Source organism: Podarcis erhardii, assembly GCF_964252035.2.
Source record: "Podarcis erhardii genome assembly, chromosome: 5".
Classification (NCBI taxonomy): Eukaryota; Metazoa; Chordata; class Lepidosauria; order Squamata; family Lacertidae; genus Podarcis; species Podarcis erhardii.
In genome coordinates, this window is record NC_138509.1 from 72,760,768 (window position 1) to 72,904,946 (window position 144,179).

Genomic DNA, 144,179 nt, shown 5'->3' on the forward strand with positions numbered 1-144,179 from the left:
CCACTTAGGTGGGTCATTAGGTGTGGATTAGTTGTTAAAGTCTTTGTGTCTTGACCTCTTGAACTTTGTGAAGAGTTTTCCTGAGAAGATGGCTGTACTGTACTTAGTTGTGCTCTGGCTTGGCTTCGTGTATAGGGGCGAGCTGTGGTTTTGTGGCTTGTGTCAGCCAGATCTGTGTAGGGATTGCAGGGGGGTGCAGCATCCGGAGGTGCCACCATGGATTGGCTACTGGATGGTGTCTGTAATTCATCTGTGGAGAGGGTCTGGGTTTGGGTCTGGTGTGGTTGATTGGTGTTGGCGTTCTGTGTGCCTCTGGATCTGGTGTCAGTTTTTGTGGGGAGGGCTAATTTCCAGATGTCTGGCAAGCGGGATGTGTCGTCACGCTTGTTCATGTTGTGAGGGTGTTTCTCTATCTCGATGGCTTCCATGATTATTCTCTTGTGGTGATGTTCCGTGTTAAAGAGCAATTTGGAATCTGCAAAATTAATTTCGTGTCCTGTTTCTTTCATGTGTTGGAAAAGAGAGGAAGTTTTTTCTTCTTTTTTGACGGCATTCTTGTGTTCTGCGATACGTGCATTTATTCGTCTGTTTGTTTGTCCAATGTACGTGGCTGGGCAGACTTTGCAGGGTATTTCATAGATCCCTTGGTTTTCCAACTGGATTTTATCCTTGGGGTTTCTGAGGATATTGGCTATTTTTTGGTTGGTGCAAAAGGCTGTTTTGATATTGTGTTTATGGAGGATTTTGCTAATTTTATCTGTAGTGCCCTTGATATAAGGAAGGAGGGCCATGCCATTGTTTTCTTCTGTGTCTTGGTTTTTGGGGGGTGTTTCCTTTTGGATTAGCTTCGTAATCCTGTTTTGCTGGTATCCATTGGCAATTAACACGTTTGAGAGATTCTGTAACTCAGTTGTCAAGTGGTCTTTGTCAGCCAGGCGTTTGGTTCTGGAGATGAGAGTCTTGGCTACGGAGTTTATTTGTGCAGGGTGGTGGTGTGATTGTGCATGTAAGTAGCGGTTGGTGTGTGTTTTTTTCCGGTAGATAGTGTGTCCTAGGGAGCCATCAGGTTTTTTGTAGATTAGGACGTCAAGGAAGGGAAGTTGGTTGTTGGCTTCTATTTCCATAGTGAATTGTATTTTGGGGTGTAAGTTGTTGAGATGTGTGAGGAAGCTATCCAGTTTTTCTTTCCCGTGTGGCCAAATTACAAAGGTACAAACAGATAGAACAAAAGATACAAACAAATAGAACAAACAGATACAAACAGATAGAATAGAAAGATACAAACAGATAGAACAAAAGATACAAACAGACAAAGATACAAACAGATAGATGGACAAAGATACAAACAGATAGAAGGAGCACCTATGGGATCACCCCTCTCACCGGTCATCGCAAACCTGTACATGGAACACTTTGAAACCAATGCTTTAGACAAGTCAGAACACAAACCCAAACTTTGGCTCAGATATGTTGACGACACCTTTGTAATTTGGCCACACGGGAAAGAAAAACTGGATAGCTTCCTCACACATCTCAACAACTTACACCCCAAAATACAATTCACTATGGAAATAGAAGCCAACAACCAACTTCCCTTCCTTGACGTCCTAATCTACAAAAAACCTGATGGCTCCCTAGGACACACTATCTACCGGAAAAAAACACACACCAACCGCTACTTACATGCACAATCACACCACCACCCTGCACAAATAAACTCCGTAGCCAAGACTCTCATCTCCAGAACCAAACGCCTGGCTGACAAAGACCACTTGACAACTGAGTTACAGAATCTCTCAAACGTGTTAATTGCCAATGGATACCAGCAAAACAGGATTACGAAGCTAATCCAAAAGGAAACACCCCCCAAAAACCAAGACACAGAAGAAAACAATGGCATGGCCCTCCTTCCTTATATCAAGGGCACTACAGATAAAATTAGCAAAATCCTCCATAAACACAATATCAAAACAGCCTTTTGCACCAACCAAAAAATAGCCAATATCCTCAGAAACCCCAAGGATAAAATCCAGTTGGAAAACCAAGGGATCTATGAAATACCCTGCAAAGTCTGCCCAGCCACGTACATTGGACAAACAAACAGACGAATAAATGCACGTATCGCAGAACACAAGAATGCCGTCAAAAAAGAAGAAAAAACTTCCTCTCTTTTCCAACACATGAAAGAAACAGGACACGAAATTAATTTTGCAGATTCCAAATTGCTCTTTAACACGGAACATCACCACAAGAGAATAATCATGGAAGCCATCGAGATAGAGAAACACCCTCACAACATGAACAAGCGTGACGACACATCCCGCTTGCCAGACATCTGGAAATTAGCCCTCCCCACAAAAACTGACACCAGATCCAGAGGCACACAGAACGCCAACACCAATCAACCACACCAGACCCAAACCCAGACCCTCTCCACAGATGAATTACAGACACCATCCAGTAGCCAATCCATGGTGGCACCTCCGGATGCTGCACCCCCCTGCAATCCCTACACAGATCTGGCTGACACAAGCCACAAAACCACAGCTCGCCCCTATACACGAAGCCAAGCCAGAGCACAACTAAGTACAGTACAGCCATCTTCTCAGGAAAACTCTTCACAAAGTTCAAGAGGTCAAGACACAAAGACTTTAACAACTAATCCACACCTAATGACCCACCTAACTGGTACTCAGGATATCACTCAAGAAATCACTCAAGATATCTCTCAAGTAATTAAGGAACAAAAGAAGAAAAGGCACACTAGCCTGGGAACTTCCTCTCTGCCCAGAACATTGGAGGCTATACACCACACCCCCTCTACAGTATTTATAGGAACTCAAACACTGAGATCCTGCTCTGTTCCAGTAACAAGAAGCCGAAAGCACCAGCCTGAAGATGACGAGTGAGACCTCGTCGAAACGTCGCCTAGACACCCCAACTTTTACACGGGAAGACACCCGAGGACACCAATACCTGCATTCCTGTACCCGTGAAAATCTACGAAAGCAAATATATATATATATATATATATATAGTCCAGCCCCCCCCCCCAGGTCTGAGGGACAGTAGACTGGCCCCCTGCTGAAAAAGTTTGCTGACCCCTGTAAAATTTAAACTTATTTAAAAGTTAGTGGCCATCACTACATCTCGTAGAAATGTCACCTTGTGCCAGAAAAACTTGACCACATAATCCACCCAAATCTCATTACAGCAAAAGGAACTACACACAGAAATATTTAGCACAACGGTGCATTAGATCTTATTTTGAAGTGTGGACCATTAATTTTTCATCTTCCTGCAGGGAAGATATTCAGTATAAGATTTTATTTATTTATTTCAACAGTTTGCACTTCACTTAATCGCAGCCATCTCAATACAATAAGATTAAAAACAAAAACAAAAAACTGAGTTAAAGCTATAAAATTCAGAATTCAGTTAAAAAGCCTGCTGGAATAATAATAATTTTTGGGCCCACAAAACTGGGCCCAAAATACCGAAGGCTATTTGTTGTTAATCTGTCAAGGGAGATGTGTTTGCAGCTTCAAAGCAATGATAGGAATGGACAAAACTGAAAACCTTGTATGGGATGGATTAAAATAATGACAACTCATCTCAAGCATCTGGTGATATCGGCGATGAGTCACAAGTCAATGAGGTGCACTACCTTGGGTCAACACCAGAACTACCATCTCTGCAGATTTTAAAGTTCAGGTTATAAAGGTGGTCACTGAGTGTATAGTGAGGTATATGAGGAGTCCTTACAGTTATTTATTTACACCAGTGGCACCAAATACAGATTTAGATGATCCTTGGGAAACCTGAAAATGAGTAATGGGGTCATTCTGCCTGTGGTTGTTAAAGCAGAGGTATCAGTGTGTGAAAAGTGTTCAGAAACTTCAAAAAGCTTTTGGTTAAATCTATACAAGCATCTTTGCCATGCCTTTTAGCTAGTTTGGGTTCATATTTATCAGTCAATTAGTTTTTTTTTAATAGGTTCCTCTCTTTTCCTTTCTACTGGATAAGTTGCTTGTGCCAAACAACAACAACAACAACCCAAGTAATGTTTATAATTATGATATGCAGCATGTATGTAGGTTTTCGATCACTGTCCAAAGGCGCACAATGCCACTACCCCAGATGAAAGATCCCATGAGGATCCTGTGTCTGCCAACTTGAATTTCATATGTGGTATAAATTAAATAAATAAATGGTTGTGTTCAATTTTTGCCAGTTTAAAATAGAATACAGGATGCTGCAATTTGCCATACAAAGATGTCAAGGACCAAGTCACCAGTTGAAGAAGGGAAGGAGTATATTACACACACACACACACACACACACACACACACACACACGATCTCTCTCTTCACTCAACACCTTATCATATCAGGGAGAACCTAATACATTTTCAAGGGCAGTGCAAAGTCTTTAAGGAGCAGATGGCCCCAGAAAAAATTATCTTTCTAAACACGGAAGCAGGTTGAGAGAGAGAGAGAGAGAGTGGAATCACATCAGCCCAGAGATACAGTTGAGCATTTTGAAAGGTTGTTAAACAAATTATCACAAGCTGAGAACATAACCAAGAAACAGATGCAACCACTAATTGCTCATTTGAACTTTGCCTATAGGACTATTCCTGTAGGAACATAATTCCCCCCCCCCTGTAAATTAAATTGATGCTGAGCTCTCAACAAGTTACATGAGGACGTCAAAGGCAATTATGTATGATGCTACTGATGCTGTGCACTGGCAGAGCAAATGCACCACTCTGTTATATTATGGATCAATTTGAGTTTGAATGAGGTACAAATAAAATCGCTGATTTATGTTAAAATGGACACACAAGCAAAGCAAATTAACCCCACATGCTTTCTTTATTCTAATGGCATTGACTGGTTTGGTCTAAGGCCAGTCCCAGTAGAGGGGAGTGGTGTGAGGATGCCCATACATTTCTGGAACGTCAAATGCAAATCCTGCAAAACTTCCAAAAAGTTGGAAATTGGGAGTAGAATGTAACCAATCACTCACCACATCTACTGTATTCCCAATTCCATCAATTATAAAGGAACAACCTGCTGCAGTCAACTATATAAAATATCTTAAAAGGCTTTTTCCTGTTACCACTACCGAGCTGTCATCCACAGTTGTATTAATCTTAGAAAGATCTAAGAAATATACAATGATAAAGTATAAAGAAATACTTAAGAATACACAGACAGAGAAGGAACATGGCATCTAAATATACCATGCCTTGGACAGCATTATCACAAGTAGCAGTTAATAGTCCTGGAAAGGGGGGGGGGGTGACAATGTTTTAAATGTTTGATGTTTTGCCACTTTTTTATTATTATTAATAATATTCTGTTGGGAACCGCCCAGAGTGGCTGGGAAATGAGATATCTTTGCTCTCCCACTAATGTTACACCAACCATTAATGAGCTCCATCTATTAACAATAGGCATTTGAATACCTTAATCTTACCATGATTTTCTTAATGTTCTTGATGGAGTTAGCATTGGTCTGCTGGAACACTCTGTGACAGGAGTGAAATGCCACATAAGAGTTGTCATGTGCTGCTGTTGACAGATACAATGATCTCCAAGAAGATAATATTAACGATAAACACCACAAGGCAGGGTGAGTAATTGTACTTTATGCTATTTCTTTATTGCCTTCAACTGTCTGTAAATGTGAGTGTAGAGCCTGATAATGGCTGGCAAGCGTGACTCATAATGGTTCATAAATTCAAGTACCTCTGAGGATTCGTCAAGAGAAGAAATCATATTTAAGACTAAGAAGTAGAGCTAGGCAAACTCTGTCAGTTCTGGTATGAAAATAATCTGGACCTACCAGATTATGTTGCCAGATGTCAAGTGGATGTTCCAGAAGAATCTAGGAGTGTCTTGATTATTCTGATTGATCTTGGGAGATGTGAAAATCCCATCTTCACATATTACTCAGATGGGCAGTTCATACATTCAACTGAATTAAAACTTTTACTGGCCTGTGTGTCTTTCGGCCAAAGGTAGATAATCACAGGCAATGAATCAAACTGAACACTCTCAGTTTAGATATAGCAGGGGGAGAAGGGGGGGGGGAGTCACACTGAGGTAGCAGGAATCCTTATGATGTGTTCTGCTAGTGTAACAGAGTAGTTGAATATGGCCCTGCATATATGTGTTCTGCTAGTGTAACAGAGTAGTTGAATATGGCCCTGCATATTTTGTTCATTTCATTCTGCTGCCCTTCTGTTTTCTCCATCATTTCTTTATCCTTTATTTTTAATTTTAGTAATGCTTCCAAAATGGAGTCAGAGGTTTGACTGCTCACTTTAGATATGTCTCAGATCACCAGTTCATGCTACATGCCTTGTGATTCAAGGACCCGCCACCCGCTTGGGGATAAGAAAGACACATGGACACAGTATATTAGGTGAATGGGCTAAAAAAGCCCACAACTTTATTAATGTGAGAGGTATTGGCTTAGGCATGGGATAAAACAACAGAGTGTGACTCCAACCACTCAGGGAGGGGTGAGTCTACCAAGGGTTAACCACCAGTGAGAGGAGCCTGTTGATGCAAATGCAACTGAAAGCTCCCCCTGATGTCACTGGGGGTCGTGCCATGGCCCTAGCCACCAGCAAGGGCATCGGACAGGTTCCACGACCACCGGATTCTTTTACCGGAATACCCATAAAGTGGAGGGGTAGGTGATGGCCACACCCTGCCCTCCAATACACAAACATATTCCAATGCCTAACCACCAATACCTAAAAGTTGTGACGATTTGCTACCAGGTAGGCGAAAAACAGGGGAAACTGCCCAGTGGCATTTTGGTTGATAATTTCCCTCTCCCAGATTATAAGAAAACCCAGAATAGCCTTCACTTGCTTAAATCCTGAAGAGGGCAGAGAGCTGGTGGCAGCTGTCAGTGAGGGCAAGCACTGCAACAAAGCCTACCCTGGAGGGTTGGTGAACATTTTGTTTCCCCACGGAGATCTCTGACTGAAATCTTGAAGAACCACTTCCAGCATCCTGGACAAGATGGACCAAACACCTGACAGAACAAGGCAGGTCCATATGCTTATTCATTCAATTTAACCCTATATTGCCTCTAAGAAATACAAAATGGGCATATATGGCTCTCTTCTCTCCCATCTTTACCTCACAATAAACCTGTGAGGGAAACTGAGCCTAGCATATTCCATAGGATTAGTGTGAGGACAAAATGGTGCCTAGTCACAGGTTACCCGGTGACCTTCTCAGATTACCTACTGAGCTTCATTTGAATCTTCATCTCCCTTATCCTGGTCTGATACTTTAGATACCACACTGGTTGATATGCACATTTCTAAGCAGCAGCCCCCATCCCCAACATCAAGCAAAAAGGCACCCAATTTTTATTTGCATTTGCTTTTCACCATCTTTTAACTGAAGGACAATTTTTATGTAAAGATGAATTTAGAAGAAAGCATCATCAAACCCCACATTCCTGCTTTGAACAAATGCAGCTTCAAGCTCCAACAAGAGACCAAAACCAATTATGTGCTAAAGACAGCATAATTCTTTGATTTTTCTCAGCATTTTGTATATCCAGGTGGAAGGAAAATCAATAGTTTTTCCTTTGTAATTCCCACAGTCAGAAATCCACTGAGGTAATGCACTTCTAATTTAAATTTAACATTATGGGTTTGTGAAAAATCACTGGAAATAGATGTCTGCCTATGATAATTGCTGCTCTCCCTTCTGTCTGAAAGTAATGAAAATGCCTACGATGACAATCTCCACCAAGGTGAAATCCTTTTATTAGTTTTGATTGGCCTTGGTAGGCTCTGATTAGGGGATTCAGAAGATTGAAATAAGGGAACTATTGCTTGGATGGCAATCTGTGTTTGAATTCCAGGAGCTGGGAATGGTCTCAAATTTCATGTGACAAAACACTGCATTTTCCAATAGACGTTTATGGATCTGGTATGAGGGAAATGTCAAGGTGAGTCATTTATAAATCTTGGATGATTCTTTTTAAACTATAAATATAAAAACTATTTAAAACAACAACACATCTATAATCTGTTTTATCTGTTTTAAATTATTAATTCTAAATTGTTGCAACCCACCCTGGGAAGACAGCTTGCAAAAATGTACACATTAAACAATTTTGCATACACAATATGTATATTAGGAGAAGTGTGCACTAAAATGCTGATTAAGGCTTTTTTAAAAAAAACAAAAATTGATGTGGAAATCTGGAGAACTGACCTTAAGAGTGAAAAAATGAGAAACAGAGAGAAACTAGAATGGACAGATTTTCCCATCCCTGCCTGCCCAGCTTTTGTGACCAAGTCTGCATCCCAAAGAGGGCAATAATATTGAATAATTTTCCACCTACTTAACAGCTTTACATGGGGCTCAAAGAAGCCTTCTTTTGGAGGAACAAAGTGTTTCGAAATGTAATTTAGTTTCTTAAAAGGTTTCCAAAACTAACGGAGGTTGCACAGCAAGCCAATATCACAGTCTGTAATTTGTGAGGGTTTGAGTTGCCCCTTGGTTGCGTTAATGGATTTTGACCTGTGTGACAATTGACTGTTGTGGGAATTGAAGAACAACAGATAACCCGTTCATAAAAGTCCTAGCACACAAACTCAAATTTAAAAACTTAAAAGCCTGTCATCACAGGAGGCTTTAAGAATGAAACCTTCATTTCTGATTTTATTTTAAATTATAACAATTGGTCCAGGTGCAGCAATAAAAGTTGTGTTTCGAAAATATTTTTTAAAGGGCAGAAAGAGAAACATCCTAATACAACCAATCCAAGAGCAGTAATGCAAAGAGCATTAAAAAATAATAATCATAATTTCTACTTACCAGAACCTCTTAAAGGCCATAGACCAACATAACTTCCTTATTCCTTTATTAGTTACATGCATGGAAAAACACCCATCAGACTTTCATGCTCCAATGTGCAAAGGTCTGAGAGAAGCCCCCATATACCTGGGCATTGTGTGAATATTCACAGCCCCTCCAAGTGTCCCTATTTTTCCAGGACATCCCTGCTTTAGAGAAGTCATTCCAGTTTATGATTTGATCCCAGAATGCCCCATTTTTTGTTAAGGTGTCCCTATTTTCATCAGGGAAATGTTGGAGGGTATGGAGTTATCCAACCCCCAAGACATCTGAAGGCAATCCTGTATAGCAAAATATTTTTAATGTTTAATGTTTTATTATGTTTTATATATGTTGGAAGCTGTCCAGAGTGGCTGGGGGAACCCAGTAAAATGTGTGGGGTATAAACAGTACAATTATCATTATGGAATAGGACGTCCTGATTTTCTTCAGAGAAATGTTGGAGGGTTTATATTCAGGTGAGCATATGAAGATAGTTTAGGCAACAGCCTGAGAATGTTAACCCTACTCCAATCCTTCAGCATTTTGCTTTCCTCACCCTGGTCTTTGGAGCCTGAAGCTCAGCATCAGAAATCAATTAATAAAATTGCATCAATTAATAAAATTGCAAGTGATGTCAGCCTCCAATTGGCCATAATGGATATACTTTAAGAAGCCTGAGCTTCAAAAAGGCGTGCTTATCCCCATTTGTTTACCCCAAGCCTTCTAAACCGAGCAACATTGCCTGAGCCACCTGCCCCTAAAACTGTCCCTGGCTAGGTGGATACAACTTGCATTCAGCCAGAAATGTAAAATGCTGTGATACATTTTGAGAATTTGGGCACATGTTTTGCAAGGGCACGCGCCATGAGTAAACACTTCCCAGGAATCCTCTTGCATTATTGCTTTTTCACTGTCAATTTTTACGTTGAATGTTCTCCTGTCTTGCCACACCTTCTGGAAGTACTGATAGTTGACAACTGAAGGAATGACACATGACACGAATGTCACCAAAACTTACCTTAAGTGACTGAGAAGCAGTTTCGAATGAAAGACGAGAACAGATACAAAAACCAGCTGGTAACATCTTCACTACTGTTAAGGGAGGCTGAAGCTGCTGTTTTCAACAGAATAATTAAGAGTGTACATCCTGTGCTGGCTACATTAAACAGATGTTTTATTCAGAACGTAGCGGGATTCTGGTTCTTTGGATGTCTCTCAGTAGACTTGATTTGGAAGGAAGTTCAAAGCTTTTACAGGAACTCAAAGCACTGGAAGGAAAGATGGGAATTGCTATGAGTCTTATGGTTTATTGCCTCTCAGATCCAAATCAAGTTCTGCCTCTCATTATACTGTGCTGTTTAGAAATACAAAAGACAGTACCACAAGGACATTTCAATTAAATTATATTTGAGAATAGGTGGACTTTTGGTTTTGTTGATTGCTGCTCTTCTCTACTTTTTTATTGATATTATTATTTTAAAATTGAATTTGTAAGATGCCTTGAATGCTTTTAAAGTGAAAAACTAAATTAAAAAAAATATAGAGAGATGAATATCCAGAGTATCAAATTAATGTATAGGACATGTTGATTTCTAGGAAAATAGGGAGGTTGCTTTTTTCAATAAGACGCTGAAACTAAAGGAAAGGCCTGTGGCATGCATGCCGCAATGCTGAAAGTATTCTAGCCATTGGCAGAATAGCAGAAGTCTGGATGTCAAGGCTAATTACGGTGTTGAAATGAACCCATAGCCATTGGTTGAGCTGCTGTGATGTCATGGAATATTCACAACCATTTGAATTTTTCAAGAAGTAAACTAATGCCGGGGGGGGGGGGGACGACGGACTTAAGTAAACATCTATTCTCCACACCCTTCCTTTGCAATGTTGGATTGAGGTGAGTGGATAGTTCGTTCCCATCTTGTCTGAGACAGAGGAGGAGCCATTTACCCCCAATATCTTCTTCTGCACATAGCAAATAAGAAGAGCTGGGGCACAACACAAGAGCTATGAATGTACCACAGGCACCCACTTTCTATTCCAATGTAATGTTCCTATTCTATGGCCTATTCTGCAGTTCTCCATTAATCTTTCCAGCGTTATAGTAAATTGTCTGTTGGAGATTAAAATCATGCATCATAGGAATACAGCTTTTCAAATATGTTATTGCAGAACAATAGCAAGTGTAATTATGAAACTATTTGCTGAATGTTTAAGATGATTTTTAAAGCAATCACACTCCATATCTAGTCTATATTTTGCTGCAAAAGTGCTTACCTCAACAATGCTACTAGGAGTCAAAGGATACAAATGGAATGAGATTCTAGAAGAAGCTGTGGGTTTTTATTTATTTATGTATTGAAAATATTTTTCTGTCATTCGTGGGGGGGGGGGGAGAAGGTAAAAATTCTCTAAAGGTGGCTTACATACAACACCGTCCTCAATAAAAATACAATATTCCATTCCAGTAAAATGGGATCTAGCAACATGTTCTGTGTGTAACTAGTTTAAGAAATCTAAACAATCCCAAGGCAGCAGCAAAACAAACTATTAAAACTCAACTTAGCATATCAGTTAAAAACACTTTGTTATAAATGGTCAGTGCTTAAGTTTTGTTCCATCCCTCCTGGCTTTTAATCACACGGAGGGAAATTTCACAGATATGGGAGCACTACTGAAAAAGGATGGCTTTGAGATAGCCTCTTTTATCGTACAAGACTTGACATTAAAATGTGTTATGCAAGCTTTAAGGAACATGTTATTCTTTAAGCATAGGTATCCAGAACAAAAATATAATGAAAGTACCTGCTATCACAAGCTGTTCTTAAAGTGGTTGTCTTGGTGAGCTATATTTTAAAAACCCCAAAGTGGACAATAAACCTGCAGCAGACAGTGCTAATAAATTTACAAGTAGGCATATCCCAGAGCTTTATAAGTGAGGCTTCTGCCCCCTAACCAAGCATTCAGAAGAATGTATGAAAAGAGCTGTAAGCATATTCACCAATACATACATTTGATTAGGATTCCTGTGTGATCGTGGTCTCCGTTTACATCTTCCAACGAATATTCATAGGGGTGGGGCAGAATTCATTTCGTGAAAATATTTTGAAGATGTGAATGAGCTATGGGGTCACCCTACATGGCTATGCGGCTGGATAGGAATTTAAACCTGAATCTCCTAGATCCATGTCCAATATTCTAACCACTACAGGACACGGAACTGCTGTTTGATTTCGCCTAAGTCGAAATTCTGGTTACTGGGTGAAGCTATTTGTAGGGTTTGTCCAGGCTACGTCTTCCCACATGGATGGTTCTGCTGTAACATTAAAGAGCAGGAAATAGTATCACGAAAATACCACAGGGATTTTCTGGAAGAGTCAGTATTCTGTGCCACAGAGCCTCGGTGCCTTCTTGAATCTTGAAAACATCAGGATTCACATAGATGTTTCAAAGGGATACCTAAGACTACAGGATTACAGACTTACAGGGTTAAAGTGCAGTCCTACCCTCTCCCACATCTTTTCTGGTAGAGGGGCTTAACCTCCTTTAGCGGGGGGGGGGGGCATCATTGTAGAGGCTCTTGTTGTACCTATGCAGTTGGGAGACTACTGCCAACAGTTTGCCTGCTGGTGGTAACCTCTAGAAACATCCAAAAATGAGGGTTATGGAATTAGGTGCCCGGAGCTTTGGATCTGCTGGACCCAAAGCCCCTCTGTGTCCTCAGCTGCACAAGACTGGAGCTGGTACAGCTTTAGTTAAAATGCTTTAAAGCCTCTAAATTGCAGGAAATCATGTGCATTATAATGAAATTTTAAAAAATCACTCTTTAAATTATAGTGCTGGACCTTGAAAAGCACACTATTATGATTATTTATATTAAAAAATACATTAAAACAAGCATTTACATGTAGACTGGCTTGCTGGTGCAGAACCAGTGAATTGAAAACCAAGTTAATCACCTATTATAGTCATAAAAATTGCCGTTGGTAAGAGGTTTGATTAACAACAAAAAGGGTTCTCTGGTTAACCTTTACTGACAATTTATTGGCTTGAAAAGTGCTAAAGAAGTTAGTGAGTAACTCTCAGGGCTGTTTTGATGTGCAACACTCCTTTTGCCTTTCTCATCTTCTGATTAAAGGCATCCTTCTAGGTACACAGTGCTGGAGAGCGAAACAGTAATGACAGGAGGCAAAATGGAGCTGGCAACCTCCGTTACACATGCTAGATGCCAGAATCATAGGAAGCTGCTTTATACTGGATCAGTCATTCGGACCTCCAAGTTCAGCTTCTGTCATTCTCACTGGCTCAACAAGGAATCTTTGCAGTCCAGCCTGAAGATAGCAAGGATTGAACCTTGAGGCAATAGTGAAAAATGCCCGTTTTGTGGGGTCATCGCCCTACAATGTTCTGTAGGGTGTTGTACCATGAATAGAATTTCCTCAAATGATCTAAGTGATCTTACAGGTCTATATAGGGGCAAGTAGTCTTGCAAAAAATAGAGAAAACCACAACCATGAACTGATGCATGTCTCCATTTGTTCTAATTTAATCATCACACTTATTGGGGACTAACATTCTAATTAAAAATGCCAGTCCCCCCCCCCATGTTACACATATAAGTAAACCATATTTACAAATTAATTCTATGCCTCAGTTAAGAAAGCAGGATTCTGTTCTCCACCCCTGTTTCGCAAACCAGATTCAGACAAATTGCCCTCTTGTTTCCTAGCTGTTATCCAAGGCTGTTTGTCTTATATATGAACAGGTAGCATTATTTATAGTTGTGCTTTGCCCAGAATGTCAGTCTACATCACATTAAAGGGAATCCATGATCAACCTCAGGTTATTCTCAAGCACACAGCAGAGAGACTTGACAGTGCTGTGATAACGATAAATAAGGGTGAACCTGGGAGGAAACCCCCAGTGATGATAACATAGTTCTACTTGAAATCCCGGCATAAAAATGACAGAGGGAGATATTCCTCTATCAAAACAGGTTTCAGATATGCCAGTCAAACATGGCTCTACAACCAATGCAATTTTAAAGTCTCTCATAATATCTGAATCTGGTGTGGCTGTTCAGAAACTCGACCAGTGTCTGGTCACAGTGGTGGGCTGAGTGAAGGCCAACAAACTGAGGTTGAATCCTAGTAAGATGGAGGTGCTGTTGGTGAGTGGTTCCTGGGTGTAGGAAATTATTGTTGTTCTTGTGATTATTATTTATTAAATGTATATATTGCCCTTCATTCAAAGATCACAAGGTGGTTTACAGCATAAAAACACAAAATGCATAGCACAATCATCATCATCATCATCATCATCATCATCATCATAAAAGACAATATCCCGCTTACGCAAACATTTAGCAGGCCACAGATTGTTTAGCAGCCAAACAGGTCAATTGATTGCTTGGGATGGGGTTAGAGCAGGTATCCTGGATAAGGATAACTTAGCTACTGTGGTTGCAGCAGTAGCAACTTCTGACTGGATTGGTGCATTGTGAGGCTTTCCTAAAGGTTGGTCTGGGAGCTGCAACTTGTGTAGAATGCTGCAGTGAGGCTTGTGAAAGGGGTGCCCCACTAACAGCACATGGCACTTGGGCTGAAAGAACTGCGCTGGCTTCTTTCCTACCAGGTCAAGTTTAAGGTCTTAGCTTATGAAGCCCTGCACAACTTGAGAACAGATTATCTTTGAAATGCCTTATCTTGTAAACTCCTGCTGCTCCAGAGAAGCGGACATGGAGCAATGGATCCAAACTACAAGAAAGAAGATTCCACCTAAGCATTAGGAAGAACTTCCTGACAGTAAGAGCTGTTTGACAGTGGAATTTGCTGCCAAGGAGTGTGGTGGAGTCTCCTTCTTTGGAGGTCTTTAAGCAGAGGCTTGACAACCATATGTCAGGAGTGCTCTGATGGTGTTTCTTGCTTGGCAGGGGGTTGGACTCGATGGCCCTTGTGGTCTCTTCCAACTCTATGATTACTTCAGTCCTTGACAGATATACACTCTTGGTAAAAGGTAAAGGACCCCTGGACGGTTAAGTCCAGTCGAAGGCGACTATGGGGTTGCGGCACTCATCTCACTTTCAGGCCCAGGGAGCTGGTGTTTGTCCACAGACAGCTTTCCGAGTCATGTGGCCAGCATGACTAAATCGCTTCTGGTGCAACGGAAGCCAGAGTGCACGGAAACGCTGTTTACCTTCCCGCTGCAGCAGTACCTATTTATCTACTTGCACTGGCATGCTTTTGAACTTCTAGGTTGGCAGGAGCTGGGACAGAGCAATGGGAGCTCACCCTGTTGCGGGGATTCAAACCGCCGACCTTCTGATCAGCAAACCCAAGAGGCTAGGTGGTTTAGACCACAGCGCCACCCACATCCCCTTTACACTCCTAGTAGCGCTGTATGCTCATGAGGGTTGTCTAACATACACTAAAACCAGGGCCTTGAGTGTGGTGGCACCTGCTCTAGGGAGCAGGCTCCAAATGAACATAAGGAAGCACGTACAGAACTGGTGTTTAGATGTATTCTTAAAACTCCCGTTCACCCAGTTCTTCCCGGATGGGTGGTGCAGCTGTGTTGAATTATCAGTCTGATCTATCTGTGATGTATTTGTTTCATTGAATAAATTTTGTTGTCTATTTTATATTGTTCAGTGCCATGATGTCTTTCTTAATGTCGGAGACCTAGAAATGTTTGCAAATAAATAAAGGAAACCAGCGTTGGATTTCGTTGGCATGCCTGTCCTCTGCACCCCTCCAGCCTTGTGCTGCCTGCAACAGGTCTTTTTAATTAGAAGTGATGCTGTGAGGTTCATCAATGCCACACGCGTTCAAGGGATAAGTGAGAAAGCTACCCAATAATTTGCTTTGTGTCTTCTGCTAAATGAATGTAGGCACCCTTTTTCTGAGTCATTTGTTTTGTGTCTTCTGCTAAATAAATGTGGACATTCTTTTCTAATCAATCTTTGCTGATTGATTGCTGCGCGGCATATTTGTACACTTGTGAAAGAATCCTTTAAACAAACTGCCATTGGTTTTGTTGTGGCTCTCGTTTTGAAACAGTCAAAATAGCATTTAACCAGAGCACAATAAGGATTGCTGAGCGTATTTTTGTCACTTGCTTTAAGAAAAAGAGATCAGGCTAGTCAACAGCTTTGGTGTGCTTCAAAGGAGGATGGAGATAAGGGCAAAGTGCTCCTTGTGGCAATCCTGTCCATTCTTACCTGGGAATAAGTCCCCTTAATCACAGTGGGACCCTCGGAGATCAGGGTGCTAAATCATAGAGGGAGCCTCCACAAATATAGGAGATTCCCAGTTTAAAAAATTCACCATTCAAGTCATGGTGGGCAAAAGGGATGGGGATAGGCAAAACGGATTAAGATTGCTTCACAGTTTTCAGTCTTAAATTCAGTCACTAGATTTCTACATCAATATGCTATATATATATATATATATATATATATATATATATATATATATATTTGCTTTCGTAGATTTTCACGGGTACAGGAATGCTGGTTTTGGTGTCCTCGGGTGTCTTCCCGTGTAAAAGTTGGGGTGTCTAGGCGACGTTTCGACGAGGTCTCACTCGTCATCTTCAGGCTGGTGCTTTCGGCTTCTTGTTACTGGAACAGAGCAGGATCTCAGTGTTTGAGTTCCTATAAATACTGTAGAGGGTGTGTGGTGTATAGCCTCCAATGTTCTGGGCAGAGAGGAAGTTCCCAGGCTAGTGTGCCTTTTCTTCTTTTGTTCCTTAATTACTTGAGAGATATCTTGAGTGATTTCTTGAGTGATATCCTGAGTACCACTTAGGTGGGTCATTAGGTGTGGAACACAAGAATGCCGTCAAAAAAGAAGAAAAAACTTCCTCTCTTTTCCAACACATGAAAGAAACAGGACACGAAATTAATTTTGCAGATTCCAAATTGCTCTTTAACACGGAACATCACCACAAGAGAATAATCATGGAAGCCATCGAGATAGAGAAACACCCTCACAACATGAACAAGCGTGACGACACATCCCGCTTGCCAGACATCTGGAAATTAGCCCTCCCCACAAAAACTGACACCAGATCCAGAGGCACACAGAACGCCAACACCAATCAACCACACCAGACCCAAACCCAGACCCTCTCCACAGATGAATTACAGACACCATCCAGTAGCCAATCCATGGTGGCACCTCCGGATGCTGCACCCCCCTGCAATCCCTACACAGATCTGGCTGACACAAGCCACAAAACCACAGCTCGCCCCTATACACGAAGCCAAGCCAGAGCACAACTAAGTACAGTACAGCCATCTTCTCAGGAAAACTCTTCACAAAGTTCAAGAGGTCAAGACACAAAGACTTTAACAACTAATCCACACCTAATGACCCACCTAAGTGGTACTCAGGATATCACTCAAGAAATCACTCAAGATATCTCTCAAGTAATTAAGGAACAAAAGAAGAAAAGGCACACTAGCCTGGGAACTTCCTCTCTGCCCAGAACATTGGAGGCTATACACCACACCCCCTCTACAGTATTTATAGGAACTCAAACACTGAGATCCTGCTCTGTTCCAGTAACAAGAAGCCGAAAGCACCAGCCTGAAGATGACGAGTGAGACCTCGTCGAAACGTCGCCTAGACACCCCAACTTTTACACGGGAAGACACCCGAGGACACCAAAACCTGCATATATATATATATATATATATCCAGAGTCCTCATGAAAATTCATCAGCATGTAGTGCACATTTCTTCTAATGCACACATTTTGTATGCAGTGTTGTCTAATCTTGCAGGCAATTTACCCTAATGCAATGCATTTGTTTACAGCACCCACCCCCATATTTGCATTTTAATGCACGCTCCCTCCTTTTGTACATTTTTTAAGAAATAAATTTGAGAACTGCACTGCAAAATTCGGAGAAATGTGAATCCAAAATATATCTCTGTTTCAGTTTGCATATGATTTTGGAAAGTGGAAATCGGGTAGATGCAGATTGAAATCTGGGCTCCTTTTGAGGATGGTGTGGGATGTAAATTTAATAAATAAATAATAAAGGCAAAGGCAAGCTGTATTTCTCCACATCTCTAATGCACTTGCCCCTGCTCTCCCCACATGATGCTACTTTTGTAGAAGATTATAATGCCTGAAGTCGGGTCTGCAGTTCACCCCAGTTAGCCATCTGGGCATCACATTATGTAGTATCAGATGGAGTTTTCAAACACTCTTCAATGACAGCACTGCTTGCAATTTGTTACCATAGGAACACGCTTACTATATTGGACAGGTTAGCAATCTTTGCTAGCAGTTTTGAACATGTCGTTTGTAACCTAGCCGAGTTGGGTTGTACACAATAACCGGCTGGACATGTCCATTATCCACATTGACCGTGAATGGCAGTAAGTGAAATCAGTTAGAAAGCCACAAAAACAGTACCGTGGTACCTCAGTTTTCGAATGCCTCTGTAGTCGAACGTTTCAGAATTCAAACACCAAAAACCCAGAAGTAAATGCCTCAGTTTTCGAATGCACCTCGGAAGTCAAACAGGAAACACAGCTTCTGTTTTGAGTTTTTCATATTGAGGCTTCTGTTTTGAGGCTTCCGCTTTCAGTTTTCAGTATATGAACATTTCAGAACTCGAATAGACTTCCGGAATGGATTACATTCAAGAACCAAGGTACCACTGTATATGTAAAATGCATGGCTTGTTATTTTGTCAGTGTGTGTGTTGTTGTTGTTGTTGTTGTTTACATGAACTGTTTTGCTTAAATAATCTTTCAATTTTTGGGTGCGTAAGCCTGCAAAATGTGCTTGATTTATTTGTATGCAAAACACATCTACCTCAAATAGGTTTTAGGAATTTACTTAAGAGTAACAACAAACACTTTCTAGTTGAAAGAGAATTTTTGGGTTTGGGGGTAGAATTCAACAAATTTCTCAAGAAGATAAATCTCCAGCTGCTTATTTAAGGTGGAGCTGGCCATTAGCAGTGGGGCATAGCTCAGATTTTCCCCTCTGGTTTTATTTTATTTTTGCTACAGTTGCTGTTTCAAGCAGCAACTATGCTGGCAGCCTAGCTACCATTTTACACCCACCCCCAGAGATTGCATCTTCCTGGACCATTGTGGAGGGCAAATGGCTGTCACTACAAAACACGATGGAGAAAATTCTGCAAAGTGTCCTTTTTTGCTTGCGGATGTGGTGCGGGGGCTGGTGAAAAGAAAAACCCAAACAGTTTTCTTAGGAAAAAAATGTCTTCTCAGAAATTTTGGCTCGCCTCTACTTTTAAATACGTGGAGGACAAGCTGTATCGGGGTAGATTGCTGCAGCATCCAGCCAGGCGCTAAACAACATCCAACAACGTGTGCTAGTGGAGACAGTTTGGCTCACAAAGCAATCCTTGGGACAAAAATAGCAGTGTTAGGTACGTGTCCCTGTTTTGTTCTGTGAAATGTTGCAGCCCAGCTTGTGAAATCCCAGTTTTAAAGTGGGATACACGTCTGCTCAGAAGTAGGCTCCTTGGGGGAAGAAGGGTGGGATGTGAATTCAATAAATAAAAATTCCTCTTCTTCTTCTTCTTCTTCTTCTTCTTCTTCTTCTTCTTCTTCTTCCCATTGAGTTCAATAGTAAAGGTAAAGGTAAAGGGACCCCTGACCATTAGGTCCAGTCGTGGCTGACTCTGGTGTTGCGGCCCTCATCTCGCTTTATTGGCCGAAGGAGCCAGCATACAGCTTCCGGGTCATGTGACCAGCATGACTAAGCTGCTTCTGGCGAACCAGAGCAGTGCACGGAAATGCCGTTTACCTTCCCGCCGGAGCAGTACTTATTTATCTACTTGCACTTTGATTTGCTTTCGAACTGCTAGGTTGGCAGAAGCAGGGACCAATCAATGGGAGCTCACCCCGTCACGGGGATTCAAACTGCCGACCTTCTGATTGGCATAATCCTAGGCTCTGTGGTTTAACCCACAGCGCCACCCGTGTCCCATTGAGTTGAGTTCAATAGGGCCTATTTAATTCCAGATAAGTACAGTCTTACCTTGGTAGTCGAACAGCTTAGTTCCTGAATGTTTTGGCTCCTGAACGTTGCAAACCAGGAAGTGACTGTTCTGGTTTGCAAACTATTTTTGGAAGGCGAACATCCAATGGGGCTTCCATGGCTTCTGATTGGTTGCAGGAGCTTCCAAGGTACGACTGTAATATAGAACTGGAGCCAAGATGTTCTTTTCACCATACATCAACTCTGAAGTGATCGCCTTTGAGTTCAATGGGATTTACACCAAGGGAAGTGCATACAGGATGTGATGTGCAGTTTCAAACTGGCTTATGAATGGAGATGACATTTTAAAAGGATAACTCCTGTTTTCTTAGGTTCTTTCATCATAGTTTCTGCTGCGACAGGTGCAGATGTTCACAATGAGGAAAAAATGTCATTTAAAAGACTGCATTAGTCAGACCCAGAATATCTTGCATAATGTTACTGCTAAAACAATTTGCATTTTATTCCTTCAATAAAAAGGGGGATATCACTGTGTTATGGCAAGGCATTTACAACACACTTTGTCGTTTTCACATCTTATTGCCTGCTTGTCTCAACGGAGGCCTTTATACCACGTCAGGGCAGCAACAGAAAATGCTATATTGATGTCTAGAGGGCAGCCTCCTCTGACATGTTCTCCATCAGCCCCATATTTGTACCATCCTTAGGCCGACATCAATATTTATCTGCTACATTGGGTCAAAATTAAATAGATGTTGTCCCTGCACTAGCAAGATGAATTCAACAAACAGAACAGAATGTGACAGTTTGGGGTGGCACTTCAGTTTTATTTCTTGTATTCATAAGGACAGTAAAAGGCAGTACCTTGACCACTGTAATTTTCCACAGAGAACACCAAGCTATCAAGATGTTTTGCAGCCTAGTCAAGCAAAAAACATTATGCCAGCGCTGCCCAGTTTTATTTTTCTCTTCTCTCTTTAACTCCACCACCCCACCCCCTGTTATTTCCTTCCAGCCTATCCCACCATCTTAAAAATTATACAACAAAGAGAGTGGACTGGAAGCAGATGTTGTTAGAGCAGACCCGGTGAGACTCAAGTTAGTCATATCCAGGTTGACCTATTAATTTCAAGAGGACAGATTCAACTAACCTGGTGCACTAACTGAAGCCAGCGCAAGGAACTCCTGTCAGCTCAGTGGGGCTTCCCCCAATCTCCACCCCCTGTGCACCTCCTGATCTGCTCTGAGGGAAGGTCAGGAAACTCTACAAGCAGGGCATGCTGGGAGGGGGGAGATTGTTCTGTTTTGAAAGCAGAAATGCTTGTACAGTCATACATCGTGTTGCGTTCCGCTCTTGTTACGGACTTTCAGCTTATGAATGCAGCAAATCCGGAAGAGTTTACTTCCGGGTTCACTGCCCGCGCATGGGCAGAAGTGATCTGTGCGCTTCACGCACGCACAGAAACGATCTGCGCACTTCATGCATGCACAAAAGCGCTCGATCACACCGCACACATGCACAGAAGAGGTGCTCTAGTTACAGACTTTTTGGGGTGCAAACAGCACCCCGAAACGGATTAAGTCTGCAACTTAATTCTTTCCAGAGGTCCGTTCTTAACCTGAAACTGTTCTTAAGCTGAAGCACCACTTTAGCTAATGGGGCCTCCCACTGCTGCCACAATTTCTGTTCTCATCCTGAAGCAAAGTTCTTAACCTGAGGTACTATTTCTGGGTTAGCGGAGTCTGTAACCTGAAGTGTCTGTAACCCGAGGTACCACTGTATGGGGAAATCAGCAGAAATGGTAGACCTCATCTGAGCAAATGAAAGCACCTTCCACTCATACAAAAAGAGATAATCTCTCTGGATCCCAGCCTATACCCAAGATAATATATACCGTAATACATTTCTAGAAGGAGTAAATCCTTAGGGTACAATTATCTAGTGTTGCCTGAACCAAATTGCATTTGTTTAAATGGAAGCTCTCTGTCAATTAAAATGCAAGGAGGGAGATGCTTCACTGTGACACATGTATTTGTTCAGAGCAAGCACACAAAATGAGGTGTTATATACTGATAGTCTCCCAGTGGTCTTTCATCAATATCTGTGATGGCTCTAATCCCTTTGTTAAATGGACTCAATTACCATCAGCTGGGGGGGGGGGTTAGGGGTTGGGGGGGGGAACAAACCTTGACTATGAGGAAAGTTCTCATGCTGCATCTCACCCACCCCACTTCTTCCATTGTTTGCATTTTGGCAGGAACATCTTATACATAAGATCAATTTGCTAAGCTGGAGGAGCATTATTTGCTTGCAGAAGACTTTACATCTTCCTCTGGGAATGAAATTCAGATGAGTTAAATTGCTCAGGGGAGACATAATATAGCAGCAACGTCAGGTGTTTCTGCACGGCATGTATACTCCTAATGTGTGCATGTGAGTGTCAATTTTTTATATCGGTGACTTTAAAATAAGTCAAAGTATTGTTAAAATCTCCTAGCCAAAAAGAATAATTTGGGATAGATTTTATTAACAAAATAAAATAAAAGTGAAAGAACTAATCTCATCCACATTTGAGTCAGGCTTGGTAATGAATATGACAAACTGACAAAAAGGCACAGATGCAATTAAGGATAGGCAGATCTGTTTGTTTCTGGTCCATACACCAAAGAAAATCCCGTGTTGCAAAACAGAACACTCTGAACAACAACAAGCAACACGTCGGCTAATAATATGCTGACAATATTTTTATAACACTATACTGTTATAACTTACATACTGTGCCTGCATGACTTGATTCCTAATGTGGGATTAGCCTCTCACTTTCTACAAGGGACTAATCCTGCATGAGGAATCAAGTCATGGGGGCACTTCTAGTTGAGCACTTTGTAGAACACCATTATGCAGACACAGATCTACTCTACACAGTCATGGGTTAATCAGAAAAAAGTTGAGATGAGGAGAGATTATGTCAAATTACTGCACCAACAAGAAACCAGACTAATCTATCTGTTTAAATCTCTGCACCCCAGGGATCTAAATACTGAATTAGGTTTTAATTGTTTAAGTTTTCTGTCAAGATGGCTACTGTTTGTATGTTCTTTGCTATATTTTGGATACTGTACCTTTTAATTTCCCTGTAATTCTATGTGATTCATTGTACCTGTTGAGAGCCTTTATAATGCCACTAGGGTTTTGCCAACAGCATTAGCTTACTACACTTTTTAGTGATAGCTGATCCATGGCCATTTGATGTACCTTTGGGGACTATTAATTTGGTATGTATTTACTATTGGTTGGTTAACATGCAGGCCTGTCATTTCTTTCACTGGACTGTATTTGAATGTAATGGTTTTCATTTCATCTTATTGCTAGCTGATGAAGATTTATCATTGAAACAGTTCATTATCCTGGAAGAACTGTACTGTCTGCTGTGCTCGGAGCACAATATTGCGATGTTTGGAGCACCCATCATCTCATGCTTGTAGGATATTGTCTGTGGAAAGGCATTCTGCCTCCATTTCAGTGATCTTTGACAGTGTCTTACCACTCCTACCATTCCTGTTCATGGAACATTTATTTGATTCTTATTAGTTTGTGACTCCATGCACATATTATATGTCTTCTGTTTATGAATTTTGAAACAGTGTACAATGGTACCTCGGGATGCGAACGGGATCCGTCCCAGAGCCCCATTTGCATCCCGAATGGAACGCAAGACGCGGTGGCGGCGAAATGCAACCCGCGCATGCGTGTGACATCATTCTGAGCATCTGTGCATGCGCGAGCGGTGAGCAGCGAAACCCAGAAGTAACGTTCTCCGTTACTTCTGGGTTGCCACGGAGCACAACTCGAACGCGCTCAACCCAAAGTGCATTCAACTCGAGGTATGACTGTAGTGTTATAAAAATATTGTCAGTATATTATTAGCCGACGTGTTGCTTGTTATTTCTGGTCCGTGGCATTTTTCATGCCCATTCTGTGACATTTCCATAGTAATATGTGAATCTAAAAACCCCAAACAAGAATCCATATTAATATTTGTTATGCATTAGTAATACATTGATAATGTATTATTTAATAAAAATCATATGGATTTTTGTATTGATTTTGTATGAACTTTTGTACAGAGTTTGTAGGCTTCCACAGGCATCTGGTTGGCTGCTGTGAGAGCAGGATGCTGGATTAGATTTGCCATTGGTCTGATCCTGCAGGGTTCTCATATTTAAAATGTGTTTATCACAAAATAAATATTCAATAGTAAAAGGTAAAGGACCCCTGAATGGTTAAGTCCAGTCAAAGGCGACTATGGGGTTGCGGCGTTCATCTCACTTTCAGGCCGAGGAAGCCGGTGTTTGTCCACAGACAGCTTTCCAGGTCATGTGGCCAACATGACTAAACCGCTTCTGGTGCAACGGAACACCATGACGGAAACCAGAGCGCACGGAAACACTGTTTATCTTCCTGCCACAGCAGTACCTATTTATCTACTTGCACTGGCGTGCTTTCGAACTGCTAGGTTGGCAGGAGCTGGGACAGAGAAACAGGAGCTCACTCCATGGCGGGGATTCAACCGCCGACCTTCCAATTGTCAAGCCCAAGAGGCTTAGTGGTTTAGACCACAGCACCACCCGCGTCCCTATCCAAATAGTAGTTTACCTCAGTGTACGCATTTCTAAACATAGCTTATCCTTAAATGCACATTTAAAGAAGTGCAAAATCTGAAGGATAATAGCATTCTAATCTGCCTATTGGTCTGAAAAGCCAATTTGCTTTTAAAAAAGCATAACAAAAATACATACCAAATACCTCCATCCGTAGGTTTCATTTCACCATGTCCCCACTGAAGAAGGGGCTGGTGTGACAGGATCAAACTATGGAGCTGTCCTCCCAACATCTGTACTGCAGTTTACCTGGCTGGGGCAAGGCAGCATTAAGGTCAGATGCACCATTGAATGTATGGGTTGGTTCTACAGACCTGACCTCACTGCCCCTGCTCCAGCCAGGTTAGCTGCTCAACTCCATGTCTCCTCCTAGACTGCCACTCTCCATGCAATTACACATGTGCTGTGCGCTTTTGACCATCTAGCAAACTGATAAGACAATTCCAGGATCTGTTGGGGCTATGTAGTCTGTCCTGCTAGCATCTCACTTTCTACAAGGGACTGCCTCAGGGGTGAAGTACAAGCCTTTGGAAGAGACTGTTTTTGCACTCACAACAGCATCTGTCAGCACTGGACCAGGAGCACTGGAAGCTGTGCCCTTGGCCCTTGCAACTGATATCATCAGCTGAAACAAGTTGATCACACAAATCAGCTCACAGGAGTAATTATTTCCAGTGGTGATGTTGTCATAGTTCACAGTTATCAGCTTTGCAATACAACTTTGCCTAGCTCAAATTTATTAAACATCAAATAGAGAGGCACAAATACAAGATGGGTGACACCTGGCTTGAGAGCAGTACATGTGAAAAGGATCTAGGAGTCTTGGTTGACCACAAACTTGACATGAGCCAACAGTGTGACGCGGCAGCTAAAAAAGCCAATGCAATTCTGGGCTGCATCAATAGGAGTATAGCATCTAGATCAAGGGAAGTAATAGTGCCACTGTATTCTGCTCTGGTCAGACCTCACCTGGAGTACTGTGTCCAGTTCTGGGCACCGCAGTTCAAGAAGGACACTGACAAACTGGAACGTGTCCAGAGGAGGGCAACCAAAATGGTCAAAGGCCTGGAAACAATGCCTTATGAGGAACGGCTAAGGGAGCTGGGCATGTTTAGCCTAGAGAAGAGGAGGTTAAGGGGTGATATGATAGCCATGTTCAAATATATAAAAGGATGTCACATAGAGGAGGGAGAAAGGTTGTTTTCTGCTGCTCCAGAGAAGCGGACACGGAGCAATGGTTCCAAACTACATGAAAAAAGATTCCACCTAAACATTAGGAAGAACTTCCTGACAGTAAGAGCTGTTTGACAGTGGAATTTGCTGCCAAGGAGTGTGGTGGAGTCTCCTTCTTTGGAGGTCTTTAAGCAGAGGCTTGACAACCATATGTCAGGAGTGCTCTGATGGTGTTTCCTGCTAGGCAGGGGGTTGGACTCGATGGCCCTTGTGGTCTCTTCCAACTCTATGATTCTATGATTCTATAAATATCATTTACCTGAGAAATTCAACAGCACAAAATGTGAGATGGGATCCTTCACATGGGTCAAATGCACATTGCTTTAAATCTTTTTTAACATCCAATTTCATCCAAGTCCTTGATACTAATCACAGCTCAGTAGAGCTTGTGGAACCAGTTTCATGGTACTTTGGATCCTGGCCAATGTCTTTATTTTCCAGATTGCTGATTAAAATCTAAATAAGCTCATTCAGTTTTAAGGTAGCTAATGAGGTGCAAATTGTCACTGTTTTATTGAGCTCCAAAGAATGAATTTGACAGATCATTGCGTATCATTAGCTAAATATTCACAATGGTAATAAGAGTAACGTGAATTTTTCAAATGACATTTTAAAATATTTATGCAATACTGCAATCTAAATCATCCTCAGATGGCAGATTTAGTGCCTGACGGATTTACTGTCTACTTTCCATATTTGGAAGAGCTTTTCCCTTCTCTTCTTTATGATTCAAAATTGGCTTATTAATTGCACCATGTGGATTTTCCTTCCAGTTGCCTATATGAGTGATCTGTTTATATATTTTTTAATTAAGCAGCATTCTCAATGGGAATTGTATTTAATTTTGGGATAATAGTGTCCCACAGAAAGGTAGGCAATGAAATGTTAGCGAAGCCTTTTATTAAGATTAAATGCTGAGATAGCCCAAGCAATTAGAATGATCTCCAACACAATTATTTCTGAATAAATTATCTCATGTCAACAGGAAAGATATAGCAACTCTTGTGAAATGCGAGGGGAAATAAATTTGTCTGCCTATACATAATTCAGAAATTACTACTTCTCCACATTGATGGCTATTTTTGATTTTCAACAATGATCAAATAGGAAAGCATTGAATTAGCACTGAAATGCTTTAAGAGAGGGCTTTAAGATCAAACTTTGTTGCTAATCTATGGTAACTCGGTTCCTTTAGTGCCAAACTCCATGTCTGAGCATGTTTACTACTTGTGGGTGATAGAACGTTCTCATTTAGAAAAAACTTCTAAATATGCAAATTGTAGCCCTTGTCTCTTTCATCCTTCCTTAGCAGGGAGTTCCAGAGTCAAGGAACAGCCAACGTTCCAGCGATCAACCAGCTGGCAGGTACAGATTTCTTTTTCTGGAGAGCACAAAGTTGGGAAAGGCTGTCCTAGAACATTCTGAAACCCAAAAGATGCTAAATATCTCAAGTTCTTTCAGCCTTTTATCATATGACTTCCTAACTTATATTGAGTACTGCTCAATGCTCAAAGCCTGCCACAAATGATTACAGAGTTAACTTAATTTTGGCATTGAGCTGTCCAAACTGGATAATGTTAGTAGTAGTACACGGAGAGTGGCCTAAAAACATTATTTGCTATTCACAGCACTGTTACGGACTGAACACCTTCTAGTTTTCTGCTTTCTCAGATCATGTGTACCTTGTGCACATGCTCATAATTAATCACTATTATAAACTGAAGTGTAGTAGATGAAACCAACACCCCTTGGAACTTGACTTACTCCGACTAGGCAGAGAATAATAATTTCAGTTCTAAAAAGCACAGAAATTCACTAAACATAAAGGAACGATTGATTTTTACTGAGGTGAGAATGAAGATTTATTGAGCAGAATCTGTGAGACCAAATAGATGTCAGTGCCCTTGAGGAACAAAAAGGTATTAATTCAAAACAAGGAAGAGAGATGGGAAGTTTGAAAACAAAATTACTCCCCACTGACTAAATTGTATTAGCTTATTAGTGGCACAATTCAGTAAAACAAAATAGAAAATTAAAATTATTTCTTCATGAGCAGCTACATCTCTTCTCCACTGATGTGGATAGGACTCCATGAGGAAGCTAGGGACATGTCTTAGGCTTTGGGCTCCTCTAGGGTAAATATTAGAGTGACACTCTTTCTCAGAGTTCCCACATTTCCAAACCCTCATCTTAGGGGCAGTTTGTCTTCAAAACTTCCAGCTGGGCTTCTGTATAGAATCAGTGGTGTCCAAACTTTTTTCAAAGAGGGCCAGATTTGATGAGGTGAAGGAGCCGTGAGCTTTTTTTAGGATTGACGTTGTTGGGCTTTTTTTAGGATTTTACCCAGGAAATAAACTGCCACAGGGGCCAGATTAAACCAGCCAGCAGGCCGGATTAGGCCCCTGAAACGGACTTTGGACATGCCTGGTATAGATGATCACTTCTGCAGTTATGTCACACTGCCAGCTAGACTCCAAGAAGGGACTAAATTCAAAGTGGTGGACAGCACCTGCTGAGATATCACAGTTGCCTTCCCCTGTAGGTGGTGGTGGAGGACCTCATCCATTTCCCAGTAGGCTACTGCTACAAATCTCTCAGTCTAGGACAGGTGTGAGGAACCTTTGGTCATCTTCTAGATCATAGCTGTCAACTTTTTCCTTTTCTTGCGAAGAATCCTGTTCAGAATAAGGGAATTTCCCTTTTAAAAAGGGAAATGTTGACAACTATGATCTAGATATTGCTGAACTACAACTCCTATCAGCCCCAGCAAGCAGGGTCCAAGGCCAGGAGTGAAGGGAATGGTAATTTAGCAACATCTGGAGAGTCATAGTTTCCCCCTACCTGGTCTAGAGGATTCCTTGTCTACAAATAACTGATGCATATGAGACTTCTTGCTTACCCACGTACTGCCTGGACAACAGGAGCAGGTACCCGTTTACAAGGAAAGGGGGTATCTCACTTAAGTGCAAATTATTTGCATGCTCTTCCACATGTCACAAAGCACAGATGAAGCAGCTACCTAGAATTAGCAAGCAGCCATGTAATAAATGGCTTTTCTTTTTCATTGCTCTTTTCATTATGAATAGTCTGCTTACATGGATGGGTAACTCTGTACTCCCCTCCCCCAACCAATAAATGTTAATGCAGAAATGCAGAATCAGTACTGATTCCTCCTACTGTTTTATGTATGTCCTCTGCCTCATTTCAATACATTTGAGTTTTGTAAGACACCTGCTAAAAGAATTAAAATTTTAAGAGGTAGATTTAGTTTTGGTGCCCATGATGACCTGATTATATATTTAAACATATTTGTCATCTTAATTAAAAATGGCCAACTTTCAATTTAATGTGACTCTGATTTCATCTGTGGTCAAGCCTCTTGACACAGCCTCTTGAATTGCAGGCATTCCCCTTCAAATTAAATGATGAACTTTCTTTTCAATTATTTTGTGCATGGTACACATGCACAATGCAAGGTCAATGTTTTTTTCCTGAACTAACATCTTTTGCAGATGACAGTTTCTATATGGACAACTAATATGTGACATATGTATTATCTCAGGCTACTCTGAGGTCATTTACATTACATTTACATATTAACCCATGACACCAGAATGGAAACATTTTAAAAAGCTACTGGGAATCAAAATTAATTTTCTTTATTGACACATCAATGTACATATCAGTGAAAAATATTCAGAAAAGCAGGTAACTTACTTATACTGGCATATATATCTTGGGCTAAAGATCTATCTGGTACAGCATCATACAAGAGGCTTAATTTAATTTCTGTTGCCACAGAAACTGATTGTTGGGTATTCAGAAGAATGCAGCCGCTATGAAGGATCACATAATGAACCTTTGCAGTGCAGCTGGAGCACAGTCATAGAACTACATAGTTGAAGCTGCTTTTCACGGAGTCACCAACCGAATGCCCTTAAGAGATATATAGATATAGATATAGATATAGATATAGATATAGATATAGATATAGATATAGATGATATAGATATAGATGCACACTATATCACCCCTTACCATCTGCCAGCCTGTCTGTGATGACACTTCTAGCTACTAGGCCTTCAATGGCAGAGGGAATGTTTAGGGAAGCTTTTAATGTTTACTAGACTATTGTATTTTAATATTCTGTTGAAAGCCACCCAGAGTGGCTGGGGTTGTCCGACTCTTCGTGACCCCATGGACCAGAGCATGCCAGGCACTCCTGTCTTCCACTGCCTCCCGCAGTTTGGTCAAACTCATGTTCGTAGCTTCGAGAACACTGTCCACCCATCTCGTCCTCTGTCGTCCCCTTCTCCTTGTGCCCTCGATCTTTCCCAACATCAGGGTCTTTTCAGGGAGTCTTCTCTTCTCATGAGGTGGCCAAAGTATTGGAGCCTCAGCTTCATGATCTGTCCTTCCAGTGAGCACTCAGGGCTGATAATAAATTATTATTATTATTATTATTATTATTATTATTATTATTATTATTATTTTATAGCTAGATCCAGAAGAACTCCCAAACTGCATACCTGCTCCCTCAAGGGGAGTACAACCCTGTCCAAGGCAGGCCATTGGCCAATTTCTTGGACTTGGGAACTCCTCACACACAGTGCCTCTGTCTTGCCAAGATTCAAGCTCAGCTATTTTCTCTCATCAGTCCCACTACTGCATCCAGGCACCAGTCCAGGGCTCGCATGGCCTCTCTTGATTCAGATGTTATGGAGAAATAGAGCTGAGTATCGTATGCTGGCTGTTTGGCCATAATAATAAACATTCATTCATTCATTCATTCATTCATTGAGTTGAGTGTCATTCATGTACTGATGGCATCCCCCCATGACAGTTTCCACTGGCTTCATGTAGCCATTTCATTGGGAATAGAATAATACTCTGCAGCACCCCATAGCATAACTGTTCAGAGCTGGAAAGCTCTCCACCAGTGCTGTTTTGCGGACTCTTGTAGGCAGGACCAGAATAACTGTAACAAAGTGTACCCAATTCTCATTCCATGAGGATATCAGGGCCAATGGTATTGAAAATCATAAAAAGATTATAGGGCTTCCATATGTCTGGAATTTCCTGGACATAGCTGAGATTTGCCCGTTGAAAATGGCGTCCGGGTGGGATTCTTGGAAAGTGGCAAAAATGGCAGCCCATATCAGTGTTGGAGATTCCATTCTATCTTTTGGTTCAGACATGGAACTGTTGCGTGTCACATGTCTGTTTACATTCCAGCACAGTTTGCTGGAGTAAGCGGAACTTCCACTGTATTGCTTTTGCTTTTCTGTCTCTCTTGGATGAGACATGACAAGGAGAGACAACATGTTTTTTTGTCTTGATTTATGTTTAATAAATCCGTAGTATAAAGTATGTCTCCACATGCCTCAAGCCTCTTTCATTGCACAGTTTTGCTCTGCTAAAGTGTGCCCATGTCAGCAGACTTGGGTCACTGATTTATGTCGCACCAGAGGTCGGAGGATCTTCACAGCATAACAGCTGGAAGGAGATGATCCAGCTGGGGGCTAGCCAGCTGGCCGTTCAACCCCCGGATGCTGACAGTCAGAAGCATTGATTTGGGGCGATTTCCCTTAAAATTAAGTAAAGAACTTTTTTTTAAAAAAATGGGAGATTTTGCAAAAGAAGCTAAACAACTTTGGCCACACACACAAAAAAAGCTCCACAACTTTTGTGTCCGGATTTTCACTTTTTGAAATATGGCAACCCTAACTGAGAAGCAGGAGCAATGTCACATTCCCCTTGTTCCATTCTCTGTAAAGGTCATCCATCAGGTATGTTGGCATATTTAAGGCTACAAAGACCTTCAAGAAGAAAAGAAAATTATAACCACAAAAGATAAATCAGGCAGTATGTGGAGTCCATTGAGACAGTCTTAATATTGCAATTACAAAGTTATTCAAACCACAGCAGGATGAGTCTTCTGAAAGCTGGGTCAGAAAGCCTGTTTCCAGAAAAGTTGCAGATTCCAGGTACAATATTTAAGATGAGGGTGACACATAAGATCAAGGAGGTTCAGGGCTTTTCTTTGTTGTACATTCCATTCTTTATACTTGGCAACTGTCCTTGGCAACTATTTTGCTGTTTATATATTACCAAATCCAAACAGATGGGGCAACGAGTGGTTTCATTTCTGGATATCAATAAGAACCTGGTTTTAATTGAATTGGGGGTTTTTTTGCAGTTGTTTTGCTACAGTCAGTCACAAGCTTTAGTATGCTTCAGGCTTCAACATGGGGGTAAGCACTGGGTTTAATATGCAACACAAATTATTTAGCTAGAGGAACTTAAAGAAATTGAATGAGAGCAAGTCTTAACATTGGGATCCTGTTTTCTGCACCTACCAAGATGGCAGTGGATCAAATATTAGTGTTTTGTTATGCCCCATTTAACTGAGATTCATTGGCTTTTCAATCCACATTTTAATGCACGCACAGGAATTTGCAACATAGTTGCGTGGCAAGACCCTCAAGCCAACCCCCCCCCATTAGCATAAAGAAATTCACACAGAAACAGAATTTTTGTTTAAGGTTATTGGGCAATTTTTTTGGCCACAACTTTATTGATTACAGGAAATGAGAGTGGTAATGGCTTAGGCATTGGCAAAAGACTACATCTGACTAATGCCCCCTTTGCAGGAAGTCTGTAAGGGTAAACCACCCAAAGGGAAACTGCCTCGGGGGAATCCGCCTGCATCCCCCCTGGTGTTCCCAGAGGCCTGGCATGGCCCTAGCCCCTCAAGCAGACTTTGGACAAGATCCAGGTCCTGGATTCCTTTAACGGAATACCCTTGAACAATGGAGGGGCAGGCGATGGCCGACCTCCCCTCCCCCACTCAAGAATAAGCCAATGCCTAACCGCCAAACCTTACAAAGTTATGACGATTGCTAAGAGGTAGGCAAAACCAAGTGGCCCATGCCAATTCGCCAAATGGAAAAATTCCTATCCGGTCCCCAACCCAAGACGGGCAACCAACCAAAGTCCAAAGCAAGGCCAAAGGACACTTAAAGTAAAGGGAGGGTGGGTGGGTGTTCGGCCGCACAAAGCAAGTGCTTGGCCAACGTCGCGCTGCCGCTTTTATACATTCCCCCATGATCACCCATTCAAATTGATTGGGCAATAGCCCTGGGTGATCATGGTGCCACCCTGGTGTGAGGGTGATGGCTCCACCATGCCAGGGTGGGGGGGGACCGGGTTGAGGGCCTACCCGCAACCAGGACCATCTATTAAGATGATCCCATGAAGCTGCATTACACTGAGTCAGGCCATTGGCCCATCCAGGTTCAGTATTGCCTTCACTGACTGACAACAGCTCTCTGAGGTTTCAGATGGGACATTCTCAGTCCTACCTAGAGATGATACTGTAGTAGCCAACACCATGGCTCATGTTAGCAGATCCCATAAATGATTTATGCCTTGTGTGACCAAGTACTTTTGTCCGATCTCAATTTGCTTTAAATATGTGGCAGAAAGCTTGAGTGTTAAAGTGAGAGAGAAATTACTTGATTACGCTACGTACATAATTGTATGAACAGCTACCATGTGTTTTCCCACCGCCTCTGGTTTCCTTGTCTCTAAACTTAGAAGCTCTCTTGTGCCATGACTATCAAGTTTATTCAAGAGTCCTTCAGGAGTAGTCAGTACTGTGTTCTCACAGACTCCACCATTGCTGCAGGGGGTGTGGTGGAAGGAGCTGAGGTGGGTAGGGTTGGGCTCAGTGCCTGCAGTTTACTCTTGTTGCTAAACTACAATTCCCATCAGCCCAAGTAAGCATGGCCAATGGCCAGGGATAACAGGAATTGTAGTTCAGCAGCAGTTGGAGGGTCAAAGGTTCCCCACACCTCTTTTACAATTTGCATGTTAGGAAGTTCTGTAGATCTCCCATTTCATATATTTCTATGCTTATTTGAATACTTTCTTTTGCATAGTGTGTTCTCAAATACATAAAAGGAAAGGAAAATGTGAGTCAAAAAGAAAAGCAGGCTTTTTGTTTGCTGTGAATCGCAAAGCACTTGAAAATCAGTTTAACAATGACAATTTTCTTCAGATACACTGGATCAAGTTTATCCCTGGTGCAGTTCTTTTCTTTCTACCAATTTACCAAAGTGAGGAATTTATCCCCTTATTTTCTGTTATATTCCGTAGATTGCTATGTTTAGTAAAATTAGTGCAAATTTCTCTTACAGAGTAATTCAGGAGAAAATAAAAAAAATACTGTTTAAACCTCTTAGTCACAAACTCCATTGACTTATGAACCTAACACCTTTTGTCATAAATACAAATTTGCAAGGGAGTTAGAGCCTTCATTCTGATAACTGAATTTTGAAGGTGCACCAAATCCCACAAAGGCACACAGCTATCTGTCAAAAAAGAAAAGATGGAAAGAACAGTTAATTTCTTCTCGTATTTAAGAATACTTAATGACTTTTCACTCCCATGTTTAATAATTACAATAAACAACCTGAAGTTTCTTGTCAGGGTCTTTTCTTTGCCTTCCCTGGAGCAAGTACCAAGCTCCAACGCATTCAGCCAAATCCAGCTAGAACTTTCAAGGCCTATATGGAAAGAAATAGATTCTAGAGATGTAATTTCTATTCAGCCAGTGTGTAATACAGTTTTAAGATTCACTGAGGTTGATAGCATTTTTTTTACTTAGTTGTTCATGAATTATATAACAGAACTAATACCTGTAAATCTAGAGGTACAATTTTGACGTGAGCATAAAATCAATTATTTTTCCCCCATGTAGAATGTACCTAGGAGATGAGAAGAAATTACATAATATATAATTCAGGCATTATGACAGGAAACATATGCTTCAGCTGAGTACCTCTAAATCAAGGCTGTGTTATTTGAAATCTAGTAATTTTTTTTTTATTTCATTGTTTGGGACCATTTGCCATTTGAGGTATGTACAATAATTAGTAAGCTGCAGTAAATTATGACTCCAAGGGAGGGTAATAAATCATGAAAATGGAATGATAAATTGAGCCCTTCTTTTAAAAAAACCACCTGTTCAGTTTTAAAGTTTCAGTCTAACTTTTTTTCCCCAGCTGATGGAATAAGCTGCAAATTAAAGAAGGAACATTTTGACTCTCCCCACTAATCAGCCGCCCACTTTAAGTTATTGATGTTCTCAGTCCATTTCAACACACATTTCCAAGGTAATAAAGGAGACTAGTAATGCATTTATGTGACTGAATAGCAAATTATTTTTAAAGTTTCTTGATGTAGATAGGGAAGTACTACATGCTACACAGCTTCACTATGGCAGAATATATTTCTAATAACTAGATCCAGAATATTTGAACATAAACTATAATAGGGTCTCAGACTTGCAGATGAAGATGACAAACCCTTCAAGTGTCCCTGTTTTCCAGAGATGTCACAGATTTAGAGAAACCATCCTGGTTTCTGATTTGATCCTGGAATGTCCTGCTTTTCCTTAGGACATCCCTATTTTCATTGGAGAAATGTAGGAGTTATCCGACCCCCGAGGTATCTGAAGGCAATCCTGTATAGGGAAGGTTTTTTTAAATATTTTATTATGTTGTTAAGCTGCCCAGAGTGGCTTGGGCAACCCATTAAGATGTGTGGGGTATAAATAGTAAAATTATCATTATGGAATGGGATGTCCCTATTTTCATTGGAGAAATATTGGAGGGTATGAAATGGTCCGTATAGTTAAAGCTATGTTTTTTCCAGTAGTGATGTATGGAAGTGAGAGCTGGACCATAAAAAAGGCTGATCACAGAATTGATGCTTTTGAATTATGGTCCTGGAGGAGACTATTGAGAGTCCCATGGACTGCAAGAAGATCAAACCTATCCATCTGAAGGAAATCAGCCCTGAGTGCTCACTGAGAGCCAGTATGGTGTAGTGGTTAACAGCGGTAGTCTCGTAATCTGGGGAAACGGGTTCGTGTCTCTGCTCCTCCACATGCAGCTGCTGGGTGACCTTGGGCCAGTCACACTTCTTTGAAGTCTCTCAGCCCCACTCACCCCACAGAGTGTTTGTTGTGGGGGAGGAAGGGAAAGGAGAATGTTAGCCGCTTTGAGACTCCTTAAAGGGAGTGAAAGGCGGGATATCAAATCCAAACTCTTCTTCTTCTTCTTCTTCTTCTACTGGAAGGACAGATCCTGAAGCTTAGGCTCCAATACTTTGGCCATCTCATGAGAAGAGAAGACTCCCTGGAAAAGCCCCTGATGTTGGGAAAGATGGAGGGCACAAGGAGAAGGGGACAACAGAGGACGAGATGGTTGGACAGTGTTCTCGAAGCTACTCACATGAGTTTGACAAATCTGCAGGAGGCAGTGGTAGATAGGAGTGCCTGGCATGCTCTGGTCCATGGGGTCACGAAGAGTCGGACACGACTAAACAACTAAACAACCAGAACAACAACATGAAATGGAAAGAGGAAGGAGGGAAAGAGGGTGAGAAGGCACCCTTTTCCAGGACAGGGAAAAGGGTGAAGATGGGAATGGAAGGAAAATGTGTATGGAAACCCTGGCCCTTCCTCATATACTTACAGGAAGACAAAAAGCTGCCCTGTACTGATTAAGATTATAAATCTATCTAATTCAGTATTATCTCTATTGACTGGCAGTGGCTCTTTAGGGTATCAGACAGGGGTCTCCCTCAGCCTTACCTAAAGATGCTGTGGATTGAAGGTAGGCCCTTTTAGATACAAAGCAGTTGCTCTGCCACTGAGGCACGGCCCCTTTCCCTTTCCAGGGAGAAGGTAAACCCTTTTATGGAAGCTGGAAACCGACATACTAGGTGTCACGAACTGGGTGGACGCAGAGGAATGGTAGGAGGAACCAGCTGGGGAACCCCCAAGAGATAAAGGCTCAGAGCCTGGGAATTGGTGGTGGGATAACAATGAGTGGGCACAGCCAGAAGACTGTGAAGAGGTGTCGGAAACTGAAGGGGTGACGGGGCTTAGTGAGCTGGGAGAGTCTGTGGCAGAGAGAAGGGAAAAATCAGAAGCTGAAGCTGGTGAGTAGGAGGAGGGAGGTCAAGAGGCAGAGATGAGTCAGGCTGGTGAAGAGTCATGGGTGTCTCCCTCTCCTGCTGCAACTAGCTCCCTCCCCCCTGTCTCCCAGAACCAAAAGAGGCATGAAAAGGGTAGAGGAGAGATTGGTGGCACACAGGCATAGTCTCTGATTGCTTGGGGAAAGCCCTGGAGAAAAGGAGGCATAGACAGCTGTGGGAAGGTGAGGACCATCAGTCTTGGCAGCTGATTTCATCAAGTAAGAGCCACCGGGAATGAGCTGCTGTGCTCATTAGGCTTGACACTCAACCAAGTCTGCGGAGATTGTGTTTGTGCTAATAAAAAGTTAACTCCAACTTTGGACTGTATGATTACTGATCAGAACGCTATGCTTCCTTCATGGACTTTCCATTCATGGCTTCTCTTAAAGCTCCTGTTGGGGTCCTCAGACTGAAGAACTTTGTGGCCCTCAACCAAAACTTATCATTTGCCCTGGTTCAGATGTAGTTCACCCTCCCCTCCACACATAAAACTCAGACGTGAATGAGTATTCGACACAAATGTCCAATGACACCAATTTGCGTGTCTTGCAACCCAGTAATGTGTCATGCCTGAATTCTTTGGGAGCCATTACAGCTGAAAAGCAGTCTATAAATATAGAAAAGTAAATAGAATATAGACAATAAAAGAAGCTTATCTGAACAGCAAATATGTCAGGAGTGCGTGCAGGAGCCAGGCCCTATGACCAGTAGGGCTTCGCAGGACTGGGGCTTTCCTAAGTTTGTTCTGAAGAGACAAGGTGCGGCTGCACAGGTGAGGCCAATTGGTAACTCATAGCACCTGGTGACAAGAGCCGGGAAGGGATATAAGGTCAGTATTTCCCTTTGGCTCTTTGCCATAGCAACACACTTCCTGCCTTGCTGCGTTTGGCTTCTTGACTCCTTGCTTCCTGATCCTCAGCCCCTTGGCTCCTAGTTCCTGACCCTCGGACCCTTGTCTTCCGGACTCCTGGCTTCCGGACTCCCGTTGCTGCTCCCACCCACGTCCTCAGCAGGGACTTTGATCACCTGTACACTGGACCGTGACAAAATATTTGCTACATTGTGTGATTCTGGGTGTGTGTGTGCTTAAAATCATGTTTTAAAACAAACAGGGTTTCTGATGATGATTCCTGTGACCACATGGATTATGTAGCTTGCAGTGTGACAAGTCAACCACTCTTTCTTGTTAGTTTCACCACTGCCACCAAGTGGAAATTTTTATTTTTCTCTGATTTCATCTACTAAAAAGACTTTTAATCTTCTGGACTTTAACTGGCCCAAGCTTATAGAGTGGCAACTAATACAGAAATGTCTGTATTAGGCAGCATTGTATACAAAAAAGTGCATGTTAGAAAAAATTCACAACTTAATGAATTTTCACAAGGGTTTTATATCTGCACCACTTAGCCAATCTCAGTTCAAAAGTATTGCTATGTGATAGGAAATCCATGTGTTAATGAAGTTACTCATTCTTAACCCTGCCTGTGCAGACCCAGGAATCAACCTCCAGTTCAGACTCCATGAGTGTATATGTGGAATTAATATTTTTTTGACCCAGCCTCAGTGCTAGCAATATGTATGTAATTATTATTATTTAGGGAAGTTCGTATCTTGAGCAAAGTCTCACACCATCCCTAGATGCAACATGGTTCCTGCTTTCATTAGCACTACTTCCTGATTTGGAGAAGTTACTGTGTCCTAATTTTCACCAGCTACTGTGGATACAACATGAACACTTAATTATCAATGTCTGTAATGAAATTCAGTCACTTTGGTTGCTGAAAGATGAAAGCGATAAAGTAACTATTGAAAGGGATAGAGCACCATCTTATGGATCCAGTTGTGCTACAATTCTTTAAGAACTTGTTCCAGAAATGGAAACAAGAAAACGGGATATCATACTTTGCAGAAGAATAGGGCATAATTTTGCTATTTTGATGAAGAACATAGAAACTTGGCTTCGTTAGTGTTCTGCCACTTGAAACAAATTTGATTGCATGGAGCATGCAGGATAAAATTAGGATAATTTCCAAAGATTTCAGCCATCATAATAGCAGGGGAAATTTTGAAAACAAGTCCATAGACTCAAAACCCTAAAATATGTAATCAGTACAATAGATATCTTACCAAGGCACTCAGCAGGACCATTAAAGTATATTCTATTTGTAAGAACACAATAACAGCTATGCTGGATTCGGACAGGCCCACCTTTCTAGTGATCTCTAGTGATCAACCAGATGCCTATAGGAAGCCAGCAAGGAAAATATGAGTGGAACAACACTCTCCCCACCTGTGATTCCCAAAAACTGGTATTCAGAGACATACTGTGGAGGTAGGACATGACAGTTGTGGCTAGTGGCCACTGAAAGCCTTAATGTCCATTAATCTGTCTTATTCATTGTGTCCCACTTTTTATGAAATGCCACATTTTTTCAACATAAGGGACAAAACATGTCTGAAACAATGAAAAGTGGAGTGTGATGTAACCAGCAAAACATGTGGGACTCAAGCTACTTAAATCTCTAAAGTCTTTAGACCTGAGCCAGTAGTACATGAGAAAAGGATCTAGGGGTCTTAGTAGACCACAAACTTAACATGAGCCAACACTGCGATGCAGCTGCAAAAATGGCTAATGCTATTCTAGGCTGCATCAACAGAAGTATATCGTTTAGATCAAGGGGAGTAATAGTACTGTTCTATTTTTGCCTTGGTCAGACTTGACCTGGGGTACTGTGTCCAATTCTGGGCATGACAATTTAAGGAGGCTACTGAAAAGCTGGAACGTGTGCAGAGGAGGACGACCAAGGTGCTAAAGGGTCTGGAAACCAAGCCTTATGAGCAACAGTTGAGGGAATTGGATTAGCCTGGCAGAGAGAAGACTGAGATGTGATATGGTAGGCATCTTCAGAGATCTGAAGTACCGCAAGAGCAAGTAACTTCTCAAGTGAGCAGGGAACTTCTTGCTCACGCAGTACTTGTTGACGACCTAGTGGCTAGCTGCACTGCTTTTTGGCCTCTTGGTAGTGGGCCAGAGTACCTGGAGCTTGGTACACAAGAAGTTTCTGCTGCCCCGTGTCATCTGGGATGACGAGCAGAAGACCCACTTCTTCGAGGAGCACCCACTCCACAAGGGAATCCTGCAGGGTCATTATCCCATCCCCAGCAAAAAAAATGTGAACTGGCCCAGGCCACCAGATTCAACGCCATGCAAGTGGGCAACTGGTTCAAAATTCCATGGCAAAGGGACAGGACCACTGCCAAGAATAGGTTGGTAGCACAGATCAGAGGAGGAAGAAGATCTTGAAGGAGTGTAACTGGGGGGAGGTTTCTGCCAGTATAGATACACATTAGGAAAGTGCAGTGTTCCTCCTGTCCCTTTGTTTTATCTGATTGCAGCAATGGGTACTATGCCCCCCTTCTATTGCAAAAGTAAAATACAATACAGTGGTATCTTGGTTCTCGAATGGCTTAGTTGTCACACAAATCAGCTTCTGAACTCCGCAAACCTAGAAGTAAGTATTTTGGTTTGCAAATATTTTTCAGAAGCCGAACGTCCAACGCGGCTTATGCATGAGTGCAGGAAGTTCCTGCAGCCAATTGGAAGCTGTGCCTTGGTTTTCAAACGGTTTTGGAAGTCAAAAGGACTCCTGGAATGGATTAAGTTTGAGAACCAAGGTACCACTGTATTAAAGAAAGCCATTATTGCAGGTCCTGTTGTTCAGATATCTGAATCATACGTTTCTATAGCGAGATACGGGTACAAATTACTAATGTTTGGATAAGTGGAATTCTGTATAATAAGTGTTCAGATAGTGGGACCTGGGTGTATACCCATTTTTGTATGCAATGTTGCCTAATGTATTGCACAAATTCATGTCATCTTTACTAGCATATGCATTTTTATGCATACTTTAGCATATACATTATTTGTACAGATTACTTGGCTGGAGAACTGCATTGAAAAATTCAGAGAAGTGTGAATTTCAAAGCATAGCCATGTTTCAATTCATCTATTGTTTCAGAAAGTGGAATTAAGTAGGTTTGCCTTTAAATGTGAACTGGATCCCTAGACATGGAAGCATACTTTAACCAGAAAGTTATTTCCTATTTTACTCCGCCACTGTGTGGACTGAGTGAGAAATGCATAACTGAGTAAGAAATGTTCCCCCACCCAGATGTTCCATCCCAATTCTGCCTCTGATCTTAGATGGTAAGTATGGAGTGATCATCATCACCTGTTGTGATGGCTTCATGCTGCCCCCAGGTAGTATATGGTCACTTGAGACTATACTAGTCACTGTGGAACAACAGCAGAAGAGTGAAATGGTCATTATGGCCTGCTTGTGGATTTTTCCTTAGGCATCTGATTGGTCCCAGTGGGATACAGGATGCTGAACTAGATATGCCTTTGGTCTGATCCAACAACAGGGTCTTGTTTTTTTACCTAGCTGCACAGATATTGATGGACTGGGACTCTGAAAGAATCCATTAACAAATGGATAATTGGTGGAATCACTGCTTGTGAAAATGAATAATATACAATCATGGCAGCTTTTAGGACCTAATTAGGCATAGTGCTACATTTGTAGACATTAGCCATACCTATTTTACCATAAAAATGTTGAAGAAATAATAATAATAATAATAATAATAATAATAATAATAATAATAATAATAATACTATATAACATTGTTTTTTATGAAGTTACATGTAAGCCAATGTGATTTGTCCAATATTTTATGATGCTGAGATATTTCCCTCTCCTCTTTAATCAATAATGCAGACCTTTTATATCACTGGACTGTGTCCTGGTTTTGCTCTGTCTGCTGATTTGTCTGAGGTTGAGAAAAAACATGGATTTGTAATAAATCAACTGCAAGTAATGAAAGGCAGTAATATATGAGATTTTATAAATGGAAGTAAAAGCAACTCAGATAAGTAGAAGTACTTTATATTTAAATCAGACTAGAAGGCAAAATACAGCAACCCATTAAAGAAATAAAAATGAAAAATGAAATGCAGTTCTTCATTTGTGTGCAAGTATAGTTCAAGGCAGACTAGTCTGATACCCTTGTACCAGCTTTTCCAGACAAGGAAAGCAAGCAGAGTATTAATGCCGAGTATGAAATGCTTCCCCAGTTTGCTGACAAGTGGTGAACTGGGAGGCAGGAGCAGCCAATTGGACACTGCCAGTGGTGGCCAAAGAAAAAAAATAGGGGGAACACAGAAGAGCAAAGTATATTTCTAGGTGGCTGAGCTGTGCATCTCACATGTTAAGATCTCTGAAAGAAAAATGACAGTGTATGTTAAGGACAAGAGTGCAGGATGAGTGTGGGGTGTGTGTGTGTGCTTGTCTCTGGGGTAGTTCATGTGACCAGCTTTTTCCATGCTAATGAAATATGAACTTTGCAGCTTACTGTAAGCAGTAACTGGACAACTACCACGTTTTGAAACAGATGATTAAGGGCAGGCTCATCCAAAGGACTTCTCTGCTCCTGTTCAAGTTCAATTCAACCTTACCAAAGAATGGGTAACTATTAAAACAAGATACCACTATTTTGTATATGAATATCATGGTGCTACTTGACCATGTGGGGCTGTCCTTGAAAAGTAAGAGGAAATTTGAACTGGTGCCAAATGCCAGATTCCTGAGTGGACATGGACAAATTTAACATATTTCTGCAATCTTGGATGGTCTATCTTGGCTCAGTTCCAAGCTTGAATGATCTACCTGATTTCCAGGCTTAATTCACAATGCCGGCTCTTTAAAGTCCCAAATGTAATCTGATAGAACAGTCTGTTCCCATGTGTACCCACCTTCATACACACTGCTCAACATTTCATGCACCAGTCTGTGTACCCCCATTGGTTGAAACTTGGCAGGTTTCTACTGGTTGCAATAGTTTCTTATTTATGGTCCAAAGCTTATGGAATCCTCTACCAGCAAGGCTCCCGTCATCCTAGGCCAGGGTGATCCGCCATGTGGCCGAAGGACTGCATGTAGTCCTCAAGGCCATTTCTGGCAGCCCTCAGCAACATTTGATGCCCCCCACCCCGAGGCCTTGCATCACCTTCCCAAACCAGGTAATGAGAAGGAGGCATGAAGGCTCTGACAGGGTCCTCCTTCCTCCTTCCCAAAGCCTAGTTAGTGCTTTCCTAGCTTTTGGAAGGAGGTGGAAGGGCAGTAGGACCCCACCAGAACATCTCACCTCCTTCCCAAAGCCCAGCACCTTGCTTACCCGGCTTTGGGAAGACAGTGTGAAGGCTGGGGGGGGGGGGCAGTGTCAAATTTTGGCTTCTCTCCTGCCCCTCATTGCTACAAGGCAGTGTGTAGCCTGTGGGTTCTATGTTGAAATACACTGGCAGTCCACTTGGTATGAAAAGTTGGACTGCTCTGATCTAGGCTGTGAGGTGTGAGTTAAAGCCTGGGTTTTAAGGGAGGCTTTCTGGTTCTGTCAGAGTCCTTGATTTTGGTTTCCTGTATCTTTTTTTTTACATTTGGGCCAAGAAGATGTAAAGTAATAGGATTTATTGGTGAGTTGTTTATCCTTATTAAGGGAATGGTTGTGAATGATTTGTTTATTTGTGAGTGATTTATCTGCATGACATACTGATTGATTTGGTTAAATTATGAATGAGAAATATTTCAACCCATGCAGAATTAATACATTTGAGATTGAAAGGTAGATTTAATTCAATTAGAATATTAAGGAGAGAGAGAGAGAGAGAGCTTCCTGCTGTTAAGGATTTCTAGTAGTCAGTAGCATAATTCAGACTGTCTGCCAGTAATTAAACACATTCTTTTAGCAGTCAAAATGAACCTATCATTTTCCTATGTCATTTCCACTGCTATTTTTGCAAAGTGGTTTGCAAGCCCCTTGATAGTAGACGTTTGCATATAAAGAGCACTCAGGACTCCAAGATCTGAGTGCTCTATATATGCAAACCTCCTAACTCTTTCCACAAGGGCCGACATTGATGCCAAAATCCAGCATCGCCTGAGCTCTGCAAGTGCAGCTTTCTCCCGATTGAAGTGCAGAGTGTTTGAGGACTGGGACATTTGCAGGGAAACAAAAAGGCTTGTTTACAAAACTATTGTACTACCAACCTTACTGTATGCTTGTGAAACATGGACCACTTATCAATGCCATCTCCAACTCCTCGAAAGATTCCATCAGTGGTGTCTCCAGAAAATTTTACACATCACTTGGGAAGACAGGTGGACTAATACCAGTGTACTGGAAGAAGCAAAGATCACCAGTGTTGAAGCAATGATTCTTCAACATCAACTTCGTTGGACTGGTCATGTTGTGTGGATGCCTGATGATCGTCTTCCAAAGCAACTACTCTATTGCGAACTTAAAAATGGAAAGCGTAATGGTGGTGGTCAACAAAAGAGGTTTAAAGACTGTCTCAAGGCAAATCTTTAAAAATGTAGTATAAACACCAACAATTGGGAAACACTTGCCTGTGAGTGCTCCAATTGGAGAACTACCTTTACCAAAGGTGTCATGGGCTTTGAAGACACTTGAACTCAGGACGCAAGGGAGAAACGTGCTAAGAGGAAGGCCCATTTGGCAAATTCACACCGTGTTCAACTCCCGCCCGGAAACCAATGTCCCCACTGTGGAAGGACGTGCGGATCCAGAATTGGCCTTCACAGTCACTTACAGATTCATTGTTAAACCATGTTTATGGAAAACAATATTATTCAGCTACGAGTAATCACCAATGAAGAAGCAGCAGTGTATAAAGAGCATTCAGGCCTCCAAGATCTATGAATGGTAGGCCTTAATTTGTGTAAAACAAAACTAAAAGGAGGGACTTCGCTAAATGAGGCAAAGGTTCTGGGACACATACACACACCCAGCTATGCCACTGCATGAAGAGCCGCAAAAAATCCATGAATGGCAGCTGGAATAGCATCCATGAATGGTACTCCAGAATCTGTGTTCCTTAGAGTATTTGAAATACTGAAAGAAGGAACATGATTTATCTCTTATGATCAACTGTATAGGAAAAGGAATAAAAACTGCATTACTAGTATTTCAATTATGGTTTTATGTCTCCAAATAAACAGCAAAATTATTGGAACATTATCAAGATTTAGAAAGGAAGACAAGTTACAGAAAGCTTATATTGAATGGGTTGTACAGTATTTTAATAAGGATGGCAGAGGAAATTTTCAAAAATAAAACATACAAAATGAAGCAGGAAGAAGCCTTACAAACTGACACAAAAGAGGGATTTTCAAAAATAATATATATTAAAGGACCAAGAATATGCCTTTATGGTATCTAATAGCAAAGTAAAGTAAAGGACCCCTGGATGGCTAAGTCCAGTCAAAGGTGACTATGGGGTGCAGCACTCATCTGGCTTCAGGCCAAGAGAACCGGCGTTTGTCCACAGACAGCTTTCTGGGTTATATGGCCAGCATGACTGAACTGCTTCTGGTGCAACGGAACACTGTGACGGAAACCAGAGCGCACAGAAACACCATTTACCTTCCTGCCACAGCAGTACCTATTTATCTACTTGCACTGATGTGCTTTCAAACTGCTAGATTGGCAGAAGCTGGGACAGAGCAACAGGAGCTAATCCCATTGTGCAGATTCGAATTGCCGACCTTCCAATCAGCAAGCCCAAGAGGCTCAGTGGTTTAGACCACAGCACCACTCGCTCGTTACTGAATTAACTCTGAGTTCAATGAGACTTGCTCTCATGTATGTGGGTATAAGACTGCAGTCTAAGTCTGCTAAAAATTGTCATAGAACAGATGAAGGAATTACAGGTGGAAAATAGAAACCATCGGAGTTCATTCGTAAGAGTCTGTTGTCAATGTGAACTTTCACACAGAGAGGTAAAAGGTAAAGGGACCCCTGACCATTAGGTCCAGTCGTGGCCGACTCTGGGGTTGCAGTGCTCATCTCGCTTTATTGGCCAAGGGAGCCGGCGTACAGCTTCCGAGTAATGTGGCCAGCATGACTAAGCCGCTTCTGGCAAACCAGAGCAGCGCACAGAAACGCCGTTTACCTTCCCGCTGGAGCGGTACCTATTTATCTACTTGCACTTTGAGGTGCTTTCGAACTGCTAGGTTGGCAGGAGCTGGGACTGAGCAACGGGCGCTCACCCCGTTGCGGGGATTTGAACCGGCGACCTTCTGATCAGCAAGTCCTAGGCTCTGTGGTTTAACCCACAGCGCCACTCACATCCCTTCACACAGAGAGAGAGAGAGACCCAAAAAACATGTCTCTTTAAAAAGCATGCATATGGGTTGCAACTGATCTCCTACCATCTCACGTTTCACTGCAAGGCAACTTGAAAATGTGTAATTTTTTTTTAACAGAGGCTGTAAGCATTTTCTGCAGCATCCTAACTATTTCCACTGGAATATCTGGCCACGGCACAGCATGGTTTTTTCGTACTGCTGTCTCAGCTAGAACAGGATCCAAGGACTTGAGCCAAGAACAAGAAAAAAGGTCCTGCCGAGTATTCAGATGTGGGTCAGAGGAGAATTCTTGAAATTTTCTTAAGGGCCAGTTCACACTAGTGCAGTTTGAATCACAGAACATGAAAGTTACCTGCAAATTGGTGGGCTACCTCTATGTTTTGCAAATATCAATTTGAGTTGGGTGCAAGGCAGTGTTTTGATAATGAAAAATCATGGCATGGAGGAAAGTACTAATTTTCTTTCCCCCAGTGTCATAGCTCCAGCCAGAACTGGGGCAGAGGGGCAGGGGGCGCTCTACTACTGTATTTGCTCTGAAAAGAAGAAAGTCTGGTTTGGTCCTCACTCACAAAATACTCTAATGAACAGTCAAACTGGCAGAGACATTTTGATAGATGCTGACGCTATTTCCTTAGAAAGTGATCAATCATCAGGTTTGATTCAGGAATATATTCAGGATTTTCCTTCAAGGTCCTTCAGTCCCTGGGATTTTGGCTTTCCAAACAGCAGTAAAACTCTCAAGATAACACGTAGAACCTAGGCAGAAATTGCTCGCACAAATTCTTGCAGAGAGAGAGAGAGAGAGAAGCTGGATGTTTTCATTAGCCATCATGAGGTTTTAGGGAAAATAAACAACTTAAGAGGAGCTGCCTCCAGATCAAACTATTTCACTGCAGTATATTATTTTTTTTAATTCCAGAAAATCTTTGCACCTGTCCTAGCTTTTGAATCTGATGAAAGACACTAACGTATCTTGATTAAAACTTTCAAAGGTTAAATACTGAGCAATGATGGGCAGGTGTTGTTGTTTCTTAACACTTAGAAGAATTTCCTGGCCTCAGAACTATTTCATTCTGAGTCCCAGAAGGGAACCAAAGCCCCCACAAAAAAATCCATTTCTGCATATCCCAAACTCATCATTTCAGCAGTTTAATGGGGGGGGGGTTGCCATTGTACTGCTGCTATCATTAAACATTTGGGCCTCAGAAATCTGTACTTGCCACCACCCAGAGATATAATATGAGATCAAGATTTACTTTATTCCCCACCCCTCGCCGTGTGAAGTGCACAAATACATGCCGCTGCTTAAATTGTAGCAGAGATATTGGCTTTCTGCAAAGTTTGTAGCAACATAACACATTTTAAAGATAAACATTTCACTTTTCAATCCCACCCACTTCCCTCCCCAAGAACATGGGGTTTTTCTTTGGTGTGTGTTTCTTTGCTTCTATTAAACACCTTTTGCTGTGACAAAGAGCCACTAGGTGTCAGTCGACTGCAGCAGATCATGGCAACCCAGGCCTGGTGAGCTATATGTACATCTTCATTACTCCAATGAATACAATTAAAGTTCCCTTCTGGCAAGTAATGGAAATTTCTAATTGCTTTCAGAAATTCAGAATGGGTCACACCTCATTATTACCTGAATTATTTAATCAATAGGAGCTTCTAACGTCCTAACAGGCAGGAGGAAATTAGTATAAATGACTAATATAAAATTTTTGACAGGCTAAAGTAAGGAATTTTAGAACCTGGTGAACTTTAGAAGGGTCGGACGGCATGTAGGATGTTGGAACTACCTATGTGAATTAAATTGTGTCAAAACATGAAGAGTTCTCATAAGGACATGTCACTAAAGTATCAGTATATATTAGCCATTCAAAGGCAGGAGTCTAATTATTAACTGAAACATTTTTGGGGTGTGTGGGTGTGTTTTTATTTTAGCTTAAGGGCTCTGCATTACGGGTCTAATGGCTGGCGGTGAAATAGAAGATGAATGCTGCTGGATTTGGTTTGATCTGTTTTATAGACGGGTCTGGATATCATTACCAAGGAGGTGAGACAATTTATAAGAGGGCCCAATCCTAATCTATAATTCTAATGCTTTGTTGCCTGTGAAGCAAAATTTTTTTAAAAAAAAGAAATAAATCTGAGCATTTAAAATTTATTTGGACTATATTATGCTTTGTAGGTTCAGAGAACCCATTGTTCCGCTAAGGCATAAAACAGATTTCCCCCCTGCTCCCAAAAAGGGTTGTACCCAACTTAGTTTGTCTATGCGACGGTCACCTCCAGGCTTGATTATTGTAACTTGCTCTACGCGGGGCTGCCCTTGAAGCTGACCCATAAACTCCAGTGGGTGCAGAATGCCGCGGCGAGGCTCCTCACGGGGTCCTTGCCACGGGATCACATTCATCCAGTGCTTTACCAGCTGCACTGGCTTCTGGTGGAGTACAGGGTCAGGTTTAAGGTGCTGGTTTTGACCTTTAAAGCCCTATGCGGCCTAGGACCCTCATACCTACGGGACCGTCTCTCCTGGTATGCCATGCGGAGGACCTTAAGGTACACAAATAACAACACTTTGGAGGTCCCGAGCCACAAAGTGGGTAGATTGGTCTCAACTAGGGTCAGGGCCTTTTCAGTACTGGCCCCGACTTGGTGGAACGCTCTGTCACAAGAGACCAGGGCCCTGCGGGACTTGACATCTTTCCACAGGGCCTGCAAGACCAAGCTGTTCTGCCTGGCCTTTGGTTGGGACTCAGTCTGACCCTTATGTTTCCCTCCCCCTATGGTTTTGATTTATGGGCTACTTTTAAAATGAGGCTGCATTTTAAATTGTATTTCAATCTGTATTTTAACCCGTGTTTTAATTAACTGTCTTCCCCCCCCTTTCCTATTATGTTTTACTGTAATTTTATTGGTGTTAGCCGCCCTGAACCAGGTTCTGACTGGGGAGGGTGGAGTATAAATAAAAATTTATAATTATTATTATTTATTATTATTTATATAACATTTTTCCTCCAAGGAACTCAAGGTGGTGTACATACTTCTCCTTCTCTCCATTTTATCCTCACAACAACCCTGTGAGGTAGGTGTGGCTGAGGGGCAGGAACTTGCCAAAGCCCACCCAGTAAGCTTCATGCCTGAGTGGGGACCTGAACCCAGGTCTCGCAGGTTGTAGTCCAACATTCTAACCACTATGCCACAGTAGGTCTCTCAGGATAATTCCACATAAGAAGAATGATAACTGGCAATGTTGTGCAAGCTTTTTGCACTGGGCAATTGGTGGCAACTGGAAGTTGGGGGAATAAAAATAGGAATAAAAGTCAGTAAATAATACAGTAAAATTGCACAACACTTTCACCAATCCAAAGGCACCCATTAGATTTGGCTGGGAACAGGGTTCCCTCTCATGCTGTTGTGCCAATGGGCTTCCATAACTGAATCACACCCATTGAAACGAATGGACCTTAGCTAGTTATGCCCATTAATTCCAGTCTGTCTGCTCTGAGTGACTAGTGTTGGATACTGCCCATTTTCAAAACTTTCTTCTGCAGATGACAGTGGTAAATATTCCCTGCACACTCACATCTCTGGCAAATAATCTATATCCTGTATGAAGTGGAACATCAACTGACATCTCCACCCTCAAATCAAGTTGGGTAGTCACGGTCAGGAGCTCAGCCTACACTCAGGTAGGACCCTGGCAGAGACACATGCTTGACTGTCATGTTCCCTCCCTCCTGGTCGATCGTTCGGGAGCTTCAAACGCTTTCTTCTGCCCAAACATCACAGCGACCAATGCCAGCAGGCATTGGCACGCCTAGGGATCTGCAGAGTCTTCGCAGCTTTGCTGCAACTCAGGCAACTCAGCATTTTGGCTAATCTACTTTATTTACATATAAATACACATGGAGCACTGCAACATGGCCCCCTCTCTTTCTAGAATCAGACAGCAAAGAGAAAAGAACAAAGTCCCACTTCACAGAACACAGTAACACAAACATCCTGTGGAGTCAAAACATATACCATCATGTGATAGACAACAATCCCATGACTGCAATCGCAGAGCAGGAATTCTAACATCCTCCCCCAATTCACGATCTGTGTTGCTGTCTTTAGTGTAACTGCAACAACTGTTAGGAATTCTAACAGTAACCAAGGCTGGCCCGGTAATTTTGGCACCTGAGGCAGAAAATCCCACTAAAAGTAAATAGATGGGTGAGACAGATTGGTAGCCTATGCCAGCAGCAAGCAAGCTGGCATGTGACGTTGGCTCAGGGAGATGAGAAGGGCTGGAGAGACAGGTGCTGCTGCCCTCCAACATCCACCACTTAAGGCATCCACCTCACACTGCCAATTAGGGCTGGCCTTTAGGACGGCAGCTGATTAAGTGCAGGGAACTGATCAAAATACATCAACAAGAACCCTACACTCAGATCGTTGTCTCTTCCTCCCTCCTTCTGCTTCTTAAATTTTTTGTCCAAAAATTTAAAACAATCGCACCTATGCATTTATATGAATTCAGTATCAATTCTTACATATATCCTTTTAAAAGGAAATAATTACTTGAAAATTGCACCAAGATTAGAGGGGGAAAGGGGAGGCTACAGTGCTGGAATGGACAACGTTGTGCATTTAAGCCTTTAAAGATTAGCCCACATTGAGGATGACCAGACTGCAGGAAATTCCACCAATTGGAGGCTCATACTTTTATCTCCTCCTTTAGATCTGAAAAATGCCTCAGAGCCACAGCATTCCCAGCATTGCATCTCCTCATTGTTTACAGATGTACCCAACCCAAGACAGAGAGATGAAAATCCCAAGACTTGTGACATCAAGGCTGTCTGTGCTGACATGTTATGTATGCATTTGTGTTTGTGTGTGGGCGTATGGTAGATAGTAAACATCACATGCAGTCATTTTGGCGGTGGTTTGTGTGTAATACTTTTGGTTAAAATTCCAAGACAAAAATCCTCAATGGATTATGTCAGGGATGGGAAATCAGTGGCCACCCCAATGTTGTGAAACAGCATTCCTCTTGAGATGTGACAGACACCCGCTGTCTCTAGTTTCTGGACTCAATTGAAGGCATTTTTGTATTTACCAGCTGGATGAAAAGATCTCTGCCTTAGGTTTCATTTGTTTTAAAATCTATTTTCAGTTACCTTCTGTACTCTTTAAAAAAAACCACCATTTTAGATGTTTTTATTTGCAAATCACCTTTACACACATGTAAAATGCAATTCATAAAGAACAGCTACTCCCATCTGGCTCAGTTTATTGATTACAGATGTCAGAAGGTTATGGCGTAGGCATTGGGTATGTACCCTGAATCGACCAACCCAACTGCTGATTGATTTTGAGGGTTAAGGATCAATAAACTTGTGGCCTGTTTAAATCCCAGTTGGTTGCCTTGTGTTTATTTCAGCTATATCATGTCCTGGCCCCACTGCCTGTGGCTCCATTGTTCCTGGGCCCATAATGCCTTTCTGCTGCTTTGCTTGAGTCAAATTTGATTTCCCTCCCCTTTCTCTCTATGTATCCTTACTAGACACACTGTTTACAACAGAAAAAGTCTGTTTTTGATTACCTTGTTCACAGCTTTAAAAATATTTGGGAAGTTCTGATTAAAACTGGTTAGCTGAAGACAGCAGCAATCAGAGATGGAAATGGAAGCTGTAGACTTGAACTCGAAATATTGCAACCAAAAATAGAATTCCCCAGTGCAATACAGTACAGGTTTTCAAGAGGGGGGGCCAGACCAACAAACCCCAAATGCATTACAGCTCTCTTATGTAAGCTCTTCTGTTGCTTTTATGAATTAACCTGGAGTTGCGAAGGTTGCTATTGCCAAATTTTCAGAAACTTTCTCGCATCTGTTCAGTGCAAGCTGGTCTATTAGGGCAAATAAGACACTGCCCAACCAACTTCAGTCTGCCCCAGGACTTCCTACAACAACATAAAAAATATATTAAGCAATATTAGAATTGGATCTATAGCTGTACCCAACATACAAAAATGGAAGAAATGGAGTGGTCATTTCCCCAAGCTTCTCCTAGAGAAGACTGAAATTCTCCAATAGTTCAGGAGGCAATTGGGGGGGAAATCCCTGCCAAATATTTGACCCAGCCATTTTTCACGCAGGCTAACTCAGAAACAGAGGGGCTAATGACTTTCAAAATGTATTACTTTTGAACTGGTGAGGTCATATTTCATGAAGCATGTCTTGGGAATTACTGGATTTGCAAAATGAATATTACTTTAATCTCTTTTTTGTTTTAGAGAAAATTGAAGTTATTGGTGCGGGAAAGGTGGATTTAAAAAGCGGCCCCTAATGTGCAATGTGAATCACATGTTTTGTGATAGATCATGACACATATGTTCTGTTGGAAAGGACCTTACTGTTTAAGCAGGCACCCTGGTTTAAAATAAGTTCACACTGCTTGTTCAGCATTAGAATCCAGCTCTTTCTGTATACAGTGAGTGAGTGTGCACAAACACACAAAGAGATATACATACATGCACACTGACATATGTATATCTGTACTGCAGATCTGATCCTCCATTAGAATAAATGCATACTGCTGAGCATACCCGAATCACTGGATTGGAACAAAGAGTGAAAAGAAATAGGCAATTTAACCACTACAAGAGAAGAGTGTGATCCCATCGCCAACTCCAAAAATAGTTAGGGACAAATTAGAAACTAGAAAGGTATTTTTGTGGACTCTTCAGCACTAAATATTTTCTGAAGGAGTAAGCAGGTAAGATTCTGGCTGGGAGCTGAGGTTCTTGATTTCTGCACATACATGAAGGTGCACTGTTGGAATGTGTTATTGTTGGAATCTGTTTGAAAGCTAGCTTTGTTCCAGAGAGCCAGTGTGGTGTAGTGGTTAAGAGCGGTAGTCTTGCAATCTGGGGAACTGGCTTCGCATCTCCGCTCCTCCACATGCAGCTGCTGGGTGACCTTGGGCTAGTCACACTTCTCTGAAGTCTCTCAGCCCCACTCACCCCACAGAGTGTTTGTTGTGGGGGAGGAAGGGAAAGGAGAATGTTAGCCGCTTTGAGACTCCCTAGGGTAGTGATAAAGCGGGATATCAAATCCAAACTACTACTACTACTACTACTACTACTCTTCTTCTTCTCCTCCTTCTCCTTCTCCTTCTTCTTCTTCTTCTTCTTCTTCTTCTTCTTCTATATTAACATTCTACACCTCCACCATTGTGCCACTGAACTGGTGTTTCGTTTATCCCACTGATAATTGGGGGGGGGGGATGCTGACAATCCTCATGCATTCAATACCAAATACATGAGAGCATGCATATAACCTTTTAAAAAAATTTACTAAGTAAACATAAAGATGACATCATCAGATCAAATATGAAAGCACAGCCACAAATAGGGGGAAATGATAGACAAAGAAAGCTTTGCAATGATACAAGAGAATGGAGGACTGGGGTGAGGTGTCACCAATAGTGTCTACTCTATTTATTTATTTTTTGAAAAATTCCAATTCAGGTAAGGCAGTGATTGTGCCAAATCTATACACAGGTGCAGTAATGAATTGGATAAATGCCAATTAACTGAAGCTCAATGCAGACCTAAATGTTTTGTTATAGGGTGTGTTTTTTTGGGGGGTGGGGGTGTCAGTCTGAATGATAGCCATGAGTCTCTTCCAAACCTGCAATCCTATGTATGTGAGGTTAGACTCCATGAGAGGAAACCTGCTGTACCATTCAGACTACTCTGCTTGTAAGGTCATTGCCTTAGCTGTCCAGTTAAGTGCTCTCATAAGCATCTCAAAAGGTGAACTAGGATACTGTAGCAACAACAACACAATGATGCTGTTCTCCAGGTTGTGCTATGCATTTCCCCATCCCCCTTATCTGACTGGATGCTATGTCATCCTAGGATAGGGGGAGGGAGGCAAAGGGAGGCTGTGTGAGAGATGAAGAATTCTGGCAGACGCTGGAAGCTGGATACACAGAAATATGTCTGCTCTGTGCTGGGCCCAAACCCAGAAACCTAATGGGGAAGCAAGATCTTCTGGAGTGTTAAACCCTTCCACCCTGTTTTCAGGTTGTGTGTGTGTGTGTGTAGAAATAAATCCATATAAATGCACCACAGTCTTTTTTGACCTTCATTTGAAGGAAACCAAACCCTGGGAAAGCACAGGCAGCCCTGAGTTTCTCACCACTTGGAGACTGGGATGCACACAACAGTATATGAGAGCAACGACTGCTCTTATATACTTAATTAGTAATTGAAGAGGAAAATAAAAGAAATGATAGGAAAGCTGTATAGAAATATGGGGAAAGGAAAGGCCATTGGCTACAAAGACCCCCAAAGTGCAAGTTCACTAGGCCTCAGAGAAGATGAAATTAAAGGTGCCTGAAGAACGAACTAAGGGAACGGTTGATAATAAGCTTTACATCAAGCGAGGACAGCTTGAAGGAGAGCTCTGGTAGTAAGGTGCAATTACAGTCAGTCAAGAGAGTAGAGATACACAAGGATAGAGAAGGCAGACATGAGCCGGATACAGAAGAGGCTGTTCAGCGAGAAAGCAGCAGAGGGGTCTCCTGCTGTGTAAACAGTTAAGAGGACTTGTTGATCAGATAATATACTTAGGAACATAGGAACTGTTCTATAATTGTAATAAAGAAGAAGAAGAAGAAGAAGAAGAAGAAGAGGAGGAGGAGGAGGAGTTGTTGTTGTTGTTGTTGTTTGGATATGATATCCCACTTTATCACTACCCTAAGGAGTCTCAAAGTGGCTAACAATCTCCTTTCCCTTCCTCCGCCACAACAAACACGCTATGAGGTGAGTGGGGCTGAGAGACTTCAAAGAAGTGTGACCAGCCCAAGGTCACCCAGCAGCTGCATGTGGAGGAGCAGGGAAGCGAACTCGGTTCACCAGATTACGAGTCTACCACTCTTAACCACTACACCACACTGGCTCTGAACCACCCTGTGGTCTCTTGATGATAAATAAATAAATAATAGTAATAATACCAGGCCATATCATCTACCTCATTATTGTCTACACTGACTGGAAGCAGTTGTCCAGAATTTCAGACAGGGGTCTTTCCTCCGGGACCTTCTGCATGCAAAGCGAATGCGCTGCCACTAAGCTACGACCTTTGATTTTATGCAATAAGTGTTCTCCTTATTGTTCTCATTTCCACATCAAACCTTTTTTGCTTATACTGCCAAAATGGCCTGGTGGTAATTTCTACTTGTAAAGCAGAGAGCCAGTTAGCTTTCCCAAAATGTCCAGCAGACATAATAGTATGCTTTAATCAAGTGAGGTGTGACCCTCCAAGTGAGCTGTGACCCTCCAGATGCGGTCAGACTCCCATAAACCCTGGCAGCATGGCCAACTGTCAGAGATGATGGGAGTTGCAGTCCAACAGCATCTGAAGGTCCAAAGGATCTTCATCCCTGCTTCATTCCATGCCTTATTTCTTTTGGATTTTTGTGCATCACTGTTGTTGGGGATTGACCTGCATAGGGCTTGAGGTAGTCTGAGGCACAATTGGACGGGCCAGATGTTCTAACTCCACCAATCTGAAATAGTCCTGACAACCATTAGCTCTTATGCTGCAACCCACTTGTCACTCTTCAAGTTTCCACAAGACTCTGGTGTGTTTTGCTGCAACAGACTAACCAAGGTGTCTCTGGGAATGTTGCATCCATGTTATTTTCTGCTGATTCAGTTTTACATACCAAGATGCAGTTTCGAACCCAGATTTACAACGCCCATGCAGAGCTTCTACAAATGACATGTAGCATGCAGGAGCAGACATATGATTAGGATCTGTAAGCCAAGATGGAACAAGAAAAATGTCCCATTGACAACCTTTTCTGCTCTGCAAAAATAAGCCAATTTCTTTCTGAAGAAATAACATAGGAGACACAGTGTTCATTTCATTTCCCTACAGATTTCAACAGGATGTGTTTAACTGCCTTGGTGTATGAAATTATTCTGTAGAGGATTCATATGTTCTGGGACTGTCAAACAATATATTTCCAGAGGTCAATTTTCACTTTCTTCCTTGGGAGGAAAACAGAGCGAGATAAGGGAGGACTTTTGCAGGTGACTTGACAGGTTTGAGTTGTGCAGACAATGTGGTGTCAAAGTGGTGTCTTCAGCTAAAAGCAACTACATTTTCAATTCCCCCCTGTCCATATTCACTTCTGTAATAATGTTTTGATCAGAAAAGTGAGAAAAGACAAGCTAGAAACATGTTTCATGTTCTCAAAAGACACGAGCCAACCGGCAAAACTTTTCAAAGCCTTTGCTCGTTATTTCTTATTCATGCCACATCATAACAAAATAAAACATTGTCGAATGTCTAACCATTTTTGAAAACACCAGGTCAAAGAGGCATCTCTGCAATCTCCCAAGACTGCTCATTAGCGGCTCTCACTCATGCTTTTTTGCTTTCTTTCCTGTTAAGTATCAGCTTCTAAATTGTCATCCTTTTGTATGGCTAGAATAAATTTCTCCCTGCTGTCAGCCTGTACACATATTAGAGCTTGTGAGAGTGCAGCAACCACGGGCAAGATTTTCAGGGTATTTCTCTCCATGTGGCCATGTCATATTCTGACAAGTTTGGTGTCAGGAACATGTTGCCTCCCCCCGATGCTGTTGGACCATTCCTCCCACATCCCCAACCATTACCTATGAGGGCTGAATGTGATGGGATTGGAGTCCCACAATATCTGGAGGGTCAGTGGTTGGCCAACCCCACTACAGGCTAATGCACTAGGAGGGACGGGCAACCACAGCCACAGAATCCAGATCTGGCTTCCTGCCTAATGCCCAGCATTGTTTCTGATCCCAATGTTTCATTCACATAACAATATGGACCATATCTCAGCCACTTTCTCTCCCCAAGTTGATATAAGGGCTAAATACACTTTATCTCACTCGCCTTAAAACGCTCAGGACCACAATATCTCAAGTATTGTCTCTCTCCATATGAACCTACCAAGACTCTGAGATCATCCTCTGAAGCCCTTCTTCGTGTGCCTCTTCCACAGGAGGTCAGGAGGCGGCAACATGAGAACGGGCCTTTCCTGCAGAGGCTCCCCATTTGTGGAAAGCTCTCCCCAGGGATTTTTTTCTGGTGCCTTCATTATTCACCTTTAGGTACTGAGTGAAAATGTTCCTCTTCCACCAGGCCTTTGTAGGATTGACATCTGGTACTCTTAAATGTGTTTGTGGGAGTCGGTAGAGGAGGGAGTTTTTATTGGTTTGTATTTTGTTGCTGCTGCTGCTCTTTTTTTATCAGGTATTATGTGTTCTGATCTTAAAAAGCAGAGACATCACCTTGCCGACAAAGGTCCGTATAGTTAACGCTATGGTTTTCCCAGTAGTGATGTATAGAAGTGAGAGCTGGACCATAAAGAAGGCTGATCGCCGAAGAATTGATGCTTTTGAATTATGGTGCTGGAGGAGACTCTTGAGAGTCCCATGGACTGCAAGAAGATCAAACCTATCCATTCTGAAGGAAATCAGCCCTGAGTGCTCATTGGAAGGACAGATCCTGAAGCTGAGGTGCTTTTTCTGAAGGCACAAAAAGAGTCAAGTCCATCAAGTTAGCACCAGGGCCAATTAGCTAGCATGCTATAAAAGTCTGTGATTAAAGCTTTATTGTTTTGTTTTGTTTTGTTTTGTTTTGTTTTGTTTTGTTTTGTTTTGTTTTGTTTTGTTTTGTTTTGTTTTGTTTTGTTTTGTTTTGTTTTGTTTAATACAAATATTTTCTATACTTCTTTTCTGAGCAAAGCTTTGGCTGTTTTATTCCATCAATGAATAAATTAAGATTAAAGGATGGAGCCATAAAAAAATAGTGGAAAGGAATTGACTTGTGAAAAAGAATAGCCTGATGAAGGAGGCAGCGATTTGAAGGAAAGCACCAGTCACACCTCTGTGCAGATGTTCCCCAGTGTGTAGGTTATAGCACAGGAGTATTCCGAATTCTTGAGTAGTCAGCAGATCTGAGAAGAGAACCAGCAGGATGGTTCTTCTGAATGAAATATGCTGACTCTTTGGCAGCCAGTATTGCTCAAAACAGTGGAAATTAATTGAAAAATCATTCCTGCAGTCTGATTTCAAGAGAGGATTGTTTTAATTGTTGCTATTGGAAGAAGCGTATCAGCATACTCCATCTTAAATCATCTAGAAAGATGTGTTCCTTGGCTATTTTTCCACTGAGCAAAATGTTGTTTAAGGCAAAGAAACTAGTTCCATTTCCTTCCATGTTTTCAGTGTTTCCTCAGGGCATTGCTATTTATTTTGTAAGATCATCGTAACAGTCTGCCATTTGTTTCACTGGATTTCTGAAGCATGTCCCAGCAGCTATCAGATGAAGTGAATGATGCGTTTGTATTTTCTGTGGGCCGAATACCACTGATATTTCATTCTCTCTTCAATTACACAACTTTTAAAACATATTGTCCAGGCTTCTTATAGACCTGCATTTCAATCAAAAGGGGCGGAGGCTAATGATTTATTTAGCAATTTCAGTCATATTCAGAACAGCCCAAGAGCAGTCATTCTACAAGAATCTCTCTCTCTCTCTGTGTGTGTGTGTGTGTGTGTGTGTGTGTGTGTGTGTGTTAAATACACATCCTCATTTGCTTTGTATGCCAAGCAGTACAGAATAAATGGGGTTTTGCAACAGGAAATCTTGAAGCATGTAGCTAGCTGGGTGTGGTTTTGCAGTCATACATATTATTGGAGAATTACACATTTCTTTTGGCTACCCTACATCACTAACTGAGCTGGATTCCTAATAACACTTTATGCCTGCAAACATGTGTATAGATGCTTACGTCAACTGCCATGATTCAGTGCAAATGTGAATGTTCAGAATTAATATTTGTTGATTTTCATGAGTTCACTAAATCATCTGAATGTTGGCACATGTTTAGCACATATTTCATATTTAAACAAACAGAGAAATGGGGGGGGGGAATCAGTGAAAAAGAGACCTGATCTGCTTCTGAGATGAGAAACGAAAGAGTATGATTAAAATTCTCCAATATTTTCCTATTTCTTCTTTTAATGAAGTGTAGTTTTACTGGGGCAAGCATTGCCAGACTCAGAACAGTAGGGTGCTAAAAAAAAACCACTAAAACCCCAAACCATCCTTATTCTTTATTGTAAAACATGAGCCACAGTCTCCTGGGAATGTAATGGGGGATCTAAATCAGTGTATGAATACAGTAATGGACTGGATCAGGGCCAATAAACTGAAGCTCAGTCCAAACAATGCAGAGGTACTATTAGTAGGTGGTTCACCATCTCCCTGTGCTAGTGGTTTAAAAGTCTTCTGGTGTAGGTTGCACTTCCTCCAAGTACTAGGTTGGTAATTTTGAGATGTTCATTGATCCACCTTTGCCACTAAAAGCATGAGGCCTTTGTTGCTCCAAAAGCCCTTTATCAACTGATATATGCCAGCTATGATCCTACCTTGACGGAGACCATTTTGCTTCGGTTATCCATTCTCTGATAGCCTCCAATTTGGATCACTATAATGGGCTGTACATGGTGTTGCATTGGAAAACAGCCCCAAAACTTCAGCTAGTGTAGAATATAACTGCAAGATTATTGAACCTGGCAAAGATGAGCACATCCATCTCTTCGTCATCTTCATTGGTTCTCTGTCTATTTTCATGTTTCATTTAAAGTGCTGATTTCAAGGCTGTTCACAACTTAGGATCAGACTACCTAAAGGAACACCTCTCCTCACATGTAGCTACCCAAACCCATAAAATCTTTTGGGGCATTCTCAGTGGTGGTTCCCCATTTGTGGAATGTCCTCCCAGGTACATATGTCTCCCTTTCAGGAGAAAAAAATTAAGCATTCCTGTTTATCCAGGCATTTAATGCCTGATAGACATTGGCCATGGCAACTGTGAAATTGCTTTTGGATGTTTTTCGATGCTCTAAATGTTTCTCAATAGTTTTAAATTATTTTAAATATGTTTTGTTTTCTTTTAATTGTACTGATTTAACAGTTTGTTGTATGCTGCCCTAGGCTCCTTTGGGAGGAAGGGCAGGGTAGAAATTTAATAAATCACCATCATATTTTGCAGAGGCACTTCACCAGCTGTCCCCACCAAGCAAGGCGCAACCGGTGGCTACAAGAGATGCCATTTTCAGAACTGGCACCCAAATCGTGGAGCGGCCTCCCCAGAGAGGCTTGCCTAGTACACACTTCATTGTCCTTTCAATGCCAGGCCAGGTAGAACTCTTTTTTTCTTTTACCAAGTTTGTTAAAATACGTTTTACTGCACTTATCTTGACTATTCTTCTGTTTAGGTGCATCGCATTCAACTGTTACCATTATTACTGAATTTTAAAATTATTTTACTTTGTATTATAAGCTAGAGATGCGGGTGGCACTGTGGGTTAAACCACAGAACCTAGGACTTGCAGATCAGAAGGTCGGCAGTTCGAATCCCCGCGACGGGGTGAGCTCCCGTTGCTCAGTCCCAGCTCCTGGCAACCTAGCAGTTCGAAAGCACGTCAAAGTGCAAGTAGATAAATAGGTACCACTCTGGCGGGAAGGTAAACAGCGTTTCCATGCACTGCTCTGGTTCACCAGAAGCGGCTTAGTCATGCTGGCCACTTGACCTCCCTCGGCCAGTAAAGCGAGATGAGCACCGCAACCCCAAAGTCGGTCACGAATGGACCTAATGGTCAGGGGTCCCTTTACCTTTACTTATTATAAGCTGCTGTTAGGTTTTTGTTATCAGCTGGTCTAATAACAGCAACAGCAATGATAATGAGGAGGAGAAGGAAGGGCCATAACTCAGGATAGAGCATCTGCTCTCCATGGAGAAGGTCCCAGGTTCAGTCCCCAGCCTCTTCAGGTAGGGCTGGGAGAGACCTGGGTCTGAAACCCTGGAGAGCCAATGCCAATTGGAACTCTAGACAGTACTGAGCTAGATGGACCAATTGTTTGACTCCATATAAAGCAGCTTCCCACATTAGGGGAGGCATAATCTGACTTATTGAAGTGTTAACCGTTCGCTCTTCCTGTTCTGAGGCAAGGACTTTGTGTTTACATACTAGTTACATTAATAAGCGGTAAAATGGGACTTGAGTGGGTCAGAACACTGATCACCCTTTACTGTAGCTGAAAATGTTTCATATGAACACCCCAAATCAATCTCAGCTGACCTCCGGATGCTATCACAGCGTCCAGTGTTATTCCAGGATAACTCATCCATATATAGACCAGATGCTGTTTGAATTACACACAACTAAAAGATTCCCAAATAGCTGGAGCATGTGGAATTCAGTATTCAGTGGCAGAGCCAAGAACTGTAAATTCCATATCCTAGTACTAATATAAGAAAATACAGACAGGGGAAAAGGAGAGTGATAAACACAGAGCAAGGTCTGGGAGCCAGCTGGAGCAGGAAAGGGGCAAAACTATGTACAAATCTCTGTTTTAAAAGACAGCAGGGCATTAGAGTATTCAGTATGGAAATGCAGATTGAATACATGGTTCTAGGCTTCTATTTTCCAATCATGTATTCTTCTCAGATGCAGCAAAAGGAGTTTGGGGTATAAGTTCTCTGCACTTTATTGGCAGAAAGGATTTTTGATTTAACAAGGATGGCCCAAACTAAATAACTATTCTAAATTTAAGCAAGCTAGTTCCCTATTGTGCATTCTCCTGCTCTCTTGTAATATAAATGCAAAGCAGCTGAAAAGAAAGCTTTAGAAATGTGCTAAGATTTCATAATGGTGTTTATTATGCATTTAATTACATGTGTACTGTATGAATAAACCTCCATTTTCATGCCAGATCTTTAGGAAGTCAGATAAATAGATGGTTCTTCACAGAAAGATCATAGCAAATCATCATAGCTGATAAAACAACACATTTTTTTTATTTTAAAAATCAGTCATAAGACATAATAAGCATTATATCCCATTATATTCAAGGAGAATACCTGTGGGAATCTACCATGACAAAAGAGGTGGCTGTGGCTGTCACTACATTTCTACACATGTTTATTAAAAGAAAGATCCAGTTATTTCAGTTGGATTCCTTACCAAGTAAGCCTGCCTTGGATTACAACCCATATCATGTTAGAGGCAACATCCCACAATGTCCTCCAAGGCTAGCTCAAGAAACTTTGCTACCTGAAGCAAAATACAAAATGGCGCTCCTTCCCCATTCCATATGCAAATGCCAGTCTTACGTCACCACTGGTGATAGGATAATGTCTTTCATCACACCTTAGGCAGCAGGCCAGAAGGGGTGGAGAAGACTTGTGGCAACAGAGGGGAATAGTTGAGGGACTCAGGAGAAATAGCGGGGAACTATAGCTACCAACCAGAATCTATACAAGCTTAGGTGGTTGTCACTGTTTAATAGTAGGGCTGACCCTGAGTTCATCAATTTTTTGTTTGTCTGGATCACAGGGCGGTTTACAATATAAAAACACAAAAACAAACAAAAGCAATCATTATTTGCTTGGGCCTACAGAATGCAAGAGGAGAAGAGTTTATTAATCCTTTCATCTCTGGCTGTTTTTAAGCTTAACACTTCCTCAGCTGCCTTTTCTCACATAGGGAAACAGTCCCCCCCCCCACACACACAAGTGAAAAAACAGATGGGGATGATATTTTGAACTGAAAAATTGCTGGAGGGGCAAAGAGTCAACCATTCCTTTGGCCTTCTGCTCCTCTGCTCAACTGCATCTCCTCCCACCACTGCTTTTCATCTTTTAAAGAAAAGGAATACGGCAATGCAATGTCTCATTTGGCTGCAAAGCAGTTTTGATCTGGGACCACGTGTAGAAGCAGCATTTTGCAAGTAACACACGCTAACTACCAATCTGTGACTTCTCCCACATCTGTTTATTAGTTTTTACTGTTTTAGCTGTTTTTACAATTGTGTATTATACAATTGTACAATACACAACTGTTTTTACAATTGTGTATTATATTGTGGAAACCCACTCTGGGGCCTTATGGTGAAAGATGAGTAAGAAATCTTATAATAGAAACAAATAAACAAATAAACCTAAAAAGCATGAGCTAAACTAAGCAGGCTGTTATCTCCGCTCCATCCAAATACATTGGTGATGGCATTAGGGCTGCAAGACTTTATTATGCTTCTGAACAGCATTTGCTAGAAACTGCAGGAGGAGAAGGATCCTGTTGCATTCAGATCCTGCTTGCGAGCTTCCCACACGAGTCCAGTTGTCCACTTTGATGGTCGTCAGCCTGATCCAGCTAGCTCTTCTTATGTTGTTAAATGAAGGCAAAGAATGAATGAACAATATTTCACTTAATGGCTTGGAACCTATTTGCTTTAGGGATTGTCTTACTCCATATATTCTGTTTAGTCACTTCCATTTATGGAACTTGCAATTATACAAGTGACACATAAAATCATAGAGTCATAGAATTGTAGAGTTGGAAGGGATCCTGAGGATCATCTAGTCCAACCTCCTGCAATGCAGGAATATCTTTTATTGTGGTAGCACCTGGGCTTAGGAACTTCCTGCTTATTTGCACTAGGCAAACATCCTTGCTACATTGTTTTAGACACCTGCTGAAAACTTGTTTATAATTTATAATTATATAATTTAGTTGCCTGTGTTCGTTTTAAAAGTCGTACTGATTTTATCTGTGCTTTAATTATAATTATTTTTAATAGTTTTGCATATTTTAACTGTGTGTTAGCTATAATTTATTGTGTGCACAGCTCAGAAAACTATTTTAATAAGGAATTTATCATCCTTTCTAATTTTTCTTTATTAAATAAACATATTGCTTGGCCAACGATCAATGTGCAGTTAGCAAAAGGTTGCATAGGGCTGTGCTGTGACAACACGTTCAGCACTGGGCTGGCTTGCTGAGACGTGCAAATGTCCTAAGAACGTGCATGGCCTAACATCATTTGGTAAGCAGTCAAAATAAATTTGGGCCCTCCAGAATGAAATTACTTGAAAACCACAAATATTTAGCAATGCTAAGCCAGCAAGGACAGGAAATGCTGAAACCTCAGCCACATCTCAGCATCTTGTTGGTTCAGCTCCTATGGCATGTAAAGTTAGAGAACGAGATAATATTTTTAACATTCTCACAAATGGAATTGATATATTTGCTCTGAAAGATGAGGACATGTTTTTCATATTACTGCCAAGTGTGGCGCTGAAAATAAGAAACCTCTCCAGGAATTGTTGCTGTGGTTGCAGATTGTGTAATATCTTGGAAGCAGGTTTCTTTCCTTCTGTTTCTATAAATCTTGGTTTATACGTTTTGCTTTCCCCAATGCACTTTTATATCTTAAGCATGCCTCTTGAAGTATATACTCCTAGGTGCAGCATTCAGAGAGATAAGCATAAATGGATTCTGTACAAAACATCATGGTTCTAGGGGAAAAACACCTCTAATGGAAGTCACCAAGAAGTCAAGGAAAACCCAAGGTGGAATTGCTGGGTTGTGTTGTTCTTGTTTTCCATCTCTAAGTGCTGCAGATCGGAAATGAAAAGCATGGAAAAACAAGTTGTATGCCCAACTGGCAAGCAGAGGCCCCTACAGAACTGAGCTGGCACTGGGCTGAATTAGTTTTACATTTCAGATTCTTAAAATGAGGTGTGAGTAGCTCATCAACCATAGATACACAGAAACCATCTGAGACTTAATGAATTTTGGATTAACCATTGTTTGAAAATGTTTCATTTAGTAACATGGCACTATGGACTGCCTTGAGAACATACTGTTGTCAACGGAGTGTTCATATTAGTATTTTATAGGGTAATGCCATCATAAATCAAGGGCAGGGAACATTTTTCAGCCAAGAGTTGCTTTCCCTAAGGATAATCTTACAGGGGCCACATTTCAGTGGTGAGTTAGGCCCAAGTGGGTAGAACAATTGATGTGACTCTTACCCTTACTTTTGTACAGTAGGCTACATTTCAAACACACAAAGGCCAGAGGGTTCTGTGCATACTTCCATCTCCCATATTAGCAAGACAGAGGAATTTTCACAGTTCAAGGACACATTCCAGCCAGGCAAGAGCAGTCAAGAAGGCTGTGGGACATAGTTAGGAAGAGGTCTTTCCCATTGGTCTCTCCCATTGACTGGAGAGAGTGGTCATATCTGACCTCTAGCCAGCGCCCTGCTATAAAGTATATGCCATTTTTGTATGATGACACTTTCCCCCCAAATACAACTTTCGTTTCCTCTGGGCCTTCAAGATATGTAAATATCCCATGTGGGCATCTCAGGTGAATTGAAAAAAAAATGACTTACAACAGGGAAATACAGTGGTACCTCGGGTTAAGTACTTAATTCATTCCGGAGGTCCGTTCTTAACCTGAAACTGTTCTTAACCTGAAGCACCACTTCAGCTAATGGGGCCTCCTGCTGCCGCCACACCGCCGGAGCACGATTTCTGTTCTCATCCTGAAGCAAAGTTCTTAACATGAAGCACTATTTTTGGGTTATCGGAGTCTATAACCTGAAGCGTATGTAACCTGAAGCATATGTAACCCGAGGTACCACTGTAATGGGGATACGTTCAAATACTGGTGACTGAATTTATCAAAAACGAATGTTAGAAACTGGTCAAAGATATATAAAGTATTGGGTGCTCTTGAGACACTCGTGACTATGGGACAATGTTTCCTGCAAAGAAAGTATGACCTAAACTTCTGGCTATGTATTTTATTAAATGAGAATAGCTGCCATCTATGTGGTATCTAATAACACAACTTTGTAAAATTTGATTGCAATATATTTTGTTTCTACACTGCTGAAGACAGTTACTTTTCAATTTGCCAAATAGTCTAACACAAGTATGTACTGAAGGGGTCCCTAAGAGAACAGAATGTTTTGTTATTTACATACAGTAAACATATGTTCTATGCATGTAGCAGAGAATTGCGAAATAATTCTGAAACTTAATATCCTCATTCATTGCAGTTTTGAACACGCTGGCTAAACTGAAGTCCCAGAAGGAAGTCTTCCTTCTTGTTGACATGCAAGAATTCTCTTAGAAAAGAAATGCTTTTGACTGTTCACCCAGTTATTCAAACTGCTATGTTAAGGAAGTTCAGTAGACACACACACAATTATAATTCTCTTTGTAAACTACACAGATAATTATGATGAACTATTAATTACAAATATACATTAAACAAACCTGTGTCAAAGGTTCTCAGATTTTTCACAGTCACCCTCCCACATCAAAAAATAAGGAACCAGGGACCTAACCAAGGTTTAATAAAACTTGATCTGATAATTCAGCATTCTGCCACCAGAATATATAGAATCAGACTTTTAAGGGTATTTATTATTACAATAGTTCCTGTGATGCCAGATCAGAACTCTAGCAAAGCAGGTGCAAAACTGTCCCAAATCCATTGGAATTGCTATGCTAAACAGAGTTTTCTGCAGCACTGGAATGGGAGCCAAGATGGGGAAGGGTTCATGTGTCATTTCCAATAGGAAGTGAAAGGATAGGGATTTCCTTGGCGTGAGTCAGTTCTTCAGGGATAGGATTGCACTTCAGCAGTAATGAATACCACAGTATTTGGCCAGGTAGAAAGTTGTATAAGGTATGAGACAGGGACAGATGGGCTCATTGAAGGATTTAAGGTACCCATGAGAAGCACCTCGTGTGAAGCAAAACCAAAAGAAAATTGTACAAAATTGTGCAAAAACGTTAAGAACATGTTCTATTGATACTGGACCGCATCAGACTAGGGAATAAGCTCAGACTACTTAACAATGGTTTGCATAACTGGAAATCTTTTCAGCCAGAAATAACTGAGCTACCTTGACAGTGCAGTTTTGAAAGGTTTAAGTTAGTTCAAGATGACATCTAATTGTATAAAAAAAGAAAAAGAAAACCTGTTATTTGAGATCAGGAACCATCATACAAAATTTGGTAATGATATCTTAAAATGTGCCCCAATGCATCATTAATAAACAATTTCCTAACATATAGATTGTGATTTATGTTGTTGTTTTTTGTACACTACTTTGTGAGAGCAAAGATTATTTTGAATACTTTTAATTAATTAAAAATATTCATCTGCTACCCAACGGTCATTTTAAATGAAATCATATTCTGGGGTGGTAGTGAACATTTTTGTCGTTCTTTATTTTTTAAAAAATTGCATTCTGAAATTATTCCTCTTCAATCCAAACACACAAATTGAAATAAAAACTATAAAATGTATGACACAATCAAATATGGATTGCATCTCCTGTCTTTGTTACTACAGAATAGTGCTGGTTTTCTGCAAGAAAATAAATCCCCTCCCCCTGGCTTACCTTTCAAGAATGAATGAGATGGGGAATCCTATAAAATTAATATTGCTCCTCATTTATTTTTATTTCCAGCTATCCAGCTATTATGAGCTTCTCTCTTTTTGCTAAAGTAAATAAAGCATCCATTAAGTGACTGTGACTGTGAGGCCCACAGAAAACTAAGAGAAGTTTATCATAGAGTGAATTAGGCAAAATTCGCTTTAAAGAGTAACATTGGTGAGGATTGGTCTCTAAATCCACAAGGGAAAGGATACTGTACATTAGACAAACTGTGGTCTTATATTCTGCTACAAGTGACAAGATTTCATCACCATTACATTTTATAGCCAAATTTACAAAAAACTATTCAAAATGTAAAATAAAGCCCAAGGCATTGTTTGAATGCATCTGAAGCCACCATTTTGTTGAACTAAGTAGATCTGTGTCTGGACAGTGCTTTTATGGGATAATAATAATAATAATAATAATAATAATAATAATAATAATAATAATTTGTTACTTGTACTCTGCCCATCTGACTGGGTTTCCCCAGCCAATCTGGGCAGCTTCCCACAGAATATAAAACCACAATGAAACTTCAGGCATTAAAAGCTTCCTGGTGCAGGGCTGCCTTCAGATGTCTACAGAAGGTTGTATAATGGTTTATCTCTTTGACATCTGACAGGAAGGCATTTATGTATCTGCTAGCCCCAGACTATCTTAAAATAGCCTATCTCGAACCCATCATATGAGCCACTTCTGTCGGTTTATATGAACCACTATGCTGAAGTGCTACTGGACCAAAATATTTGTCCAGTTCTTGCTCAGCTGTGTAATATAGGGAGAAGGCATAGTCCTCTTCTACCCATTTGCCACAAACCTAAAGACTATTTTGATACACTGGAATATTGGGACATGTGTGTCCCCCCCCCCACATGCACACCTCAGCTAAAGGTAAAGGGACCCCTGACCATTAGGTCCAGTTGTGGACGACTCTGGGAGTGCAGCACTCATCTCACTTTATTGGCCGAGGGAGCCAGTGTACAGCTTCCAGGTCATGTGGCCAGCATGACTAAGCTGCTTCTGGCAAACCAAGAGCAGCGCACGGAAACACCGTTTACCTTCCTGCCGGAGCAGTATCTATTTATCTACTTGCACTTTGAGGTGCTTTCGAACTGCTAGGTTGGTAGGAGCAGGGACCCAGCAATGGAAGCTCACCCCTTCGCGGGGATTCGAACTGCCGACCTTCTGATCTGCAAGCCCTAGGCTCTGTGGTTTAACCCACAGCGCCACCCGCGTTAATAGGGTCCTAAGAAATGTTGCAGAACCAGGCCAGCTGAGGCACATAGCCAGCTTTGCCAAAAAAATAGGATTCCATATCAGCCACAGAAGCAGAAACTGAAGCAGATCCATAGCACACAGAGTTGCTGGCATGCTTTAAGATGCATTATTGAGCTAGAAAACAGCTGTAGCTTTAGCCTAGCTGACAGAAACTGAGGCTCAACGTGGAGAATACTAAGGAGATGTTTACACAATCACACACACACAGTTGCTCTAGTTCAAGATGCTTCTTTCTCTTTTTGTCCTTGTGTGGGTATTTATTTATTTTTTGTCAGCTGTAAGGCAATGCAATCTAGATTAAGAAACAGATAACAGGTTCATACAACAGGAATGCAAAGTGAAGCATTTGAGGTCCTAATCCTCACAAATCAAGAGTGAGCACTTATCACTATTGCAACCTTTCTGTTGAGGCTGGCTTTTAACAGGTAAGGTTAAGTGGCCCTGACATTTCAACTTAATTTGTTGTGTTCTTATTTATATGCCAGCTTTTGGGGAAGAGTTTTGCCCTTGAGGTTGGTCCACAAGCTGCAGTTAGTGCAAAATGCTGCTTTGAGGTGGCAGGCTGGAGTTAATCATTGTTGGCATATTGCACCTATGTTGAAATAGTTGCATTGGCTGCATATGTGCTCCTAGGCCCAGGCTCAAGGTATTGTTACTTGTTTACAATGCCCTAAATGACTTGGGACCAGATGTCAGGAGCTGGAGTCAGGTGCAGGTCAGCAACAAAACCATGAAGCACCTGGTGCCAGTGAAGTGACCTCTTTATTCAAAAAAGCAAAAAACAACTTTGTCCTAGTGGTCACAGCAACGCTTCCCAGTAGATCTTGCTCCAATGAAGCAGTTGTCTTCCCACATCTCTCTAAGGCTCATTGCCCATTTCCTTCCCCCGAAAGCCTAAGGCTTTGTTGCCTTGTCTGTTGTTGCTCTATACCCTCTTCATTTATCTTTGTGTCCTGGGAGATCGGGGAGAGGGGAGCTAGGAGGGCGGGACTCTCTGGATTCTTCAGCAGCCTCTTGACCCCCCACCCTCCTCTCCAGCCTTTGAGTCTGTACTGCCTTCTGCCACAACTTCTTCCTGCTCACTAAACCCTGTTGCCTTTTCAGCTTCTATCACCTCCTGCTCTCAGTCAGCTCCCTCCTCTCCCTTTGACCACTCCTCCCTTTGACCACATCCCACCACCAATCCCCTGGCTCTGAGCCTTCTGCCCCTGAGGGTTCCCTTGCGGGCTCCCCAGCTGGTGCCTCCATCATGATACCATACTACTTGAGAAATTGCCTCTCCCCTTTAAACCCCTGCAAAGCCAGGGCTGAGTTAAGAGATTTAGAGGCCCTAAGTACAAAAATTATTGTGGCATCCCCCATGTATAATTCAAAAACAATATCAAACCATAACATTTCTAATTTTTTTCAAAAAACCCACTGACTAAAACATAGATTAATTGCAACACAGGACAAAATCTGATTTCCTCAGTTTATTTTGGATCTATGTTAGCAGAACACCCACTTTTAGGGTGAAGCAACTCATTTGGGTGCTGCCCAAAATGAAAAGAGAACAGAAAAATGAGTAAAAGAAGTCTAATACAGTTCTGTTTCCCCCCATGATGACTACTTTGATGCTTTTTAAAAAAAAAACCAAAAGTCAAATTTGCTCAAAAAATACTCTCTCTCTCTCTCTCTCTCTCTCTCTCTCTCTCTCTTTCTCTCTCTCTCTCTCTCTCTCTCTCTCTCTCTCTGTGTGTGTGTGTGTGTGTGTCTCCCTATTTTGCTGGTGCTCTGTGTACATGTTTTGTCTGCCTATTGGTAAATCCAGCCATTGCATTACCGGTATATGGTGGGTGACTTCTTGGCGGTACTAATAACTCCTACTGTGACCACCAGCAGCAAGTATGGATGACCGTGGCAAGGCTCTTTCTGACCAGGAGGAGTTGTAGATAGGATATCAGCAGATAGTATATCATCCAACTGACAGAAGGTCCTTTATGCTTGTACTGAATAAACAAGATCAGAAAGATGCTATAGTATCTTTACAGTGTGGGCAAAAGTCCTTTCCTAAAGCTGAAGTAAATCAATTCTCTTCTGTCAACACTGAATGGTTCTCAGAAAGAGAACTGCACTGGATATTGCTAAGTCTCATTTACTCACCGGCTTACCTTTTTTTATTTTCAAGTGAAAGGTTCACATGATTTTATGATTACACTTTTCAAATCACAAAATGAACACCTGCTCTTAAAGCATGCACTTTATTTTTTGAACAGTGTTAGTTTAGCAACTGGAGATTATTTTTCAGTGCTAGACCTCTGCAGCTTTAGAATTATATCTCTTACTACAAAAAAAAAACAAAAACCAGGCACTAAACACTTTAAAATAGGGACTCACACCATGTGCCAACCCTACTCAGTAACGAATGGAGAAGTGTTTCTCTTTTTTTCTTTTTTTAATTTTTTTTTGGTAAAGGATTTGATTAAGTACAAAGGTAAACAACATCATGATTAATACAAACCAAGGCATTAAAATTGTGTTACAAAAAGGACAAAAACATAGGAATAATATTATGATTAAGTATCCCAAATAACCAAAGACACTGCTGGTAGTTGTTGCTGTACGTTTTTGTTATTAGCATGCAAAATAAAGTTCCACCAAATTTTATTCTATTTATTTGTTAAATTCATTAATTCCATAAAAGGTCTGCAGTTTTTCTTTTTCCCACTGAACTCTCTCACTGTCTTCTCAGAGATAGTGATGTTCCAGATAAGTTTACACGATAAGGAAAGAGTCAAGTGTTTTCCATCTCTGCAGAAAAGGAGATAGGTGTGCTTTTAAGGGGAAAAAATACAGAGACATGTCTTTGTTCAACATTTGGGTTTTGAATTTCTGCTTTTCATTTATTCTAGCAGCAGGAAATTGAACCTATATTGTCAGTTTTTATTTTAAGCACAGAACTGCAGGGATCATAGGGACAATGTTGGCAATCACTGCCCAAGAATTCAATGATTTTCATTTGGGTAGTGCCCTCTTATCTATTGCTCCTAACCCTAAATGGGAACCAAAGGCAAGCGGTAGCTCTAATCCTGGATTATTCATGCTCTCATAACCTCCGGGTTGAACTACTTACTACAATGTCTACATGGGGCTGCCTTTGAAGACTGCAGTGCGTTGAACTAAGTACAGTTTTTCTGAAGCTTATTGTTAAAGAACTTTGGGCTGTAGCTAGCACTTTACATGCAGAACTCTGCCTGTGCAATGAGACTTCCCTCTCTTCTCCTCCACCCTCATGCTCCCAAAGTCAGTTGTTTTAAAAAAATTGCTATTTTATTCCTTTCTCTCACATATAAGTGAATGACTTTACGGGTAATAAGCCAGGAACTATAGACAATAGGTCCAGTACTTCCAGCGATCCATGGTTCCAGGGATCGTGCCTAAAGCCAAAATCTCATCTAGTCAATAGCCACTGGGTTCAATGGCAGGAGGGATTGCTAATATCATTTTCTCCAGAACCCCACGTGTTATGTACTGAAGTTCTCACCCTGGGCCAGTAGGGGGATACTGTAGATAGTTCAGGTCCACATATGCAAATAAGGGATCGAAAGTGACGTTCAGTGATTGGATAGCTACAGAAAATGGTTACTGTTGCGTTCTAGTGAAGCTCTGTATAAGCAGGCTGGCTGAACCCTTCAGTTCAGTTCAGTTCTGGCCTGTGAATAAATAAGAGCTGTTTGAAGAATCACTGTGTCGTCTGATATGTTCACCCACAACTTAACACCACGAGCATTCTGCCCCTTTTTATTTATTTTTTTATTTTGCCATGCAAGTGAAGATGAATGGGCACAAATTAAATGCATGAAAGTTGTGGGCTTACTGTAAAACAAAGGTTTGTAAGCTCCAACCAAAAAACAACATAATTAATTATAAACATAATTAATTACAACAATAAGATAGTATATTGATTAATGGGCATCCTTTGTGTCTTTCTGAAGTCTTTGAAAGTGTGTGTGTGTTTTTAAAAAAATCTGAACTAAGGAGGGAAACTTTGTTCATTCCTTCAGACATTGCTACTAGTGCATGCATTCTAAAATGAGAATTAAAATGAGAGAGTCATGCCTGCTTAGAAGTCACCCCCAGAACTCTTGTCCCCTAATTCCAGTTATAATGAGGCAGCTGTGGTTACTTGGCGGTGAGGAGAAGACACTCCGTACATGCACAGAGGCATGTATGCGTATGTTGACTACATGTCATCCTGGCCTTCAAATAGATCCCAGAACTGAATGTGCAGAACATGCAGTTGATCTTAAGCTCCAGTTGGGATGGAAAGGAACAGCATGCTATATAACTTTACAGAATTTCCCCTAAACCTCACAGATAATGTAACCCAGAGCAGTTCTATATCTAATTTATGATGGGACTGGCGAAGGAGTCATAACTATGAATCTTTAAATCCATGCATGCGGTATTTTTCAAGTCTGCTTCATTTCATTTGGATCATGTCAATTTTGGGTTCGTTTGTGAGGCCTGTTAAGGACTTCCAGAGCCTTTGGGCACTGACTGCAAACAGCCCTGTTAAACAACCAGGATGGTGATTAAGCTCTGGAGCAAAGTAATATTACACACAGCTGTGCCAGAGTGGGGATTGTAATACCATTTATAAAACAATGCTGGCTTTCCTTTTATGGTTTCCATTTAAAAGATGTATATTTTGTTTACTATAATTACACCTGAGTCCCTGTGCATGAAGCCTGGTCGTTTTGCACACTGTGAGGGGATTTGTCTGCCGCTGCTGCCTGCAAGAAAGAATTACAAAATGGCATCCATATTACCTTCTTCATGGTACATGGGTTTTAACTAACCATTGCCCATCAATCAAACTTGCAGCCTTCACCATTTTTGCTGCCTGTCAAGTAAACAAATGCTTGGCTGCAGGGATGAAACAGGTGCATGCCTTCTTGGTTGCCATGGCAACAGTCATTATGGATATCATGCTGCACAGGCCAGTGGCCTGCATTCAAACAGAGGGACGTGGTAGCTTTGGATTTATGCCTGATCTCCTTTTAACCTGATGGTATGTGCCAGATTCTATATACACATGTGCTTGTATAGGGATTTTAGGAACATTTTAAACTGGGGAGTCGCAATCACTTTAAAATGAGAGCATTTTAACCAGGGGGCAGAGAATGGTGTTTAAAATAAATAAATAAATATAGACAGACAGACAGACAGACAGACAGACAGACAGACAGACAGACTTCTAGGGAAGCGAGGAAAAATATAACTTTGGGAAATAAGGATATTAGAAGAGATGGGGGATGTGGAAATGTAATAGATTTGCCTCAAAAACAACTAAAAGGCTGAAATGATCTCTGGAGAGTATCATTAATAGATGATGCCCTACCAACAGACTTAGATCAGATTAAGAAACCAAATGCTAACAATGGAGATAAGAATATGAGTGGGACAGATCAGAACCGGCTCTACTACTAGGCAAAGTGAGGCAGCGACTTCAGGCAGTGGATGCTGGGGGAATGGTTCCTTCAGGTGTTCAAGCCCTCCAGCCATTCCCCTCTGCTTGAAGACAGCATTGTGTGCCATGTGGCCTAATCCACTGGTGGAGGAAGGTGGGTGCAGTGGGTGCGGCCCGCCCTGGGCATCATCTCTGAGGGGGGTGACATCGCCGCGCCGCCCCCATGGGTGGCTAGCCTTGCGGGTGCAAAGGATGTGCGCCGCTCCAGGTGCCGGAGCAGCGACCTCCACCTCTGGCCTGATCTTCATCCCCTAACTAGCCTGCTGCTCTCAGGGAAGTGGAGAAATGAGAGTTAACTTCTGGCTCAGTCATCTCCTGGATGTGGTGCCATCTTACACTTCACCGGAAGTAGCAAAATGCATTGGACCAGTCCTGGAGCAGGGTGGGTTTAATAGGAGGAGAATCTTAACTAGATACAAATGAGTGCTTTCAATGCCCCTGGAAAGATTCTTCAGTTTGAAAAGAGAGACGTGGACATTCACGCAAGTCATTTTTTATTTGATGTCTTTGAGCATCCAGCTATATAGAAAGAGTGACTCTGAATCTTCAGTTACAGATAGGTAGCCGTGTTGGTCTGCCATGGTCAAAACAAAATAAAAAAATTCCTTCCAGTAGCACCTTAAAGACCAACTGAGTTAGTTCTAGGTATGAGCTTTCGTGTGCATGCACACTTAAGAAGTGTGCATGCACACGAAAGCTCATACCTAGAACTAACTCAGTTGGTCTTTAAGGTGCTACTGGAAGGAATTTTTTTATTCTGAATCTTCAGTTAGCTCACATGTCCAGTTCTGTGCATTTGTTCACACACCCAGAAATATCAGAGCTCCAACTCCCCCCTCCTTTGGGGGGGGGTTCTGCATGATGGATTTCAAAGGCCATAAATAATCACTGAATCCTTGCTAACTAATAAAGGCTTATTATACCTTCACAGTACTACTGGCATGCCACACCATGATCCATTGCTGAGCTTGAGAAAAACGAAGTGGCCTTTCATCTTCCTGTTTTTAAACATTAGCAGAGATATCTATTTTTTCTGCAGAAGAGTTTTATAACAAGCTCAGGTGGCATTTTCTTTTCACCGATAGCTTCAGGATCTCCCAATTACTGTTCAGGCAGTAAAATGTCATACACATGCACACAAAACACAGACACTTTAAGAAGCCTGCAGTGCTTTTCAAACTGGGAAGACATTTTCAAAGCAGACCTCTATGAAGCCCTTTCAAAGTGCATACTACTTAGATCTTGCTAAAAAATATTTCTCCCCTGATCCACAAACCAGCAAAGTGGTATTTAAGACAGTAGCTTGATTGGACAGATCTGCAGTGCTGACATGCTTGGTCAATGACTAAAAGTTATTCAATGAAATATTATGGATGTTACTCAGCTTGCCTGTATTTTCCTATCATCATTTTGATTTAATCAAACTAGAGATAGGACATTACTCAGCTAACTGGTACTCAGAGTAGAAGCATTGAATGAATGGACCAGTGTCATGTTCATCAATTTAAATGGGTCTACTATGAATAAAACATAGCTGAATGCCATCCCTATTCTCCAAGCTCAACTTGGAAAAGTAGCTTGCAGAGTCAACCTCAAAAATGGGAGGAAAGTCCCAAAATTATTGTTTGGATTAAAATCCAACACAAAGAAGAATTTATTATGGTTCCCTGTTCGCCAGCCTCTCAAATACATACTCTTCCATACCTGAGACATGTGACTAAATCAATTTCGAAGAAATTTTGATTTAATGCATTTTTCTTTAATTTATTTTATTGTATTTTTTATTTTTTACAAGTCGTCCTGGCAGCATGTTGTAGCATGAGGTACAAATCAAATAGACAAATAAATACAATCAGCCTCACAGTTCCATAGCAACATTCACCAAGCAGTACGTCATTTACTTAGATGGAAATGGCTGCAGCCCAGTTACTCAGTGACATTCAAAGATAAATATTGGGTAAAAAAAAGAAGACAAAAGAAATTAAGGTTCTCATTGTTTTCATAATACGCCAAAATCTGGATCTACTATAATGGACCACTAGCTCTTATTATTTACATATTTTTGTTATTCATTTTGGTTTCAATATATTTAAAGACCTCTTCCTTAATTCCTACTATGATTTCCAAAATCATCTGCAAAAGGTCTATAAAACCTTCCTTGGATCTATTACAAATGACCAGGTCAGGAAGTGGACTCTGTATATTGGCTCCTCTTACAGGTCACCAAACCCTTATCAAGTCATTCTCTGAATATGTTAAACAATCTTGTTTATTTTGGCATGCATTTGCTGACTGGGGAAAGCAAGGACAATTTTAACAGTGCATTTATATTTTCCATACACATTTTGACAGCTAGTAGTAGTAGTAGTAGTAGTAGTAGTAATAATAATAATTATTATTATTTATTTGTACCCCGCCCATCTGGCTGGGTCTCCCCAGCCACTCTGGGCGGCTTCCAACAAAGATTAAAAATACATTAAAAGTCGTTATTACCTTCCTGGAGCCACAGAGAAAAGACAGATTAAAACTGTTAAGTTGTGGGCGAACATATCAGACGACACAGCGATTCTTCAAACAGCTCCTGTTTATTCAAAAAGGCCAGAACAGAACTGAACTAAAGGCCTCAGTCAGCCTGCTTATATAGAGCTCCAGTACCTTGTTACTGTAACAATTTTCTAAAACTATCCAATCACTGAACGTCACTTTTGATCCTTCATTTGCATACAAACTATCCAATCACTGAACGTCACTTTCGATCCTTCATTTGCATAATTATCTACAGTATCCCCCTGCTGGCCCAGGGTGAGAACTTCAGTACATAACAAAAACTTTTAAGAGAAGTATGTTCAAAATACATTCATAACCCTCCCCTTTAAGAACTTGGTTTTTTTTCTACATCTGCGTCCTACCTAATATTTTCCTCTTCCAACTTCAGAAGTGAAAGAAGCTTCTTGCTGCAATAAGATAACACCCAGGTGCCATAATCAGACATAGGTGGAATCTATACACATATAAAAACCGTTCTTTCAATCTATATTTTGAGATACTTTCCCACAATGAACCTGGAATCCAAATTCAAAAGATTTCCTTTTAGTCATTTCTGATAAAGCTAACCTGGAGGAAGAAGTCTTATTTTTGCATGGCTTTTTATTTCTGTATCTGCTTTGGAAACCTGACCACCATTTTGAATTTTCCACAATGTTTCATACCTAGCACCATTCTGAGGCATTGTGTGGTTGCGGTGGAGGAGAGGGTAGAATGATACCCCCCCCGCCCCCAACTGGTGGAGAAGCTGGGAAATCTGCAACGTGACCTTTTTCTAGTGGGTGAGAATAAGAAAAGTATTTTTTTGAAATGCCTTCTGATAAATGTCAACTCAGCTCTAGTGAGATTAGTCCAGATATGCACTGCTTATGTGCAGCCTGCCTATTATCCACAGTGTTGTATATCATATTAACACAGCCTAATTTCATGCATCCATCTTAGTTATCCTCCTTCAGCTACCGAGAAAAACAAAAGAGGTTGACTACTTGCTAACTGAATCCTGTTTGTTGTGAAAATCAAGAGCATTGCGATCATTTGATTCTATCTTTTCCGTCTCCACTCTTCTTGATTCTATCCATCCTAATACCAGGTGTTCCTGAACATGGCCTCAAAGCTACCATTTATCACGTGCTTTAGTAATATGCATGATTTGCCACACACATCCATCTGGCACCCAGTTACCTCCAATAAAGTCTGCTACAGTCTGCTGCATACAGTTTCCAGCAGATGATTATGAAATGCAAGCAAATCAAGACTTATCCTGTGCCCTCATACAATGAGTCTATCTTTTTAATATCGTGGAGGAACAGCTGTCCCCATCACTCAAAATGCACCCACTTTTTCTTCACTAAATTCTTGAGGTGACACTTGGAATTGGGAGGAATATTTCTTTGGGGACAGCATGCTGCTTAGAGTTTTATAGCATAGAAAATTACAAAAGAGCCAATGGCCTTGTTTGGGTGCACATATCTCTGCTCATTAAGGCAATACAGTATATACACAAGCCTTGTGTCTGCGTGCTCCAACCTTGCACCACCCCTTCCTTTCTCCAACACACTGAGATTCAACAGTTTCTGGGGCAATTCATCGCCCACAGTTCCCCATTATGTCCAAAGCAGGATGCTATGGTTACTAAAATCAGAAAAAGCCAGGATCTTAAACCATAGTTTATACATGAAGTGGTTGTACATAATATCACAAACATGTAGTTTTTCTCAGTCCAGAATTATTTGTGCTTGTCCTCAACATGCTGCTTTCAATCTAGCTTGATTCTAGATCCTGCCGTCCACCAGGGAAGGTGGGCTTAGCTGATATGGATTTGAAAACCCTTCCCTTGATTAGGTTATACCTGTCTTTTCTTCTTGCATATGCCCCAGGTAAAAGAAGAAGTAAGTGGTGATGCTGATCATGGACCCACAATACCATTGGGCAGGTGTGGATACATCCTGGGAGTGCCTGCATTTGTTTTCAAATGGACAAACTGTGGGGAAATGCAGAATCAACTGGCAATGAGATCTTATTTTTGGAATGAATCCAGTTTCTTAAGAAGCATTTATTATTATTATTATTATTATTATTATTATTATTATTATTAGGGAGCAATAGATCTAGATTGTATGTGTACTGCTGTTAGGATTGGTTCAGCTGCAGGTCAACATGGTGTCTCAGAGAACAGCATCAAAGTCGATTCAAGGAAACAGAAGACATACAGAGAACCTATGAGCAAAACAATTGCCCAAGCTAACCATCTGGCACTCCCACTTCTCCCTGTGTCTCCTCCCCATTGGCTGTTTCCCCTGCAATCTTAAAACTCAGTCAGAAGGGGGAACTGCACTCTCTGTGTTCTTCGTTCTGCTCCATGTTCTGCCTGTCCTACAGCTGCAGTGCTTTCTGTCTCTTCTTCCTCTCTCTCACTCAAGCCTGATGCTTGTTCAGCATCCAACCATTCTGCCCCAGTTTCATCCTCTGACCTGTCTTCAGTGTCCCACCACACTCCCCTGGGTCTGAGCCTTCCTCTTCTGAGGCTTTCCTAGGGGGTCCTCCTCTCACCACTCCTCCTTTTCTAGCCAGTCCCTGAAAACTACACAGGGGGGAAGTACTAGGTCTCCATTGACTCTAGAATAAAATGTCATGTGTACGCAGCTTTAGATGCCCTTGCCCTTGGGCGCTGGAAGCATTTACATTGAAATAAATGCTTTTTACTCTGCTGCTCATGCACACATCACTTGGAAGAATCAGCCATGTTGAAGCAGCAACAGAACCTCATTTTGACCACTGTGCCCACTGTGCTCAGTGAGCTGAATCAAATACTATACAAGGCAAGTCTGCAGTAAGGGTGGGAAAGGGGGAGGTGGCAATAAGAAAAGTGAATTATCAGTTACTGACTGGAAGAGGAAGAGTGGTGGGAGGTGTCCAACCAAGAGCCCACCAGGAAAGTCACAGAGGAAGAGGACTTCATGCTTCACCAATGGTGGTGGGACATTGGCCACACCTCAGAGGAGGAGACAAGCTGGGAAGTGCTAGAAGCAAGGAACCTGAGGGATAGTGAAGATATGGAAGCATGCAGGTGCCCCAGCATAGGGCAGGGTGATGAGGTTTCCAGTTTGAATGCAGGCGCCAACAGCGAAGACAGAGGGGAGTTAGATCTCCCACAAATCCACTCTGACAGCTTCTCTGCTGACAGCTCGATGGCCCCCCTCACTTCCCAGAACGAGGTCTGGTTGCATGTTGCTGAGCAGTGAGCGAGGCAGACATATAGAGAAGTCCCTGGGGCTTCCTGTAGCAAAGTTACTATTACAAGTTAGCCTAGCATTTCTCTATCTTCCTGACCTGAGAATGACCTGCTCTGCCTGTCAGCTCCATGACACAACTCTTTCCTGCTCTAATATAAGAAGAGAGGAAGAAGAGTTTGGACTTGATATCCCGCCTTTCACTCCCTTTAAGGACTCTCAAAGCAGCTAACATTCTCCTTTCCCTTCCTCCCCCACAATGAACATTCTGTGAGGTGAGTGGGGCTGGGAGACTTCAGAGAAGTGTGACTGGCCCAAGGTCACCCAGCAGCTGCATGTGGAGGAGCGGAGACACGAACCCGGTTCACCAGATTACGAGTCCACTGCTCTTAACCACTACACCACACTGGCTCTCTTCTAAGAACATAGGAAGCTGCCTTTTACTGAGTCAGACCATTGGTCCATCTACCGGTAGCTTAGTATTGTCTGCACTGATAGGCAGAAGCTCTGCAGGGCTTCAGGCAGGGGACATTGCCAGACCTACTTGGAGATGCCAAGGACTGAATCTGGGACCCTCTGTATGCAAAGCAGATGTTCTACCCCTGCACTGCACCCATCCCTTTCTTTTTACACCATGAACCCCATGGCCAGGCGTCACCATGATTGAAGAAAATAGGCATTTCACAGGACTAAATATTACTGATCCCTGGTGAAATTGTTGTTGTTGTTTATTTGGCACCATAGATGAACAACCTTGGGTGAAGGGTATTCTGTCAATTCTGTTTAAAAGCTATGCATAGTGTAGCTGAATGTCAAGACTCTGTAATCCTATCTAATGCAAAGCACTTTCTCTGCTGTGAACATAATTAGGAGCCCCTTTGCATTCAGCATAGCCCTACTAATATTTCTAAAACATCTCCTGTTGCTCTGACTTTGCCCACCTTCTGGATGAACTTAGTTGATAAACAGATTGTTTCAAAGCAGAGCACTGCCTAAACCCTTCAGCCATTTTTCTTTCCTTTTCCTTAAGGGGAGTCACCATCCTGTATGAATTTGGCACTTCTCCCATTGTTAAACATGTTTTCATGTTTTAAACCTTTAATATGGTTTTAATTGTATGGTTTTATGTACTAGTCATTGTAAACCACTTTAATAGTTTTTTTATGCATTGTAGCATATACAGTGGATGCTCAGGCTGCGAACATGATCCGTGTGGGAGGCACGTTCGCAACCCGCAGCGTTCGCAACCCGCAGCGCTGCGTCTGCGCACGTGCAGGTTGTGATTCGGCGCTTCTGCGCATGCGCAAAGCGCAATTTAGTGCTTCTGTGCATGCGTGACTGCCGAAACCCGGAAGTAACCCCTTCCGGTACTTCCGGGTTTCAGCGGGTCCGTAACCCGAAAAACACAACCTAAAGCGTCTGTAACCCGAGGTATGACTGTAAATATTTTTATAAACAAAATAATAAATATATGTTATGCTACCAACACAAGACACACCACTTTCACACCCAAATTTATTGCAGGACTGGGGAACCTGAGGTCCAAGTTAAATGTAGCCCTCTAGGTCTCTCTATGTGTCCATCAGAACTCTCTGCAGGCCACACCTCCTCTTCCTCACTGGCCCCTCACTGGACCTGCATCATAATTGAATGCCTGGCTGGAATCTTTCCTTGTCTGCAGTAGGTCTCCATTTTGTCTCTGTTCTCTCTCCATTTTGCTTGATCCCCTGTAACACCTGAGAAAGCATTCAATGTGCTACAAAACTCAAATTATCAGCTGGCAATGAATTCCATAAAGAGGGAAATAGACTAGTAGGGTGGGAAGCATGAAGAATGAAAAATATGCTGGTGGAAATGACTGGCAGAATCCGAGACCAGGGAGAAGAGTCGGTGGAAGAAGATTGGAAGAAATTTAAAGACTATCTACAGAAACATTGTAAAATTAAGGAATGTTAGAAAGATGTTGGAATGAAGTTACATGGTTTTAGCAGAAATGCTATAAAGAATTAAGTACAATAAACTGTAAAGGGATTAAAGGGAAATCAAGGTTAGAACCTGTTAAAATAAATTATAGGACAAAGAATTGAGGAAGGTGGAAAGGATTTGCTGAAACAACTAATTGAAGTGGGATACAAAAATAGAGAGGTGCGAGGAAGTCGCTGAAACAAGTTAAGGAAAGATAATAATATTGAAAATATTGAATGTGTTTTTGTTTTTCTTTTTGATTTGTTATATTTATGTAGTGTTTTTGTTTTTGTGCTGTATTGTATTGTTGTCTTTGATTCTTTTCTTTTTTTGTTTTTGTAATTTCCAAACCCTTAATAAATATCATTTTTTTAAAAAAAGAACTAAAAATATGACCAACAGATAGCCAGCAGAACACAAAGACTTAAGATGCTAAACATACAGAAATCAGAGGTGGAAGATCGACAGGAGCTAAAGAATGGGCACGTGTGGGTGTAATCTGCTTGGATCTAATTTACAGTTTTATTGGATTTCTGTAATAATCCAAAGACAGCACACAGATTCTCCAATCTCTTACACTCTTTCCCATGGTCCACATATACCTAGGGCATTTGTAAAAGAACACCGTCTTAAAACTAAATGGAAAATGGAAAAGATAACCAGGGCAAAGAAGTCAAAATCTGGAAAGCATGATCACATTTGTTGGCTGGAAGAAATGAGAGAGAGAAATAAGATGAGCATCAGAATGCAAGATGAAAACAAAAGGCTTAAGATAAGAACATGGAAAATAAACTGTAACAGCATCATGATAATCCAAACGAAATAAAACCACATAATGAAATAAAACGTGGGAAGAATCAACAGAAAGGAAAGAACTTTGCCGTGTTTAGGAATTGAAAACTGGAAGAAGTGCACTCAGACTGAGAGACGGCAGTGGGAAGTGGAGGGAGGGAGATCAAGCAAAAGCCAAGCAAAGGACACAGAGTGAATGAGGATCAGAGAGCAGGGGCAGAGCTGAAGAGTGATAGAGTTGGTGCCCACATGTGTGGTGCACTCCTGGAATCTGCAGGGAAGCTTCAGTGATGAGCACATTTCCACATATTAACAGATGGGGGCACTCCTGAAACCCCTACCCTTCCATCCTGTCTCTTTCTGTCTGGACCTTCTGGGGAGGACATGCCAATAAACCTTTTCCCTATCTTGCTTGTTTCTCCGCCAAAGCTCTGGACCCTCAAAGGTCTGTTTTCATCAGCTGTAGAGTTTTAAGGATTGGATGGGGGGGTTAACCATGTAATTGTTGTTTTAATTGTATTCTGTTTCGGGTGTTTTTGTATTCTGCTTTATTTGTTGAACTCTTCTTTGTGATGCCTATGTAAGAGGTGGTATATCCCCCCCCCCCCGAATTTTTCAATAGATTGGGGTGTGCACAACATTACGCAATGCCCTTGCCCCAAGCTAGATTTCATGAAGGAGACTTCATGGCTTTTATTCGTCCAGTTGTTATTCAAAGCTAGGAAGCAATGTGTTATACAGGTAAATTGTAAGAACAAGAACAAAATCCTGAAGATGAGCATGATCAATTGCAAATGTATATTAAAGCAGTTTTTGAATCTGCATCTCCCACAATTATTGTGGGCCTTTGTATGTCTGATGCCATTTTAGCTCTGGGCAGTTACTGCAATTGGGAATATTGAGGTAAAAGTAATTACAAGGAGTGGCCTTTCCTTCTGACAATAAAGGTCCATAATTCCATCAGGCTACAGAAGATGGAGAGAAATGAGACTGTTGAGTCTTTTCATCTCTCTGCTGAAAGAGTAGCAATTTTTGGCTCCTCCTCTCCCTTGGAAACTTTGAATCCCATCTGGTCATTACAATAACCTTGTAACTAAAAGCGGTGCCTGGCTTTTATTTATTTATTCTCCTCTCTTTCAATCTCTTTTCCTTTTATGTTATATCTTCTAGATTGAAACCAGTGGCTGGCTTATACTGACATTTGTATGCCGCCTTGAGTGCCTTTTTTTGTGGATGAAGAGTGAGATAAAAATGCATCAAATAAATAATAATACAGTAGTAGGAAATCTACTTCCATGCAAAATAGTGTATTATTTTCCCACTATAGAGATCATTTCAAATTCACTGATCATTCAATTTTTTAAAAAAAACACACACACAACAACAACCAGATTCTTATGAATATTTGGAACATACAACTCTGAATCTTGTGTTTATTGAATGTCCATTTGTTGCCAAGGGGTCTGTGAAGGACACTTCATTGGGTTCAAAGCAGGGACATAAATATTCTCAGAAACTAGATAGACTTTGATTATTGTAGCAAACACCAGTTTCACAAACAGCTTACCTATTGTTTGCAAATAACATTTTCTAGTCTGATAAATGCATGGTTACATTAATTAACATACCTTGTAAAATCATTCATTACTTTCCCAGGCAACTGTTAGTGCCAGAGTTGAGTCCCAAAAAATGAATTGATATATATGCACACATCAGAGAATACCATTCCCCACATCAATTTCATTTGATCATATGGTTTAATCATGAACCATACATGCAGCAAAGAAAAAATAAGGCATTCAATGGCTCAGGAAAATATTCCCTAAGGCTGGGGGTGCATTTTTTCCAGCCAATCTTGATACTATGAGATGATTGGATTATTGAGCACAACTACAAATGGGGAATATAGATGATACTATCTATATTCTGTGTCTAGGTCTAGGATATACAGGTAAACTCATATCACTAAGGCAGACAACACAGAAGCAGAACAAATCTGTTTCTATTATTATGCATCAAATAAATAAAATTAACTGAATGCATTCATTGCACTAAAGTTGTATTTTAGTTGCCTAAGGGTTCAGTTCTATGCCTTGGACTTACTGAGTAGAATTTGGTTGATGCCCTTGCCTTTTGATTCAGCAAAGAACTTTTGATTCAGCAAATTCCTTTGCTAATGGAAACAGAGAGGTACCCTTGGCACCCCAGGAAGAAAACCTACTTCAGATATGTCAGGGGTTCAGGGAGAGAGACGCAGATGAGGGAGGAGACAGAAAGTGAGGGGGAAGGATTCCAGACTGACGAGGAAGAGGATGACAATGACCCAAGATTGTCCATGAGTCCGTCCAGTGAATCGGAGGACTCCCAAAAGGGAGCCCCTCTGGTCAAGCCAAGGGGAGCTAGAGGGGGAAGCAGTCAGGAGCAGGGAAACGAAGGGGGAACCCCCAGTGGGAGTTGGAGAGCGAGACCGGCTGCTCCGCTGGAACGGAGTGAGGGGGGAGGAGTGACCAGTGTGTCAGAAGGAGCAGAACAGGAAGCAGAGAGGGGAAGGAGATCAGGGCAAAACGTCCTGCCGGAAGGGGAGGAAAGTAGTATCGAGGGCAGTGTAACTGTCGAAGGGAAGGTCAGGAGCAACGTACGCGCGCCAAGTTCAAAATGGGAGGCGCGCGGAAATGAAGAGAGTCCTGGGGAGGAGCCTGGTCCCAAAGCCCGAAGGAGGGGGGAGGAGGCGGCAGAGGATTCAGCCTCTGGAGAGTCCCGAAGGGAGAGAACACAGGGGGGCAGAAAGACCCTGCGGAAAAGGAAAGAGAGAAAGAGGTGGACCAGTACAAGCCTCTTAAACTGGTGTAGAGGCGGTACTGACTCAGAGGGGACTTCAGCGGTCTAAGCGTAACAGACGTAGGGTCACGGACCTCGGATGTAAAGCTACTAATGTTCTTCAATAAAAGCTTTTGTACATAAGCTGGAGTGGACTTTGGTCTCTTGTGAGCTGGGACCACGGGTGACTCTGACAAGATTGATGTGCAATTTCTCCCATTCTGAATTACTTGCAGGGGATTGGGGAAATGCATTGGCTGAGTAGGTATCATCACCACCACCATCATCATCATCATTTATTGAATTTATATCCTGCCCTTCTTCCACCAAACACTGTTGGTCAGGAGGAGCACTACTGGTGGAGGGGATCTGCCAAAGTAGAGGCCCCATGCTATGACCAGATGGGTGGAAAGCTGCCTCCACCAGTTCTCCACCTGGCGATTCAACATGGAAAGCCCCTGAAATGGGGTATTTCTCATCAGGGCGGGGGCAGGGCACTAGGGGCTTGGATCTACTTGATCCAAAGGCCCAAGAATCCCCAGAAGGGCCTTAAACACCTTGGATTAGGCCCAGAAACAAACTGAAGGTAGTACATTTGTATCAAGTGCTAATAGGTGAGCAATGTTAGCAGCTTGGCTGTTACATTCTAGACCAATTGTCATTTCTGAACACATTTCAAGGCAGCCCCATATACAGCATATTACAGTAATCCAGAAGTGATCCTAAATTGGGGAAAGGCTTACCTAGCTATGGTAAATACCTTAGGGTTGGATCCACAAGAACCAGGCACAGTTCCTATTGAACAGTAGCAGTGGCTTGGATCCAAATATCATGTGAACAGCCCTAGTTTCCGGTCATTCAGAGCTAGTTTTCTGGGTCATAGGAGACCTCATAGTGGTGGCAGTCAGTAACCCCCTTTTGCATGAGTATGTGCCTTCTAATCACAGAGTGTAAACTTTGGATATTTTCGTCAATGACAACCGAACTGTGATTTCTAAAAGAACTATGGCGTCCTCATTCATCACTCCACACACACCATCATAAGAATGATATCAAAAGAGAAATTATATTTCACTATCTAACATGTATTATAGTTATATATTTCTGAGCTGTGTATTTTAGTAGAAGGTCTTTGTTTGCAGCTATATATCAATTATCGTCAACGAATGACGAAAGGAAGGTAAGAAAACGTAGATCTGAAATTCTTCTAATCTGCCCCTTAAAAAAAAAAGGCATAAATTGGAAAGATTTATTGTGTCCAGGTTCAGTTATTAAAATGTCTAACGGAACTGTGCAGTGAGGAATTGATTGCACTTCTAACACTCAATAGAGCCACTGCACAGTTTGATGAAAGTGGAATGGACTGGTTCTTTGTAGGAGCCAGCTGGCATCTTTGCATGGAAAAGATCAGATTATCTGAAAAATTAGTTTCTGCTCAATTGATGGCTGGGTTGGAGGCATTAATAATAAAGACAAATTTCTCCCATCATGATGGAGAGGCAATGCTGTATTCACAACATCTATTTTCCTGTTGTAATTAATGTTCATTGATTTTTGGCCTTAAATGCTAAGCAGGGCATAGCCTTAGTATTATTTGCACATTAATCTCCTTCTTTGTAAAAGAAATGTCACTTGGAGGAGGATTTTTAAAAATAATAATACTGGGCATTACTGATATAAAAAATATCACGATAGATGCAGTAAACATGCATATATGCTGGGGTTCAGAAATGAGAAGCAAGCGTCTATAAGAGACAGTAGTGGGAATACACCACAAAACAGAATAGAAATCCTTTCAGCAAGATTGCATTTATGATTTATTGGACACCTTTTAGAGCATTGGAATGAAGTCCAAATTTGTGATTAATTATGTTTCTATCCTTTTTTTATATTACACTGAATGCAGATGGTTTTGAATGGCACTTCTTTGCATAAATAAAAGTACTGAAATATAGACAGGAGAACATAAAGTTCTCCTGCCTGGTGTTAAAGTGAGCAATTCAAAAGTCATTGTACATGAAATGCAAACGGATATATAAACTGCTACGTACACTTTTCGCCACAGGGAAGTCTACGCTCAGGTCAAGGGCATTAAACTATAGGAATATAAAGCAAGACTTTATATAGCTCTTATATAAGATGAAGAAGAAAAATATTCAAGCCATATCACAACAAAGTAATTGAACCATTTTTGATCCAGTTCCCATCATTGTTAGGCAGTATTCTCAGCTGAGAATCTATCCAGTCATTACATGTGCACTTTACCAAAATACAAGTGATGAAATCTTACATTTCCCAGCTTCTTTTTTTAAAAAAAAAACCAAAACAAAACACCTTTTCGTCAAGTTTTTTTTCATACCAGAAACAGCATCAAATAGTAGCTCTTCCAGAAGTGGCTAATCCCTTTTCAGCAAAGAGCCACATTGACTTATGGTCAACACCTCAGGGAAGGTTGGAAATGCCAAAATGAGAGTGACCCAAGTTAAAAATCGCAGTCTTACAAAGTCAAAATGTCACCAGCCCCCACTGGAATCCCAGTGTGGTTACAGCTAGAAAGACATTTTGGCCACTATCAAGCCAGATATGTTCCGTGGGGATTTGGCATCAATTGTTTCTAATGTGAGTATAATTGGACTTGGCCAAGTGATCAAGCTCAGACAGCCTTACAAATTTATTCCAGTGTGGACATCACTTTACCTGGCTATTTAATATTAAACAATTTTCATAAGTATGATCATCATCAAATAAAACTGAAGTGACTTACCTAAGTCAAAGCGTTCTTAACTCATTGTAGGCTCATATTGCTTTTATATATTTGATGTATAAAATCTCACAGCCCATCCTGTTTGTGTCCGCTGTACTTAATTGCTACATTAACATTTCCAATATTTAATCTGTTATTTTATATTAATGGCAAGGGTGGAGGGGCAGAGCCCATTTTGTTCCACAATTGCTGTACACAGTGGTATTTTTCTAGAAAAAGAGGTGCTGGAACGCACCGTGAATGCCTCCCTTGTTTTCTTATAATGGTATTGGCGCCCACCTGAGAGGCTGAAAAAAAGCCCTGGCTATACACCATCCTAGGCAAAAAACTTACCCATGTTTCTCATGTACCATTTAAGGAAGCAAAATCATCCATTCAACAGACTTCCCCTTCCTTCGTTCCCCAGTTTGTAGTTGTAGGTTTAAAAAAAAAGTATAAAATTTCCTTTCTGTAAACACAGGAAATACTTTGGTAAAAGAAAAATGCCCTGAAGATCAAATACTCATTTGTTTCCGACGATTCCAAACACTTTGTTTACTACATGTAAAATACTTTTCATAGTTAAAAAAGCAGAAGGGAGATCTTTTAGCAAAAATAATTTTAAAAATCCAATACTGTATCTGATTTCAAGATGCTCTCTAGGACAAATGAAGTGCCTGGGAAGACCACTACTGTATAACCTGATTATGCTCTTTACACGAGAGAGCCAAATATTATCAGAGCACACACACACTTAAATATTTTCTACGCATTAGAACCAAAAAATAACTCAAATACTCCCAACTGCAGAGAGCACAACCAAACAAACTCAAGTTCTCTAAATTCAAGGGTTTATCGCCAAGTTGATAGCTCCAGATATGTCCATTTAATTGTTAGGAGCGTTCACTACTCAGTGCCGTAAGTGAATCCCACTAGAATGCGTGAACTGCGTCCCTGGATATGGCCAGTGCTAGCATTAGGAATGTATGGAAGTGAGAGCTGGACCATATAGCAGGCTGATCGCCAAAGAATTGATGCTGGAGGAGACTCTTGAGAGTCCCATGGACTGCAAGAAGATCAAACCTATCCATTCTGAAGGAAATCAGCCCTGAGTGCTCACTGGAAGGAAAGATCCTGAAGCTGAGGCTCCAATACTTTGGCCATCTCATGAGAAGAGAAGACTCCCTGGAAAAGACCCTGATGTTGGCAAAGATTGAGGGCACAAGAAGAAGGGGACAACAGAGGACAAGATGGTTGGACAGTGTTCTTGAAGCTACCAGCATGAGTTTGACCAAACTGTGGGAGGCAGTGGAAGACAGGAGTGCCTGGCATGCTCTGGTCCATGGGGTCACAAAGAGTCGGACATGACTAAACAACTAAACAACAACAACAAGCATTAGGAAGAGTGAGGTGGTTGCCTGAGGCATAAGGTGGCCATGTGCCCTACTTTATAGAAAAAAGTCCTCAGTTTGACTGTGTCCTCTGTTTGAAGTCTGCCCAGTCCAAGTCTGGCTTGAAGATATGGAACCACAGAAATGGAGAACAGAAACCTTGAAGTTGCCCACCAGCAACTGTTGCATCTGGCCTGCAGACTGAGTAGGCTCACAAGTCACCCAGCCTCTTCCCCATCGTGGTGAAATGCATTTAATTTCTATGGAAATTATAGCAATTATTTCTAATCTTCCATTTATACTTAATTATGTTTCCCTGCACTGCTCTGGTTTCGCCAGAAGCAGCTTAGTCATGCTGGCCACATGACCCAGAAAAACTGTCTGCGGAAAAATGTCAGCTCCCTTGGCCTGTAAAGTGAGATGAGCGCCGCAACCCCAGAATCGTTTGTGACTCGACTTAACTGTCAGGGGCCCTTCACCTTTACCTTTACCATATGCACATTTTATACAGACTGGTGTTCTCTTTCCTCCTCTTTCTTCTTGATGCAAATCCTCTTTGGAGGTAATGCACAAGTAGTCATCCTACTCAGGGTAGCAAATGCTGAGTAGCAGAGACAAGACAGAGCCCAGCCCCTCCTATGCTAGCTAGCTGCTCATAAGTGCAGTGGGAAGAGGAAAGCAAAGGATTATATGAAGCCCTGTGAGTCTTCTCCATATTAGGGTGCTGTACCTGTATTTGACTATAGCAGTATAGCAGCCTGATTTAATTATTCAATAATTGTATTTCATTTAATTTACATAGCCTATGCTTATTTTTTCCTGTTGTCATTAAGTTAAGGTTTATGTTATGTATGAATGGATAATGTCAAATACTTCAACACAATTAACTGTTCAAATTACCTGGAGCAATACCATTTAGGTGGTTTGTACAATACGTTCAAATTAGTGGATCGGTTTTCCATTCTGAAATGTAAAAGAATATAAAGCACTATCACTTCACTGTCTAGCTAATTAGCCGAACAGGTATGCTAAAACAGATTTATTACTGTAAAGAAATCTCAGAGGAGCCTGGTAGGGCAGAGAACTTCATTTCAGTGTTAATCGGGACAGCTACTTTTATTGCAATTCAGTCTGTAATGAGCCGGTGATTCTAGGTTATTTCCTGGAGAGAGATTTATATCCAAAGAACCAAACTGTAATTTGGCACCTCATCATAGGTTCCAAGAAGAATGGCACTTCCACTGTACAAAACAGTTCAGCAAAGCATATCCAATTTAAGGAAATTGGGAGTGTGTTGGAAACATCTAGAAACTGTCACACAGCTTTTCCAAGAAATCCTCCTTAAAAACCAACAAGAAGTTGCTGTTGTTATTTAAAATCATACAATAAAAACTTTTTTAAAAGGTTTAAAAACACTACAAAAAACTTTTAAGTTTAAAAATACATGCAGAACCCATAACTTTTAGGAGTCCAGCTTTTCAATTATAACCTGACAATTACTGAAGCTAACTGTGAGTTTTGAAGACTATTCAATGAGCTATTTCACACCCATGACAGCATAGATGCATCTCACAGGTTCCTGGGAACATTATTATTTTTCAATTACTGTTATATACCAAGAGCTGAATCCAACTAAATGGTATCATATGTGCAAATAGTTTTAGATGCACAGTGGAAAGTCCCACAGCAAAAAAAATATATATGAAAATGTCACCAATTTTTTCTCTAACCTTTGTCTCTGAAAATGCAAGAATCCAGAAACTATAATGTCTTCCCAAGCTGTCCTCTTAGCCCTCCTTCTGGTTGTCATTTATGCAGTGTCACAGGGAAACACAGCAGGTTGGTGGGGGGTCTGCTTATTTTTCGATGAGGTAATGGTCCTGTGGCTGCTGATACCCCAAGACCCCCTTGGGAGCCAAGATCATGTGACCAAGCTGAAAACATTTCGGACTGAGCTCAGGTTCTGTCCTACCTCCACCGCATCCCCAGAACACCCCATTTTCAAGACTTATGCCTGCTTAGGATCCACCAGGCTTAGCCTAACCAGTTGGGGGAGATACATCAGCATGTATATGACTGAACCAGTATGAAGGAGTTACGTCAGCATAGCCTGACTGAGCCAGGAACCTCTCAGTTTAGCCACAGAAGCACCTGATCCTAAGCCCACTCATCTGGGGATCTAGCTATAGGAATGCACCCTAAGATAGATAGACGGTGATAGATAGATGATAGATAGATAGATAGATAGATAGATAGATAGATAGATAGATAGATGATAGATAGATAGATGATAGATAGATAGATAGATAGATAGATAGATAGATAGATAGATGATAGATAGATAGATGATAGATAGATAGATAGATGATAGATAGATAGATAGATAGATAGATGGATAGATAGATGATAGATAGATAGATAGATAGATAGATAGATAGATAGATAAATTAGATAGATTAGATAGATAGATAGATAGATAGATAGATAGATAGATAGATAGATGATAGATAGATGATAGATAGAGATAGATGATAGATAGATAGATAGATAGATAGATAGATAGATAGATAGATAGATGATAGATAGATAGATGATTGATAGATAGATAGATGATAGATAGATAGATAGATAGATAGATAGATGATAGATAGATAGATAGATGATAGATAGATAGATAGATAGATAGATAGATAGATAGATAGATAGATAGATGATAGACAGATAGATAGATAGACAGGGTGTGGGTGGGTGGGTGAAATTTAGACTTTTTTGCAGTTCATCTTTATTGGTTTCTTTTAGCAAACATTCATAAAATCACATGGTAACATTTCAAATTTTCCTGTCATTAAACATGTGATTCTGAAATGTAATTAGGAAAACAAAAATATATTCTTAATCGTTTGATTCATTTATATTCCATTTACATCTGACTTCCCTCCCCTTCTTACTTGGATTCTCTATATTTCTTAACTGAGTGCTCCTCATAACATATATAGGTACTTAGTAACATACTTTTCTACTATATTCTAATATTTCTCCTCACAAGAGTTATTCTATACCAGTGAATATTTTTACTTCTCTGTAATGCTCTTTCAAATTCTGTTTAAATATATTCCAATCATTTTTAAATCTTTGTTTCGTCTGATCTCTTATCTGCCCTGTCAGTTTACCTATCTCAGCATATTCCATCAGTTTGATCAGCCAATCTTTCTTTGTAGGCAAGATCTCCATTTTCCAATTCCGTGCGATCAAAACGTTTGCCGCTGCGGCAGCAAATTTAGACGTAATTTAGACGTAATTTAATCGATTAAGTAAATAAACAAGCATAGAAAACATTCACATTTTGTACAACATATAAAAACACCTCTGAGTCTAAAAGATGACCAGCAAAGGCATCAGGTCGACCTTGCAGGGGAGAGCATTCCACAGAGGGAGAGGTTCATATCAGGAGAAGCATCCCGAAAGATACTGATGATACTGAACTGCAAAAAGCTGCAAAGGTGATGTAGTAAAATGGTTGCACAGGCAGTCCTGCACTTTCTGCTGGTGATTCACAATGGGATTGAATCGTGTATTCTACCATTTATGGTGTGCATTCTATACCAATCTGGCCTTTTCATATCAGAAGAATGAGGGGATTAAAAGCAAGAAAAAGCTATGTACTGGAACACGGGGAATGGAAATTTCCCAGAGCCATCATAGCCATATTACTAAACAAGCCAAAGTAAGTTTGTGCTGGCTGCATACCAACCACAAAGGGCATAGGTGTGAAAACAGCATACCAAAAGGATGAACATTACATTTCATCTTTACAACACTGTTTGACTTTTAGCTCCTGCTTACCATGTAATCTTTATCCTTAGTTTTCCCCTCCCCACTCCAAGTTTATTTCTGCGAGAAAACTTCTGGGGCCGGAAAAGCTGTGCGAGCAGACTCCATCCAATGCTCTGAGGAGTTTAGCTTATTTCAGTAGATTAAACATACTTCTGCCACAAAAACTATGGGCATTTCAAGTTTATAGCAAATGACATTCTGTGGTTTAGCTTCATAGGCTCTGTACTCTTTGCAAAGCTATGGAATAAACTTATTCTGTAGTACCATCAAGACATCAAGTAAACGAAAGATATTAGGAAGGGGGGCTCTGATATAGGAGAGCTGTTACTGATATGTTTTACTTATTTGTTGTTCATGTTTTTATCACAAGCCATGTTTTTTTTCAAGCTTGGTATCTTCAAAACTATTTGTCATGGTGACATCTGTCCAAACATTTGTATTTTAGATACTGTCTACTCTAAGGCAAATCAAAACTTGAGGAATTTTTTTAGAAACCCACAACTGTTAGGAATTTACCAGCAAACAACTAATCCCTCCCACAGACTATATTAATGAAAGTATATTTACAGTATGGCCTTTTCTTTACATTCCAAAGTTTAGTTCACCTTTCTAAATCCAAATTTAACATGTGAATACAACAAATGCATGGGCTCTGTAGCTCTTTCTGTAATGTTTGGTGTGGCTGAAAATAAATAATATAAAATATAATCAACCACTATTAAATTTGAATGATTTGGATGAGATTCAATTGTGGCAGCCCATGGGGAGGTCTGCTTATGCAATGGGACTTCTGGTTTCTCTTCTTCCCCTTCCAGTCCACCTCACCCTACAACATCTTCTCCAGAGGGTCCCCCAGCCCTATGGCGCAGAAATTTGCATCACACGGGATGGAGGGTGCTGTGGGGAGAAGGAAGAGAAGCCCCATTGCATGAGTGGGTACCGGTTCACATGTCATTGGAGCACATCCTTTTTCTTTTTATATGCATAAATATAGCTTCTAAATATCATTTCCCACACATTCATCCTTAACTAGCTCTTTGGCATAGTGAGCCATAGACATAAGGCCAGCTCTCCATTCAGTTTTAATCTTATCAGGCATAGCCCATCTTTGACACTGCTGAAAAACTTCTCGTGAGTGTAGCTGCATCATCACTCTGTTCTCACCCCTTCTTTGGCTGTGCCTTTGTGGCAACATATGTTAAAATACAGATTAAAGCAGCTGTATATCTTCCTCATGGGCCCAAGGTTGCCAGTGCTCTTTATCTTTGCTTAACTGCCAGCTGCATATTTGAGTAGTGAGAACTTAAGGTATTAATCCATCTACTTTGCAGAAGAGTGAATGAAGTCTTGCTCCAGACAAACATTTCAGCGGCCAGATGTTAACAGCCACATGGCTGTTCCTCCATTCCCTTCAGTTTCCAGGTTTAAGCTGTTGATCCTTGAAAATAACAGCCATCTTTTACAACAAGCTTTCCTGTAATATTATCCCAGTCAGTTCCACTGTGTTTTACAACAGAGGCTGCCTCTAATGTAAGCAACACAACAGGGTCTCAATTACCTCAGAATTGTACACACAACAAATCAGAACGTTTACAGGAATTTAAAACTCTGCTGATCTGTATTTCCTGGATATAGCTTAAGAAACAAGTTTACACAATGCAGCTGTGGGAATGGAATTTTTTACGATTATCATTTGCATTATAGTTATCAGATGTGACTCTTATTATGTGTTCTAAAAACACAGGAGGCCTCCTATCAGGAAAAGGCCTGGTTAAGACAAAACAATCTTGGTCCAATAAACCATTATCCAAGAATTAGTGGTGTGCCCATTGCTAGGAATATTCAGGTCATAGGTCCATAGGCACAAAGTTGCATAACATTCACACACACAAACATAATATATGCACAAATTTAGGATTTAAATTTCATAGAAGACAGGTTAGCTAAAGTCCCATCAAAATAACTATAGAGAAATTATTCATTCAGTTTTCAGCCCACTCCAAATTACCTGAGATCAGTTCCTCTTTACTTCATCTACCCATGCCCCAATTAATTTCCCAACAGATCCTGCTCCAAAACAATTGTGGATGCAATTATCCCCATTCTTTAACCCCAAATAATCTCTGTTTAAAGGAATCTCAAATTAATTTATTTCTCCAAATTAATATTCTGCCCAGTAACCCAGATCTTCTCCTCCAATTCAGTTTTCCTCAAATTCATTTCTCAAAACATTTGGGGCACTTGTAAGAAAATAGTTGCCCGTGTCACATACATCCATCTCTAGCAATGAATAGCTCTTTCCTCACTCTTCCCCTGCTCTTCTTGCCTTGTGCATCTGTTTTCAGCACTGATATCTTGGCTTCCTAAACCACAGCTTATGCTGATGTCCTAACCAGAAAAATGGTTTAGCAAACCAAGAAATCAGCACAAAAGATTGGCATCTGAAAGAAAGGGCACACCTCATTCTTGGTGCAATAAACTATGGTTTAAGAACTAGATTCTTTGCTCATTTAAAAAGCTGGCAAAGAAATGAATTGTCTATCATTGTTATACTCCTCTTGCTTACCTGTGTGATCTGTTATATAGGTTAATGTCACTTTATACATGATAATTTTTTTAGAACAGACGCTAAACATTCTGTTAACTGTCGCATGTTACAGGGCTGCCAGTGTTTCAACTTCTGGCATCTGAAGAAGCAGGATATGACAAATGGAGGCTTATGCTGCATTTAAAAATGGTTGGTCTCAAAGGCATTATTCAACTGCATCTTTATACAGTTTAGGCATTCCATACTTTTCCGGAAATTGGGGAAATAGACAATGCATTGCCCAAGTGGCAAAAGCATATCATTTGGTGATATGCCTTTGAGTTCAAAGCATGGAGGATTAGATCCTTTGTGTTAAAAGTAATGCTTTTTAAAAAATAAAACAAAAATAACAACATACCCATGGGCCTTTGTTGTCAAATACATTAACATTAAACCTACTTTTGATCTGATTGAATGTAATGTATTCTTTAAGGCATGAAACAAACAAACTTGATCTATTCTCTTTTGATCTTCCCTGGAACGACGCCATTGACTTACAATGAGTTACTCCCAGGTTACCAGCGATTTCAGCAAGACTTAATAATTAGTCACAAACCATAATATTACTGGGAGAAAGGGGTTCTTTAAAATTTCTTTGAAAAATCATTGCAACCAAAGAGGAAAAATCAAACTAAAGTGTTACCTTTTTTCTTCTTAGAACACAACATTTTCTGTGCTCTAGCTAGAACATTTTGGATTTTTGGGGGGGGAGGACTTAACATTCCTTTTCTTTTCACTTTTAACAGGAAAATCCAGATGCAGAATTAGGCTTGATTCCAGCGTCAAGCTGCCTGCTCTGTTTAATAAAGAGTTTAAGACAATTTAAATCACAGAAGCAAAGTGCTCTGAGGCATCAACATGAGAGATTTGGAATCTAATTAATATTCTCTTTTTCACAGTTGTCAAAAAGATTCTCTTCCTTCCACTTCTCCTAACAGGCCATAATGCCCTGTAAATTTAATATTTCCATAGACTGCTGAAAGCCCAACCACCCCTCCCTGCAAAAGTACCATTGTTTACAATTTTTGTAAAGAGAGGTTATCAGAATGTGATAATTATCTGACCATTTCCTATTATGACCATCTTTGTAATCAATAGTGACTTCCAAATGCACACCAAAGCAATTAACAGCTGTAGTGGGATTGCAACAATGAAAGCTGAATTCTTTTTCTGGCAGATGTGCAGTTAAGCAGCTATGGAGCAGCAATAATGCACAAAAGGAAATCAATCAGAAATACATCATGGATTTAAGGAACTGGATGTCATGGATTTCACTGGAGTGGGGCAAGAGAAGATGCTTTTGTGTCTTCTAGTGATATTGTGCCAAATAGCAATAAATATCAAGGAGGAACAATCTGAGTTGGGAGTAGTGAGAAACAGACAGCTAATTGCATGACTGGGGTGTTGGTGTGGGCAAAGTGAAATTACTTGGGAGCTATCGTGTCTGTTTACATGCGACAGCCGTTTAAGAACTGACCACACATTCACCTGGGCAGGGCATCACAGCAAAAGGAGTAGGTGGGTGGGGTAAAAATGGCAACCACAGTAGAAGAGATGCTGAAATTAAGATGAATCTAGGCTTGGCATTGGATTCTCATTTTTAGGGAAGCTTTTAATGTTTGATGTATTACAGTATTTTAATATTTTGTTGGAAGCCACCCAGAGTGGCTGGGGAAGCCCAGCCAGATGGGCGGGGTATAAATAATAAACTAAACTATTATAAAGCATCACTGAAAAGGAGACTAGGAGGTCTTAACCCGAGGTACTACTTCCGGGTTAGCAGAGTCTGTAACCTGAAATGTTTGTAACCCGAGATACCACTGTAGTAGCAAGATAGGATAATGGCACGAGCATATCGATATTCCAACAAGCAACATGTGGGTACAACCCTACAGAAACATGCCTGTTTCTTTTTTCCTCATAGTGTATTTGAATGTTCACAGATTGAGTCCTTGTTTCTCCGAAAACCACAGAAAGAACACCATACACATTGACATATATGTTATGTACAAAGGCAGTATGCAGCCACTATACTAGAATCTGTAGATTTTCCAGATTCGTGACTCTACATCAAGGCAGCATGGCCCAATTTGCTACTTGAGGTGAAAGAGAAGTTCTGCCCTGCCCTGCTACTGCTGCCACAACCTTCCCAACCGCCTCCACCACTGACATTGGTGCCAGTTTGGGGTGAGATCTCACACACTCCTCAAGATCTCACTCAAGGGGCTTCGGCTGCCTAAGGTGATGGCCTCACCCCCATTTAATGGCTGTACCAGCCCTGCTTTGCCTCTCGAATCAAATATGTAACCAAGACTCACAGTCCTGCAAAGGAGACGTTTTGTAGTTTTCTTTACAGTGATTTCAGTTGGTAGCGTAACTATTAAATGACATTTTAAAAAGATATTTTATTCCTAAGATATCATTTTAAGGCCCTGGCTTTGCATTTCTAACTGCAGTGGCTAGGAAAATGCCACAAATAGACATGAGGCATTGTGCGACTTTAATTTCCTCTAAGCTCAGTGCAGCAGAAGTAAATACCAGAAGACTTGGTAATGGTGTGACTAACATTTATGTCTCACTTATAGCATGTTGACAATTTACCAAGTTATTTTATTTCCTCCTTAAATCACCAACCAGCTGACATTTGCTGGACATCATATTACTTTGGGGACATAGGCTTCTGGACTGAAGGAAGAGAGAATAAACATTTTGATCATGCAAGAATACGAAGCTGTTTGAGCAAGATCTGCTGTTTGAGCAAGATTTGCTGTCTAAAAATGTTGCACAGAAAGATGGATACGGGTGGAATCCAGAGAATCATGAGCAGAATTCTCATTGGAAAACTGGACTTCACCTTCTCCTTATGCATCTTTGGCAGATGGCCATCTAACCTCTGCTTAAAACCCCCCAAGGAAGGAGAGTCCACAACCTCTGAAGGGAGACCGTTCCAATGTTGAACAGCTCTTAACTGCCAGAAAGTTCTTGCTGATGTTTAGTCAGAATCTCCTTTCTTGTAACTCGAAGACATTGGTTTGAGTCCTACTCTCCAGAGCAGAAGAAAACAAGCTTGCTCCCTCTTCCATGTGACAGCCCTTGAGATATTTGAAGACAGCTATCATATCTCCTCTCAGTTTTCTCTTTTCCAGGCTAAACATACCTAGCTCCTTCAACCTTTCCTCATAAGGCTTAGTTTCCAGATCCTTGATCATTTTGGTTGCCCTCCTCTGCACACGTTCCAGCTTGTCAACATCCTTCTTAAATTGTGGTGCCCAGAATTGGGTACAGAATTCCATCCATAATTAAAATGCTCAAGAAGACAATTCTATTGAAACATTCAAGAAATGCATTCTTAACATTTCCTATAAAATGAGTCCATTAAAAAGCAGAACACTTTGAACAGTCAAAAGAGGAATTAAAACAATTAGATCAGGAAGTTCAAGTTCAGGGGAATGTCTGCCCAAACAGCTGTGTCTTCACAGGAATGCCAATACTGATGGGGCCTCTAGTATTTCAGCAGGGAGGGCATTTAATTTTGTACATTTTTGGCCTATCGTGAGCAGGGACTGGAAAAGTTCCCAGCTTGAAAACCTGGAGAGGAGCTGATGGTCAGTCGTGATAGTATTGTACTAGCTAGATCAGTGGTCCGAGTCTGTATAAGACAGCTTCCTCTGCTTAACTCTTACAGTCTGACTCCTTGGAAACTATGCAAAAGTTTCCCTTTCATAGTACCTAGAAGAACACAGAAAGCTGCCATTGGTCCATCCAGCTCAGTGTTATTGACACTGCCTGGCAGTGGCTTTCCATGGTTTCAGATGAAAATATTTCTTAATTGGAGATAACGGGGATTGAACCTGGAACCTTTTGCACACAAAGCAAACACTCTAGCACTAATTACAGATAGGTAGCCGTGTTGGTCTGCCATGGTCAAAACAAAATAAAAAAATTCCTTCCAGTAGCACCTTAAAGACCAACTGAGTTAGTTCTAGGTATGAGCTTTCGTGTGCATGCACACTTCTTCAGATACACTGAAACAGAAGTCACCGGACCTTTCTATATAGTGAGAAGGTGGGGAGGGGTATTACTCAGAAGGGTGGTGGGAATGGGTGATTGGCAGATAGATTCTTATCTCATTATACATGACAAAGCCATTTTTCACCTTCTCACCCCTTGCTTTTTCCTGTTAGACCTATTGCAGTCGTTAAGAGTCGTCAACAGGCTCATCGCAGCTATCTGCCAATCACCCATTCCCACCACCCTTCTGAGTAATACCCCTCCCCACCTTCTCACTATATAGAAAGGTCCGGTGACTTCTGTTTCAGTGTATCTGAAGAAGTGTGCATGCACACGAAAGCTCATACCTAGAACTAACTCAGTTGGTCTTTAAGGTGCTACTGGAAGGAATTTTTTTATTTTGTTTTGACTCTAGCACTAAGCTACAGTTTCTCCCCCTTTTTAATTTGCTGCATATTCCATAATCTCTATGGCATTTTACCACTGGCACATCCAATATTTACTCTTCGGGTACTAGAGCCAAAACTCAAAAACCATCCAGCACATGTGGTTTCTTTGGAATAGAGTGGCTAAGTTATGACAGTATGTGGGTAATTTTCCATACCCAACTGTCAAAAGGCTTTGGCTTCTGATACTGATGCAAGAATAAACTGTATGAATAGTCATGTTCCCAACCACCACAAGAGTAAAGAATTTTCAGAAATGTTGTGTGTGATCCATGATGCCATTTAGAGGGATGTTTTTGTTTTAAAAAAATCCAGGGGCTTGGGAATTTTGATTTCACTGCTCTGATCTTTATGACCTTAAGAGATTGGCAGTTCTTGCCCTACATTTCTAGCCAGCTCATTGGTTCCATATGCTAATGACCAAGCCAGATGTAACACTAAACCATGGCTCAGCATTGCGAGAAAAAGTCACAGCCCAACTTCCTTTCCCCCTGTGGTTTATTGTAGTCCTAACTAATTCTAACAAGTTAATAAATCAGGATCTGAAAGCACAATTTGATGCAGAGGTCACCAATATGGTGCCCACAGGCAAACCCGTACCCACAGAGACTTTCTTTACAAAATATATATTTATATATTTATATTGCACTACAAATATTTATATCTCTATCAAATGTAATAAGAAACACTCTGTAAATACATTACAGTGATATGAAAAAGGGACAAAATATTGACTGAACTATTCAATATAATTCTCTGTTCCATTTAATACCAAATATATTGTTAAAATATTTATACTATACATAAATAATCACTTTGAAATATTTTGTAGAAAGTGATTAATAAATGGAGTAAAATAAATAAATGTTGACTGCACCCAGTAAAATGCAATCCAGCCTAATAGAAACAATCGTAGCAGTTTCATATGCGACCTAGGACCCACGTACCTATGGGACCGCCTCTCCTGGTATGCCCCACGGAGGACCTTAAGGTACACAAATGACAACATCTTGGCGGTCCCAGGTCACAAGGTGGTTAGATTGGTCTCAGCTAGGGCTGGGGCCTTTTCAGTACTGGCTCCGTCTTGGTGGAACGCTCTGTCACAAGAGACTACGGCCCTGTGGGACTTGACATCTTTCCACAGGGCCTGCAAGACAGAGCTGTTCTGCTTGACCTTTGGTTTGGACTCAGTCTGACCCTTATGTTTCCCTCCCCTTATGGTTTTGATCTATGGGCTACTTTTAAAACGAGGCTGCATTTTAAATTGCATTTTAACCTGTATTTCAAATTGGTGTTTTTTTCTTTCCTATTTTGTGTTTATTGAAATTGTTCTGGTGTTAGCTGCCCTGAGCCTGGTTCTGGATGGGGAGGATGGGGTATAAATAAAATTATTATTATTATTATTATTATTATTATTATTATTATTATTATTATTAAAAACCATTTCAAATCCAATATGTAGAGTGAATCGAATATCATACAACATGCATTGAGTGTCTGAAGTAGCTAATGTCTTCATACTGCTGTAGGGCATGAATGGGGATCTTGTGGTCTTCCAGATGTTGGACTCCAACTCCCATCAGCCCCATCCAACATGGCCGATGATCTAGAATGGTGGAAGTTGTAGTGAAGCAATACCCACTAGGGCAGAGTTTATTGATTTCCCATCTGCCCTGTAGAGAATGCACTGTTAATACAATGAATCCACATGAAGTCTTCTAATGTGGGTGAACTGGAAGCCTAAGCAAGAAACCACAGACATTTTAAGGCGGGGATGGGGAACCTGTAGGCCTCCTAATGTTGTTTGATTTCCAGCTCTGATCCATCCCAGGCAACATGACCAATGGTTAGGGATGATGGAAGATCATCAACATCAGGAGGGCCACAGCTTCCCTGCCTCTGTTTCAAAACACAATTTCAAATCTATTTTCATGTGCAGAACTGTAAAACAACTGAAAGAATTTAGCCACTGGGAATAAATTTTCCTAGTTATGGGTCAGCCAGAGGAGAAGGTAAAAGGTGACCACCCCCCAATTATCACACCTTTAAGGTATAGTAAGGGAAATGATTAAACACCCGCAAGACAATCACTGAATAATTTTAAACTTATTAATATTGCCAGCATTTCTTGGTCTTTTGACATGATGGATTGTGTTCATGGAACTACAGCACTCGTCAGACACTAAACATTAATTAATTTGCAGATTAATCATTCAAGGAAAGTCACACTGTTCTTGAATTCTAACTTTTCTCCCAATTACCAAAGCTTTCCGCCCGCCTAATGAAGATCAGGAAGGCTAAAGTAAGCTTGGTGGTTGCCCCTGGATGATCAGTTTTGTCTCCAGGCAAGATGTTCAATTTATTTTAAACTGCAATTCAATTTTAAACTTGATTGGAAGTTTCAAAAATAGTGTCTTGCCTTCCCTCTATCTCTCATACTTAAATCAGACTCTTAACCAATTTAGACCTTGCTTCTTGACTGACTTTCTCTAGGCATAACTCAAGACGCCAGACTTAGGACCCTAGTATATTTCATTGTTTACTTTCTCCACTACTTTCAGCTAATCTACATCACACATACTAAGAGTTAAAGCAGTCGACCACTGCCCCACCTGATAAAATCTGTTGCTCAGCAGATGATTTATGGTCTACTGGGTTCTGTGTGAAGCCTTTTGGGGAGCCCTGTTCATTCATGAATGTGACTATGTCCAAATATTTGATGGAGCTAAATGAATGAGTTCCTTAATAGTAGTAGTAGTAGTAGTAGTAGTGATGGTTATGGTATTATTTGTACAATGCCCATCTGACTAGGTTGCCCCAGCTTCCAACATATATAAAAACATAATAAAACATTCCACATTAAAAAGCTTCCCTATACAGGGCTGCATGGGTTATTAATAACATGGGTTGTATTATTAGTCATACTTTTTGTTTCTAATTAATGATATAAGTATATAGAAAGGTAAAAAAAAGTCTTCATCTGAAAATGAGCTTTATTTAAAGGAACAAAATGAATGACAATTCAGTTTTCTGTAAAATATTCATATAGATAGTAAAAAAAAATTGTATGTGATTTCTTCAACATTTCCTTCACGCAAAATTATCGATTATCTTTTCTGCTGCTCCTGGACTATATCATTTCAAATTGTAGATTGGAGTTTACATCTTTGCAGGTTGGGCTCACGTGAAGCATTTCCTATTCATAGGCAGTTAGCACATTGCTAAGAGAATAGCCAATTCCATGATGTGAATTTACTTACACATGGCCAAAAAAGAATAAAACACCACTTTTTAAAAAGAAGGAAAATACATATTCGCGCAAAATGTGTATGTGCCCATTTATATGTGTAGATGTGAAATTAGAAATAATTGTCATTTACACAGAAATACAATGCATCTCACCGTAGTGGGGAGAAACTGTTGCCAGGTGACCTGTGTACCTGCTAAATCTGCTATCCAGCTGCTAACTGTTGCTGGGCAACTTCAAGGCCCCTCCTCTTTTTTCTTGTGGATCTTTAGCTTTGAACTGGATTTGGACTGGACAGCCCTTCAAACAGAGGACTGTTCTTTTTTTCAAATAAGATGCATGGCCACCTTATGTGTAGCGTATGTTATGGGGGGAATATTCATATCCTTGGACTTCATCCTGCTGTCTGAAATGGTCCAGACTAGCAACAGACATATCACATGGGGCTTCTGCGAGCCTATTTTAGCTCTAATTCAGAACAAAAATAACCTGTGGGTCCTCAACAAAGCAACAGCACACAGAGCAGTGTGGAATGAATCGAAGCTGGCCTCTTTCAGCTGCAGATCTGGCTGGCTGCTTCCAGCTGAATCCATCAACTTCTCAGTTGACTGGAGTCCAAAGACAGGGAGGGTGGAAAGAACCCAACTCCTGATCTTTATGCTAGTGCACAGTGGCTAAACATTGGTGCTGTGCTGTTTCCTCTGGCATACATACCTTTCTTAAGGGCTTCCCTTTCCAAAGCTGCACAGAAGAGGTCTCAAATGGAGGGCAGTTTCCAAAACAGCTCCATGGTTATATGCACCCTAAAGTTCACATGCAGTTGAGTGGATTAGAGCCTTTAGAAACCTTCTGATGAATAACCCAAGATTGTTCTCTGCCATGAAGAATAAACAAACTGAAAATATTGTTACATGCTTCTCAATTTCACCCAAGTGGTGAGGCAGCCTTTCCTCAACTTTGGTTGAAGGGATCACCAGAGATTTACAGGGTTGCAATTTTGTAATTTATGATGATGATGTTGTTGTTGTTGTTGTTGTTTGTTGTTGTTGTTACTTGTATTTTCTTACGCACCCTTCACCAGTGTAATGCATCAATACATTGTAACAGTATAATCTTAAAATCTGTTAAAACAATTAACAATCAGAATAATAGGGTGGACCCTAAATTTTCTCTCTCTCTCTCTCTCACACACACTCACACACACACACACACACACACACACACATATATATATATATATATATATATATATATATATATATGTTGTTGTTGTTGTTTAGTTGTTTAGTCGTGTCCGACTCTTCGTGACCCCATGGACCAGAGCACGCCAGGCACTCCTGTCTTTCACTGCCTCCCGCAGTTTGGTGTATGTATGTGTGTGTGTGTGTGTGTGTGTGTGTGTGGTGTCAAAGACCAGAGTAAAGAGGTATGTCTGCAGCATATAATGAAAACCCATGTAGGAAGGAAATCCAACAGCTTAGGGGCTGCCACAGCGAATACCCTCTCCCAGGCTGCTGTGGGAATGTTGAGGATATTAGGAAAGGATATATTGAATAAGTATTATCCTTCCTTCACTCACTCTAGTGAGTGATGCAGCAAAGCATATTCCCCTCAATACAGCAGGAAGCTGGTTTGCAGATTCGTTTGAATCTCTTTAGTTAAGTAATCCAATCTGGCTTGCCCAGATGGATTATTTCTGGTGTCCCCTTTTATTCCTTGTAAAAGAATAAAGACACAAGAGTCTTTCCTTAAAAGTAACAAGAAGTTTACTCACATTTCAGTTCACAATTTGATCCCTGAAAGGCAGATTTTACTTAGCAGTTACATAACTGTGAGTTCATCTCACATGGAGATTGAGCTCAGGTGCTGCTGGCTGAGAGCCAGCAGATAGCAAAATTACATCAGAGAACAAAATGGCTGCAGGAGAGCAGCATGGCAGCAAGAGAGCAGCAAGCAAGAGATCAAGCAAGAGAGGGAAAACGGCTGCATGACTCAGGTCTTTTATGGAGTCAGCCAGGGCCACACCCATCTCCCAGATCACATGCAGGGGGAGGATGCTCCAGACCAGTGGAACAGGAAGTTACACTGACTGGAGTAACATCCCCCTGCCTGTGCCCACTCTAGGGAAATAAGGAATATTGCACTTGACTGTTCCAATGGATTATATCCCACAGCTGCTACCACCCCAAGGGCAACAGAACAACCAAGAGGGTCTTGAAGGAAGGAGGTGGTTTATTTACAAATGTACACTTTGTGTGTTTGTGGAGGCAAACAACACCGCACTCCTACAAGTAGCAAATCCACTGACCCACATCAGAGTCCTCAGAAAGTCCTATATACTTTTAACACATAGTTCAGCTCTCATTTTATGTCTCTCCCCACATAATGAAAAGTTTCCTTTTTGCTCCTTTTCACACACATACACGCACCCTAGCTTGCCCTTTGCACAAAATTGTCACCTGCATAAAATGTCTTCCAGAGTTGTCTCCACCTACTGAGCTCCTTACCTGAAAATTTCCCTATGAAAAGTGACCAACACACTTGGCCACTGTGCACTGAGGAACTTTAAGCAGTCCTAGGGGCCCTTTAACCCTTTCTTGTCCCGATTCCACATTCATTCACAGCAATCAGATAGTAACCCTATGACAATACTGTTGCATTCTGTTAAGTATGAGTTTGACTTTTTGAGAACGTTTGTCCTTAGCAGCACCAAGTAGTTGAAAAACAAGGAGAGAGTAAGAATTGACTGAGAATGTGGCTGGAGGTTATCAATAAAGCTTTCACTGCGAATTAATAGAATTTGTTATGAATGAAGTGGTAGATTCAAAAAAATATCTTTATAATACCAGTGCTGTCTGGCTTGCTGCCATAACCTTGATTTTCTTTTAACATCTATTCTCTGTTTCATTATTATTCCATCCCCTACTTCTCAACTTTCAATAGTAAAGAACAATGTAGTGCTAAAAAAGTTGCCTAGGCACGTTGTGGAGTCTCTTTGCTGTGAAAGTTATTAAGCATAATCTGAGCATGCATCAAAAGTGGTTTGGATGGAGAGTTCCTGCCAGAGCAGAGGTCTGGACTAGTTGACTTCAGAGGACCATTCCAACTTCTTGTTAACAAGGTTACTGTTAAACATTGGGCTGAACTCTAGAACAACGAACTATCAATCACACATGAAAGGGAACCACCCACTGCATGAGCCAAAACTGACTATGGAAACTAAATATTTCCTCCATGTTCTGTATCATCATCTTGTGCATTTGTAACTTATATTTCCCCAAAATCTACCCCTATGCTGTACTTTTTTCACCAGTCATCTCCCCCCTCTCTCTGCGTACGCACACAGCACACCACAGCACTTCCAACAGTAGTTCCTCAGTACAAACTAAAGACTCTAAGAGACCAGCCAAGATGTCAGCCGCAAACACAGATGCCATTCCTGGAAAAATACCTCAAAGCCTGGCAGCTGTACAGCAGACTAGAGTTCCCTCTGTGTGGCCACAGTTGTTGTTGGCTACTCTTTGCCAGGGAGGAGGTAGAAAAGAATGGACAGAAAAGAGCGCAGCGTCCAGGGGATTGGCAAGCACCATCAGCAGCACATATATAGGGCTGCTCTGGATTCTTTTTCAAAGCCGTTTCAACCTCACATGACCTTTCTTTTGAAATGCAAGACCCGAGTGGTGAACCTGAATTCTCTGAATGGATGATTTAGGATTACAGATCGAGACTTCTAAAGGTTTTATAGCACTCACGCACACACAAAAGGTTAATGACCGAACTTTACTGCACTGATTTTGCTAAATCATCTCATTCTGCTCACTTTAGCACGATACATGCCTTGCTTTTGAGGACTGCTATATAACAAGATTAGCCCCATCACTGAAGGCAGCTTCACAGAGAACATGGAAATGGCAGAAGGGTAAGATCAAGTGAGTTGCGCATTCTTTGTATATGGATGGGGGAAGTTCCTTACTTATTTTATTAGCAAACCCCAATATCCACTGCAATGATTTTCCTAAACCTGTACCATGGCCAAGATTTAATAACACTTATACCCTTTGCATCCTTAACTTACCAATAACACTGCTAATTGTGAGGTGTAGGCAAGGTACAAAGCCAGATATAGTTACTTTTAAAACCAATATATCAACGTTTATTTATTACAAGAGTATGTAGTGCACAGGATTATGTGGATACTTGAATGTAGTACTGTCTCTTGAAATGGGAATACACTTTGTTAGCTTGTTACCATAGCTTTAAATACCAACAGCTTATTTTACACTACTATTACCAAGTCAAAACAACTTTGAGGAGACAGTTACCCTATTCTGCCAGATTGCCCTTGTATATACTCCATCCCAGTTAAGTGTCATTAACACTATAAATGAGGACTTTCGTTGACGCCTTTGTTTCAACTCCTACTGACCTACTGAAGCACAGGTCTGTTTTTGCTCTAATGTCTCTGGCCTCTTCCTCTGGCAACTCTATCAGACACCAGAGCCTAGCATTCCAAACTGCCTCTCCCATGGCCCTGTGAGACAGGTTCTCTCCTTGACTCTTCAAGCCAAGTGATTAAGATACTCCACAAGACTTCAGCCACCAAACTGCTCTGCCTTCCTTTGGGGTCTTTTGTCTTCAGTCCTCTTCCTCTGCTGTCGTCTTCTTCTTCTGTCTATCCACAAGCACCAACCAGCATGGACTTCTCAGCCAACTAATCACAACTAACAACTGCTGACCAGCATTCTGCCTTATATACCCTTCTTATGCCCCACCCCGTACAGCCTCAGCCAATCACAAGGTCAAACTAGGAATTCTAAACACCAATCAGAATAAGCATACAGTATATTCTGTCCTTTTGCATACTAAGAGTTCCACTTCCATCCCCTTCTCAGCCATCAGTTAAGGTACCTCAGTGACACTTAAAATGACTTTTACTTGACGAAACAGAAGACTTCTCCTACCAAACACATTACAATGTACATTGCAGTACAAATGACAAAAAACACCAGATGCTGCAGGACTCCAGCTCCCATCAACCATGACCATTGGCCATGCTGACCAGGGCTGATGGGAATTGAAGTCCAACATCATGTGGAAGGCAATGGGTTCCACATCCCTGTACTAGACTATCACATCCATAAAAATCACTGAAGCTGAAGCTGACACCAGATTCATGCTCATACCAAAAAAGGGGATGCAATTACAGATCTGCTTCTTCCATTGAAACAAACCAGGAAGTTCTTACAGGAAGCAACCTCCTTGTTGCTGTTGGTATTTATTTCGTAAAGTACTATTTTAAAAATGGCAATCATTATCATCACATCATTAAGCATAAACTACAGTTACCACTCACTTGACACTTCTTTATTTTGGAAAAGGGGGAAAAAAGAACAAATACAATTTATGTTTGAACGTAGCATTTCTGCATGTTAATGAAATTTCCTCTGTAAGAGATTTAATGTGACGGTTTCAAAGACAACCCTATGAAAAATAGCCAAGGATGCCAGTGTGAATGTTTTTGTAAAATGTATGTTCCAGTTGAACGAGCTAATTAACTTTGTTAAAAGGAGAGCCAGCCAAAGGATTTAAAGAGGAAGCCACTGAAGCTTAATGATTCAAAAAGGCCTTTGCATTTACCAGCTAATGGGCTGTAAATTATTCATGGCCATCTTACAAATAAATGGAATATGATATTCTCAATGCCACATGGTTGCTTTAAAATATTATTTGAAAAATGATTCCTGGATGGGGGGTATATATATATGCATTCATTCATTCATTCATTCATTTATCACTTTTTAATCTCCAAGTGGTATACAATATAAAAAGCAAACAATATTCTTAAAACAAAAATGCAACCTAAACCGAATAAAGCACCAGTATAAAAACATGTATAAACATGTAAAAGCAAGTAACAAAAATCAATAAATCATGGAATTCAAGCACATAAAACAGGGCTCAATCTTATGGGTCTTATGGGTGAAAATATGCCTTTACAATATATTTCTAGATCAATAACACTCAGTCACATGCTTAGATACACAGTTGACTCCTACTATACCCATTTCTAAGCCACATATCGGAGCCAAACTGCACATGATGTTAAATGTGACTTTGTGTCTAAGATGTAGGGGTTTTGTTTTTGTTTTTTAAAAAATCAAATACAACCTTTATACAACCAGAGCCTATGATGGAGGGACTCACAGCAATAACACCCCAAGAAGGTCTTGCTTCTCCCAGCTTTGGATTCCAGCAGAAATCAGGCATGGTTCTGCCTCTCAGTTGTCCAGCCTGCTTGTAGCTCCCACACACAAAACTCTATTCTTTGTCCTCCACACTCACAGCCAGGTAAGGGAGGGGCCCCCACCCATTTGCTTTCTGGCACACAGCCACTTCCTTTGTCACCTTAATGACCCATACTTAGAGGGCAATTACCAACTGAATCCTTGCTGTATCCAGGAATTAGAAAGTACTCAGGCATACAACCTACCCCCCCCCCAAAAAAAAAAACCACAACAGTATCATCTGATCCAACCGTTTGTCGTTGGTATGAGGGGCAATGTTTAGAAGCATCCATTGAGCCCAGTTTCATAAATAGCATTTATTTTCTTTATGTCATCATCCTTCCTGCAGTTCTTCTCTAGATGTCTTCCATGGTTTATCTCCTTCGAAGAGTTTTATTATCTCATTCATTCACAAGGCACAGAATCTTTCCTTCCCTGCCTTTGCTGTCAGAACTGGCGATGATTATCATGTTGCCACTTTGATATGGTAATCAGTTTCTAAATAATATTGGTAACAAACCGTAGAGCCAGCCTGAGCTCCGGGGGCTATAATTTGGTGAAGGATTTGCAGTGCCATTTATCAGCAGCTTCCACATCAATCTCACTGTGCGGGAGACAAGCACGGCCTCTTTGCTGACTTATGCCTTCACATGCAGCCGGAAGCTGCGCCTATTTCATTAGTGCTAATTCTAAGCCAGGGGTATAAACCATGTTTGCAGCCTAGACAGAAACAGAGTGCATCACACGACTTCGTTATGGCCCTAAATGCCAGCTGAATCTGGGATTTATCAAGTAATTATATGGCACAGAAAAGGTAGTTAGAGCCTATGTTTTATATCTTGTTGCCAAAAGTTAATTATAACTCTTCTTAAAACTGCTGCCCTCAACTTTCTTTAATTGATAGCATATATCTTGGGGCTGGGAAGAAAGACCACTTTTCAATGGAAGTGGCGTGTTGTTTGTTTGTTTGTTTGTTTGTTTGTTTGTTTGTTTGTTTGTTGTTGTTGTTTTTAAAAATCAATCAATCAATCAATAAAACAGAAGCCTAAAGATTGGAAGGGCTGCCCCTGCCTCTCCTAAATATTTGTCTTCACAGAACTATGAGGGAAGAAAGGAAGAATGCAGGGTTTTCTGTGTACTAATATCTTGAGCTGGATAGTGTTTTCGAAGCTACCAGCATGAGTTTGACCAGACTGCGGGAGGCAGTGGAAGACAGGAGTGCCTGGCGTGCTCTGGTCCATGGGGTCACGAAGAGTCGGACACGTCTAAACGACTAAACAACAACAACAATATCTTGAGCATATGGACTATGGGTGGCCCTCATTGCTTAAAGCATCCTCATTGCTTAAAGCATCCTTACACAGGAGAAATGTAACACAGAGCCTGGTCTCTCTGCCAGCCTGCCTTCCTCTCTATCATGGGCCCTGATCCCTGAATCAGTCAACTTGCTTCAATGTAGCACTACGGTGCTGGTTCCATCAGCCTAAGGATTTTTCCTTGCTGAATGAAACATTCTTCCCCAGATCTGTTCTGGGGTTTTCCCCAATCTTCAAGAATGGATTTGGGGGTGGTGTGGGGTGTGTGCAGGGGGAAGAGAGGAGGGCAGTCCTGTTGAGCTCGGGCACTGCTAGGGTGGTTGCATGTGTGCCTTGATATGTGCCGAACTCCCACCACCATTTCCAAAATGTTTGATCACTGCTGCCATAGGTGTGCATAGTTATAGAGAAGCACACAAAAGGAATGACTTAATTGTGTCTTGTGTGAAGAATGAAATCTGTTCTAAGAGTTTCCTCCTAAACTTCATCTAGGGACAGTGTGGAAACCGTGGGCTATATCATGCCAAATGCTAAAAATACCTTTATGATGCTGCACAGCCAAGTATTCTGTGCCATAAAAAGAAAACCTTGCATGATGCGCTTCTGCCACATCTGGTGATGACAGCTGCTTCCAATGTAGTAATGACAAAAACAAACCCCTGTGTTGCTACACTGGTTAGTGAGCTCTGATCCACAAGTATTATATTTACCTGTATGGATATTCTAAAAATCATTGCTGATGAAGATTCATCTTCGAAACAGTTGATCCAATCCAGATATACTGTTCTGCTTGTTTGCTGATTGCTATTGAATTTGTTACGTTGGAGCACCCACTGCAATACTTCTTGGACATTGAAAGGCATCCTGCCTGCATCATGGTGTTCCTCGCCAGTAACTCATTACGTTGACTACTCTTTGGTTATGGACTGACATATATATTATTTGGACATTATTTGGAAATTGGAAATTTTGGGTGACCTTCTGCTACCAATAGTAATACATTTATTACAGTCATTAGCCATGTGTTGCCACTGTATTTGAGCAGATATCCAATGTAGTAATAGCACTGCCCCAGCACAATGAATTGATAAGCTCATGGCAGCAAGCTACAACATTCCACGGACATCAATGTCATTGTTTTCCCAACTTGGCATATGCTTGGTTCCAGGCTTGGTATATATGCTAACAAAAGGACTCATTCCATTCACAAATGGGACTGAGATCCAGCAGAGGATCCCTCCTGCAGAAATGGGTGGAAATTTCCCCTTCCCCCTCCAGTTCCCCATGCTGCTCTGGATCGGGGGCTGCAAGGTGCTGCAAGAGAGAAGGGGAAATTGGTGAAAGTGCTGCTCCTCTTTCTACTTGTGGAAGTGAAATTGCGAGTGAAACTCCATTCAGGAGATGCCTAGTTAGGATCCAAGGCACTGCATCTTCCAAAAGACATTGAAGAACAAATTACTAAGGGTGTCTCTGTGCCATTAGGCTGAATTGTGTGTGTATCTGCTGTGGAAAACAACAGCTACAACTCCAGTTCCCCCAACCACACCCTTCATAATGTCTGCTGCTACTTGTCCACTGACATCAGCCCATTGTGAGTTTCACTACTATCTGCTAGCTACAAGCAATAAATATGGAGCAATGCCTGAGAAAACCTAGACAGCATCTTAAAAAGCAGAGACATCACCTTGCCAACAAAGGTCCGTATAGTTAAAGCTATGGTTGTCCCAGTAGTGATGTATGGAAATGAGAGCTGGACCACAAAGAAGGCTGATCACCGAAGAATTGATGCTTTTGAATTATGGTGCTGGAGGAGACTCTTGAGAGTCCTGTGGACTGCAAGAAGATCAAACCTATCCATTCTGAAGGAAATCAGCCCTGAGTGCTCACTGGAAGGACAGATCCTGAAGCTGAGACTCCAATACTTTGGCCACCTCATGAAAAGAGAAGACTCCCTGGAAAAGACCCTGATGTTGGGAAATATGGAGAGCACAAGGAGAAGGGGATGACAGAGGACGAGATGGTTGGACAGTGTTCTTGAAGCTACCATCATGAGTTTCACCAAACTGCGGGAGGCAGTGGAAGACAGGAGTGCCTGGCGTGCTCTGGTCCATGGGGTCACAAAGAGTCGGACATGACTAAACAACTAAACAACAACAACAACAAATGCCTGAGAATACATGGTATGTCCTGAGATGAGAACAGAGGCAGGTTGTAACACGTGGTTGCCATTTTCAATGGCAGCCACAATGCATATCATAACAACCAGCCACTGTTGTTCTGGTTTTCTCAAGCGCTCAGCGCTTCATGAAAATAGGATGCTCGTAAAAGCAACATCCTTCAATATTTAATATTTCCAGCATCTGCACTTTAGACACTCTCCAGTTTCAGGATTCGTTTACAAAAGGTTATTCTTGGTTGCATAGCTTCATTCCTTTATTCTTTTCTTTTGTAGTGTTGAACAGAAGAACTGAACTTTTTTTTTGTAGATGAGGAAGGAGCACATTCAGATTGCACTGTTACCCAGTCCAAGTTTCTTCTTCTTTTTTCACAAAGAGAGATATTCATGCCTCTGAAACTGCAGATCTAAAATATGCCATTTTATTCTCTCAACTCAGTATGGTGCTTCCTGTCACCAGGGATCTCCTGCTTTGAAAATAAAGATGAAACAGACACCTGCAAACTCCTCTGCAAATGCTTAGCTCTCACTGGCAGGACTTTTAAACACACCCATGGAAAAACTGAGACAGACAAAAGAATATTATTCAGCAGCAAGAATGAGCAGAGACAAATTCCAGACCATGAGATTTTGTTCCAAATGTAAGAAGGAACGAGAGACAGAGAACGTATCACAGCTTTTCATTTTGAAATGGCTTGTTTTTCTTCCTTCAGTTTCCTTAGCTTGTTTGTCCTTATTAAATATTTTCTTGGTGATGGTCAGGGTGTTGTGTAATGCAGTTTGGCTTGAGAAGGTGATTGTGGCTAGACTGTAAAACTCCCATCTCAGACTGAATAATGGCCATGGTCTCCAATGAATCAGGTCATGGCGTTCCAAGCCACACAGTGGCACATTCACTCTAGTAGAGAATTAAATATTATCCCGACTGCTATAAATCTGTAAAGATTGCAAGTGAACGATCCCAAACATTAACATGTGTGTGAGTAAAGTCAGTTTGTGAATCATTCAAAAATGTTTTTAAGGACTTGTTTGTTCCGCTTTCTTGCCAACTCAATCCTAAAGTTTTAGGGCAAGTAGAAACGAAAAGTAGAAAAGTAGAAATCTTATAAACTACCCAATTAATCCCATTAAAACATCTGATCCACAATAGACAAGATATTCCAACAAATTTCTGCTAACAGCTACCAGGAGCTACATTCTTCCATCTATGAATACCCATGCCACAGTTCATCAGAAATGCTCACAATATTTGACAGAATGTCTCTCCTGGCTTGAACCTGCTCAGGCCTTAAGATCAACATCTGGAGCCCTCCTCCAATTGCCACATATGAGAGAGGTTCAGAAAGTGGCAACAAAGGAGAGGGCCTTTTCAGTTGTGGCCCCTCCATATTGGAATGCTCTTCCCAGTGCCTGGGGTTGACATTAGTATTTTTTTGGTATAGGTTACCATTTTCCTCTGCTCCCAGACATTTTCTGGTAAGCAATGTACTGCTAATTATTCAGTATCACTTTTGGGTGACCTTTGATTATTGAATTTGTATTGTACTAGCTTTTTATTATTTCCTTTTTTATGGGTCAGGGTGTATGTTTTATATTAGATTGATAAATTGGTGCTGTTTTAGGTGGGGGTGTTAAAAAAATGTGTGTGTTTCTCTTGACTTTTTAAAAAACAGATAGGCCTCTGAAAAATCATCACCATAAAAAGATGGAGAGAAAAATGAAATTTTACAGCTATGTGTCTTTACTGTCTTGACTTGGAATACAAAAGCACTGCCTATTTTCATACTTAGCCTTTCCTTGGCTTTTATGTTAATAGGAATACATCCTCCCTAAAAAACAAAAAAGATAACAAATGAGGACACAGATTTGGAATTGGAGGTGCTATTTTAGAAATGGTTACTGTGATTTTAATAAAAATACAATGCGTCTCACAGTAGTAGGCAAGACTGTGATCAGGTGACCTGTGTGCCTGCTCAGTCTGCTGTCCTGGTCTCCCCTCATATGACTGTATCATTAAACTGGACTCTTATGACTGTATCATTAAACTGGACTCCAACCAGGCTTCCCTTTAAGTAGATAAAAAGGGGCCCTCCAATGAAAAAGGGTCTGAGCTTATTGTAGACCTGCTTATGACAGTCATTGTGCCCACCACATTGGAGACCTCCAGGCAAGTGCAGAGAGATCTGGACACAATCTGCTCCAGAATTTTGGTGGAAAGGGGAAACAGAAAGCATGTTAGTGGTTCCACTCATTCCTAATTAAGTCAAGACGTTGCCACAAGAGGCTATTGGATTGCCAAGTGGAACTCCCTAGCAATTAGAATATTTCAGAACAATCCTTCCCACAGTTTTCTTGTAAAAAAAAGTCACATGTGGATAGTTGTTTGTTTACCGGCCTATGAAAGCAATTCAGCAAATTGAACATGCCGTGCACCAGCCTGGGTCATGCAAATTGATGCATCTTGGGGTAGGAGAGAGGCTAAAATTCCACTGATGTCAGCCGCATTAAAGCACAAAATTCCCTGAAATTTTCTTATACGGATCACTGTTTATTCAGAGTACATAAAAATAAAGTATATGAACAATATAATTAGGAGCATGGTGCCGGGGCGAGGGGGAGAGAGAGAGAGAATGTGATGATACTAACAGCTGTGCTAACATATGGTATCATTTAGAAAATGGAATCCCCAAACAAAAATGTTACAAATCTTCCAATATGTTTCCATTTGTATTTGACCAAACCATGGATAAATGTTATTACTCTAGCTGGTTAGTCTGTTATGGACATGATAAAGTAACCAATGAAAGCAATAAAGAGGTAATTTACTGAGTGAGGACTGATTCCGTTTAGAATGGGGGTGGAGGATGCGTTGCAATTATTTTCAATCAAGTGTGATCTGATGTGCATATTTTATATTTAAATTACATGAGGGGGAAGAGTGTGGGTGCTCGGATGGTAACAACTGTTAGACAGTGCAGCAGACTACTTTGGAAGGGGGTTGACGCTCCTTCGCTGGACGTTTTTAAACAGAGATTGGATGGCCATATTTTGGGACCCCTCAAATGTTGTTGAGGATCTTGCCTAAGATCCAGAACAAAGCACTGCCTTGTACTGGAAATCCAGGCCCAGACAGAGGGGGCGCCATATGGGCCACTTGGCCTGGGCCTCCGATTCCAAAGGGGGCCTCGGTCAGCATATTCACAATTGAAGGGGGTGCACTGGGGCGAACGTGGAGGCGCAAAGGCGGTGGTGGTGGTGGGCGGATTCCCTGGGGCCATGGCTGACGGCTCTACAGTGGCCTCCAATGAGAGAAGTTTCAATATATTAAAACGAATTAATTCTTTCTTTCGATCAACAATGGCTCAAGAATGCCTAAATGGTTTAGCAATGATAAACATAAACCACGATAAGGAGAAGTTGCTTGATTTTTCCTGCGTAATTCAAGAATTCGCTAGGAAAGCATTTTTAAATGTAAATACTTAAAATAATCCTTTTCCCTATGTATTTTTAAAAAGCACTATTGTATATCTATATTTTCCATTTTGTCTTTATATGCAGATACGGTTCAAGCCTTGAAATAAAATTATTTGTCAGCATAACTTTTGTGAAAATTATTTATATACTTATTTATAAGACTTCAGTTATATCTAGGGTAAAAAAGGGGGGGCACATTATCTACCTGGCCTGGGCCTCTGCCTGGCTCTGCAAGGCCCTGTGGAAATCCCCCCGGGACATCAGTTCCGCCTTCAAAATCCTGGTAATATCTGGGAAAATATAAACATATGGCAACCCTGTTCGTTAGCTGTGATTTCTGCATTGCAAGGGGTTGGACAAGATAACCCTTGGGGTTCTTTCCAACTCTACAGTCATATGATTCTATTATTCTTGCCCCTCCACCATCCATCCATCACTGCTCCCACAGCCTTCCACATGTAAGAATGTAAGAAGACTCTGCCTGGATCAGACAATCACAGTGGCCAGTCAGGGGCTCAAGGGAGCCTACTAGCAGAATCTAAGCACAACAGCACTCTCTCCATTTGTGATTCAACATTGCCTCCAGTGGTGGAAGTCTTCTTCTTCTTTGGCCATCACTTGTAGCCAAGTAAGACTGTCTTCTATAAACACGGTTTTAACAAAGAGTCCATAAGTGACCGTGGAGGCCAATTCTGGATCCACACATCCTTCCACAGTGCAGACATTGATTTCTGGGCGAGAGTTTATCACGATATGGATTTACCAAGCGTGCCTTCCTCTTAGCATGTTTCTCCCTTTCGTCTTGAGTTTGAGTGTCTTCAAAGCCCGTATCACGTTTGGTAAAGGCTGTTCTCCAAATGGAGCACTTGCAGGCAAGTGGAAGTAGAACTTCTTCAGCAGGGAGCCTCATCTCCTTGTGTAGACTATTCCGTGCAATTTAGAACCTAGGTGACACACACATGTGCACAGATTCTTTAAAATGAACTTGATGTGGACATCCCTTCAAGCAAAGACTTTCTGCCATATCTGGCTATAGATACAAAAAAGGCTGCAGGAAAGACAAATAGGAACTAAATGAAGAACTAAATGAAGGTAAATGACATTATTATAATTCTTTCTTAAATTTGTATACCGCCCTCCATCTGAAGATCACAGGGTGGTTCACAGCATAAAAGTGCAAGAAAAGTTCTCCAGTTCTTCAAAGCAGGCAAGGGTTTCTGGCTCCAGTCTTGCTCAGGCAACACACTGACAGATTAAATAGCGTTTAAAAAAGCAAGACGTATGTGGTTTCAATATAGAGACTATCCCTTTTCTGGCATTCAATCCTCTATTAGAATCACGTGCAGGAAAGAGTGGCTCATAGTACACTGTAAATACATTCACCCTCCAAGCTTCCCTCCTCCAATTCATGGACACATGAACAAATTTTTAGATTTAACAGTTTCTCATTTTCCTAATCTTTCAATCAGTTCAAAGCACTTCCCCAGCCTAGTGTCCTCTGTATTTTTGGGACAGAACTTCCATCATTCCTGACTGTGACCCATGCTGATCGGGGATGATGGGAATTGTAGTCCAGAATATTAGTGTCTCTCTCTGTCTCTGTCTGTTTCTCTCTCACACATTTACACACATCTTAGCTTCAGCCTAATTAACAATTTCCAGTTAAAAAAACAAACAACATATAGTGCAAAGCATTTTAATGTGTTTCCACTTAACCTAGCTAGAATGTCAAGTGTTCAAACCTTTCAGAAACTCAGGTCCCACATGGTAAGGCGATGTCACCCACAACCAAACTCCAACTGAGTTTTAAAGCTTCCATTTAACTGAAGTCAAAAAATATCACTGCAAATAGTAGACCACATAACTGAATTCTCAACGATGTTTAGCCATATGATCTTCATCTTGGTACCCCACAATGGGAATTTAAACATCTTTGGTAAATCTGCCCTTCCTTTCTTCTTTAGATATGATTTAAATGAGTCTATAAATGAACATTGAAACAATTATTTTCATATTAGAGTCATGATTCATACTGGACAGAACCCAAAAGAAAGAATGAGGGAAGGCGTTCAACCACCAACGTTTTCATCGAAAACGTGAATAAACCAACATTTGTGCTCAAAATGGGTTATCATGTCCCCCCAAAAAGTTCTTGTGTTTACTCAGCTGCAGTAATTACTGGAAGCCAGCCATGATGCTAAGAAAAATGTGGTGGATATCTATTCCCCCCACCCCATTTTAATCAGAACCTCTGCTTTACATCTCCTATAAGAGACAGGACCCCCACGAATATAAGACTTTAATGTATATTACAGCCTATTACCACCAGGATGGTTCAATGCAAGGAACAAATTCATTTCTGTCTTATTCACATGCGTAGGGCTCTAACGATGTGGGAAGTGTCACTTCCTGCAGCTGTTAGTTTGTCCCCAGAGTTCTTCAGTCTGTGTGGCTGAATGTTCTTTAACAAATGAGACATGACCCAAGATGAAGGCTAGTCTGCCAGTGATGAAGTGAATATATTGATTGTCCTTATGCTTATTTTTCTGATTCAGGCCTCTCTCTTATTCTACTTTATACTCTTTGCATCTTCAACACCTGTGTAGGGAAGTGGTCTAAACCATCTTTATCTGGCTGCAGTTCTATACAAACAGGGGCTGCCTATCCCATTCCACGAAGCTTTGTTGCTGGTCTCTCTCCTTCCCTGGGTGTTGGGGAGACCAGCAGCAACACCGTGCACCAGAATGTCTCCCTCTTACTGAGATTCTTCAAGCCTTTGCTGCTGGTCTCTGGAGGGGTGCTCCAGCAGTGGCAGAAGTTCTGGGGTGGCAGGTCGCCCATGGGAATGTTGCCTCTTGCATTCCACCACCTGAGGCGGCTGCTTCACCTCACCTCATGAGTGGGCCGGCTCTCTATACAAACTTACCTGGGATAAAGTCTCATTGGACTCAATGCAACTTGCTTCTGAGCAGAAATACTTTCCAAGAGGAATGGGGAAGCTGTGGTCCTCCAGCTGTCAGACTGCAACTCCCATCAGCCTAGCTAGCATGGCAAGTGGTCAAGGATGATAGGCGTTGTAGTCCAGCAGCATCTGGAGGGTGGATTGATTACTATAAGTACTCTGAACATTTCACATTTAGCTGATGTATTTCCTGCTTAGATATTCAGTATAAAGGAGTTTTTAAAAAGTGAAGGAACCTGCTACAGAAGTAGACTGTGGTGCTGAATCATAAGAAGAAAATTATTATTCAATAAAATATTCATAGCGTAAGTTGAATAGAAAATCCCAGCCACCTGTTCCAAGCCTCCTCTGTGGAAAGTGGGAGATCCAGCAAAGTCTCTCCTTTTGTATCTTCTGTACAGTGTTTCTGAACGATTGCACTAGGGCTTCAATTCAGAATGGCTACTAAAGAGTTAAGGTGCAGTCTAAGGTAGCAGCCATATTTTTAAGGCTGAAATAGGCAGAATTTTTGCTGCTTTTTTGCTGTTTTGTTTTGTTTTTGTTAGAGTTAAAGGTGATAGGACCTCTGCTGCTCATGCCAGTACAAGCATTCAGGGGTGTTTTTCTCTTTCTGTCTTACCTTCATCTTTGGACTAAGAGTTTGAAGTTCTTCTAGTGCTTCAGAAACCTGCAAAATCCATTTGACCCGAATTTGAATGAAAGAAATGATTGTGTACCTCATGGGCAATGAGAGTACCACATTAAACTGTCTTAATATCTACTGTCTCTAGCCAGAGACTAAGAAATTAGAACGTGACGATCTCTAAACACAGTCTGCTTTTTGACACCCTAGAATGAAAAACGTAACTTGCCACAACAAAGTCTTTTCTGTAGACCTCTTTGGACCATTCCACTACTCATTGACAGTTGTGTTATGGTCATGATCCTTTATGGGATCATAGAATCATAGAACTGGAAGGGACTCAGAGGATCAAATGGTCCAACCCCTTGCAATGCAGGAGCATGCAGCTGTCCCATACAGGGATCAAACCTGCAACCTTGGTGTTACCAGTTCCATACTCTAACCAACTGAGCTGTCCAGGCTAACAGTGATGGCCACAATATTCCAGGTTCAATCCACGGCTAGGGGAGCTGTCTGCCTGAAAACCCTGGAGATCCACTGCAAGCCATGGTAGACTATACTGAGAAGGACCAAGGATCTGACATGGTATGAGACACTTTCCTATGTTCATATGTTCCTGCCCTTTGGTGAGAGAACTTAATTTGGGATCGTTTGATCATCTCTATGAGCTCTAGTGGGCCAGATAATAAGAAGAACTCCACTGGATCAGGTCAAAGATCCATGTAGTCCAATGTCCTTTTTCCCATAGTGGCTGACCAGATGCCTAAAGAAAGCCTACAGGTATTATAAGGCATACCACCTCTGACCATAGTCTCTCTGATGTCCTCTTGAACATTACGCCCACAGAGTTGGGCATGGTACACCATGTCACTTAAGTGATGTCACAGGTGAGTGAAGTTGCCAGGTGAATGGGAAGGGGAAGTTTGCTCATGATGCTCACCTCGTGGGCAAGCAATTGGAGACAATCTTGCCTGATAGGCAGTTTGGAAGAAAGCATTCCTGGAAACATTCAAGGTCTTCTTTGCTACTCTACAGTGACTTTTCTTAAAACGTTTACATTTCCCCCTTCTAAAGTTCATTCCTAATTTCCCTAGAGTGGCTGGAGGCTTTATAACATAACTGAAAGCTAGTCTGAAGCCTATGTTGGGTCCAGAAAATTATTTCTATGTTACATGTATATACATAGCAGTGATTTAGAGTCCCTTATTGGGAAGAATCTTAAATCTTTTGGATTTATGAAGGAATGCTTTATAGGATACTTAAAATGACTTGTGGTTTACATTTACTATGCATAAAAATTAATAGACTTCTTTAACAGCTTCTTTGCGTGCTTATTCTAACCACAATTCTTATTCTTTTGTGGGAAAATTGGAAATATTTATCTGGAGCTATCTTAATTTAAGGGGAAAAACCTGTTTGCACTAATTGAGGAACTGGTGGCAATAGAATCATGATTCCATTAAGATTCCTATTGAGTTTGTCATATTTGTGGTAGTGTCTCATGCTGGCTTGGATTATTTCACTTCCTCTCATCAAATACCATACTTTCTCTTTTTCTTGTTTGGAGACTGAATGCTGTTCAATTCAAAGTCAATCCATCTCTTTCCAACATTCATGCATAAGTGCTATGCCTTGTGTAGCCAAAACAGCACCACTCCTGCACAAGCGGCAGGTATTAGCAGGCTTGGAGTACCCCAAGGTTTTAGGAGTTCAAAAAAATATTTAGGAAAGCGCCCTAAGACAGGGGGATCCCCACAATAAAATCAAAAATAGCCTAGTGAGGACTAAGTATGCTCAGAGGCTCTAGAACAGATATGGCCCAACTTGGCCCTCCAGCTGTTTGGGGATTACAACGCCCATCATCCCTAGCTAACAGGACCAGTGGTCAGGGATGATGGGAATTGTAGTCCCCAAACAGCTGGGGGGCCAAGTTTGGCCATGCCTGCTCTAGAGTGATGACATAAACCTGCAGAGAATGGAAGATCATTGAGAAATGAATGGAAAGATCATGTCCACAGAATGGAAGATGGCAGGATCCTCAAGGACATGCTCTATGGGGAGCTGGCAAGATGTGCACAAACATGACACAAAGGCTGGCAATATTAACCCCGCTGTGTGGAAATCCCTTGCAGACGACCACAGTGCCTGCAGACAGTCAGGTTATGTATCCACAGGAGTGACTAGAGGAGAAATGACTGCTGGGAGGAGTGGAGAGAGAAGAAACGCCATGGTACACCTATGTCAGCACAAGCAGACACCTTCATCTGCCCCAGCGGTAACACGTCTCTCCCATATCAGACTTTGCAGTAAAGGCAGGTGCTATAACTCTCAGACAGTTTGACTTCACCCCTGAAGGCGCACTCCTCCACCGTCTCCTGAGGCAGACATGCCAAACAATGAACGGAATGGAGTATTCTGGAACAGGGGCAGACTGGCTGGCTAGAGCAAGGAACAGAAGCAATCCACATTTTTTTATGTTTTATTTGGGGCAGCTGTGAATTGTAGTTTACAGAGGATTGTCCTCTTTTTAAGTCTGCTCCATTTTAAGTAGGGGTTTATTTGTCAGTGGCATTGAAGGAGAAGGAGGGAGGTCAGAACAGAGAATGTCCCTTGTGTGCTATTTTTCCTTTTTTAAGATTGCAAGCCTGTAAGCAGGGACTTTCTTGTTTCAATTGACTGTATAGAAGGACTATAAGCAGAATATCCTGCCCAAATACAGGTAAATTGATCTAGGGCTTTTTTCTCCTTTTTTTGCTGGGCATCTTTAATTATTATTTTTTTGAAAATGCCCAGTTTAGGACATGCCATAATTGAATTATATTTTTATTGATTTACAAATACAAAAAAAGAAAACAGAATTGTACATTCAAATTTCTTAATTACCTCTTAATTCCATTTTTGACTTCCCTCAATTTGTCTGAACTTCCTTCATTTTATAACTTTTAACACAGTCCTACTTATTGTTATTTATACTGGTAACTTCAATTTCAATGTTTATACTCATTATTGGATTTTCACATCACAGAGCTTCCTTAAAACTTACAAACATAATCTAGTTATCACTTAGTTTTTTCAAATATTGAGTAAACTTCTCCCAATCTTCTGTAAATCTTTGATCTCATCGATTCCGAATCCTTCCTGTCATTCTGTCCAATTCCGCATAGTCCATCATTTTGGCTCTCCAATCTTCTATCGTAGGCAGCTCCTCTTGTTTCCATTTCTGGGCCATCAATATTCTTGCTGCAGTCACTGCGTATAAAAATACCTTCTTCTCTTTCTTGTTTATCTCATTCCCTGTAATACCTAGTAAAAACACTTCTGGTTTCTTAGTAAATGTATATTTCAACATTTTCTTTAATTCATTATAAATCATTTCCCAGAAGCATTTTACCTTCTTACACTCCCACCACATGTGAAAGAAAGTGCCTTCCTTTCCTTTACATTTCTAACATTTGTTACTTATACATTTTTGCTAACTTTACGGGGGTTATATACCATCGATACATCATCTTCATAACATTTTCTTTTATAGCAGTACATGCAATGAATATTATACCATCTTTCCAAAGTCTTTCCCATTCCTCCATTTGTATATTATGTCCTATATCTTTGGCCCAATCAATCATCACAGATTTTACCTCCTCATCCTTCGTGTACCATTCCAGCAGTATCTTATACATTTTTGCTAAGATCTTACAGTCATTATTTAATATGTCAGTCTGAAATTTGGATTCTTTATCAGCAAAGCCCCTTTCATTTAAGTCTTTTCTGAACATCTCATTAATTTGAAAAAAATGCAGCCAGTCATTCACATGATTCTTAACATCCTCAAATGGTCTCATTTTCCATTTTCCTTCACTTTTACATATTAATTTCTCATATGTTACCCAACCCCCTGTCATATTGACTTTCTTCACGCTCATCACTTCCAGTGGTGATAACCAATAAGGCAATAAGGTGTTTTTTGTTCCAACAAATTTTTGTATCTTTCCCATACTTCAATCAAGGACCTTCTTATAATATGATTTTCAAAACCTTTGTGGACCCGTTTCTTATCGTACCACAAGTACGCGTGCCACACAAATCTATTATCAAAACCTTATAAGTCTAACACATCCGTGTCTTGTAATTTTATCCATTCCTTTAACCAACAGAGGCAAGATGCTTCATAATATTTCAGGTCTGGCAGGGCGAAGCCTCCTCTTTCTTTTGTATCTGTTAAAATCTTAAATTTTATCCTCGGCTTCTTACCTTGCCAGATATACCTTGAAATTTCTCTTTGCCAGTTTTAAAAAATTGCTGCCCCCTTGATTACTGGAACTGTTTGGAATAGAAATAACATCTTCGGTAGCACATTCATTTTTATCGTTGTAATTCTTCCCCAAAAGGAAAGTTTCATTCTTCCCCATACCTCAAGGCCCCTTTTAATCTTATTCCATGTTGGAACATAATTGTTCTGAAACAAGTCAATACTCCTGGGGGTTAACCAAACCCCTAAATATTTTACTTTCTTAACCACTTCTATCTCAGTTTGCTGCTGTAGTCTATTAACTAACTCCTGATCAATATTTTTGGTAATAGCTTTAGTTTTTTTCTTATTCAACATAAATCCTGCCAATTGTCCAAACTTTTCAATTTCTTTCAATACTTCCGATACTGTATTCATAGGATCTTCCAAAGTTAATACCAAATCATCTGCAAAAGCTTTAACTTTATATTCTTTTCTACCCACCTTTACCCCTTTAATTTGCTCATTACTCCTGATTGCCCTTAAAAACACTTCTAAGACTGCGATGAACAACAATGGTGATAAAGGACATCCCTGTCTTGTACCCTTGGTTATCTTTATATTTTCTGTCATCACATTATTAACTATCAATTTAGCTCTTTGTATATAGCCTTGATACCATTTAGAAACATTTGCCCTGTTCCCATCATTTCAAATTTTTTTAACATAAATTCCCAAGAAATATTATCAAAAGCCTTCTCAGCGTCAACAAATATTAACATAGCCTGTTTGTCATTTTTGACATTCAGATATTCCATCACATTAATTATATTTCTAATGTTATCCTTCATTTGTCTGCCCGGCAGGAAACCCGCCTGATCTTTATGTATTAACTCCTTCAAAACTTTCTTCAATCTGTTTGCTAATATGTTTGCAAATAACTTATAATCATTGTTCAAAAGCGAGATTGGTCTGAAATTTTTAACTTGACTTAAATCAGAGTCCTGCTTGGGAATTAAAGTAATATACGCTTCTTTCCATGTCTCTGGTATTTCTCTATTTGCTAAAATTTTATTCATAACTTCTTTCAAAGGTACAAGTAGGATGTCCCCTAATTCTTTATAATATCTTACACTCAGTCCATCTGGTCCCGGCGTCTTTCCACTTTTCATATCTTTTATTGCATTTCTGATCTCCTCAAGTTCAATCTTCTCATTTAAATTATCTCTTTCATTTGTCGGAATTTTCTGCACCCCTTTCTCTTTTAAATATTCCTCTATTTTTTTATATTGACCTTTTCTTTTCTCTTATATAATTGTCGATAAAAGTCCACAAATCCTTTTCTTATACCTTTTGGATCATCAATCTCTTTATTTTCCACTATTATTCTTTGATTAGTATTTTGCTCTTTCCTTTTTTTATCTGTCAAGCAAGCAATTTACCCGATTTGTTTGCAAATTCAAAATTCCTTTGTCTCATTCTTTTAATATTACATTCCACTTCTTTATTGATTATCATTGCAAATTGAGCTTGTAACGCTTTGATGTTGAGTTTAATTTTTTTGTCACCTGGTCTAGTGACCAATTTCTTCTCATTCTCCATTATCTGCTTTAAAATTTCTTTTTTCCCTTTTTCTCTTAGTTTGTTCTTAATTGAATTCTGTTGAATAAAGAATCCTTTCATTACTGCTTTGCTAGCATCCCAAACTGTAGTTATTTTTGTTCCCTGATTCATATTATTTAAAAAATATTCCTTCAAGCAGTTTTGTGCTTCTTCTGCGACTTTTTGATCATCAAAAAGATTTTCATTTAGTCTCCACCAGAAGGATTTTTCTTCATATCCTTTCAATACACATTTTATTGGGTTATGATCCGATAAAACCATTGGTTGAATTTCGATCTTTAAAATTCTTGATGTAAGCTCATTCGTTATCCAAATCTGATCGATTCTTGACATTGATTGGTTTGCCTCTAACTGATAAGTAAATTGTTTTTCTAAAGGGTGTTTCAATCTCCAAATGTCAATTAAGTTGCAGTTCTCTACCATTGAAAAAAAGGACTTTGGTAATTTCCCTTCTTTAGGTTTACCTGCAAATCTTAATCTGTCCATTTCCATCGACACAACTGCATTCATATCACCCATTATGATAATCTTTTGGTCCATATATTCAAATAATTTTTCTTCTAAATCTTTAAAAAAGTCCAACCTATTTTCATTTGGTGCATATACTCCGACAATTATTAATTTTTCTCCTTGCCATTTAGCTTCCACAGCCACAATTCTACCCTCCTCGTCTTTAAAGATTTGTTGGGCTTCTAATTTGTTTTTAATGTATAATACAACTCCTCTCTTTTTAGTTTTGTCTGATGAAATAAATTCATTTCCTAGTTTTTTATTTATTAAATTTTTTTGATGTTTTCTCATTACATGTGTTTCTTGTAAACAAATAATGTCCAAGTTTTGTTTTTTTTTAATAGTGTGTAATTTTATTCCTCTTCATTTTCTCATTCAAACCTTTAACATTCCAAGACCATAATTTCAACGCCATATTGATTTCTTATTAATTTTGAAATAAGTCTTTAAATTTTATTTCTCCTCCCTTTCTTCTCCCTCCTCTCCCTCTTCCTCTGATTCTTGTGAAGCTCCTCCTCCAGCTCCTGCTTCTGCCAGTGCAGCTCCTTCTTATTCTCTTCCCAGCTCTTTATATCTTCTTAAAAATTTGTCCATTTCGTCCAATCTTGTTATCCTGTGTTTCTTTCCTTTATATGCAAATGAGACTCCTTCTGGGAACTCCCATCTGAACTCAATTTTGTATTTCCTCAGAGCTTGCACCAGCTGTTGGTATTGATTCCGTTTTTTTAACAGCCGAAGTGGGACGTCTTTAAAAATAATTATGTTGGATCCATCGATGTTCAATCTTTTCTCCCTATTCTTCTGTAAAATTAAATTTCTCATTTCTCAATCTTTAAATATAACCAAACAGTCTCCTGGAAATTTCTTGGCCTTCATTGTTCTCACTTTAATTCTGAAAGCATTTTTTATTGTCATTGCAACATCCTCTTCCTGCATCTCCAACCATATAGCAATTTCTTTTATCAATTTCTCCTTTATCTCTTCTCCTTGGGCTTCTGGCACCAGTCTAAGTCTCAAATTATTCACCTTCTGTCTCAGTTCATTCATCGCAATAGCATCCCAAAGTTCTTCTTGTGTCTTATTGACTTCAGCTACTTCTGCTTTGATTTTCTCTTCTTGTTTTTTAATCTCCTTGACTTCCGTTTTAACTTTTTTGGCCCCTTCTTCCAAATTCTGCGTCCGTTTTATCATATCTTTCATCTGCCCCTTTATTTCCTTAACTGTTTCATCAATTTTTTCCACTGTAACATCTATCTTTTTGTCCACCAGCTCCAATTTGGTTTCTATATTTTTTTTCACTTTTTTGTATCTCTGATTTAAGTTCTGTCTTAAGATCTGCAAACATCTTCATCAGATCTCCTTTAATATCAGGTTCTTGTCTAGAACTCCTCCTTTCTGCTGGTGTCCCTCCATCAGTCTTCTTCTGGGTATAAGCCATTTTATAACTTTAATTAAGTTAATTTTATGATTTTTAATTCAACACCAGAGTTAACCACCAGGGAGCAGCGTCTTCTTTAAACCTAATGTCAATACTGTTAGAGCTGTCTTTTTATATCTATCCAATAGGAGGCGTTTCAAGCTTGTCCAGCAAACATTGGTCTAGAGAAAATCAAATTAAAACCAGACCCCAATAAAGTCTCAAAATCTTCCTGCCACTTGTTTGGCCAAATCCAAGGTAATAATTATAGTAAAAAATAAAAGAGCACACAGGAAACCCAAGATGTAGTCTTAAAATTCATTCAGATCCTTCCAATCCTTGAAATCACGATAGCAAAGAAAAACCAGGGGAAAATACATCCACAAATCCAAACATCCAAGAAAAAAAACCCAGAAAAAAATCAATCCAAAAAAAAAGGACCCCTTCCCAAAAGTAGGGGAGAAAAATGATCCAATCCAAATCTGCGAGGAAGCGAGAAACAGCTACAAGTTCCTTCCAGTGTCCCAAAAGTAAAATAAATTAAAAATGGCGTTGTTTTCTTCTGAGAGAGAGTTGAGTTACCGGGGGGGTGAACATAAATTCTTTACGAAAACTTTCTCAATCGTCCAAATTATATCCAGTTCCAGACTCCAATCAAAAATTAAAGGTTAATAATATTTCTTCTCCTTATTTTAAACAGTACTACCCAGGTAAGGGTGTAAAAATAGCTTTATAAAGCCGCGTTTTAGCTCATTGCGCAGTTCATTTAAAATCGAAAGTAAAATGAGCAAACTCCGGATCCTTTCTTGGCATCTTAAACAATCACCAGTTCAAATAGAAAGGGAATTAATCCCCTATCCCCTCTCTCTTCTTTACCCCTCAAAAATTGTTTTTATGTAAGTCCCTTAAAAATATAACGCAAAAAGAAAAATAATGCAACAGGATAGTTCCAATCGCCAACAGTCTCCACTTGTTTTTTACTCACGGTTACAATTCGCCCTGATAATAGTCCTTGTGTGCACTTCGGAATTCAGACAAAGTCGACCTCCTTTTTACCCTTTGTCTGCTTCGAATTGGGTCCAAATACTCAAAATTTATTCTTTTCGCAGTCCCCAAACGATTTCTTTTGTTTTGGAAAGCCGATCGCTTCAGTGGGCAGGCTCGAAGCTGCGCTCCTAGAGACTGGCAATGGCGTCCTGCTGCAAGCCCTTCTACCCCGTCGCTCTCGTCTCTTCTTGTAAGAAGATACCTGGCGGCCGAGGGAACCGCTATCACTCAGCGTCAGGATCCTTACCCCCTGAATATCCTTTCAGGAGGGTTTGGGGGGGGCTAAGGCACCCTTTTAGCACCCCCTTTTGTCCTCAAGGAGCTGGCCTCCCTCTCCTGAGGAAAAGCCCGCTTGCTGCCACCTCCCGATCCGACCGGAAGTCCCTAGGACATGCCATAATTGAATGAAATTTGCAAGCAGAATTGCCCCCTTTTAGAGCATGAATCCTGCCAAATTTTAGAAGGAAGACTGTTGTGGTTTTCCTACAAATGTAGCCATTATAGTTTTGGGGTGCATAAAAAAGGAATCACTTAACTTCTCCTAATGTTTTGTGGTTAATTGGTGTAAAAATTGCTGACATGTGAGAGATGCCCTGGATAAGAACCTTGCCAAACTGCAAACAGGTTTCGGAGCTTTTGTGCTAGGCATCCTTAACATTGATTTTGGGATGCTAAAATCCTTTCCTCTGATTACAATAGAGCCCTGTTGCAAATTGGTGGCCCTATTATAGGGTGTACATGGTGTGTAGCACACTAGGACCCACAGTCTTTCGGGGGCCACCAAATCCAGACATCTTAAATTATCATATGATTGCTGGTGGAGTTTATTCCCCTTCTGGCTGCATATTTGTGAATAAAGCAAATATTACAAAGACAGCATCTATATCTCGTCCAAAGGAAACTTTCCTTCACCATTCTGCCACAAGATCTGTCCCTGGAAGTTCTCACTGTTCAAGGAAGTGGAGAGTGAGTAACAATATTTATTTGGTTTTCATTTCTTAATCTTTGCCAGAGAGTTTCACCCAGAACTATAATGATATATTTGAATACGTAAAAGTAAATGTGCATGCTCATATACAAAACAAAAACAAATATGTAGACTTTACTGATCAGTTAGCCAGACAGTTTTAAGACAAAAAGCCGAGAAGTCACAGTCTCTGCATCTCGAGACTGATTGTCTACTGCCTAGATAACATTCTTATCAGGAAAAAAACACTCCTATCTATCTGTGCCGGCTGCCTTATTTATTACTTTCCTAGCAAACAATTTTCTGTTCTTAAAGAAAATATAGAACGAGCAGAAGGATGCTTTTACTGAACCAATTAGTCATTTCAAATGCAGCCGACATTCAAGCTCACACTCTGATCCAGCTGCATGTGGGCGCATGCACTTGAAAAGGTAAAGGACCCCTGGACGGTTAAGTCCAGTCAAAGGTGATTATGGAGTTGCGGTGCTCATCCCCCTTTTCAGGCTGAGGGTGCCAGCGTTTGTCCACAGACAGCTTTCTGGGTCATGTGGCCAGCAGGACTAAACCACTTCTGGCACAAAAAAACACCGTGACGGAAGCCAGAGTGCACGGAAACGCTATTTAACTTCTTGCCACAGCAGTACCTATTGATCTACTTGCACTGGTGTGCTTTCAAACTGCTAGGTTGGCAGAAGCTGGGACAGAGCAGTGGGAGCTCACCCTGTCGCAGGGATTTGAACTGCCAACCTTCCAATTGGCAAGCCCAAGAGGCTCAGTGGTTTAGACCACAGCGCCACCCATGTCCTCATGCACTTGTGCACATACACATCAAGCAGGTGGCCAAGTGGAAGTGGCCATCCTTTTATCAAGTTTCCTTATACAATACAGAGACGATAAGAGTATCACGAGTGAATCCAGGTTCAACCGCTAGTCCACTCCAGTCCAGTTTCAAATGCAATTTCTCATATAGCATGAGGTCAGCTTTCTGAAAAGTAATGAGAATTTTTCCTGGGATGGCATCAGCCTTTTGTATGAATCAACGTCATGCCTTCAGAGCCAGTGTTTGGTTTCAGCTTCTCTAAGTATCAGTACTTAGTTTTGCAAAATGTATGTTCTACTTGCTACTAGTATCAATTCAATGCTTTTGAGGGGGCAGGGAACCTTTAGGCAGTAAAAATCCTGGCAGCCTAAAGGGCATTTTGTATACATATCTTGGACAGCCACCAAGAGTTATTAGTTATTAAGCGAGCAAGCAAAGGGGGCCAACTTTAAAGCACATTTCTCCACCATATGATATCCATTAAACCTGAATCCTCAAGACTGCAGAGAGCTGACATTACCTCATGCATGTGCTGAACTGAATGCCGTTTCCTGCTTTGATGTGAGTGGTGCCAAATAGCTTGCACATTCCAGCCGGCATCCTTGCAGCAGCTTTTTCTTACGGATACCAGTGATTTATTGTTTGGAAGTAAATAAAATGATTTCCAAGTAACAAATCTGTGACTGGTGGACATTCCGAGTCCATATCTATAGCAGCAACAAATTACACGCGGCACCAAGATTAATCTGAATGTATGTTGTTTTTCTTAGCCCAACATTCTCTCCCCTACCCCCACTCCCCTCAGATGGGGAAGGGAAATAGGCCAAAGGAATTCCTGGGGGGTTGAAACCAGTGGTTTCTCAAGTGTTTGTCAGGAATTGTATATTTTATTTGAGGATATGGAAGGGGGGAGTTTTTGCATGACTGTGAGCGAGCCTTGGCTGCTGGGTTTTGAAGAGCTGGCGCACTTTCTATACACATTCTGCAAATGAAACTCAAGGAAACTGCCTTGAGACTTAGCCTGCCCTTTTAGTGCAGGGGGTTGCTAACTTTTGAGAGCCTGCGGGTACATTTGTGAACTTGACAAACTCTCACGGGCAGCATATACACATCTCAAACCTAGTGGGGAGAGAGACCCTGCAGGTGACAGAGATGCCCACAGACACCGCAATGGGAACCCTTATCTTACTGCTATTTGCAAAGTCCAGGCTTGATCATTCTTGCACCAGTCAATACTTGGGCTTTCCTTACTGGAGAGGCATGAAGGTGTCAGAGATGGGCTATAAGCAGATAACTGGAATAAGCCAAGAGCTGGGGACCAGGAGCCATGGGACCAGCCGTTAGCAAAGACCAAAAGTGAAATTAGGAGGGAGGGTTGATGAACAAGCCAAAGAAAAGCAAAGACCAAAGGAACATGCCTGAGCTTAGCAAGGTTCAATTGGAAAAGAAAGCCCTACCTAGGGATCAAGAGACCCCTGAGGAAATATCCCTGTAGCCAGAAACCACATTATCTTGAAGAAGGCAGTAGCTACAGAAGAATGCTCTGGGGCATTAAATAGCCGGGAGGTGGCACTCAGAGGTTAGGGTCTCTGGCCAATGACTACCTAGACAAGTCCTGATATAAAAATACTCTTGCATTTTGCTGAGACAACTTGGACGTTTGGCCTCACCTGCAGGGCACTGTCCATGGTCCTTGTTCTCCCTGCAGGGTGCTGACTTTGTATCACCTCACTTTGCTTTGCTGTCCTACCTGCTGTGGAAGCAGGAATTGCTGCCTTCCTCTTGCTTGGGCCATCAACCTCCTTGGTGATGGTCATCCCTGTGGATCACAACAAAATGTGATAAGAGAGATGTGTTTAGAGATGTGTACACAGGTGGCGCTGTGGGTTAAACCACAGAGCCTAGGACTTGCTGATCAGAAGGTCGGCGGTTCGAATCCCTGCAACGGGGTGAGCTCCCGTTGCTCGGTCCTTGCTCCTGCCAACCTAGCAGTTTGAAAGCACGTCAAAGTGCAAGTAGATAAATAGGTACCGCTCTGGCGGGAAGGTAAAGGGCTGCTCTGGTTCACCAGAAGCGACTTAGTCATGCTGGCCACACGACCCGGAAGCTGTACGTCGGCTCCCTCGGCTAATAAAGCGAGATGAGCGCCGCAACCCCAGAGTCAGCCACGACTGGACCTAATGGTCAGGGGTCCCTTTACCTTTTTACACTGACCTAAAATACATGTTTGAATATGTATGTAAGATTAAGCATGTTTTTTAATTAACAAAAGAATATTAATGGAAAAATGGAACATAAAAGACTTATAAATGAACACATGCAAGAATACATCCATCCCTACCTCCAAAACACAGTGGCTTGTCCCGATGAACTCAGGATAGCACCTATCTTTAGTGAGAAACATACCCCAAGCCCAGAGATAGTGAACATAGTGGGCGCCAGCTATTGTTGGACTCCAACTCCCAACAGCCCCTGCCAGCATGACCAATGGTCATGGGAGTTTTAGTACAGAAACATCCAGAGGGCACAGGTTCCTCATCCTTTCCCTAGTTCAATGAGCCAGACCTCTCCTCCTTTGTACTATTTTGAAATCACAGGGCTTAGTTCCACTCCACAGAGACCAATACAAGATTCTGGATGCAGCAGCAGTGTAGAGAGCAAATAATGTATTCCATAGCAATCTTTTATTATTAAAGTTTATCCCCAGATTGTTTCTGGCAATTTGATACATTTTAAATCTGCAATTGCTACTTCAGAACGAGGTATTAAGCTGAGAATTTATTTTTATTTTATTTTTTTTACAAGAAGCAATAGCGCAACACATTTATCCCCTATGCATCACAGCTATTTGAATTCTTAAAAAGGCCAAATGTGCTTTTCTTTCTGTGTGTGTGTTTTTTAAAAAAAGGAAGAATAAGTGCCAAACCGAGTAGAAAATAATATACTCCAGATTAAGCGTTTGCCTGCCAGTGATAGAACAGAAGACTGCTATTCATTATTGTGGATGACTTTTAAAAATACCTTGACACCTTGGACAAAGAAATGGTCTAGTTGGAGAGAGTCCCAGAGTCCAGCCAGGGGACTCCATGAAACTACCCTTGATCTCAAATCCAGACTCACTTGTGTAGAACAGCAGAGTGTGGATTTGTGCAATGTGCAAGGCAAGGTTACCTTAAAATGGTAATAGTTCTGGTTAAAAAGTATTCAATTCAGGTAGGTACCCTACCCGTTTAGTGAAGATCAGTAAAAGGAAAAGGTAAGAGGGCTGGACCCTTTTAATTAGGGGGGAAAGGCATGCAAGGGGGTGGGGAATGTGAGTGAGGTTTCTAAAAAAATATGTATGATTGGTGGAATCGGAGCTGAAAGGGACCTCCTCAAGATGCCATATTATCCAGACCCTGCTTAGTGCAGAATCCACCATGCAGGACACTCATATTATCCATTTAAAGCAGCATCCATTTATACTACTTGAACAGTCATGGCTTCCTTCAAAGAATTCTAGGAAGTGCTGCTTACCACCCACCCACCCCAAAGAGCTATAATTCCCAGCACATTTAACAAACTATGGCTCCTAGGATCTTTGAAGGAAGCCATGACTGTTCAAGTGGTATAAAAGTGTTTTAAATGGATAGTGTGGATGGCACCTACCACCAGTGCCGGATTTATGTATAAGCTAAACAAGCTATAGCTTAGGCACCCACTCTTTTGGGGTCCCCAAAAAAATTTAAAGGAAAAAAAATCTGGATGTACATTTCCAAAATATAAGATAAAAACAAATAAAATAAAACCTACATACAGCAACAGTGTTTTGTGTTGTGTAGGCTCCTATGATGTAAGTAATGGGCCCCGCCTGCTAGCCTGCTCCCTAAAATATCACTGGTTTGCTCATTTCTATATGCAGGGGGCCTACATTCTGCATGTGCAAATGGCTTTAGGTCCATAAATTACCATATAGCATATATTCAACACAAAAAACAGTGACAATTTGTTGTTGACGAAGGACAGCTGGACATATAAAGGGCCCCATTACCTTCAGTACCTTAGGGCCTCATCAAACCTAAATCCGGCCCTGCCTACCACAACCCTGACCAATCACCATCCACCTTCTGTGAATGACAGCCCATCACCTTCTGCAACAGTGGGTAGTGATAAGATTTCCTCCCTCTTTCATAACTTTAGAAGCAGAAGTCATCTAATGAAGCTTACTGGTGGGAGAATCAGGAGAAAAGCAAGCACTGTCATGACCTGACAGTGCTGTGGTGATAGTACTTGGATTGACAGGCTCTGGTGGATGAAGAAAAAACAGGCAGATGGTGGAAATGAACTGGAGGAGGTGGGGAATCTCCTCTTTCCATCTGGACTTTGGAAAGGGGGAGCAAAGATGCTCTTGCCTCTGACCTTCCTGCAGAGCCCCCCGTGGAGGTTGGGGAGGGCTGAGGCTGAACCAGAGATGGCAGCGAATGTAGAAGAGCCTGACGAGAAAGATGCGATCTCGTTGGCCAGAATCAGAAACCACCTTTGCAGACAGGAGAAAGCCTACCCACACATACAGAGCATGCACTTGCAACCCTGATATTCCCACAAGGAAAGTGAGTACATCATGCCTCATCTTTAGACGCTTGGCAGGAGAAGCAGGGAAACGTGTTGGGACATCTTGGGTGCTTCTGTTGAGTTCTGAATTTCTTGCCCTGCGCTTGAACTCCTGAATTGTTACTCCTATGTCTGCTGCTGAAATGATTTCATATGTAAAAATGATGTAAATAATTTCGTATCTGTAGAGTAGGTGCACTCCCCAATTCCCTGAAAGGCTTTTGGGGAGCATAACATTTCCTTGTTATTATTGTGTTTTCATGCTTCAAGGAATGACATAGAACCTCGTTTTGCTGTGTTTTACATGAAGGCAAGATAAACGGCTCATTCCCCTGAAACGTTCAAAACCGAACAATTCGCTTTAGTTTTGATATTTTGCTAGAATTATAAAACAATTTGCTTTGGGTATGGAATTATGGAATGGAATTATAAATTATAAAACTAGCAATGTAGTGTCTTGTGTGGTAATGGGGAAATCCATGTCAAGGGATTTGTGAGAAGGTGGCAGTCAAAGAGAAGAGCACTGCTCCTCAAATCTGTGGCTAACTGATAAAACTATTTCAGGGGCTGCTGCCTCCAGGCCTCTCAAGCCAATCACCTAGTGAATTTATTGCCAGTACATTGTTTATGATAATGGCAGCAGTTCAGTGCCTTGGGACTAATTCCTAAAGACGTAGCTTTTTATTCCATAAATGTGGAAAGCTGTCTCAGGAAGGTAAGGACTATTTGTGGCAACATAAGGACAAATCTGTAATGGTTGCTTTAGTTGAGATTCCTGCATTTGGGTACCTTCAAACTCTACAATTGTATGATTTTTTGAAATCCACAGGACTGAAGTGACTCAGGACACTCAAATATTCAATAAAGATTGCTGCAAATATCCAAGGAAGAATACATTGGTCTCTTGTGTGATATCTCTGCACACAGAGTACGCAAAATTTACCCCTATAAATCCACATTTTAGTGGTAATTACAATATGGCAGTTACATGTACCAAGACAATTAATTAAAATTGACACCACAAAAGAAGTTGGTATAGTTAGGATGATGATATCAGTTAAGTTTGGGTAGTATTTTGAACGTTTTAAATTGCCATTCAATAATCTATCCAGTGGTACATTTTGAAGTGAAGGAGCTAGGCATGGGATGCCCCAAATGCCAACTTTATTAGGATTGCCATTTTTGCAATGGCATCCAATTGTCCAGGGAATAAGCGCCAGGGAGAAGTGCTTATTTCTTACTCTACAAGTTGAACTGGTAAAGCCCATTAACAAAAGATCTTCATCTAGCATAAATGTGACCTTTATCTTTTAATTAAAAACCCAAACAATATTGCAAAGAAGCTTCGCCATTTAAGCTGCCAGCATGAAACAGAAGCTACATCAAACATACACACAAAAGTATCTAGCCTCTGTTTACCGATTTTCCTCATTCTTCCTCTGACTTCTTCTACACTAATCTGTCACAAACAAACTTGAAATACCCATTATCATCTCCTACACTTGCCAAAACAAGGACGACCCCAGCATGCCAACATCATTGTTGGAGCTCTGAAAGGAAGTTCTGGAACGACCTCTCCCTGTGTTCCCTCTCCACTAACACTGTTATATTCACTTGGTTTTACTCAGGTTTTGAGATACCATTGTATTTGGGCACCATTAGACACTTATACAGTGAACTCATTTTAATTTCATGGAGACAATTCAGTTAAAAGTGCATTCCTCGTTGTATTAATAGGATATGATGAGGTAGGATTTCAAAGGCGCCAGTTACTGGCTGTGGCAAATAACTGCAAGGGTTTCCTGAGTGGTTGCCAAGTGCTTCAGATACATGGGGTCTCATGTTTCCTTGATGTCTTCATGGTGAATAGAGAGAAAACAGCTCCACCAATTAACTTCCATCCTGATGCATCGGTTCAATAGTTTAACTTCGCTACTTCATGACCACCTAGGGTAAGAAAGACGTGTTATAGGGAAAAGGCTGTTCTCAGCTTTTCAGTGGCGATTAACAGTTTCAAGATATCAGACCGTACAGAATGAACACTATTAAATCCACAAATCTCTTTGGGAGATTTCAGTTGTTTTATTAGGGATAATTTTCCATGCCCTTGAAGTCCTGAACAGTATTCAAGGTACTAATAAAATTCCTGGATTTACAGGCATTGGGAGACCACAAAAACATAGAGCCAATAAAATTCTTAGAACTCTCTAAAATGTGTCTGATGTATGTTTCCTCTGATGTGGAGAAGTCGGGGTATATAAATAGTTCACTGGGTTCCCTTTAACATGTAGTATTGCTGCTTTGTGCAAGGTACATCTCTCTCATTCATAAATATTTGAGCCCTTTTCGAACTCATGAAATTGCAGCCTCCCACATGGCTGTAAACATATATATACAGTAAGCCTGCAACTAACTAACATTAAATAACTAACATTTAACTTGTGTGCATTCAGCTTTATGAGGTTGGCAAAAAGATCATTAAAAAAGAAATAGAAAAGGGGGCATCCTGGCAGATGTCCAGGAAAAAAGACTTTACCCACAGATATGCCCAATGTATTTTGACTATGCATGATTTTGGTTTTAGTCGCAATCCCTAGAATGTAACCCCTGTGTATGTTGTGTGTCTGCTGTAATTAAAAATCTAGACTGTAGTTGCCTAAGAATTGTCATTGATGCTAATGATCTCAGGTTTTACCAGGTATTAATACAGGAACACACAAACACACACACACAGGCCATCACTTCCCACCCATGCCTAATATTTAACTTTCAGAAACCTGTCATCATTTCTAAACACACATCTGGTTTGACCCTTAAATCTATCCATTTGGTTTGTTGGTCACACTAAATTGTGATGGAATGTCAAAAGGCATTGTGAACTCAATTATTACACATAGGCATGTGTCTAGATTTTCTAAAGGTTTTGAATGGAGCTTAAATAGCAAAAGAGTTTATTTTGAATTCTCTGTACAGCAGTAAATTTCACCTCCATTTGCACAGTGGAATGCATCACGTCCATTGTGTTCCACATAAAGAGGCCAATTCCTTGGTCATTACATGAAGGAAGCAGTAACTTAATTGTGATTCTTTAGAACAGAACCTCCTATGTGTGACAGTATAAGGTTAATAAAAGAGCTTTCCCTCCACCCTCGTATCCCTTTTGCCTCCTAAAAATCTTCTAAGTGAAATAAAAATTAAAGTGAACAAGCAAAGGGATAAAAGAAAGAAAGAACACTCAAGAACTCTCATTTGCAAAGATTTAAATGCACAGCCACAGAGCTGAGCTCTCTGCTTGAACTTTCAGTGCAGCCATAAATAAAACTGTGTTTCAGTGCAAGTTGCCGGCCACAGACAAATGGCTTTGGAGTTTTGTCAAGTGCAAAGAAAACTCACTCAGGCTGCAGTGTACAAGGCCCAATGCTTTTTCAATGATGGGGCGGATGCCAGAAGTGGACGTTCAACATCTGTCCCATTTTGTTACATAATCAGAAAGCTATGCAGACTAGAAATGCAGGCAGATAAAATAGGACGACAAGCTCTCCACAATACCACTGGGCTGGATTAGTTGGACTAAACCAATTTATATCATCAACACAATTTGGATTTGTGCTGGAGATTCCAAAGATGGCATTTACAAGGAGAGAACTCTGAGTTTGGATTGCGGTTGGCAAAGTTGCCTTGGGTAGCCAGAATGCACAACTCTAGTATGTTATTATCTGTACCAGCTGCCAATTAATGTTCCATTCTTTCTCCCAGGGCTCCTTTAGTGTTCAATGGCTGTCTCTTGTGTTGCTCCACATCAAATATTTCATTGTGCTGATTATCCATAAGTCCTGGGCCCAGCATTTCTTACTGGATGGCGGGGGAGGGGGGACACCAACAAGGGCTTTTCTAATGACACTGCAACTTCAGATCGTTAGTCAAATCCTGACAAAGACCAGTAATGCAAAGTTTTTAGTGTTGGTGCAACACACGCACTCACACAATTTCTGGGGTGCCAAGATCCAGTTTTGGGGCAAGTACTATTTGGTGAGAGAACTCTAGCAGAGATTTTAGGTCACGAAATATGCAGCAATATAAAGCTTGCAAATATAGGCTGTTAGACCTTGAAAATCCTCCCTTCCAAGTGAGTTCCAAAGATTCCCATTTCCCCTAGCATAGAAAAAGACCACAGGTTTGGTAAGTTAAAAAATGGTTTACTTGCAAACTCTTCAAAGGCCTGGTTCATGTGCTTTTCCATATGCCAGTCATAAAAGTTGCACACGCAGTAAAACTTGGCTTAGTTACAAAGTGGTAAAAGTTCCTAAATTGTTGGTATAGGAACACAAGAATGGCTTGTGAAAGCCATGTGGCTAAGCTGGTGCAACCAGCTCAAACCTCTTCACACAGAGAGCTTTTCAGGTATACTTGGGGTGTACAATTATGTATTCCCCATCAACATAAGGGGAAATGCTGTAGCTAAGTCTGGCAGGACCACATACTCTGCATTAATTAGACTTAAGCATATTTGTTATGTGAAGCTGGTTTCCCACATTTAGAAGGAAAGCAACAAGATGCTCATTTCAGCAAGCTTTTGAATGACGTGGCTGCATAGAAATTCATACATTAGTGAAAATAACATACCAAAATACAGTACATTATATTAGGAAGAGGGACGCGGGTGGCGCTGCGGGTAAAACCTCAGTGCCTAGGACTTGCCGATCGCAAGGTCGGCAGTTCGAATCCCTGAGGCAGGGTGCGCTCCCGTTGTTCGGTCCCAGCGCCTGCCAACCTAGCAGTTCGAAAGCATCTCTGGGTGCAAGTAGATAAATAGGGACCGCTTACCAGCGGGAAGGTAAACGGCGTTCCATGTGCTGTGCTGGCTCACCAGATGCAGCTTGTCACGCTGGCCATGTGACCCGGAAGTGTCTGCGGACGGCGCTGGCTCCCGGCCTATAGAGTGAGATGAGCGCACAACCCTAGAGTCTGGCAAGACTGGCCCGAACGGGCAGGGGTACCTTTACCTTTACCTTTATATTAGGAAGACTGCTTTGCAGAAAGTATATATTAGGCATTATTGCATATAAACGTGTGTATCTTAGTAGGAATTCACACTAAAATGCTGACAGATTTTCATAGACCTTTTTTTTAAAAAATGCAGACTGGTGTGGCAATGTGAAGAACTGGACTTACGATTGTGAAAATCTTGGTATTCATGGAACATAGGGTCTGGAAGCAGAGATGCCAGTTTGTCATATTTGATTTCCTCTGGGATAAAATTTTCTAACACCCAGTATATTTGAACATCGCTTTGTCTACTAGATTGGCGTAAATTGCCTATTTTGCTTAATTAACTTCATTGCACTTTCCAAACTTATTTTTCCTTCTTGCTAAGATGCATGCAGCTCTACTCAGAGAATTCAAATGATCTTGTACAGATTTAAAAAACAGAATTCCAACAATGCTGCTCAAGAAGGAAATAGATATTACATTTTAAAAGGTTACTCTTGGCATATATAGCAACTGAAAATTAAAACGGCCCTTGAAAGAGGCTGTCAGGTTCCCATGCCCCAAACTCACAACAGCAGCTCTTATTCAAGTGCAATGAAGATATTTTTAATCAGGCTAATAGGGGTACAGGTTCAGCATACCTTCCATATTCCAAGGTATGTGAGCAATCATAGAATCATAAAAATATTGAGTTGGAAGGGACCCTGGAGTCATCTGGTCCAACCTCCTGTGGTGCAGGGATCTCAACTAAAGCATCCATGACAGATGGCCATCCAACATCTGCTTAAAAACCTCCAAGGAAGGAGAGTCCACAACCTCCTGAGTCTCTTCCATTGTCAAACAGCTTTTGCTGTCAGAAAGTTCTTCCTGATGTTTAGTTGGAATCTCCTTTCTTGCAGCTTGAAGCCATTGGTACAGGTCTTACCCTCTGGAGCAGGGGAAAGCAAGCTTGCGCCATCCTCCATGTGACAGCCCTTTAGATATTTGAAGATGGCTATCAAATCTCCTCTCAGTCTCCTCTTTCCCAGGATAAACATACCCAAATCCCTCAACCGTTCCTCATAAGGCTTGGTTTCCAGACCCTTGGTTGCCCTCCTCCACACACATTCCAGCTTGTCAATATCCTTCTTAAATTGGGGCATCCAGAACTGGAAGCATAATCATAATCACAATGTTATTATTTATACCCTAGCCATCTGTAGTTGAACAGATTCCTATTATCTAAATATACTCAGGTAAACTAAGAAAGAGATAGAAAACACTTTATTGTCGAGCATGACAACACTTTGGAAGCACCTTCTTGTCTCCATTCAACATTTTTTTTTTGAAATGATGGTTAACAAACCTCTCCAGTGAGACTCAGATTTCAAATAGAAGTGTTCACAATGGTGAAGCATTTGCACAAGTATCTAAGCACGGCCACACAACAACTTACTGTTGTTGAACATTTCTGCTTCAAATTAATGAGGAAGGAACATCAAGATCCCCCAGAGTAAGGATGTTACACATAAATAAGTTATTCTCCTCCCATTTGTACAGCTGTTAATAAAAATCAAGGCTAACCCGTCAAGCTTCACACTGAATCTCCTTTCCTTTGTACCCAAGGTTTTAAGTGTGCCTCATTCATATTCAATAGCTGTCATTCTCAGTATATTAATTGAGCTTTACTGTGCTACAGTTCTCAGGTTTCACTAGTTCATACTTTTGAGATGGTTTTGCATCTTTCATGATTATAAAAATAGACAGCAGTTAATCAGTTCAGCTTTTTAAAAGGAAAACTTTGATGTTTTCCCCAGATTCTTATTATTCTCCTGGGTTTGTTTGTTTGAAGTGCCATAGAAGCTAGAATCTATTAAATGCATGATCAGTCTGGCAACTACACTAATGGAAGCATTTAAAGGACCCAGTGCACATCCGTCCAAATTTTAAAGGTGAATCAGCTATTTAAAATAAACCTGGTAACAAAGGCTACAGGTAAATAACAAACAATGGACCAGAAATATAAGCCACAACTTTAATGAAACAAATGAAGTAACGTTGGCATGCAGAAGTCATGATACAGAAGTCATGAGAACATAAGAAGTGTTGCGCTGAAAAGACAAAATAGGCATCTTCTCCAGAAACTTGCATTCCACCATCGCCAATGAGATGCTTCTGGGAATTTCACAAAAAAGGGCACTAGTTCAATTTGTTTCTTTTAAGACATTTGTGTGCTGCACCCTGTTCTCTGGGTGGTTTGCAATACATAAGAGTAAAAACAAACTAAATTCAAAATAAAATATAATTATTTTAAAACTGCTGGCTTTATTTATATTTTGATAATTTTTATGTTAATTCATTTTTAATGTTTGCTATATTTTAATTAATATGTTGTTGTTGTTGTTTAGCTTTCCACACACACATCCCAAGGCAATGTACAAAATGCAGGAAAAACAGCCAAAAAACAGCTAAACACAACACAAAAAACAGAAGCCAAAAATATTTTAAAACAATACAAAGTGCTTGTTGGATGTTCTTTGTATTGTTTTAAAATATTTTTTGCTTCTGTTTTTTGTGTTGTATTTTTGGCTGTTTTTCCTGCATTTTGTACATTTTTTCCTGCCTTGGGATGTGTGTGTGGAAAGCTGAAGAAGAAGAAGAAGAAGAAGAAGAAGAAGAAGAAGAAGAAGAAGAAGAAAAGAAGAAGAAGAAGAAGAAGAAGAAGAAGAAGAAGAAGGGGGAGGAGGAGGAGGAGGAGGAGGAGGAGGAGGAGGAGGAGGAGGAGGAGACCTATTCATCTTGTTGTGATAGCTTGTCAGAACAAAAATGTCTTCAGTTGTGTCTGGAAAGTGTAGATAGTGGATGCCTGCCGTAACTCAACAGGACTGCTGTTTCACAAAACAAGAATGGCCATACTAGATTGTACTGTGCTCCAAGTTACTTTGGAGTGGGCTTCAGAAATCTGAGTTTCAATGTAAACTGCTTAGCTGTTGTCAATCAAGTGATATATCAATTTTCTAATGTAAAGAAAAATAGATAGATGTAGGAATGAAAATCACGACAGACGAGTAGTGGATGTCATGAGGCGTCTGCCGGGAAAGTCCCGGGAACTCTCTTTTATTGAATATTACAAACATTGCCACAGGTGTACTTGTGGCTGATTGGTTGATACAAACACAAAGAAACTCGCTGCTTATTGGTTAATGCAAATGCAAGGCGGGAATTACATGTGAGGGGTGGGAATTACATGTGAACATTAATCACCGGTAGATTAAAGGCTGGGAAACGAGGTTGGGACTAGACAAGCATGAAACCTCCTAATTAATAATAACTAAAGATTAATATGGCATAAAACAATTA